This window comes from Thunnus albacares, chromosome 12 (genome assembly GCF_914725855.1).
Source record: "Thunnus albacares chromosome 12, fThuAlb1.1, whole genome shotgun sequence".
In the NCBI taxonomy this organism is placed as follows: domain Eukaryota; kingdom Metazoa; phylum Chordata; class Actinopteri; order Scombriformes; family Scombridae; genus Thunnus; species Thunnus albacares.
The window spans coordinates 29100876-29224887 of NC_058117.1; the positions used below are offsets into that span (position 1 = coordinate 29100876).

The window sequence follows — 124012 nt, forward strand, 5'->3', positions numbered from 1 at the left end:
ACACACAATCACACATGATTAAACTCCAGTACACAAACACATTGACAGAAACACACACACACGTCGGTGTGAACTCATTTACCTGCAGAAACAGATGCAAATATTTTACTAATATACACACGTGAATAAATGTACATGCATTCATGATCACATGCAAACACAAATGCCTAAAACATACACACTCATACACACACAAACATACAAACCATAAACACACCTACGTATATGCACAGACATACAAACACACTGACTTGGTAAGTAATTTAAAAAAGCAAGTATAAGCGCTCCCATATGTTCACCTACACAACAGACAAATGAACTGCAGCGAATGCAGGTTACTCCAATACACATTTTCAAGACCACACGCATTAAATTCAATTACACAAAAGTGCACAATTAAAGCCAACATACACACAAAGCGAATGTTTGGAGGCCATTGTCAACAGATTGACTCCCTGGAGTTCACTGGGTCAAGTTTATTCATATAGCTTGACATCACAAATCACACTTTTGCTTGTGTATAATAAAGGCTCCAACACCCTCTATCCTCCATTCAAATGAGGAAAAAAAAAATCCAGAAAGAACAGGAAAAAAGGGAGAAACTTCAGGAGGACCAACAGACGAGGGATTTCTCTTCTACAACTGACACAATATATGTTGATGTCTTATGTAAACCCTGAACTTCTATTTTTAAGTTCTATTCAAAAACTTTATAAATATAAATGCTACAAATAACAAGATTAAAAAACTACAACACCACTTTAGAAGCCCTGAGAAACTGGTATGCTCATAACTCACCAGTTAGTATATTAGCATGCTCACAGTTACCATGCCTACATGTTAATGTTAGCACATTAACATTAATAGATTTTAACAACTATCAATGTTATCAGCAGCGTTAACAGTTAACAGTGACATACAGATGCGAAGATGCATCTGTGGAGGTTAAAAATATTTCGGCTCAAGCAAAAGAAACTGCACGTATCACACACGGTCAGTGTGTCTGTTGCTAGCTAGCTTACAGCTAACGTCTGTACAGTTAGTACATTGGCTGTTTGGAGCGAATAAACGAAAACGTTCCAGGTTTTCTGTTTGAGGACACCTTAAGATGTTGAAATAATGCTGACAAAGTGATGTCTAGTGTGTAATATTTAGCATGTTGGCATACAATTACTAAAACTGCTTGCTAACAATTAGTATGCTAGCATCCAAAATATTTTATCATACTTTTCTTCTTTATTATTAACGTCAAAGTATAACTGAGGCTGACAGGAATTCAATCATGAGATGTTCAGTCATCAACTGGACAAATGAAACTGCAACCTATTGGTGACGCTAGACGAAAAGTTAGGGGATCACCAACCATTAGGACTCTTCTGGGGACCAGTAGGCTAATGTTAGTAGCCTATGGTAATCCAACAAATGGCTGTCAAGATTGTCATTACCACCCCTAGAGCTGCTAGCATGGCTAAAATGTTCCTCATTCCATATTTAAAATAGTTGTAGTTTGCTGTAATGCAGTCAATTGTGCACATATGTAACTCAATATCCTTTAACTTGCTTTAATATTTACTCTGTCAATCTTTCTTTAAAAGCAGCTTCTTTTCTGCTCTATCTTATCTTTATGAACCAAATTCTTCTTTAATCCACTTAGGATTGAAGTCTACATTCTCAAACTCAGTTAGGAAACTATTTCTAAGCTTGACATGCATTCGCTTTTCCTCTGAGGAAAATAGTGAAACTTTTGCGTAGAGACTTTGGAGGGAACACAAGCAAATCTCTCAACTAGTGGTTGTAAAACTAGGGTCCTGGGACCTCCAGGAATCTAGGAGAAAGGTCCAAGGGTGTCCCAAGCAAAATGAAGCCAAACATGCTCAGTATTCCTTTTGAATCTTTTATTATAACCTATTCTGCTAAAGTGAACTGGAGAATTTGAACTGGAGTCTTACAAAATGATGTCCCAGACGGTAGCTCATTCTATAGTGAACATCATCTGTCATAATAACTGCCGCCTTCACTTCAGCTCCCCTTATTGAATTTCCAGACCTTAAAGCCCCTTAATTAGATGTTATATACCTCTTAACCACCCAGCTCAGTGCCACATATTATTCTACCCGACACACAGAGGGCGTCTGCTGAAGCCTGGAATTCATGATACATGACATGTAATTTCGTCAGAGACTGAAGGAGGTTTTTTTCCAACTAACCTGAACAAACTGAGAGCGGTCGGTGATGGTTTTTGTCAGAAATCTCTTGTGTTTCTGTGGAGTCGAGGCCATGTGTGCAAAATCAGCAAAAACCAGAGGGGGATTAGATCATATGTGTGTGTGTATGTTGGAAAAAGTCTGGTTATGTACAGTTTTTACGTGAAACATTACAGCACTTACATGTTTATTTACAAGTCCAAAGTCCAATTGCCGTTGCAAGAATGTATTATTATTTATTTGAAGTGGTTTGAAGTACAATATGGGTGGAGTTTACAACAATTAAGATGTTTCATGTGGTTTTAAGGTAAGTTATCAGAAGAGCTAGATGAAAAGCTAAAAAAACAGTATAATTATATTAACATTATTCCTCATATTGACTTATATTACAATATGGAAAAAGTGTGCAAAATGACATTCAAAATTGAGCTCAAATGTTCGTTCTTGACCTTGGAAACAGTAGTCCAGGTAGTACAGGTCCAGTAGTACAGGTCCACTTACTAGCTTTTGGTGGAGCTTTCAACCTTATCTCTCAGATTTAATATGATATGAATATGAGATGAATATGATATGTTTAAGTAGTTAAATTTAGGTGCATGTAAAGTGAAGTGAATTGGAAGCATTATGTCTGCCTCTCCCTACATGTAAGTTAAAAAACTTCAGCAATTAATTTAGTTTTTAATTACAAGTTACAATAATTACATGTTTTTTCAAACTGATATGATCATATTATCACAATTCAATGCCACTGAAAGTCAATAAACAATACTAGTGAATCAGTGTTGATTAAGGTGGTTTTGGGTGTAAGTTTAATTCTATTACAGTCAAACATTTTCCAAAGAGTATGACTCATTTTCGTTCAACTTGTTCCCATGAATCTCGCTGTAATATGAACTTACGCAGACTTGAAAATTAATTGAATAATTTATCATGTTTGTCAAAGTTGTATTATCGTGTGCAGCTGTGAATAGGGACCACTTTTAAAACTCTGCGGTGCTGCATTAAAAGACACTCCAACAACAACACTCGAGCTAGTTGTCTTCCAAAAGGTTCTGCTTGGATCAGCTGTGTTGTTGGATAATTAAATCCAGAAAAGACAAAGACACTGTAAGTGGAATTTCCCAAAAGATATCTCTCTAAAAATGTACTGAATGTTTTTGATAATGGTCAGCAGAAATGTAAAAACACACCAGTTTTAGATAAAAAAAGATGCAAAACCACAAAAAAAAACACTCAAATGGGTTCATAAAGACAAAAACAAACCGTCACTGACATCAAAATAATACATTATGATAGAGAAGAAGTAGAAGAAAAACCGCTCCGCAACATGACCATGAACATCACAAAAGGAGGCGCGTTTACCCTTCAAAAACGATGTGGAAAAGAAAGATGTAACACACCAGAAGCCATTATCCCTCCTGCCTGCAGGCTCCTTGATGTGGCAACAAAACAACAGAGACCAATCACAGCGTAATCACACCCACTCGGCTCATAAGCGAGGCGCGGAAAAGCCGAATTCCAGCTTTTCTGATGGAAAAATGAATGGGAAACATGGCTGCTATAGCTTGTATGGGGTTAAATGAAACCATGTGTGTGGCAGGAATTCTGCAGCCACATCCGGCCGACGGAAGGCTCCCTCTGAACGTTTTTTTTCATAATCCACTGAAAAGGTGATTTTCCCCTTGTATTAAAAACATACTATAAATCTATATCAGCTAATTTCTAATACTGGAACTTACTCTCAAACAAACCATCAATCAGTTTTAGAAGTCGATGCTAAAAGTTGATTTAGGACGGAAGCTTTCCAAAAATACTTAAAGCTGCATTCGATTTTTGGAGGCGTTTTAGTGCCAAATAAAGTGGCTCATTGCATTGTGGGAGAAAGGAAGAAGGAGTTGGTTGCGGAGGCCGGTTCTGGGGCCACTGATGATGATGATGATGATGATGATGATGATGGAGGAAGGAGGACTGTAGCAAAAACGTGCCAACAAGACACACAAGCAGCTGTAAGTCTGCACACACACACACACTCTACTGTGGATGATTAATTGCCATCACATGTAGAGCAACGGCCATAAAACACACACATGGACTACCTCACGGCAGCCAATCAGATACTGCGAGGAGCTGCTGACAAGTTGAGTTTTAAATAATATTGTTGATTAGTTTTTCATAGGCTGCAATAATCTTGACTACCGGCTGCATTCTGACTGTGACAGTATTTAGATGACGAGGTTTTCAAAGTTTATTTATAGAACTATTTCATGTATATTTCTGTCAAACAAACCAGAGACCAGAGTTTCCCCTCAAACCTGATCGTTCTGTTTTGAGTTTATTTTTAGATGTCATCCATCCTTTTCCTTTGTAAACAAGTCCACATCCACAAAGCATCAAAAATGCAAAAAGAAAGTCATAGTTCAGTGAAGGAATCACTTGAAAGCGCTTACTTCAATTATGATATTACGCAGTTTGAAGTATCTTAAAGCATCTCTCAATTAGTTAACATTAATATACAGTGAGTCCATGTCAGCATAATAAATGGCTGACATGGACTCACTGTATATTAATGTTATTACAGATGTGTGCTACCGTCCACAATGGCAGCCTAAAGCACAAAAAAGCAACTCCAAAAGTTTACAACTATACACTCATTTGTGCGCTTAAAGCTAGCAGCTCTATTTCAAAGTGAACAAGACTTTCCTTTCTAGGTATTTAAAGGACCAGTGTTCAGGATTTAGTGGCATCTAGTGGTGAGCAGCTAACATTTGTCACGGCCATTTAAAAAAAAAAATGTGTTGATTTAATGCTTGTGACCATTTTTCTGTCGTTATTTGTCTGGCTCCTGCAGAGGAAGACGACATCCCCCATCCTTGACGCCACGTACAAAACTCAAATGTACGGCAGCATTTCAAAGGTCAGACTCATAGCTACCGAGCCTGCAGAGATAAATAGACGAGGCTAGTTTGAATTAGCAGCTTAGAAGAAGATGATCATCATGTAAAACTTTGCACCACTGGAGTAACTAAAAACATACTGACTTATTAAATGTAGCTTGACCTTCCAATTTCTTGCATCTATCAAGTTTTTCTTCAAGAAAGGAGCAAAATAGAGCAAATAATGGATGAACACAAGTAGTGTCGCAACTAACAATTATTTGCTTCACTGATTAACCTGTCGATTATTTTCTCAATTAATCAATTAGCAATTGACTATAAAATGTCAAAGAAAAGGGTAAAAAAAAAAGTGTCAATCACAGTATCCCAAAGCCCGAGATGCAACCTAAAGTATCTTATTTTGTCCTGATCAACAGTCCACAACCCAAAGATATTCAGTTTACTATCATAGACGACTAAAGAACAGAAGATATTCATATTATGGAAGCTGGATCCAGAGAATTTTTGCATTATTTTCTTTAAAAAAATGTCTCAAAATAATAAATCGATTATCAAAATAGTTACCAATTAATTTTTTGTCAATCAACTAATCATAAACATAAAGAAGGTGCAACTTAATGACAAAGGATGATATAAAATAAGATAACGTATAAGCATTTAGCTGCAGTGCACAGTAAAGAGTGTCTGGACTAGACTGGACTAAAGGACCTTAAGAAAGTAAAACTTAAGTGAACTTTTATCATCTACTGTACAAAGACAACATACAACTGAAGGATTTCGGAGCCCGTATCCAAGAGCGACTGCTGAAACTGATTTGTTTGGACTACATTTATTCAGCTGCCAAAGACCGCCCGCAACAAGAAAACTGACCCACTACGGCAGGAAATGTGAAATTAAAATAATACATTACAGTGAAACCTAATGTCTCTTTCAAAACATCGAAAATATTTAGCTAATAGCTTCAGTTACCGCCTTTACCGCCGATTCCCTCCAAATAGTTTTACTGCTAACAGTCAAACCAAAACCAATAATGGGAGCCGAAATGAGGGACAGATGGCAGACCTGTAGCAGAAAGATCCACCGTATGAAATCCATATGAAAAAAAAAAAAAAAACCCTCCACTTGAACAGACAGATTTACATCACGACTACTAGAACCTGCAGCTTTTTTAGTCACACTGAGATCAACATAAGGTATTTATTTTTATTTTACCCAAAGTGGATGCAGAGTGTTGTGGAAAATCATGACTGTAAGCTGCCAAAAAACTGCAGGAGATGGAAGGAGGAAGAAGATGGTGAGTCGAGGTGAAGTTTGTAGCAGAACCGAATCTCAAAAAAAAAAAAAAAAACCCACAATGATGTGAAACTGCAGCAGACACCGCCTGCCAAGACTCTCCAGAGGTACCGCTTCATGCTGATGTAGAAATTACCGAAATGACTGCACTCATTCATAAAGTCTATAATCACTCATAATCACCAAAATCCTTAACATGTTTTCTCTATTAACTGGGAGAAAAAAAATATGTATTAAAAAAAAAAGGTTTTAATAGATGAAACGAACAAAAGGACATCTGTTTTGCAAGATTCATCCGGAGCTTTCAGCCTTTTCCTCTGACCACAGAATCAACTTTTTAAGCGAGCTTCCCTCTCCTCCCTCTGCTTACTGTTTGCTCCTGTGCCCTTCTTTTACCGATGATGACTTCAACATTAGCTCAGAGCTTCTGTGGTCGGAATAATTTTAGAGCCCAGACTCAACTTAGAAAAGGTCAACATTTAGAAAGCGAGTGTGTGGGTTTCTCTTTTTTTTCTCTCTCCAGAGAGGAGTGTGACTGGGAGTTCAGGCAGGGACAGTTTCCTCAGAGCAACTCGTCTCAGGACCGAACTGCTTTTAAAACACGTACGGTATCGACTTTGTTGCCTTTTTTCCTTATTTCAAAAAAACATTTATCACTCTCGAATACAACCAAGGTCAAGAAGAAGTAGAATAAACACTGCATAGTTTGAGATTAATTTCTGCAAATTTTGAGCGTTTTAGTTTAGATTTAGGAAATCCTTGTTACTTTTCTCTTGGCCGGCTAAAGCAGAAAATGATCCATTAGTGCATTTTAATTTTCAACTGTTGAGGAGAGTTTATGGCAACGCTAGCAGCTCTGTGAGGCTTCAGCACAGTATGGTGCTTTGAGAAAATGCTAACATTTCCAGTTTGTCTGTTGCTACTGTGTCTTTGTTTGCGCAAATTAGAAAGGACTTAATAGCGTAATCATTCATTTCTAAAAATACCGTATGTTGTTGTGCAATCAGATTTTATTGCATATATTAGTTGTTTTTAGCAATTTTCCATTATTTCTTGGCTGCTTGATTTTGCACATGGCTTCCGTTTGATTTTATCACTTATGAGGTTCCGCTTGTGCCAAAACGGTGTTGCTCTACACTGTTTTCGGATTACAAGGAAATGCAGGAACAAAGAGGAGCAACAACTGGATTATACGCTATTCAAAAGTATAATAGAGCGACACATGTTGGCACAAATGAAACGCCAAAGAGCCATAGCTTCCTTACATAAAAGAAATATGGCTCACTCTGCACTTAAATTAATTAAAAGCAAACTAACAATCATCAACACAAAAAAACACCTGGTAGGTTTGAATTATTAACAATGTTATTGTCAGTAGGGGTCAATGGTCACATCATTCAACACACTCTGGTGTCAGAGTGTGGGTGTGAGCGGAGGTGTTGACTGGAGACTCCAAGGAAGCAGCTGCTAGTCGGATGATCATCCTCTCGCTGTCGGCGTGATCGGGTTATCACCAAAACATCCAGCACAAAGACACTTGAGCGAGCTGATAGAATCAACTCTAAAAAAAAAATCAATTAAAAAGTTCAGAGAACCCAAATTACAAAAAGATATATTCTCTGAAACCCTTTAAGCACTTTAACAAATGGAGGGACGACACTTCCCACGCTAAATTCTCAAAACTTCAGAGACATCAAGTTTGGAGATAAAGCTCCAAGTATCCTCCTCAGCTGCTTTGTGGATAATTAAAAGGCATGTCTTTGTGGATCTGCAGAGCAGCTGTAGGGTGTATCCATGTGAGTTTGCAGCTGACTCAGGAGGGACTTGGAACTTCTTTTTTGGTTGGATGACAATCAAACTGCCCGAGGGGAAAACATAGCAGACTGTTTTGAGAGTCGTGAGAGAACAAGAAAAGACCCGGTGCTTGATATCAGACAGAAGGTACTGCTGCAGAGGAGTGTTGTCACTGTGGTGAGAGGAGATTCATCTGCAAACACTCAAGCTCATGGACGAGATGCTAATTTGTTTACATGTGCTTGCTGTATTTGCCTGGTGGTTTAATCCAGGGTGAAAAGAAGCAGAAAGGAGCAAAGAAACCAAGTCTACTACAAACATAAACAGTCTAAATTTACTGGAAGTTGCTCCTAATGCATATTTAGTCAGTTGTTAAATTTTCCTAGTACTACATGTATAGTTCAACATTGTGGTAAATGTGCTTATTTGCTTTCTCTGTAAGCGTAAGATGAGAACATCAATATCTATCTCATGTCTGTTCAGTAAGGAGTTGAAGTCAGGACAAGGTTAGCCTAGCTTAGCATCTAAACAGGAAGCAGGGGGGACATGTAGCCCTGCCCTAAAGTTCAAAAATACACCTAACAACACTTCTAAAGCTTACATATAAACACATATATCAATTTTGCAGTTCTGTTTGTGTACAGATTAAAATAATTTGTGGTTTTCGAGGTTGTTTATTTTCTTGACGGATGATAGCTCCATCTAGCCAGGTTAGCTCTTTCCCGCTGCTTCCAGTCTTTATGCTAAGCTAGGCTAACCACGACTAAACTCCATACTCTGTACTTACTGATAGTACTCTCATCTCACTATGGCATAAAAAGTGAATAAGTGTATTTTCCCAAAACATAGAATTGTTTTTTTAAAAAAGAGAAAATGTATTTTTTGTATTATCTAGATATATTTCCTCCCATGGTAACATGGTCATATATATATTAAACATGATGAAAATGAAAAAGACCTCCAATCTTGTGCTTTGAATAATGAAATAATGTCTGTATTTATAGACTGAGCTCATATGTTGTCTGTGTTTAATATGTTAATATGTACAAGTATGCAAAAATGAAAGATAATATCAATAAACTGGCACGTTAGCTAAAGTTGTTTCAACAGTTTCAATGCTGCTATGATGAAACGGTTCAGAATAAATCATTTGTTTTTTTTAAAAAGTGTAATTTTCTATTGATTACAGATTCTTCTCATTTGTCTGAAGACTGTAGCTGTTTTCACAACAGCAGACATCTTTTCTGAAAAATGTTGCCTGCAAATCAAATTCAGAACAATATGTCAGATTCACAAGAGTCCAAATGACATGAGGGGATGAAAGTTCCTGCTCTGGAGGCTAACCAGGCACACACAGAGGGGACATTACTGTCACAGCTGATCCCTGCAGTGTGTAACTGCTCTAATAACAGTTTTCTCTCAGCGCAGCACCGTCATTATCACACTGTTGGAACGTTTACTTTCTCATCTCCCTCCTGCAGGTTGATGCTGTCCAACAGGTAATTTTCTGACAGTTGCACTACGTGTCAACACGCAGCCTTATCTAGTGAAGAAAGCGTGAAAGAATTTTACAGTGGCTGAACATTCGGTATCTTGTGTGTTACATTCCTGTCTATAGATACTACAGTCAGGTCATCACTGTTTTAGATTAGAGCCTAGTAATAAGTCAAAACCAAAGTCGTCAGAAACATATTTTGTGAGTTGAAAATCTTCCAAAACAGCAACTTCACAGGAACAAACTCCCAGACAGAGTTTCACAATTTTTGATATTTTCTTTTTATATCACCATGCAGTCCATTTTTTTTCAATAAATCTTGTTGCTCAACGCTCCATAAATTTGCTCATGGCCTTTGATGTGTCTGAACACATCTAGCTGAAGTCGTTCGGGGTGAATCTGTGGGATTTTGTGATGAAACCTGGCTGACTCAGCAGGGTGTGTGTGTGTGTGTGTGTGTGTGTGTGAGGTTTCACCTTTCGCTGCTGAAGGTCCAGATAACAACCAGTGGACTTTGACCCCGTCCTGATCAAAAAACAAAGGAATTCCCCAGAGATTTCTCGGCCTAAACAATGACGTGTTGTTGTTGTTTACAGCTTTATGTGACTGTGAGGGGACTTTTCTACTGACACATGGTAAGATCATCATAAAACACATCATAAATGCATTGTGAGTGCCTGTTAATAATCTGAATTACTACTGACTAATAATTACCGACTAATACTGTCTGGGACATCGGTTCAAAACCTGCTAAAACCTGTTTGACATTATAACCGCCTCCTCAAGTAAAACTGTGACGTTATTACTATATCCAGCAATTCAAGTCATGTACAGTGAAATCACATTTTAAACAAGCCGCCACTTGCAGTTTGTTATGTTTTTACACATCTATTTAAGACATTGAAGCCATGAAAGCAGTCTCCCTCTTCATCACTAGAAACAGCAACATTATAAAACCAAACAACCAACAGTTAAATGACAATTAAAAACATTTAAAATTTCAATACTGTGGAGAGGTTTCATAACAAGAAGTCTAGTCCATTTTTATATGTATTTTTTTTAAAAAATCATTACAAACTATTTTAATTTGCATTCACATTAAGGATCAGTACATTCTAAATAGATGTTTATTTTGTCTTTAAATGATAAAGTAATAATTCTTTTTTTAAAGGCTTTAAAATTGTACTTTTTCTATCATATTCAATCTCACAATTCAATTTTTCCCCCCATACTTTAACATTTTAAGTTTCTATATATTGATAACTTTAATCTTAAGATATTTCTACCACTAATATATACATATATACATTTGAATAAAGTTTTTTTCATTTATGAATTAATTATAAACAATAAACAAATATTTAAAAAAGTGACACACTGAGGACTCCATATCATAATGACTGGCTGTTGTTTTGGCGGCTCCATTAATTTGTCTGTCGTCCACACTGCAGACAGGCGGGCCGGTGAGCAAACACCCGCCTTTCTTTAGCTTTCCATCAAACAAACAATGAAATATTTATTCATCCAAACCGGTCGATGAATTCCTGATGACAGCGGACGTTTGTTTGGCTGCGTCTCCTTAGTGCTGAAGATGAGTCTAATTTGAGTCACTGTGTCTCATTAACTATTCAACCAGCCCTCGTTATGTTGTTCTGGTAAGTTGCTCGGATAACCGATTCTTGATTCACGCTGTGGACGCCGATGACACGGAGGATTCATGATGAGTAAGCTGTAAATCGCTGAACAAAGATAGAAACGAGCGCTTTGAGACGGGTAAATTCCTTAAAACGTGTTAAGCGTCTGACATGAAATTGCTCCATTTTCTACTTTGGTGCTGTCACATGAGCAAGAAATCTTTACATCTGAATGGATCTAAAAATGTATAAATGCAATTTCACTCCTAACAGTGACATGTTAATTGAAAAAGAGAGCCGCCGTTATCCTTCATGATGCTCAAAATACCTACAACCGCCACTTTTGATCCCTTGAAGAAGGCAGCAAACTGCTCAGTCAACAGCAGAAGACTTGAGCTCTACTGGGAAGCTCCTTGCATGTGAGTAATATATACATACGGAGCAGACACGTGCTAGAAAGAGCTTGCAAGTAAACAATGTGCAATGAATCAATTCATAAAGAAAAAACAAATGTGAACATGTCACATCCAATCTTTAAAAAGGTAAGACATAAAAAATGCAAAGACACTCCCTGAATATTTGATAGAGGTGGGTGAGTTTGGTTTCGAGCAGATGTTGATGTAAAAAACAGGTGTTTGTGTTTATAGCTTTGACCTTGCTGTCTCTAGAGGAATTGTTAACATGCACTACTTGTGTGTCTGCCTACGTGCACCTCGAGCAACTGTAAATCACAGCATTCGTGCGGTTCAATGGAGAAAACAAGACTCTTACATCTTATTCACAAACAGTGAATAAACATGTTCCTGTGCCACTTACACCTTCTTTTTCCAGGACGTTTAAACATGGAAGCTGCACTAATCGAGGCTCTGTTTCCTTTTAAGGGCACATCGTTAAGACCAAATGTGTCGGAACTGGTCAACAAGATGTTACAAAAGCAAATTGCACAATCCTTTGCAGCCCTCATTTTCCCATAATCCACTGCATGCCAATGAAACCTATCATCTAACCAATCAAATACTCCACCAAGATATGGTTAAATACACAGCTTCCCATTGTTGCTAGCTTTATTAAAGCTACGTCATAAACAGAAAATGTAAACCTATTTTGGCGAACATATTGCAAGCATACAGGTGAGCAGCTGAGAAGTGCATGGTGCTGCAGGAGTGGTTTGAGACATTTCTGTTAACATTTTGATTCTGTCTTTTGCTGTAAAATTGGGTGATCACTGGAATCTAATATAGCCAACCAGAACTACCATCATTTATGACAGAGCAAGCTACGAATCTGTCACCGCTGCCGTTCAAGCCTGCAGGAGGTGAGCATTTTGGATAAAAGATATCTTTACATTGGAGTATTCCTTTTATGATGCATTGGGCGGTCAATGTGAACTGATAAAGTCATTTGTAAATCCACCATGCAAATGAAAAAGCCACTCAAAGGCTACTGCATCGCAACTTGCTTTTGTGCTGATCTCCACAATCTTGCACATGCACGCCACAGTCTATATATATATAGCTGGAAGTGGCGAGGTGTGACGTCATTCATTGGTTTCATTGGTTTGAAGCCCAGAGTTGCAGTTTATGGTTGGCACCATCTTTTCCATTTGACGCCAGGACCTTCCAAATAAGAAGTGCAGGGTGTTGCCTTTCACACTCTGCAAACACACCCCGCTACCTTGGACCCAAGCTAACGCTAGCTTACTGGGAACATTGGGTGCTGCACACTTGGGCAAACATTAGCTACTTTAGCTAAATTGTGCTAACAGGGCAGATATGGTAACCAATACAGAGACTTTATGCTTTTGTCGACTTTAACAGCGGCTTTCCCCTTGTGTTTGTAGGTTTGTCCACAGAAAACTTTAATTGTTGCAGAGCATAACAACTTCTATGGTCATTAATGTGTTCTTTTGCTATGTTGAACCTTGGAAGTGTAACTTCTATTCCTCCATTCGAGCTCTGCATCTGAAAAACGTTTTCTACTCAAATTCCATTCTGCTGAAAGCATCCACCAAACTGCCTATATTAGACAGCAAAAACAGCTTCAAGTTTATGTTATTGCTGATCCAATACTCTCAAGTGTTATCTGGCCACCTGCACACTGTGACCTTTTGCACATTCATTTTTCTTTTTCTTCAGCTAAAGAGCTCTTCATTTTCTTTGAATTAGCTTGTTATTTAAACATCAGTGCCAGCACCTAGTCGTTGGCCCGGCTACAGACGACTGAGAAGATGCTTTTGGCTTCCCGTTTCAAGACAGCCACATGAAACAACAAAAGAGGGGAAGAGTTGAGCTCTGAGCCACTTTTAACCCCCCAGATAGAAGATAAACACACTTATCCTGTTCATGCAAGAAAAGACGAACACGTTCAAAAGAGATTTCAAGAAGGGCTTTGAAAGCAAACAGCTTTGAAGTGAAGAAATTCTAACTTGCTTTTCCTGTCTGCCGGCCCTCTTCCTGCTTTTCAATGGGAGTATTTTTTCTATGCAGCGGCCATTTTGGGTCATTCTCATACCAGTGAACGCAGGGTGCAGATAAGTCAGAGGTAAGAGATGATTTGTGTGGCGAAAACTGACTAGAAAAACCAACCCTCAGCTGTTCAAAGTCCAACAGCAGGTTTGAAAGAGCAGCTTGCAGGTGTAAAAGTGGCAGCAAAACGTCCGTAAAGAGCATGAATGCAGTCAACTAACCCTGCACAACCGAACGTAAAAATAAATACTTTTCCATTTGTTTTTTTTTGAATGAAGAGACTCTTTAAAGCTGTTTTTGGTTTTGCAGAACAAAGCGACTCTGAATCCCACAAGCCCAGGCTGTAATCTCAGTTATGCTTGCTGGGCAGCTTCCTTGTTTTCTCCTCACTGAGTCAAACATGCAACATCCACAGAAAAAGCCAATAGGGTTTTGTCTGCCATTTTTAGTCAGGCATTTCTAAGGGGGGCGGGGGGCCTCCATTGCCTAAAAAGAACCGCTGCTGGGATTAGTAGTCTTTCTGTTTTAAGAGTAACTGGCATTTTCATTCACATTTAACTTTTTAATTTTACCTTTAGGAGATACATTAGAAAACTATCATTAAAACCCATGAAAGTGTTCCAATGAAACTCTGTAGATAGATCAGACTTGGATCGAGCTACTATTGATTACATTTTGGTGGTTAAGTGGATCTGGGAATTCTGCCTTTAGATGATTATTGTTTTATAGCCGCAACTAGAAAACTGAAAAAGACGGAAACTTGATTTCAGATCCTAAGTGGGAATTTGCAGGATTACCAAACCAACTCAACTTGTTATTGGTGTAAAAGCAAGATGTTCATGATCGTGCTGCATACATGACTCCTTGTGCTTCCACGTACAGATTGGACACACTTTTCCAATTCCCTTGAATGAGAAAGTGTGTCCAAATCAATCGACTGGTTCTGTAAGTTGGGAGAATGAGAGAAGAGTTTGAAGGTTTCTAACCTCAATCTGTTTCTACTGATCGGTGGGTTTTTTGTCCTCTTTCAACGACAAAACAAAATTCATTTCTGAAAACCCCATTGAGTCATTTTTTTTCAACTGCCATGAAGAAACCTGTAACTAATAAAAGGCTTGCAATAAAATAATACTAATAAAAGAATTGCATTAAGTTTGCACATTTGTAATTCATTTTTATTTTTGAATAACAGAAAAAAAAACTTTTAATCAACTGGCAGATTTTTATTTTCAGCTCTAGGGTCGTTTCTCAGAGACAAAAACCAATCTGATTGGTTCAGTGAAATGGGCGGGCAATGAATTTCAGTTTTAACAGAAAGTTATTGAACTCACAGTGAGTTTATAATCATAAAACCCAGTTCCAAAGAGATATAATTTGACGTTTTTAGACACTTACTCGCTTTCCTGCCAAGCGTTAAATGAGAGGAAACACCATCAGTGAGCTTTAGGAGTAAGGACAAAAACATATCTACTCATTTAACATTTCACTGAGACTCCACCTCACCTTGCATGTTATAGAACAAACAGAAGGATCCAAAGCCCCCATCATCACTTTGTGTATCCCATCACAAACACTGGATAACGGCTGCATTTATGTATTGTCTGTCTGTTCTGCTTGTAACCACACAGATTACACTTTCATGAAGCCAGACAACAGGAAACCCAGCTCTTGATTAAATAAAACCACATTATTTTCCTGCCCGAGAGCCATTGGTCAAAGGGAGATCAATGGTGGACTGTCTGCAGGATTTAATGTATGGGCAGAAAAATTGAAAACAGGGGTGATAAAGGGATTTGAACATACCTAAAAAAAATCAAGGTCATAACTTGTAGACATGATCAAAAAGTCAATCCATGAAGTAAAACTAGTTCCTGATTAATCAAACGTCCCCTCTGTGACTCATTAGTCACCCAAAATGAGCATGTAAAGCGATTCGTCTCCGCCTCTGTCTGAAGCAAACGAGACAAATCAAACTCACGTGAGGAGAGGAATTCCCAATTCAAAAAGACTAAAACTGGTGTTTTTCCAGAGATTCTTGAACTTTCTGCAGATCAGAGGCTCACGATCAATGATGACCTGACGCTGAACTAACTGGGCTTAGACCGGTTTCTACCACAAAGACCACTTAGGCCCATAAAGGAGGGAAATGACCAAACTCCCCTCGCTAAAGCCCACCTGACCTACTTTCTCCTGCTGTCTCCCGCGTGTTTTTGTGAGCATGAGAGAATGTTAAGGCATGTTTAAGACAATGTTTGTACAAGTGTGTGTGTGTGTGTGAGGGAAAGTGAGTGTGGTCACAAAAGTGTGCACACATACGACTGAAGGGAAACGGGAAATGAGGGAAATGGGGAAATGACTGGGGAGTAATGGTGACAACAATTTTTGAACCACTCAATTCTCACAAGATTTCAGGGCGAGACTTCTTAAAGAAGTATGTTTTATTTCTCTGTATGGTTCTTTCCATAATGTTGTCAGATACTTAACAATCTGAGCCTTTCAGTGGCAAAAACAAGCACTTTTAGTGGGTGTATACTGACCGACACAATTGCCTCAAAGGATTAGATTGCAGCCCATTTCATAGCTGCAGCAGTCATGCTCAATGTTGGACCAATTTCAAAAATTGTTGTCTCCATTAGTCATTCAGACACAGAACGATGGGAAAATAGGGTCCAGGTTGAAAAATATCAAAGTTTCCCTTTAATTGTGCTTTGAGGAGGTGCAGGATATTATGTGTATATATATTGTGTGTCCCAGTTTAGTGTGTGTGTGTGTGTGTATGTGTGTTATGGGCTGGCAGCTGAGGCCAGCAATGCCATGTGTTGCCCAGCTGTGGTCGCCTGGCGTTGGTTTCGCAGACTCGTAGCAGAGGGAACGGGCAGAATATAAATACTGTCTTCCCTTCTCTGTCTGTCTTTCTTCTGTGACAAACAACAGACGCCTTGTTGCACAAAAGAGGGGCAGTTTTACCCTGAGAAACACACACACACACACACTGTGAGGCTGCACAAATTAAAAGGCAATAGCTCGCTGTGACTTGAAAATATCTGCAGCTGTTTTAAGGTGTGGAAGGATGGCGACACATTTAAGTAGGGCTGGCTATTGTTTAAATTTGTATCAATTACTGATTCCGGTTCTTATCAATTCCTGTCTATAATACCTTGATGTTTTTTGGGGGGAGTTTTTTGAGCGAGTTAAGAAACTAAAATATGTTTAAAGGGGTCATACCATGCACATTTCTAGGTCTAAGTTTATATTCTGGGGCTCTATTGGAATATTTTTGCATGATTTACAGAAAAAAACACATCTTATTCATCTTATTCAGCCCCTCAGTTCAGCCTCTGTCTGAAACAGGCTGTTTTAGCTCCTGTCTCTTTAAGGCCCGCCTCCCGATGAGCCCACTCTGTTCTGATTGGTCAGCTTCAGCAACAACAGAGGTTGAATTTCTCTTTTTTTTCTCGTCCTTTACTTGAAATGGAAACTTTTTAAATATATCATACATTTTAAAGCTGAATCAGATCCAAAATTTGCAAGTAGGCAACGGGAATAACACGTGGAAGCGACAAAGACTACAGAATGGACGGCTGTTTGTGAGCATGTGCGAACAATCTGACATCACATCGTGAGGAGGAAGTAGAGGTAACATTGCAAACGAAGCGTTTAGAGCAGGTTTTTAAAATTTAGACAGCTTAATGCAGTCTGAGATAGCAATAAAGGTTTTGGGCGGCAGTTTAATTCCTTCAGTACACTTTATTGTGCCACCGCACTGTGAGGAGCAGCAGCATTCCTTTGGGAAATGTGACACACAAATGCAAACTGTACACTCAAAATTTGGCTACATCTGGATTCATACAGCTGTGGATTCATTTTAGTCACAATAAACAAAGGTTTCCTTGTCAAATAGCGTCTAAACAAACACAGAAACTTCTTTCAACACTCCTGCCACATAACCCAACCCTCCACTGTCTAGCAAAATATGGTTAAAAGTGCAACTTTTGTCTCATTCCTCATAAATGACCTTTTCAGTCTTGGGAGAATATTACAACATCAGCTGCTCTGTTTTAGCTCAGTCACAATGACTCACATACTATTGTTAATCAGAACACCAATGGAGTTGAATGAAAAAGTTTTTAAAGTCTGGTTGACCATGATGCAGAAATCAAAGCCAAATGTGACTTTTCTTTTGGTTGTTTTTCCTAAGTGAACATGCCACATTCACTTCAATGTGGAGTTGCTACTATGTGCTGAGTCACATCAGCTAAATAGAAAATGCTCCACAGGGATTTCTAGCCTTTCAAGGTATTGTGAGAAAATCCAGCACGCACTGACTGTGCTCCATCAAAAGTTTGATTTTCTTCTTATCTCGTGCAGTCCTCACTGACCTACATTTCCACGTTCTGCCTTTAATTTCTGCATTAACTCTATCTGGGACATATTTGAGTTTGGAGAACAAGCCTTGATCTTCAGGTATGAAAACTCTTTGAAGTCACCTGACCCAGTAAACCGCAGAGATAACCTTGTTTAGTCCGTCTCAAGGCTGTTCGCTCAGTTTACTGTGAGAAAAAGGCCTGATCTCTGGACACACTTCAACTCTCAGAGCTTTTAAACTTCCTCTAATTACTTTATTGCTTTTTTGGAAATGTGTCAAGTCACTGAGTGCACTCGCAAAGGCAATCTAATAATTCTGGTGGCCTGGCGGTAGACGATCTGGGTTAAGTGGCGAGTCGAGGGTGGAATTAAAGGATAATTACTTTCCAGTGGATGTGTGTAAACAAACTGGAAGGGTCTGCTTTATCGCAGTAGACCCCGTATTTCACACAGTGCAATGAGGAAACTGTCCTCTGAGATGCACATAATGGTACAGGTTTCAAAAGAGACATCAGTGATGTCTCAATAGCTACTAAAACTGTTCAGAGTCTTGCTCAAGGACATGTTGACAGGGGGGTACACATCCTTTATCAAGACACCATTGAGAAACAGTACTTATAAAGATTTTTAGAGGGACTCAAACACTCAAATAGTACTTCAGACAATAGTTTACCTTGAAAACTAGATGTGTTTCAAGCTTGACAAGGTGAATCCTTGTTTAGAAAGTATTAGATTAAATTGAGAGATACAAGGGAAGAAATAGGTCAACGAAAGCGTTGAGGCAACACTGATTTTCCAAATGCGGCTGAACCACAATATCGAGGAGATGGCTCGATATTAAATGCAACAAAGACAGCGTCTGTTGTTTGAAAATGAGTCAAACTAAAGGCATCCAGAGTTTCGACCAACAACCCAACAAAAACTGTTTATTCATCGGTCAACATTCCTCACAACAAAACGGGATACAAACAGGCCACACGATGACTAATGAGCGCTAACAAGCGGAGTCTCTGCAAACTGGACCGGAAAACATGTCAGAATTCCAGCAGTCTGGTTCTTTACACATCATTTGGCTCGAGAAGCTTCACTGAGAAGTTCTTCAGTCTGCTGAGTATTCCAGGAAGTCTTGATTTGACCATACCACACAAGTCATCATCAGCAGATTGAATATGCTGAATTACTAACGAGGTGTAGATTGCTTAAACGTTCCATTATGAGGAGCATCTGTTTGTTGGCTTAAAGATTGAGGTTCATTCTTGAGCTTTGTAGCTTAATGGACAAAAGTCAGTAAACACCACTTGTTGCAACAACAAATCAGTGACTGTACTTTGTGCATTTTTTACATTGACAGTCATTGAAATGCAATTGAAACAACAGTTATAGAGTTTTAGTTAAAGTTTAACCTTGATGTCCAGACATTTTGTTGATCTGCAAATCATCCAATCAGTGCTCGCTGAAGCACATCTCTCTTAACCTCAGCCAGCTGAAAATCCTCAGCAGCTACAGTAGAGGTGCTCGATCTCTTGCTTGCGTTATATTTTTATAATAAAGTATGAAATGTCAGTGTGTAATGTGTTGGTCGTGGCTCGTAGTGATGAACCTACAGAGAATTATCAGCGACTCTGCAGCTCCTCTCGGCTTTACGGAGCTTCATAGTGAGTTTCAGCTCGTTGTTTATCTGTCCGGCTGCAACTTTACTGTTTTGGTTCACTGGCAGCTGTTTTCAAAGGAAAAGCTCTAAAAACCTACTGTACACTACCCAACACAGTTAGCTGTAGACTAGCTGGTGAACATAGTGGAGCATTTAGCAGCTAAAGAGCCAGATATTTCCCTCAGGAGTTGGTGGAGAACAAAAACAGAGCTAAAAGAGAGTGAATATTGGACTTAGATTCACCAGGTGGACAGAAACACGACTCCAGATGAATAATAATGGTGATCTACAACTGCTATCTGTGAAAATAAGCAACTGTTTGCTAACACGGGACTTAAGGGACCTTTGTCGGGACACATGAAGCTTAGGTGTTTCATTAAAGACTTAACTTCATATGTTCAGGGGCCGAAGTTCAGCAGTAAGGAAACATTGTTATAGAGAGACGGTGATTTACCTTGCTCTCTTTAACCCTCCGACTTCCTCTCTGGCTGAGATCACTACTTTAATGTGAAAATAAAGCGTCTACAGAGCAGAGTGAGGGAAAGAGAGCATGATGGGAAGATGAACATGAGGCTGAAGTGAGTCTGTAGCTGCTGCTTATTTACTGCAGCTTTTGTTTGGAGCAACTGGAACCAATCTGTTGGTTGTTTCAACAGTTCACTTACTGATAAATCAAAGGAGTGTCATTTCTTACTTATCATACACAACAGTCAGTTACAAAATAACAACGTGGCATTTCGTGAGAGAGTTTATCTACATTAGTCACTGGATGTAGAGGCAAAAGTAAAAGTCCTGAACTCAACTGTCCTGCATTTTACTATAGTGAAAGTAATAACAAGTAATAAAGAAAGTGTCCAAACTAAAAGTGCTTTCACATAAGATGAGAAAGAAAATGAGACCTTGATGGAATGAAGGAAATAAATGAAAGAAAAGTCATGTACAGGTTGACAAAAACTGACAAAACCATCTAAGCTGTTCTGGAGCTTTTGGTCGCATCACATGATCTGCAAAAGTTGAATTCATACTCAATTTTGAAGCGAAAATTAACAGGAAGTTAAGTCTTCAGAAAAAAATGGAAATTTGAACAACTTATTCTGTGACAACTCTGCCGACTCCACCTGCTGAGGAAGACTGTATAATTTAATAGAAAGCTCCACAACAGCTGCTAAATGCACCTTGTAGATTATTTAGTCAACTACTGTTTCCGAGGTCGAGAATGATCTTTTAATCTCAACCTTTAGATAATGTTTAAACATCATTGTGTCACCAAGCAAGGGTGTTTCTCCAAGTTAGAGTCATATTTATCTTATGTTGAATTTAAACATACTAATCCGGTAATTAACAGCTGTCAGATTAATGCAGGAAGAAGAGTTCACAGCAAAATATTTCAACCTAAATGTGGAGTAAAAGTATTGCTGTCTTTCTCCCCTGCAGCCAAAGAATCAACATCAATATTTAATTCAAAAAGTCATGTTGATCACTGTAATTGCTTTTAATGGACATCAAGAATCAGGAGTGATACTGTAATGTCTGGAAAGAGGAGGAACTCTGATTGCCTTTTTGGCTCAAAGCTGCAAAAAAAAAATAAAAAATCAATGAGCCGAATTAAATTGGATCCTTAATGACTCAACTTTCCAGCTTTTCCTAACAGCACGAATAAAAACAGTCTGATGTATCACTAAGTAGTTGAAGGAGCCCTCAGGGGAAGAGACCTGCACTCTTATAAGGTAACAGGATCACATGAGAAGGAGCTAATTAGTGGAAATTGATGTTTGGTTTTTCGGGTTGTGCTTCGCCTGCACTTGTGTTGTGTTATGTTGTGTTGTGTTGTGTGTGTATTTGTGTGTGTGTGGTTGGACGGGGGTTTCCAGGAAGCTGCTGTCAACACAGAGTCCAGGATCAGATAACCCTCCTCCTACTTCTCTCTGTGATCTGATCAGAAACAGAAGTGAGCGTATAAGAGATGACAGGGACAATCAATGACGTCCCTTTAAAATAACAATGACAACATTCAGACTTTATGAATCTGTGTTGAGTTTATTTTGTGACTTTTTTTTTTTTTTTTTTTCTTCACAGCAGAGTCTTGCTTCACACTCTGGTCACTAAAACTAGTGTTCAGCTGTCGGGCCGACAGAGCAGCTTGACAGCTGAGGGATGAAGGCCTTGCTCAAAGGCTGTTCAGCAGTGGTTGTTATGAGGAGTTCTGATACCTGAACAAACAGATTAGAGCTGCAAAATAAAGGGGAAACTATTTGGATAATCAATCAATCGTTTAAGTCCATTTTAAAAAACAGAAAATGCCAAAAACTACATGTTATTTATGAGGATTTGCTGCTATTCTTGCTCTTGTGTGATGATAAAATCATTATGTTTGGATTTGGTGGAACAAAACTTGGGCTTTAGGAGACATTTTTGCACTATTTTCAGGTATTTTATCAACCAAATGATTAATAGATTAATTGATAATGAAATAATGTTTATTGGCAGACCTAACCTAACCAGACCTTGTGCAATTTTGCCACAAATTGCTTGTTCCAGTTAAAGGTTTTCTGAGATCTTAGGGCGTTTTCAAACTGTTTTATCCGGTCGAATCGCTTCATCCCCCCCCCCTCACCTCGGTACAATTTGTTTGGGCGGATCTGAACACAGCAATCGTAGGCAGTTAAAAGTTCAAGGTCTCAAGTTTTCATGGCCGTTTTAAGCTCTAAAATTATGCTTTTTCAGTCCACAAGTTCAGGGACAGTCTAGCAATTCAGAAACATGCAGCTCTGAGCCCCAAAATAATAATAATAATAATAATAACTAAAATGTTGGGATGAGGATGAATCAGGAAGCATAAATCAAAAGTTGCACAGCAGGACGAGTTCCTTTAGACACATGTTTGCCCTTAGAGGCGTTTTGTTCTGCCCTTCAAGGGAACGGAAAAAAAAAAGGAAAATAGCTTCCTTCCTGCAGGTGTCCTCATTAAATTATCACAGTGTTTTGTAGGCCAGGTGTGTGTGTTTGTGTGTGTGTGTGTGTGTGTGTGTGTGTTATCCAATGTTGTGTCACAAGTGTAAAGTGCCTTTAAGCATATTATAAATTACAACACCATACTGTACAAACCGACCTCACCTCCGTCACCAACTCCTTTTGTCAGGTGCATATTTTTCTGGCTTGCCGAGACAAAAAAGAAATAAACCAACATGCGCAGGCGAGAACACGCAAATCATGACGTAACCTTGAGAAACCTGTCCGATGAATCTCTCATAAATGTTTGTTTTAGTTAGGTCTATTGTTCTGTTTTAATGTTTTTTTATTGTTTTGTTTGTGACATCAGTTTAGCATTATGCAACAACCAGAAAGTAACCTCGATATGAATCTTGGTCTAAAAAGACTTACATTGATTTAAAAACACACACATTCAGAGGTAGTTCTTGTTTCAGCAGGTCTGAAACACTCGACACGCTCGTCTTTCTTCAGCTGCACCTCTGCGGCGGAGAGAGCGACACCTTGTCAGTGAGTATAAATCAGACGGCGTTGGATCCAGAAATTTCCATTCCTGCTTTTAATTGACTATTTCAGCAGCGGGGGAACAACGACTCAGCGGGACGTTCAGAGGATTAGTGTCAGGAGAACGTCTCAGATTAAAACTCATTCTGTTGGATTTTGAAATATTTGCCTCCGCAGCCACCGAACCAAGAAATGACCTCTCATGCGGCGGCGGCGGCGGCAGCGGCGGCGTCGAGGCTCCCCGTGTTACAGCGGGGTTGTACAGTCAGTTTGCAGTCAGGTTCACGTCACACACACACACACACACACACACACACACACACACACACACAGGACGAGTGACGGTTTTTCACATCTTCTTAATGGAGTTTCTGCTTTATTACACACGTGAGAGGGGAAGTCACACAGAGGTCAGGTGACATCAAAAGGTCATAACCCCTACGCACACACTCTGAACGTCCAGGTGAGCGTGTTTATAAAAGGAACACACGCTCACTTCGGCTTTAACTCAACGTTGTTTGACAAAATAATCCGAGCTGAAGGTCATTTAGCTTCTTCCAGACGCTTCATGACATTCCTTTCTCTGACGAAGACCATGACATGTGGTTAAAGCTCTAGAAAAAAGCTAGAAAGTGGACCTTGAGTTCTTTTTGTTACCGGTGCCTAGGTCAAGAATCGACTTTCACACTTTAATCTACGTTTAAGGTCTTTATTATCTCAACTTATTGCATATAGAGACAAATATCCATCATGTTACATTTTCTGCCATTTTTCAGAAAAAAAATATCCAATTTCTCTGATTCCAGCTTCTCAAATATGAATATTTTCTTGTGTCTTTAGTTCTCTGTGGTTGTAAACTGAATATCTTTGGGTTGTGGACTGTTGGTCAGGACAATTGAGACATTTGAGGAAACAGTGAAAGCCATTTTTCACCATTTTAAAGGCCAATCTAATCAATTAATTGAGAAAATAGTCAATAGATTCACTGATAATGGAAATACTGGTGAGTTGTAGCCCTTAAAATGATCTTATATCATGAAATAAATCAAAATAAAAGATAGTTTGACTTTTGGAAGGAGTCTTTATTACCTTAACTTCCTGTATATAGACACAGATATCCATCATGTTACATCTTTTGCCATTTTTACGGGACAAAATGAGACATTTGAGCCATTTTTCACCATTTTATAGGCCAATTAATTGAGAAAAGAGTCGACAGATTCACTGATAATGGAAACACTGGTGAGTTGTAGCCCCTAAAATGATCTTATATCATGAAAAAAATCCACTTATATTAGGGCCGCTCTTTATAATTTGGCATGTCAGCAGCTAAACATGACAAAACAAAGATAGCTGAGAGTTTTTAAATGTCTTTTTGTTGGAAAGGAGTTGCTTATTGGCTGCTGTTTCACTGCCAGCTTTTGGATCTGCAGATTTCCTATCAGCCACGATATCAAGACAAGAATTTCACTTTTTGTAAACAGTGAATCTGTAGCATCTCTGAGCGCAGCCGTGTGTGTGTGTGTGTGATCCGTGCCGTTACAATAATTGCATTTTATCTGCTGTAATGCAAATTCACCTGATAGATAAAATCACAATGAGGTGAACGCAGCCTTCTGCAACACGGTGATCTGTATGGACGGACGCATGTGGAGGGAGAGCGAGAAGTTAGGAAGCGCCAGAGGAATGTTTAGAGCCATCCGGGCAGGAAGACAAGACTTTGTGGAAAGCCAGAGGAGAAACGTAAAGAAGGAGGAGGAGGAGGAGGAGGAGGGAGGAAGAAAGTGACAGAAGGAAAGAGGCTTGACTAACAAAATGATTTACAGTCACCGCTGAAGCTCCGGAGGACTTAGCGTAGAGGCGATTTGACATGCTTCACACAAAACCACACACACAAGGGAACCAGCTACATGTTTAAAAAGAAAAAAAAAACAGAGTTAAATAACAGTAAACTACTACACTCATGTCAGGGCTGATCAGAGATAGTGAATCTGTGTCGACTCGCTCCATCACTTTGTGTTCATCTGACTCTGATAATCGATTTTTACAGATTTTTTTTTTTCCCCCTAGTAGTCACATGCATTTCTATTTCCAAGCTCCATGCATCAAATAGAAAAAAGAAGGAGGTTAAGTTTTCATTTCTTGTCTTGAAACTGTCAAATCTAAACTGTTAGATTAATGATCTGACAACAGTGTGTATCAGTTGTGCATTGAACCAAACACGCATAGACACAACTGGACCCTTATTTTTTGTCATTGATTTATGATGTATATAATGTATGTAAAAAACATCACTGTAAGGATATCATGAACAATGTCACACAGGTATAGATTATAAAAGGGATGGTTGACTAATTTTGCATCTTTGTTTAAAATTTAATCAGTTTTCAAGGCGACTGCAGCCGTTTATTACACATTACAGGAATGATGGAACTGTTTTTGTGTCCTTTTTATATTAACATTTAGTTCTTAGGGAGTAGTTTTATAATTCATTGCATTTTTCCAAATCTGACAATGACTTTCTAGTTATCGTTGGCTTTCTTTGTGTTGTTTCTGTCACGGAAAATGAGAATTTTTCCATTTTTTGTTGATTAAAATTAAAACTGAACTAGATTAAAGAGCTTGAACATCCTCTAAAATGACAAACGCGCAGCGAGACTACTTTAATTACAGATTTAAATCCTGTAACTCTGGAACCGATGTGTGCACAGTCAAAACATATGTGTGAGATCAGCCCTCCTGAACCACACGGAGCCTGACCTCAGCAAACTACGATGGCCTCTTCATCACAATAACGCAGACCCGCATACACAAGGCTGTTATTGTGGCATCTAAATCATGGATTAACCTACAAAACTCAGACAAGAAGCAGATGTGAGAGGAAGTCAAGAGGACAGCGGTACCGAGCAGTCAAAAAAAATGTCTTATTTTAAAAAAGGAAAAATCTGAAGTAATCCTCCTCCTGTATGTGGATCTGGTCTGCAGGATCAGCCCTGCGGTGTCTCTGCCGGGTTGTAAAGTCTAGTTTTGTTTGGGTGGGTGTTTACTGCTCAGCGTCGCTCATTGTTGAGAAACATCTAGAGGTTTTGCACCTCAATATGTGCTGAATTTGAAAAACCCGAAGGTCAGACACTCAATAAAAAAAAGTGACTGAATTGTTTTTGTGTGGTTGATCCGTTTCTTGACTTTATTAGCTGCTTTGATAAATAACAACATATCCGCAGTGGATTAAACATTTACTGAAAACATAAGTTCTTTTGACTTTCTATTATTTTGTGACTTGCAGTTGATTATGATTCTGCAAAACACTCAACTGGTTGTTTATTAAGTATATTTAACTAAACCTAAAGCAGCCTAATGCAATAAATCCTCCATTCATTAACTGATAATGAGACTTTACACAGTTATACATAACACATCAAAACAATTATACATGACACATGATATCCTAGAGATCTGAATCCACTGTGTGTCATGTATGATTGTTTTGACGTGTTATATATGTATATATATGTGTGTAACTACGGTTGACTTTATGGTTATTTAAGGCTGTTTGTGCTGCTGTTGAATTGTAATGTATCATATTTACAATGTTTTGTCATCCCTCATTGATGTAAAGTGGACCAAACATTAGTCTATATTAGATCTTAAGGAGGTTAAATGTAAAAATGCTAATCGTTGTGTCATCTTTGGTTATTACTTATAGTAATAGATCCTTTTTAGAAGGAGTGGAGCCCATAAAAGTTTGGGATGAGCTCTGTTCCCTTCAATAAAACCTTGTAGGGCTTCAACTAATGGTTGTTTTCATTATTGATTAATTTGTCAATTATTTTTCTTGATTAATCAATTAGTTGTTTGGTGTATAAAATGTCAGAATGGCGACCAACAGTCCACAACCTGAAGATATTCAGTTTACTGTCACAGAAGACTAAAGAAACCAGAACGTTTTCACACTTAAGGAGCTGGAACCAGAAAATGTTTTCAGTTTTTCTGTAAGAAACGACTCAAAAACATTAATCGATTAAAGAACAGCTGCCAATTGACTTTCTGTCTATCGGCTAATCAATGAATCATTGCAGCTCTGAAACCTTTTCTCTTTGTTGCGGCGCTTCACTGATGCCTGCAGTGAAACAAGAGTTACAGCTAACGATACAATTCATCCCACATTAAATCAATTCATCATTCAGTCTATTTAATGTCAGAAATCTGGGATACAGAATGTTTCATCACAACTTCAAAGATCCACATCTGACAACTTCACATTAATTGTTTTGTCTGACCAGCACAACAGAGAAACTGATACTAGAGATTCTTTGGCATTTTTTGCTTGAGGCTTGAACATTTTTTTCTATTAATCAACTTCAGAAAAGTAGATCTAAAGCTCAAGACACTGATGTGTTGCTGAACCTCTTCAGGGTAAGTAAAAAAGTAAGTAAAACTTTATTTATATAGCACCTTTGTTTAACACAGGTTGTGACATCGGGACACAAAGAAAACAGGACACAAAAACCATGAAAGACACATTCAAGAACACATACAGTCATCACCCAGAAACACACGCATGAATTTATGAAATGTTATGAGAAAACCATTCAGTCAACAGATTCAGCTGAGATTGTTCCAAAGTCTGGGTGCCATGGCAACAAAAGCACAGTCGCCTTTGGTTTTTAGTTTGGCACGTGGTACGGCCGACAGGTTTTGGTTGGAAGACCTAAGTGACCGCGTGGTGGTTTACTGGTTTAGTAGCTCGGATGTATATCTACGCAGGAGCTAAACCATGTAAGGCCTTGAAATCAATCCTCAACTTCATGCTCGAAAGCGACAAACGTCTTCTAGCTTGAGTCCAATGTCTCTACTACACAGGACGCCTATTAAAACGATCAATTTATAAACGTCCACTTGCGGACCACATCTCCCCCCCCACCCACCCACCACCGCAGCCGCTGGAGGAAATAAAAATAAATAGGTTTCCTGTCTGGGCTCGGGTCTGGAACTATCAGACTTTGTTTGATTTCCCACAGTCACAGTTGCCCCTCTGCCCCATATACAGCCAGTTGAGAGCTGTGAAACCAGTTTAAGATGGAGTGCAGGCGGCTCTGGCTCACATCCAGAGTGTCTGCCTCCTTGAGAAGGTGTTATTTCAGCAGCGGCGTGAAAAGCCCGGACCGAGCCAGCTGCCAAGCTTGGCAGGCTCTCTGTATGTCTTATCTTTTTTTTTTTTTTTTTTTTTTTTTAAACCCAGGCATTAAAATGACGTGAGAAATAAGATACTGACTCCCTACAGTATGTGTGACTCTGGAAAAGAATATTTTTGTTCCAAACTTAATTAGAAACCCTGAGATAAGTCTCTAAATACAGTCGCCTATTTATGTTGTGCAGCTTCAATGGAGCTCAAGATCAGATTTGTTTTATGTATGTTGTTGTTTTTATCCTGACAACTGACTTCTTACTCTTATTGTCATTCACCTATAAAGCATTTCTAACTGCACTGAAGTGGTACAAGTGCTGCGACTAACGATTATTTTCATTATCGATTCATCTGCTAATTGTTTTCTTGATTAATCGATGAGTCGTTTGGTCCAGAAAATGGTGAAAAATGTCGATCAAAATATTCACATTTAACAACTAATCGATTAATTGATAATCGTTGCAGCTCTAGGTGCTACAAAAGTAAAGTATACAAAGTATAAAGTATGAGAGCTGCAAGGATTATTTTTAACGATTTTGTCACCAGTTCAGACACTTTTTTTTGTTTGATTCACCTTTAAAATGTCAAAAAATAATGAAGAATGTCACATCACAGTTTCCTAGAAACCAAAATCAAGACGAGACATCTTCAAATGTTTTGTTTTGTTTTGTCCGATCATCGGTCCAGAAACCAAAGATTAAAGCCTCTTCACACTGTGTGAGACGAAAGTCAACAGTCGTGAGAGAAACGTGGTGAAATCTTTGCTTATCAAACCAAAACAGCGTCATAGATCTCACTGTGAGACCCGTCCACCGTCGAGTGATTTGGAGCTTCGGCCACTGTTTCAGAAATGGAAGACCAAATTCTCACGATGTGACCGTTGCTACAACCCACAACTACAAACCAACCAATCAGAAAACACTGGCTGGTGTGACGTTTTGTGAGAGCAGCTTTGTGAATAAAGTTTAGGGGGAAAACACACTCATTCTCCTCAATACGTTCATGACAAAAAAAAAAAAAAAACAGAAGACGTTTGAGTGACTTTGCTGCAACATGCACATGATAATTGTTGTTGCGTCGTCTAAATTCACCTTTACAATTATATAAAACTGAGAAAAGCAACAAATCTTGACATTGGAGAAGTTGGAAATGGAGAATGATTGGAACAAAAACAGCATATATATGAAATCTAAAGGATGAATTAGTTGGTGAAACTCTGGAAAGCTGGAGTCACTATGGGGGATAAATGTCAGAGTCTGAGGAAATTTAAGATGCATATATAACTGATTGGTCACTTCTCAAGGTGACCTGAACAGACAAAAACTGCAGCCTGAGCAAAAGTTCAGCTGTACGTACGACACAGTTGTCCTAAACAGCGAGGAGGAGCGAAGTGTGTGGTGGTGTGGGGGTGGTGTGTGTGTGTGTTTGCAGCGCACAAAACGACAAATCTGCAAGCTGTTTAAATTCCTTTCAATTCCTTCTGGCTGCTCCACAGGTATCAGGTTTCAGCTTTAAACAAGCCGGAGAGAGAGAGAGGGAGAGAGAGAGAGAGAGAGAGAGAGAGAGAGAGAGAGAGAGAGAGAGAGAGAGAGAGAGAGAGAGAGAGAGAGAGAGAGAGAGAGAGAGAAACAGAGGGAGGGCAAAAGAAAAACGCTCTGACCCAGCAGCGTGACCCGGCACGGTTGAAACCATCGTTAAAATGAGGAGGTATAAAAAAAATTTAAAAATCGGGCAGGGCTGGGTTGTTTGTTGTGGGGAGACCTATTAACGTCTGATGATTGCGCTGTTACGTTTTATGGTTTTAATGAGAAATGCAGACTCGGTGCTGATGCTCGAGGGAGGAGGAGGAGGAGGAGGAGGAGGAGGAGGAGGAGGAGGAGGAGGAGACGTGGAAGAAGGCTGAAGGAATAAAGAGCTCTGTGCGTTTTTTTTTTGTGCGTCAGGTTTGGTTGAAAAGTGCAACGATTAGAGATTCTTACAGCCGCGTTTTGGAAGTCTGTGTGTGTGAATTTATTACCAGCGTGGAGCTCTCAACCCTCGTCGCCAACGCTGAGCTCCGACTGCTGCAGACAAACATGGAAAAACTAAAGATCGATGAAATCCTGACTGTTGAGCCTGATGTGTGAATTGCATCAGATCGGCTGCGAACACGACATCAGATGATTGATGATGAATAAAGCACTTTTAATTAGACACATTTCCAGATCATCTTCATCATCATCAGGCTAGACAGCATTGAATCTTGTCATAGATTACATTCATGACATGTGATGATGTCATATTCATTTCATTTGTGAAGTTACGGATTGGAGGATAAGAGCTGGGTCGCACAAATCCTAAATGTTCCTCTCGGCTCTTTATTTATTACATCATTTTATGAAACACACCTGTTGTTAAGGTGCCAACTTGATATCTACTGATTAGCCTATATGTCATAAATAGCCTGATATTTCTTCATGCAGCTCATTAGTGCCTATGTTGGGGGTAAAAATGGGGCCAATCCAGACAAAAATTGGAGTTTCTATGTATCAGTTACTTTAATATCCAAATATCAGCACATATCTGGTGATACACATATCCTTGACGAGCTCCCAGAGCCTGAGGTGAAGCCTTAAATTTACCTTTTTTTGTCTGAACAAACAGCAAAGATATTGAATTTACGATGATATAAAACAGAGAAAAGCAGCAAGTTGTCACTTTTGAGAAGCTGAAAACCAGTGAATGTTTGTTCATTTGCTTAATAAATGACTCAAACTATTCATAAATGATCAGCATTGTTCAAAATCCTCAACACACATCATGTATCTCCAAAACCTCAACCTGTCATGATTTATGAAAAACGCCTAGTTTCGTGGCTTTTCAATGCTTTAGAAGTTGCAGAATTTCCTCAAACCAAAAGGGAACAATTAATTCAGTTCATCAAAAAAAATAAAGCTCATAAAATTACCAAGTTTGGATTTACATGGTTTTCTTTCAGGCATGGACGGTGCTGGTGCTGAACACCGAGACTCAAACACTCCAACCATCAGAGCTTATTTTGATTCACATGGAAACAAGATATTTTCTACTCCTTTTCTACTTAAGGAGCCTTTAAACTGTGCAACAACAACAACAACGGTGCAAGTTTATCACATGTGCGAGATGCTTCTAATAAAAGTTTGGTCACAATCTGTTTCCAGCTGTGCAACAACAGTCAGGACCAAACTGTCCAGACTGTGTGATGAATGTGTGGTGAATCATAGCGATACGATGCAAATACAAAAAAGTAGACGAGCCCGGAGACGTTTCATCTGCAGCTCTCATGTTTTAAAAATGCAACGTAATCACACAAACTTCTTCTGTCACTGTGGTTTGTGTTTGTCATGAACATATGAAGGCGAACGAGTGTTGTTTTCCCACTAAACTTACAAGATGTCACACTGTTTATTGTATTCAGTGTCATTTCACATCATATTCTGATCGGTGTGTTTGTTGATGTGGGTTGCAGCAACAATCGCGTTGTGAGAATGAAAAATTTCACCATGATTCTCTCACGATTGTCAACTTTCTTGTCTCAAACAGCCCAAAATCAACAACAGTGTAGAAACTGTAGATAAAACTGATCAAACTGGTTTATAATTCTTTATGATATAAAATCTACTGGAGCTTAAAGTTAAAAAAAAACGATGCACAGAAAACGATCATTCAGGAAATGAACCGGTTAGTTGCTGCCAGTTTAGAGGAAAATAACTGACCAATCACAGCTGAGCATGTAGATAACATGCTCAAAGTTAAACAAGGCTAACGGCTGATGAGAAGCAGGAGACAGCCTGCTGCTTTTGAATCCATATGTGTGAAAGAGGTGTGATGGGATCCAGCCGTGCAGACGGTGGGAAAATATGACTTTGCCTGGACGTGTTGCTATTTATACACCGTGTGCTTTGATAAAAAAAAAAAAAAAAAGAGTTGCACCATCTCTCTGTTATCTACCGTTGTACCTGTTTTCCAGAGTCTGACTGCTGAATGCATTAGACTGACGCTGCGATCGCTGCAAAACCCTCACCTGAGGCAGGATCCTGCTCCTCCACGCCCACCAGTTCAAATAAAAACAAACCCTGTAACCGTCTGACGGGCTCAACCGACTGACTCCGCTGTGTCAACACACACACACACACACACACACACACACACACACACACACACACACACACACACACTCCACCTTCAAACGTACTGCAGGTCCTTCCGTCTCAGAGAGCACAAACTGATCCACTGCTGACTGCTGATTGGATGTAATAAAACTTGATATTGGCCAATCAGTGACTCCCACAGACCAGCCTGAACTAAACTAAACCTGTTTCATCTTTTCCAGAGGTTTCAGAGGAGAAATATTTTGTGTTTCCAAAAGATAGAGAACAAGTTTGTGGTTTTAAAAAGGTCAGTTTTGATACTTATTCTGTGTCAATATCCTTATCAGGGTGAGAGTGGTTTTGAAATCGCATTTCAACCACAACCGGACTGTCTACTGGAACCAGATTGACACCATTTGTAGAAAGAACCATATTAAATCCAGAAAGTAAGAGAAACAAAGATTATGGTAAGTGTAGCTGTGCTAATGTCCATAATATCAGAACTTGGCCAGAATTCAATATGCATTAAGAGAATAATATCCATCCATATCCCTAAACTGTCATCCTGTATTAGAAAACTTCTGCAACTTAAATCCTGCAGCTCTGCCGGTCTACCTGCGCTGGTGATTAACACTTTAAATAAAGTTCAGCTCATGCAGTAAAGTTCTGCATCGGACTAAAACCTGCAGCGGATCTAAAGTTAGATCGTTGGCGGGTCGGAAAACCGATCAGAGCATCTTCATAACGGCTCCAAGAAAAAAAAAATGACCGAGTGACGAAATCTGGTGTCTGAATTTGCGGTCGGACTCTATTTATAGTCCCTGGACTGTTTTGGCTGCAGCTCAGTAATTAGAGACGAGAAACCTCCTGCAAAAGGACGCGTCACTGTCAACACGTTCATGTCTCTACAGTTTGGGACGTTGAGGTTTTGCTGTATTTCTTTAGCTCGTTTTTTTAACTTCAGTTCCACTTCTTGGCCTCCTGAGCTCAGCAGATTAAATTAACAAAAAGATCAAAACTGTTGTTCTCAGTTTCTGAAAGCTTCTTCAGATGGGACAGTTTCTCCTCTCTGAGCTCCTCCCAGTACACTGTAAATCAGAGTCGCTTCAGTGACCGCAGACAGTGAAGTGTTGAAAATGACACATTCTTTAAGACTATTGTATTTAACACTGGCTGTGTTTACACTGGTCAAACTGTTTCTGTGAACCTGCAACTGAAATCTCCTCGTGTCCACAGAAGAACCGGCAATTTAAAAGTTATTAACTGATGTTGTTGTCTTCTATAAATGACAAGAGGAAAAGTCAGTACATGACATCTCATAATAAACCCCAAAAAGTAACTGAAACACAAACAAACACAAATTAAATACAAAATTTTGTGTGTAAACCACCTAATTTTTTTGCAACACCTGAAATTTCCAGCTTCAACCTGAAAACCTACATATTAGATTTAACAGCACTGCTCTATTCAGAACTCATACAAGTGCATGAAAGACCAGGATGTTACAACAGGTGAGAACAAACAAGGATGCAGATATACAGACAAACATGATGCTTAATGAGTCTCAGTTTGCACGGACGAAGAGGAGCAGCGAGAAGTTTCTTTAACTCAGTAAATTTGCTGAAGGAGTAAAACCGGTCATCTTAAAGCAGGGCGGCTGAGGGTTCGATGCCCTTTATCAACAAAGTGTCTTTGTCCAGCCTCAGTCACTGCGAGTTCCTCACCAAAAAACTGTCCTCAGTATAAATATGAAACACTGCAGTTTACATTCCTCTCTCTCCTCAAACCTCCATCTGTGGCCGCTGGCTGGAAGCTGGTTTACTTCCTTGTCAAATGCCCTTTTTCCTTTAAGACTGGGCTCTTTGTTTCAGCTGCGATTAGCTGGCAGATATAAAGGCAGGCAGGCCGATATTTGAGACTATTGTGCACGCCTGCCTGCTTCTGGCGCTCAGAAATATTCTCTCTCTCTTTCTCTCTCTCTTTCTCTCTTTCTCTCTCTCTGGACTTCCAGGGAAAGCTCAAAGCAGCCAGATGTAGGCTCGTCATGAGACACCGCTGCAGGAAAACAACCTTAAACCTCAGAGTGTTTGCTTTACTCAGCCCGAACGCTCACACAAGCACCGCCGAGCTCAGTGAGCCTTGTGACCTTTGGCCTTTCGCTCTGCTGAATACCTCTCCGGAGTTTGAAAATGCATGAGCGCCAATGAGAGAGCAGGCAGGAAGCTTTTTTTTTTTTTTTTATAGCTGTCTAACCGTTACACCACTACCTGAGGAGAAACCGGTTTTAAATCGCTTCCAGTTGTGTGTTTTTTTTTTTTTCTTTCTTTCTCTGAGCCAATCTGTCAGCGACGCGTCATTCCCTGTGATGACAACCTGAACTTAAGTGTTTTCCTAAAGGGCCCCGGAGCCCAAAAGGAGGAATGAATCAGGTGTTGCTGCCGTTACCTGGCCAACGTCATCACACAGAGAGGTGTGGACACTGATGTCGTAAATCGACCGCAATGAATGCTTATTAGCCGTGAGTCACGACTTGTAGAAGATTTACACAGAAAGAGTTTCAGACCAACAGGAAGAAGCACCTGACAGACAGCGCTGAGGTTAAAAACCCCACCTGAACACTGACATGATGACAAATGAGTGGAAACACCTTAACGACGTACAGCAAACTGATTGACTTAAGATACTTTTCTATAAAACAAAATATGGATTTTCTTTTTATTTCCTGCAGAAACTGTTTTCAATCAGTTGCTAAGCAACTACTGATTGTATCAACTATCTATTAATCTGCTGTCTACTTTCTCAATTAACTGATCGATCATTTGGTCTAATGAAACTAGGCTTCTCAGTGCTTGAAAAATCACTTGAATGATTTAATTAATTATCAGAATCCTTCCTGATTAACTTTCTGCTGATCGACTAACTATTGATCGACTATTTATTTCAGCTTGTTACATGATGCAGCCATGAATAACTGCATTTCTTTGAAAAATTCAAGGATTTTTTTGGATTGTACAAGTTTTTTGCCTTATAATGATCAAACAGCTGAAGATAAATTTTGAAATAGTTCAGATACAACTTTAAAACGAGCAAGCAAACATGATAAACAGCCTATAAACATTACATGACATTAAAGTGATGATTAATAAGGTTAAAAACAGCAACACTGGAGGCGATAATCAGCTGCAGAGTAAAGAAGAGTCTCATAGGTGTTTGCACACTAAACCCCGAAACTGTCCTTTAACATTCAACAAGCTGCTGGCTGGTGGGACGCCAGGTTCAGACTTCTATTAATAGTTTTACAGAAGGTTTTCTACTTGGAGGAAACGAGAAAAGAGGTGCGGAAATACCAAAAGATCCACTGGGACCCAGTCCAAACCCCCCAGTCTGACCAGCACAGTCCCCATGATAGTCCTATGATATACCGATCAGATCCTACAGGGACTTTCAATGTGTGTGTGTGTGTGTGTGTGTGTGTGTGGCTTTCAGTTTTAGTGCTTTTACTCCTCTCATATGTCTGACATTTCAAACAGTCTTCACAGTAGGTCTGTAATGAGTTCGTGATGACCTCATCGTGCTTTATGGTCCCATTGAATTTCCATATTATAGCATCTTACTCTAAATTTGAGTTTATGGTCAGTTTATTGCACGTGAAGGTACTTCATCACCTTTTATGTCCTTATAATTAATAATAAATACCCATAAAAGTGTTTTCACTGTTTCTGAGATGCTGCATGAAAAGTTCATTAACAGAATGTTTAAAGAGGTTTTCATATATTTTTTAGTTCATTTACAGAAGTCATTAAGGAGCAGGAGTTTTCATCATGCAGCATTACAATCAAACAGATGAAGTTTTAAAGTCCAGAGCGTCCAACATGTTGCATGAATGAAGCAGTGAAAGGGAAGAACTGAGCAGCGCTTTCTTACCTCCGTGAAGAAATTATCCATTTGGCTTCGTTATTTTAATCCCCGAGGATTTACTGTATGGAAACCGCGCGTCCAGTCAATCCAACTCATGTGTTGTTAAGTGTGATTCCAACCAAAAACAAAAAAAAAAAAAAGGAGAAGCAGATCCGAGAGTTTCAGTCCATGATCTTCCTCCTGGAGGTCTGCAGGATGGAGAGGCAGGCGGTCAGTCAGTGAGGAGCTACAGTAGTAAATTTACTCTTTGTTTCATGGGTTACTCCTCCAACAGAGACACCAGGAGTCCTTCAAAAAAAAAAAAAAAAAAAAGCTTTCGGGTGCTCTCCTGCTCCCTGAAGCCCCTCAAGTCTTCCCGGCGCTCCTGTCGTTGCGTCTCCGCGCGTCACTTTTCGCCCGCAGGTCCGTCTGGTTGTTCGGTCAAACAGTCTGAACGTGCAGCAGGAGCGAGTAAACTGGAGGCCGGTCAAACTTTGGAGACAGTCGGTCACTCACTCAGTCACTTAGACCGGTGGACAATAATCCTGAAGCTCCACCTACCTACCCGCCCGCCCGGCCTCCTCCTCCTCCTCCTCCTCCTCCTCCTGCTCCTGCAGCCCCGCTGCCTCTCGGACTCCTCCTGCTGTCAACATATGGAGCTCAAGTAGTGAAGGTGATGATAGTTGAGAAAGTTTAAATACGTGCAGTTATAGAGTTGATTCTGATTAGGGAGAAACTGTAGATCACATAATGCTTCACTTGTCCAGATATATAAAGAAAACCTGATTTTGAGCCTGAGAGGAGCCGCTAAATGGACTTTGAGTTTGAATTGTTTTGTCAGCTGTTGTTTCCAAGGTCAACAACGAACTTTGAACCTCAGCTTTTGACCCAAACATGGCCCGAGAAATCTTTAAAATCATCATTAAAAATGAAAATCTACATTTCCATGAAATATACCGCGCGAACTCCATCTGCTGATGAAAACCATGTGGTATGATCAAAAGCTCCAGAAAAGCTACTAAATGGACAGTGGCGTCCATTTAGTAGCAAAGAATAGAAAAAAAGTGTCATGTTTAAGCATGAGAGGAAATAGTAGATTGGCAAAACAACTCCAACTCAAGGTCTGCTTACTTGCTTTTCCCAGAGCTTTCAATCAACAAAAGTAAGAATCAGTTCCAGAAAAGCTACTAAATGGACACTGACGTGAGTTTTGTTTTGTTTTTTTTTTCAACAAAATTAATTTCGATGTAAGAGATATGTTGTGCTTTCAAGCATAAAAGGTCACTTTTGAACATAGAAATCGTAGTTTAACAAAACAATCCCGACTCAAGGTCCTCTTACTTGTCTTTTCCAGAGCTTTCAACCACAAAAACATGTAAGTATCACACAGATTTCATCAGTGAATAGAGATTTTATCAGCTGTCCTAAAGGTATTATGGAGGAAATCATAACAGTTCAACTGAGCTCACATGTCAGAAGATCCATCTCCACGGTAACTGAGTAGTGAAGATCATGTGACATGATTAAAATCTCCATAAAAGCCACTAAATGGACACTGACATGAGATTTTCTCACCAGAATACAGTTTGACTTCTTGACTTTATAATAGTCATTTAAAAAAAACATCCAAACTCAAGATCTAAAAGTTTTATCATCTGTCCTAAAAGTGCTGTGGATGAAATCATAACAAGCAAGCTCCATCCCCCGACGAAGACCTTGTGATATGGTTGAAAGGTCAGGAAAGAGCTAGTAAGAAGACCTTGAATTGGGATTTTCTTTTCTTTTTTTTGGTCAAAGTCTTATTTTGATTTCAGTATCATAAGAGTTATTTGCATTGATATAGTTTCATCTAATCAACACCATAAAACATCAAGAAGAAGAAGAAGAAGAAGAAGAAGAAGAAGAAGATCAGTGATTATCTGAAATTAACTTCACTGACTTAAAATAAAACCACAAACTAAATCTGAATTCTGAAAAACAGAAATATGCAATAAAACCTGATCAACTAGCAGAATATGATCAAACCACTGATGCCGCTTTGTTGCCACAATCTCACACAAACACAAACTTTAAAACCAAATTTAAACTCGATTTAAAACCCAAGAGAGAACGAAAGCATGCGATAAAATAATACACATTTTTACAGCATTCACAGTCAGACAGCTGAGCGAGGAAGGCTTCAGATGAAGTGCAGGATAAAACATTTTGGCAGTTTATATCTTTTACAAAGACTTTACAGTAAACATCCAGTAGTTTGTGAATCACAGCAGCTGCTGTTCACTGGAAACTGAAGAGGACGTTTATTCCAGCGGGTACATCCACACACAGTAACGAGGATAAACACATTTTCATCCATCAGACATTTGTTGCTGCTGCTCAGTGAGTTTATTCTTTCTTTTTTTGGCTCCTTTTATAAAATGTTATGATTAAAATGTCCTTCTGTCCTCTGAGTGAGTTTCTTAATGGATAACATCGTCCATTGAGAAGCTAAGTGAATAGAATTTTATTCTAAAAAGACTTGTCCACTTTATTTGACTAACTCAGACAGCTGAAGCCTCTCTATCTTCAGATCAACTTTTAAATACATGCTCAAAACAAACACTGTGGATTCCATTGTAATTACATTTAGAGGGAATCTTTTAACGTCCAGGATATTATTACAGCAAGCAAAAACTGATCCACATGTGCATCTGACTAGTGCTTTAAGACAGATTTAACAAAGCTTTTAATACTAAAACAACTCTAACATGACCAGCACACTTGATGAAAATACAGACTGATGCAAAGCACTGAATAAATATTTAAAAACCTCAAACATCAGACAAAACTCTTAATTAGGTCAAATTTCTGTCTTCGATGCTCCACTCAGGCAGTGCTTGAGTTCTTTTAGCCAGACCAGGAAATGCCACAGGACAAGAACAAATTAGAACATAATATTTCGCAAGAACATTAAATTACAGGGAATAAAATTAATAATTTTTCCTCGCTGTAATCATTCCTCCTGTTCATACTGGATATTAAAAGATCCTTCAAATGTGCTTTCAATGGAAGTGATGGAGGCCAAAATCCACAGTGTGTCCACACAGTTGTTTAAGAGTTGATGTGAAGCTTATATGAGGCTTCAGCAGTCTGAGTTAGTCATATCAAGTGGATATCTGACACATTTACAGTCTGTTTAGCATCAAATTCCCTCTTTGTGTTTCCCTGTTGAGCTGCGGTGGAAGTATAGTAACAAAAAGAGGAACTTTGGCACCAAAAAGACTGTAACGTTGAAACATATCTAGTTGATTTGACTCATTTGGATGCTGAAGCTTCATATTAGTTTCAGATAAACTTTTAAATACATTTTTGCACAGAAGGAGGACTGTGGATATGCAGAACGGCCCATTTCAGAATAATTATTCTAATAGATTATTATTGGATTATCAGATAATTATTAAGATAAAATTCTATTGATCACTGTGGGGGAATTCACAAGCTACCCAACAATATAAAAAGTAATCTGAACCTATAGTAACACATCATAATGTATATGTTCACTATGTATTATTAATCTGAATTTGCAAAGTAACTTGTAACTAAAGTTGTTAAATAAATGTAGTGGAGTAGAAGTATAAAGCAACAGAAAATGGAAATACTTAAGTAAAGTACAAGTACCTGAAAATTGTACTAGAGTAAATGTACTATGTTACTAAATTCCACCACTGTTTACTTGTAAGGAGAATTTTAAGATCACGTAAATGATCTGGATACTTCTTACTGATGCATCGACTGCGTCTCTCTCTCTTCAGCCTGCACATGCGGCTTTTCCAAGTCTTAAACGACAAGAGTTGAGTTAAGTCTGCGCGGCCGTGCAGACAAATGAACGTTTGTAAAAGCGCGAAGTCCGCAGAGTGAATAAAGTCGGACTGATACCTTTGTGACGCTACAGAGTCCTTTGATGCGTCACCAGTGTTCTGTGATGCGTCTGGTGACAAAAACTGACCTTCATTTAAAATACACAGGAGACCGTTTACACTTTATGCGCTGCTCTGCCCTGTTTCACCACACAAACACACAGTACGGTATGTTGTAAAGGAGCAATCTGTATGTTTTTGGACCATATTAAAGAATAGGTTAACTATTTTTCAAGTGTGTCTTAAAACAACAGTCAGGTGTCCATATGAACAGTGAAAGAAGTTTTCCTCGCTGTAATCATTCCTCCTGTTCATACTGACCATTAGAAGATTCCTTCATAATGCACTTACAATGTAAGTGATGGAGGCCAAAATCCACAGTTTGTCCACACAGTCATTTAAAAGTTGATGTGAAGCTTATATGAGGCTTCATCAGTCTGAGTTAGTCATATCAAGTGGATATCTGACTGTCTCAGCTGTCATGGTTTGGGTCCACTTGTCCCCTTAGAGGGAAGGGTCACTGCAAATCAATACAAAGTTATTCTGATTGATCACCTTTATCCTATGATGAAACATTTCTATCCTGATGGGAGTGGTTTCTTCCAGGATGACAATGTCTCCATCCATAGGATACGAGGGGTCACTGAATGGTTTGATGAGTATGAAAATGATGTGAATCATATGCTATGGCCTTCACAGTCACCAGATATCAACCCAACTGAACATCTATGAGAGATTTTGGACTGACGTGTTAGACAGCGCTCTCCACCACCATCATCAAAACACCAAATGAGGGAATATCTTTCTGAAGAATGATGTTCATCCCTCCAGTAGAGTTCAGAGACTGTAGAATCAATGTCAAGCTGCACTGAAGCTGTTCTGGCAGCACGTGGTGACCCAACATCTTACTAAGACACTTTATGTTGGTTTTTCCTTTAATTTGTCACCATCTGTATCTACTTGATTTGACTCATGTGGACGCTGAAGCTTCATATTAGCTTCAGATAAACTTTTAAATACATTTTTGCACAGAACTGTAGATATGCAGAATGGCCCATTTAAGAATAATTATTTCAATAGATTAAATTAGACAATTGGATTATGGGATAATTACTAAGATAAGACTTTACTGACTCTCACTGTGGGGGAATTCACAACCTACTCAACAATATATGAAGTAATCTGAACCTATAGTAACACATCATAATGTATATGTTCATTATGTATTATTAATCTGAATTTGCAAAGTAACTAGTAACTAGTAACTAACGTTGTTAAATAAATGTAGTAGACTACAAGTATAAACCAACAGAAAATAGAAATATTTCAGTAAAGTACAAGTACCTGAAAATTGTACTTGAGTAAATGTACTATGTTACTAAATTCCACCACTGTTTACTTGTAAGGAGAATTTGAAGATCACGTAAATGATCTGGATACTTCTTACTCTACCTGTGTCACTGCACCTGCAGCTAATGAAATGATTTGGTGAATGTGGTGGCGGTTAAATGCAGGTTTGAGTTATTTACTGATGACAAGAGACTGTCTGTCTTTACCATCTGTCTGAAGGATGCGTTGTCTGTGCGTCTCTCTCTCTTCACCCTGCACATGCGGCTTTTCCAAGTCTTAAATGACAAGAGTTGAGTTAACTCTGCGCGGCCGTGCAGACAAATGAACGTTTGTAAAAGCTACAGAGTCCTTTGATGCGTCACCAGTGTTCTGTGATGCGTCTAGTGACAAAAACTGACCTTCATTTAAAATACACAGGAGACCGTTAACACTTTATGCGCTGCTCTGCCCTGTTTCACCACACAAACACACAGTACGTCATGTTGTAAAGGAGCAATCTGTATGTTTTTGGACCATATTAAAGAATAGGTTCACTATTTTCAAGTGTGTCTTAAAACAATAGTCAGGTGTCCATATGAACACTGAAAGAGGTTTTCCTCACTGTAATTATTCCTCCTGTTCATACTGGCTAAAAGATCCCAGATAAAAGATGATGGGGGCCAAAATCAACAGTGTGTCTGAGTTAGTCATATCAAGTGGATATCTGACACATTTACAGTCTTTTTAGCATCAAATTCCCTCTTTGTGTTTCCCTGTTGAGCTGCAGGTGGAAGTATAGTAACAAAAAGAGGAACTTTTGCATTAAAAAGACTGTAACGTTGAAAGATATCTACTTGATTTGACTCATTTGGACACTGAAGCTTCATATTAGCTTTAGATAAACTTTTAAATACAATTTTGCACAGAAGGAGGACTGTGGATTTTGTCCTCCATCACTTCCATTGTAAGTGCATTATGAAGGGATCTTCTAATGGTCAGTATGAACAGGAGGAATGATTACAGCAAGAAAAACAGGTTTCAGTGTTCATTTTGGGCTCCTGAATGTTGTTTATTTGTTGATAGGAACAAAAATATAATGACATATAGCTCAGGATGTTGCTTGATGGGAAATATTAGACAGGTCAAGTGTCACCGTAGTAGACTTCCCGGCTTCTCAGTGACAGAGGAGTCTGTCACAAAAGCTCGATCATTTGTTCAGGTTTTCAGGTTATGTTCTTGTTTAAGATCTGATGACTATCGTTGGACTTGGACATCAGAGTTTGATTTTTTACACAAAGTCTGTGAGTTGATGGGAAGCAGCCGTCTGTATAATCAGATAATGAGCTATATGGTTAAGCATTAACATTCCAGCTGTAGGTTAACAACACCGAGCCTTCATTTCTAATCCAAACACAGGTGTGTGTGTGTGTGTGTGTGTGTGTGTGTGTGTGTGTGTGTGTGTGTGTGTGTGTGTGTGTGTGGTTTTTCCCCTTGACTTACTTGGCACACAGATTGACCCCTGATCCCTGCTGGTTTGGGCCCCGGGGCCCCGCCATCCATCGTCCATCCTGTCAATTGGGATTTAGCATCCTCTGCTGCTGACTGGCTGCAGAACTTGCTAGAAAGAACTTGCTATCTTTTAATTCATGATGTCTAATTCATTTTCTTTTCTTTTATACGTGTTTCTTTGCTGATTGTTTTTTTTCTTTGTATTTTGCGAAATCATCTTGTATTTATTAGTTTTTTTTCCTTTTTTGTAAGTTGAGGGGATTTCCGTTGTATTGCCTCTTAACGTCTCCTGTCACATCTTGTTTTATGTCTGTTATCTGGATTTGATGCTGGTGTGCAAACAGAACAATCTAAAATATCTCAAATGTAAATAATTTGGTTTAGAAAGACACAACAGTTCGGGACAGTCCACTTTACTTTCTAGGCAGTACTCCATGCAAAACTATTAGTTCTTTCCAAATTTTCAAATGTTCCTTACATTTGCTTTTAAAGAAACTGACGTCTCAGAGGTAAAGTAAAGCAATAAGATGAAAGTGTTTCAGATATGGAAAAAGACTTTAGCTCATGAGATGTAGGAAGCATCTGAGGTGCTTTGATGCATATTCACGGTTGAACTTTGAAGCTTTTGTGTGTCAAACGCTCCAGGCTTGTTTTGAACTTGTGCAACACCAAAATCACAATGTTGCATGTGTTGTTTTTTTTTGCAGTCCTGTGACTATCAGCAGTTTGTCAGAGACTGAGAACACAATCAGAGCCAACTACCGGAAAAAATAATAATAATAATTTAAGGGTGTATGAGATATGAGACGGATGTTTGACATCTCATCCTTAGGAAGCTGAGCAGAATAAGGTGAAGCAGGTCTGTAATTAGTCCATTAAGGTAGCTACATGTGTCGGGATGGTTGCGGCTGAGTGTTGGTTGTATTCCAGCACTGGAAATGTGAGCTAGTTCAGGCCTGTAAGTTGCTGCTGGATTTGGGAGATTTTGAAGTTATTGTTTCTTTAAACCTACAACAGATAAAAACTAGGATCTGTTAGCAGCACTCAGACTGGCTTTAGGCAGGATGCAGCCCTGTCCAGCTAATCATGACTCAGGCACTGTTGGGCCATCATTCTCATGTAAAAGCTAAAGGTCCCATAATGCGATTTCTAGTTTGTAGTTTGCTTTAAAAACCAATATAAACTCTCAACATGCAATATTTAAGATGTTGAGAAGAGGAAAACAGTAGAATTATAAAAAAAAAAACCCCACACCAGCCTGTTTCTCCAAGGCAAGCAGGAGTTGTCACTATAAACATATATAAAACGTGGCAACTGCAGGTGCAGAGGTCTCGAAGTCAAAGCTGGATTGTTGGAAATGTTGAAGACTGTTGAAGGATTTCACTCTGAAGACGTCACAACAAAGCAACCATGACGACACTTTTATCAGTTGTGCATGTTTTTTGTGCAGGAGAGGGGGCCCACGAGGCATCTGGGCCCATCATCTCATAACCTGTCTGATAAAGAAACTACTTGTGAACAACTTCAAACTGGATGAAATGTTAATTAGTCAACAAGAACCAAGCAGTAAGCATTAATTTGGTGATTTGCACCTCAAAAGAAACTCCACTGCTGTTGCTTCAGCAGCTTTTCAATGACTATATTTCAACATTTGGTTCAATTCAATTCAATTTCAATTCCATTTTTATTTAAATAGCGCCAAATCACAACAAAAGTCATCTCAGGGCACTTTTCACATAGAGCAGGTTTAGACTGTACTCTTTAATTTACAAAGACCCAACAATTCCCCCATGAGCAAGCACTTGGCGACAGCGGTAAGGAAAAACTCCCCTTTAATGGGAAGAAACCTCAAGCAGAACCCGGCTCTAGGTAGGCGGCCTTTCAACAACAATAGATACATGACTAGCAGCAACAAACACCAACCGACAGAAGAAGGACAGAAGAAGGACATCAACATGTCAGCGCGGTCCATGGGGTTTCCTGCGGATGAGAAAGCACAAAGAACTCCAGGGAAGAAGACAAGTTAGTAACATGCATTAATGGTAAATGAATATATACAGATGGAGAGGAGGAGAGAGGAGCTCAGTGCATCAATGGAAGTCCCTTGGCGGTCTAGGCCTATAGCAGCATAACTAAGGGCTGATCCAAGGCGAGTATGGTCGGCCCTAACTATAAGCTTTATCAAAAAAGGTAGAGAGGGTGTCTGCCCCCCCAGACCGAATCTGGAAGATGGTTCCATAAAAGAGGAGTTATGACCTGCTTCACACTGATGTACTGTATAGTCATTTAAATGACCATTAAAAGTAACCTTGACGTCTAGAAACTCTAATTTTTCAGCAAATATCATCCAAGTTTTGACCACCAATATATCTCAACACATTTTAACCTGCAATCATTAAATCTGTGGTTACTAGAAAAGGAAGTAAATACAAAAATTGCAACAATACCAGAAACAAAAAAAACCAAAATCTGTAAATCTGACATAAACTGTTAAGCATGTTCACTCCTTTCTCTACACCTGAAGTTATTAGTCGTCAGGCATTTTTGGCCTCACCTCTCCTTAAATCTGTCTTCAAATCTCGCTGGATTCACTACCTTTGTCTCCAAGGTGCTTTTTCACCCATAACCACCCTCCAAAGGTCACCTGTCTGCACAATGTCAACCTCAGTGACCCTTGACCCTCTCATTCCCAGAGGTTGACAGAGGTTAAGTAAGACTCATTCCCCATAGCGATGATGATGATGATGATCTTCAGGCCCTCGAGGATTCCTCAGTCAGGGTCAAACTGGAATGAGCGAAAGGAACGAGCTCAGCAAACTCACAAGCGACAGGTTGACTTGAACGCAGCTGCGCTCCTGGTCTCGACCTTTTCGTGTCAAAGATTATTTGGGGAGTTTACACGCAGGTGCTGATTTTGAGCGAGACACTGATCCGTCTCTTGAGTGATGAGGAGCTGCTGAACCACTTAGCTGTTAGGTAATCGCTGCATGTTGTTGCCTGTTTACTGCAAATCATTCGTGCTTTACATCACATGCTGCTGTTTTTTTCTACAGATCCAGACATCCATTGATTTTCATTCACTTCTATACTTTATAAATATCAAATACTAGGCTGTTGAAACATGCTCAGGTTGTGTAAATCATCGTGAACATCAGGTTTGCATTAAGTTACATTATCCTCATAAGGTAAAGATAATCCAGTGTGCTGATTGGTTTTTCATGTTTGAAATTCATGGAAACCAATGGCAACCTGGAGCAAAACATCCAAAATCTTTGCAATGGTCTGCAAAAATGTGCATCCATGATTTGTCATCTAAAACTTGAAAACACACCAGTATTTCCCTTCAACAAGAAGTTTAAACCAACTGGTTCGTTTGAGCTCAAAATGAACAAACCTGGACCACATGAACTGATGTATATTGTTATTATGATATTTGAAGGTTAAGTTCCCTGTTTGTTAACATTCAGTTATTTTGATATTTTGTAGTATTCTTGAGTATTCTCTTAAAATGTTGTTATTTTATGGATTTGGTTAGGAATTGTCGAATTCCCTCTTTGTGTTTCCTCGGACAATGTTTCCCTGTTGAGCTGCTTTAGGAGTATAGTAACAAAAAGAGGAACTTTGGCACTAAAAAGACTGTAATGTTGAGATATATCTACTTGATTTGACTCATCTTGACTAATTTTGAAACTTCATATTAGGTTCAGATAAACTTTTAAATACCTTTTTCCACAGACACTTGAAGGGATCTTCTAATGGTCAGTAAGAACAGGAAGAATGATTACAGCAAGAAAAACCTATTTCAAAGTTAATTTGGGTACCAGACTATTGTTTTAAGACAGACTTGAAAAATTTGAAACCCATCCTTCAAGTATAAAACCTTTTTCAGAGAGGCAGGAGCACTTTAAGTTATTCAGTGCTTAAAAACTAAACAAAGTCACATCATATATAAAGCTTCCAGTACCCCACATGTACAGACCGGGCCCTGTGGAGTCGGTTAGGTCCAGTAAGGTTAGGTTAGGCTAGTGCATAACTGTCAACACTCCCGATTTTAGCGGCAGTCTCCCTTTTTTTTAACCCTTTGTCCCACTGCTGCCGATTTGTAATTCCTCCTGTTAATCTCCCGATTTCAAAGTGATACAAATCAAATGGATGTTTCTCAGTTTCTGTGTGGGATATGTGTCATGGTACCTGGCAACCCGTCCCAGAGGCAGAGGTAAACCTGCCTGCAGACCTGCCAACACTCCTGTGTTTTCTGTGTTTTCTCCTGTATTCTCAAACTCCTCCTCAGCTTTTATTATGAATAATCATCACGTACACATGGATCCATAAGTTTTTTAGTTTTGTCTGACGTTACCTAAGTTGCCACATCATCTATGAAACACAAAGCACACTCAATCCACACTCGACAAACAATTTCAACACATCTGTCACCACAGCCCGATGAAAAGGGCGTGTGCACGGCTGCTGTCTTGCGCAGGCGTTCTTCCCTCCTCCTGTCCTCTGTCCTTCTCCCTCTGCTGCTGATTCGCTACCTGCAGGTACCGCTGATAGAGAGAGGAGCGGCTGGTTTGTCTCAGCCAGCGGCTAAGTTTATAAGAATTTGCCAAATTTGAAGATATGTGGCAAACTCAGATAAACAGTTAGGCTACATACAAACAGCTGTCCTCCCCCACACCCCTGAAAAAAACCTCCTGTATTTTATAAGCTAAATGTTGGCAGGTACACCAGTGCCTACGAATAAAAAACACATTCCTGCAGATGATTTCAGTGGAAAAGGTGGGTTGAATAAGGTTAGGTCAGGTGAGGTTTAGTTTACTGTTTGTCAGACTATCCATCTTTGCCCTCTGCCAAAATACCAAGCCAAGTTACTGTCTGTGTGTCCTGGTCCTCTCTGGGCAGCAGGAGACTCCGATTTAAAGAAGATCCTTTGAATTCTCAGGTAGTTTGATGTTGAGTATCTTTTCTTTTCAGTGAAGTAGGAAACATCTTGTTACAGCAGTAAAACGTTTGAAATGAACGGACAGATTTTTCAGTGAGGGACAGGAAGAAGATGTCATTTTAAGGAATTTTAACAAGAGTTTTTTTGTGTGGAAAATACCAAGTAATCTGACCAAATGTATTATCCCAAGTAGCAGCAGTTTTATTTTAAATGTCTTAAAACATGTCTGAAGGGGATCTTTTAAAATTCTCCAGCGGTGTGAAAAGGTTGATCATCAGCAAAAAACACCGACTTTTGGCAGGTGACATATAAAATATCAGAACTGGCAGAGATTAAAAAGGAAAGCAGAAGGAACAAATAGTTCTTTGTCACTGGGATGATCGTCTCATCATGTGGAAGTGCTGGAGGATTACAGGAGTCAGGAAGAAACGGTGGAGAGAGTTTGTTTCACTTGTTTGATTCTGTGCCAGCATCTCCAAACGCCCCAAAAACAGGACGAGGAAGTCAAACATTTCCTGTGGCTGTTTTAGACTTCTGCTAAAGATGTGAGATAACAGAGCCAGGAAGGTTTTTTTTTTCTGCTGGGATTCAGTGGTAAAGCCAAAATAGACTTCCTCTGACCGACATCATGCAGAGAAAACGAGAGTGGACCGACACTGACGAGTAGAAGTCATAAAGTAACCTGGGGGGAGGAGAGTATGGAGAGTTGAATCAGTCCTGTCACTCCAAGGGGATAATTAAGTTTTATTTTTGTGGTTTAACATTGTGCTCAACAAGTTAATAACTGAGATGTGGGAACATGGTGACATCACTGAAAAGACATCTGACAGCTAGGTCAAACATCCATTGATTTGTCATACTTGCTGTAGTTGTGTGCTCACTCCCACTTTGACCCCCAATTAAAGTGGTTTAGATAATCTGGATAAACTGTTAGTTTAGTTTAGTTCTTCCACATTAAAGTTAACAAAAAAGACCCATATTACATATTACATATTACAATGCTACAATACAAGTGATGGGGGACAAAATCCTTCCTCTGTGCAAAAATGTATTTAAAAGTTTATCTGAAGCTAATATGAAGCTTCAGCATCCAAATGAGTCAAATCAAGTAGATATCTTTCAACGTTACAGTCTTTTTAGTGCAAAAGTCCCTCTTTTTGTTACTATACTTCCACCTGCAGCTCAACAGGGAAACATGGTCCGAGGAAACACAAAGAGGGGATTTGCTGTTAAAAAGACTGTAAATGTGTTAGATATCCACTTGATATGACTAACTCAGACACACTGTTGATTTTGGCCCCCATCATCTCTTATCTGGGATCTTTTAGCCAGTATGAACAGGAGGAATAATTACAGTGAAGAAAACCTCAGTGTTCATATGGGAACCCGACTGTACTCCCAGATTTAGTATTCCACTCCTATAACATTGTGTCATGATAGACAGTTGTTTTTTCTTTGTTGTTGTTTTTTTTAAAAGGATGAAAATCGGTGCAAAAGAAAAACACATTATTACTACACATTATTCTTCCCCATCAAAACCTGGTGCCTACATTACCCACAATGCAACTTTAGTCGATTCATTTGACAGTAGAAATCCCAAAAAACTCACTTACTGCCAGTGGTATCAGCCATGCAGACTGGTTTAGTTTTATATGCCAAGATATACACTTTGTCAAAATCTGCCACCTACATTACCCACAATGCAACTTGGAGTGTTTAATGCTAATAGTGGCTAATGTAGCCTGGAGCTGCTGGCCTCCGGCAGAGATGAGGAGCAGCCAAAGAAGTCTGGTAACCTCACTTCTTTCAAGGCCGCACACCCAGATTAGTGTTTAGCCCCAACTGACATGGACTCAAGTGACATCACTTGAGGCAGTTTATCAGATTTAAACACAGCTCCTTCTGGAGACACAAAAGGAAACCCGGACCTGGATTTTCCAAGTCATGCTGAGTTGGAAAATCTGTGAATTTCTCCTCTAAACAGTTCCTCTTCTTCCTCTTCCTCATCAGCCGACAGTCAGCTGATGAAGAAGAGGAAGAGGAACCGTTTAGAGGACAGTTTAGTTGTTTAGAGGACTGTCAGCTGACAGTCAGCTGTTGAGGAAGAGGAAGAAGAGGAACTGTTTAGAGGAGAAACTGATGCTGGTCATGAATCCATTCTTGTTCCCCTCGACCTAAGTGCAGCATTTGATACCATGAACCATGACATGGGTTGGTATCAGTGGCACTACTCTGAAATGGTTCAGATCCTACCTAAAAGACGCTTCTGCATTGGTATCGCTGATTCTAGATCAGCTACAATGGGATTTCATTGCGGGGTGCCCCAAGGCTCAGTGTAGGTCCAATCCTCTTTTCCATTTAAATGCTCCCTCTAGGCTACCTCATACGCAGACATAATATCAGTTTACGCAGACGATACTCAGATCTATCTAAACCATGACCCTGAAAACAACTATCAGAACAATGCCAACCTGCTAAACTGTCTGAATGACATCCAAACATGTGGATGTCACAAACTTTCCTGCAGCTAAACGTGGATAAGACAGAGATATTAATCATAGGTCAAGACAGTGTAAACAACCAAATTTCAGTCTTGGTTCACTATCTCATTCAATAACTCAGCATTTCAGAAACATTGGTGCCAGCATTGATTAAAACCTCAGATGAACATGTTAATTCAGTGGTTCAATCCTGTTTTTATCATCTCCGAAAAACATTTCAAGGATTAGACCATTTTGTTCTGCCAAAAATCTGGAAACCATCATTTACGCCTTCATAACCAGTCGATTGGATGACTGCTCTCTGGCATCGGCAAAAAAATATCCCCCTCCCACCTCCAGCTCATCCAAAACTCTGCTGCCAGGATTTTATCTTGGTCTAGGAAACTTCACCAATCCTGACTTCCCTTCACCATCTACCTGTTGCTTTTGGAATAAATTTTAAGATTTTATTTATCACTTACAAAGCCCTGAGAGGCCTTGACCCAAAGCTATCTATCATATCTTTTATTGCCCTGTGTCCTTTCCCGATCCCTGTGATCATTTGATGCGTCGCTTCTTGTTCAAAGGTCCAGATAGATACATAAAGGGGACAGAGTCTTTGCAGTCAGGGATAGTAGACTTTGGAGAGACCTGCCTGAAGAGATCAGTGCTGCCAATTCTGTCTCATCTTTTAAATAACTGTTAAAAACCTACTTGTTTAAAATTGTTTTTCAGTGATCTTATTATATTTTAATAATGTGAATGTAAATGCGTTCTGTTTTTATTGTAAAGCATTTTGTAACTGTGTTTTGAAAAGTGCTGTATGAATAAAGTTATTATTATTATTCTTGCTGACAGCTGCCTTAGTAAATCTGCACCACCCTCAGTAACTCCTGTAGTACTCTTAATAATCCGTAAAGCCTCCTCAAGGACCTGGAGCCCCCTCAATGACTCCTGGAAACTTCTAAAGGACTCTTGCTGGAGGGAGGAAAAGAGAGAGAGAGAGAGAGAGAGAGAGAGAGAGAGGGAGAGGGGTCGATAATTACTTGCGGTCAAGCTTGTCTTCAACTCCCTGTGATTACCGAAAGCCAAATGTTAATCTTAACCACTTACCGACAAATGATGACGCAGTAGACTCTTTCAATCTGGGCTGGGCATGACAAGCCCAGTTATTACTATTAACCCTTTACACAGATACAAGGAAATATCACTACTAGGTTTTGGAAATCAACTTTTTTCTCATCCTGCTTTTCATATATTCTCCTTAAGAGAAATTTGCAATATGAAAAATGTAAAATAAATTTGAAAACTACTGGAAAGAATGAGTGCTTAACTTCTTGTGGCGGTACAACTCGATTTCCCCAAGTGGTAAATATTAAAAACTAGAAAGCATTTGTTGTTTATGCCTTAGTTTGCGAAATGATTGCTCTGCTGTGGTAGCAAAGTCTGTGAAGATTCATCTCAGTCATCCAGGTGGAACAAAGTCTGGAGAATCAAAGATTTCCAGTTAGTTCAATCAAAACTTTAATCCAGTGACATGGATTAAACTTCCTCCAGACTAACGTGGCAGGTAATGAAACAGCCGAAGGGTTAACAAAACTACTCTAAAAAACCTTCCCCATATAGCTGTCATGAGATGATTTAATTTTTAATAAACTACTTATTTCATTCCAGTAAAAGGTGGTTAAACTGTCATTAATGCAAACCGGGAAATGTGATTTCTGGATCTGGATTATGTTCAGTGGAAACGTTTTCTTTGGCTTTTTTGTAGGAAGAGCAAAGTAAAAAAAAAAAACAAACGAAATATGCTGACGGTGAAAACTTTGCAGATACGTTCAGTCTGAACATTTTGTGAACAAGATTCATTTTTCAAATTTAACCTGTGTATTACACATCATCTACATTTTTAAATTAGTTGTATTTAAACATTAAGAAAAATCTTTGAGATAAGGTTGCATTACAGACTGGCTTCACATTAAAAATGTAAGATTAAAGCCTCAGATTTTCATTTTAGTTGAACAGAAGGACGTGAGACAATTAATCACACTGAAACTGTGAAGATGTTCAGGGGATAAGAGGATGACTTGAAGGGAGGAAGAAAGAGATTATTATGCAGCAAACTATGCAGAAGTTATACTGTGGGTTGTTTCATCTAGTTCATAGTTTCACAAAGAGATCACTTAAGACTCTCAACTTCTACCTTTGGTAATGAAATAAGACATAAAAAACAAGAATTATTACATTATAATCAAGATTTATTTGTATTTTGATGCATGTATTTGAGCATTTTTTATCATGCTCTCAAAAACTAACATTCAGGGTAATTTGTAAAGTGTAATTAATGCTTAAATAACGGTGATGAATGCGGTTTGTCTGTCACGACTCGTCGTCGTCACATCACCAGAACCAAACGCTTCAAAGCAGCTTTTGAACTAGTCTCTGATCTTTAAAGCAGTTTCTTCTTTTAGCCTCCAGTCATATCTTCAACTTCAGCAGATCTGCCTCTTCACTTGTGTGGCAATGACAGACTCCTCCATCCAACGTGATAATCAAAGGTGTAGTTGCGCATTCGAGTCAATGATTCAGCTGCAAATGAAAAAAACATGTACAGAAAGGGAAACGCAGTCACGTTGACGTGCTTGTTGTTGTTGTTCTCACATCATTATGTGCAACCTCAAATACAAGCTAATCACAGCTAGTTTCATATCTGTAATAATAGTTTTATCACAACTGCATTTTTTAAAAAATACCTGAAAACATGAACATATTTTGGATGTAGAGTAGAGACAATCATCATGACAGTCACTAGAGCCAATTAAATGAACTTTTCTTCATTAATATTGTTTGTTCTATTTTTTTTTTATCATTTTAACTCTGCTGATGCATCATATTGTGTCTTTGCATGTAATATTAGTTCTCCCTTGAGTATGAAAAGTTGTTGTAGCCTCATGGATTTTGTTTTTTAACCACAATCTTTACATTCATTATTTCATCATTTTTAAGTTTGGTGCACAAATGTAGTGGAGAGGAAGTATAAAGTGGCATAAAATGGAAATACTTGAGTAAAGTACTTCAAATTTGTATTTGATTGTACTTGGTTACATTCCACCACCTCATTAGCCGCTACTAGCATAACACACCTGAATCTGGGACTGTATTGTCAGTGGTTAAGTTGCATTGTGGGTAATGTAGGCACTGGGTTTTGTCAAGGAAAAAGAATACATGGAATATTTTGATCTTCCTCAACCTGTCCATCATGAGTCTGACATTATTAGAGAGTGCAACACTAAATCTGTCTGTGGAGTACTCTTTTAATTACTACTTTACTCTTTTACTACTTTAAGTAAAGATCCTGGCACTTAAAACCAAAACAGTCTGCACAGCTGATACTTGCTTGGGATTTGGGTGAGCTGACCCTTTAAAATAAACAACTCAGAGGATTGTGCAGCCTGGTTGGTGTTGTGTGCTTAGTGTTGTCGGGTTTAACCGTGTATGTTAGAAAACAGAGAGAGGACGGTGGGATCAGCTTGGAGTCAGTTATAGTTCACAAGCAGTGGGATCATCTCAGAGCGTTCAGGATTTATCAGCAGCTCTGAGCAGAGGTCAGGTACAGCCATGTCACTCAGGTCACTGCGTCTTCCAGTACAAACTGACCTCTCCTTAATCCCCACATACTTCCTGCTTGAGGGGAGGGGGGGGCTGCACTTAGCTGCTTTTCACCCTGGGAATCCCTCCAGAGCAGCTGAGATGTTGATAACAAACTGCTGAGTCTCAGTCTGATGGAGGAAGAAGGATCCCACCCTCTTTTCAGTAAAAGTTTTGATACCAAAGTCAGTGTAAAAATACTCAAGTACAATTGATCAAATGTTTGTCCATGTCAGATTAAGCAGGTAATCCTATCTGAAGACAAATAAAAGTTTGTATGTAATATAAGTGGATGTTAATGGAAGCCAAATTACCCTAATTGGACCTTTTATCTGCAATCTTTGGGAATTGCCTGCTTTCAAATCAGATGAAGGGTCACACGCTCCTATAAAAGTTAATTTATTTATCTAAAACACAAGGCCTGCAACTATTACTGTCATTACCGATTATTGATTATTTTCTCCATTAATGGATTAGTTGTTTGGTCTATAAAATGTCAGAAAATGGTGAAAAATGTCTGTTTCCCAAAAGCCCAAGATGACGTCCTCAAATGTCTCGTTTTATCCAGACCAACAATCCACAACCCGAAGATGTCGTAATCATGTCAAGCTAAAACAAACAACTGAACCCTTATTCAAACCCTTTCACATTTTGTGAGAGTTTTAACCGACAAGAGTCTTATTTATCTCACTACATGTAAAAATGTGGGTTTATAAGCTAAGTCCTGTAGTCAGATAAATGTGGAGATAGAAATACAACATTTCCTTTTAAAAATGTAGCAGAGGAAGGTTTTCAAAATGGAAATACTCAAGTAAAATACAGCAGAATGTAAGATTCTCATAAAGCTCGAGGGGGAGAAGAATAAAGTGCTCAGCCTGTAAAACTACTTTATTTTCCATTTTAAAACTTTTCCTACCGAAAATATATTATCAGTCCAGTAAAGCTAAACCTTAAAAAAACAACAAAAACCCCCCAAAACTCTGCACACTTCTACAGAGAGTTTCAGGAACAAATACAAATCCTCAGATCTTTGTAAACGCTGCCATCTAGTGCTCAGATAGACACACTACATCACAAAGAAAAAGACCCAGTGAGAAGATGAGATTGAGTCCAACCCAAACTTCTATCTTACTTTAGTATTCTCATTATGAGAAATGTTCTACTGTTTTTCCACATTTCAACACTTTTTACTTTACTACACTTATCTGATATTCAACAGGAGATAAAAAATATGGCTGCTGGCTGTTACATTAACAGAAATGTTGTATTATGATTATTTGCACATTGCGTTTACTGTTCAATATTCTGTACGCTCCATTCTCTTCATTTTAAGTATATATTGATATTGATATTATTTATGATAAGTTGACTTTTTTGGGGTATTTTCTCTTTCCTTGTATATCTTGATTATGAACCACAACACCAAAGGCAAATTCCTTGTATGTGTACTTTGCAATAAACCTGTTTCTGTTGTGTAAATATGTTCTGTAGCTTCTAAATATCAACTTTCTAGAAACTCTGAAAAACAGTCTTGATGTTTACTGAGGTTTTGTCACAAAACTCAGTGAATCTACAGTAAAGACAAGACATAAAAACACCTTAGAAAGATGTAATTTCTATATGTGACCCATGTCAAAAACATATATTTCTCATATTTATGTATAGACCTACATATTATATGTATACCCTTATATTATATGTATGTGCATATTGAAGTAGAATGAACTTCCTTCTTTTGATTACTTAAAGATATCATCTTAACAGTTTTTTCAGCTTTATTTTTGTATTTTTTCATAGATAAAATCAAATCTGAATGCAGGACTGATGGAGTATTTCCCCTCTCATCAGATGTTTTAATGATATAAACTATTTTCTTCCATTTTTTCAGTGTCAAGTGCATCAATCTGAGCATCAACAAGTGCATCCAGTTTTCACCTACAAATCCTCCAGACTGAACGCCAGAAACGGTATTGTGTGCGCAGTGAATGGCAGGGGGCGCGCAGAGGCAACTAAAACGGAGAGAGACAGAGCGAGGATGGAGCAGTATTTCCTCTAAAACAAGCGCAGAGGAAATTTACATTTTCATCCAGTGCGCAGTACAAAATTTTGAGTAAATATTTGCTACAGTAATAAAACAATATAGGAAACATTTTTACCTCAAAGAGAAAAAAAACACAGCAAGAAGCCTCAATATACAGTATTTTGATGCAAGTAACTCCCTGTTTGAAGACAGCTATAAAAATCTTATAATAAATGTTAGAGGGAATATATTGCAGGAATATTAGTACAGTGATAGCTTTGGCGAAACAATTACCATAAAGTAGCCTACTATTATAACAACTATAGGATTATTATAGTATTATGAATCAGAAATAATAAGCATGTCATATCCACAAACTCTTATTGGCGCATCATGACGCTTTATTAGAATATTAAAGAGATATTAAAGAAAGATTCAGACATTAAAATAAAATATTTTTTACTCATAAGGAAAATTTGGATTGTGCATCTCCTCTGTGTGTGTGTGTGTGTGTGTGTGTATGTACGTGCGTGCACGACTCGAGCGCGTGCATGCATGTAGGCTATGCATGCGTGTGCGCGCAGACGGAGGATCGCCGAGCCGAGCCGTACCGTGCAGCAGGCACAAGCCGCTGGGCGCGCAGGAGAAGCCGCAAAAAATTACAGCAGCCGCTACTTGAAACTGCGAGGAAAGCAGAGGGAGCGTCGGAACTTCGGTGTACACGGTAAGAGCTGCCACGTCGGTTATTTCTCCTCTTATTCTCTTTAAAAAGAGCGGTTTGGATGCTTGTGGTTATTTTATTTCACATTTTTTTCATCCCTTTTGTCTTTTTCCATCTCTCCATTTGGAGAGCCGGGGCGCACGCTGCATGGATGAGTGTAGCAAATGAGACAAAAGACCTGGTAGATATGATGGAGGGAGAAAAAAGAAGAAGAGGAAGAAGAAAGGAAGAAAAACGGAGCTGAAATAGAAAAACAATTTCAACATTCAGAAATTAATTCTTCTTCTAGCCTCCTTTTCCAGTCGGAAAAAAAAATGTGCACGAGCTTTAAAGGGGTGTGTACAGTCTGGAGGAACACGCGCTTCACCCACATACACACTGATTCTGGTTTTTCACTTTTATTGAGGAAAAAAAAAGCGCTTTGACTGCGCACAGGCGCGTCTCCACCGCGCACCCCACGCTCTCTTTATCATTTATTTATTGGCTTTAAATTGTTTATGATTATATAATTTCCACCGGCTGCTAGGCAACGGAGAGGGGAGCGTTTTTGTTTTTTTTCCTCCTAATTTACAGCCAGTAAACAGTTGAACATCCAACAGTCCAGAAATAAGGAGAGAGCTCTTCAGCACGCCCCACCTCTTTGTCTGTGTGGAGGTGTGACACCATTTGGCTGCATGCACACACACACACACACACACACACACACACACACACACACACACACACACACACACACACACACACACACACACACACACACACACACACGTCTCCAACCAGATTATGTCATGATTTGGATGAATAATTGATCTTATATTTCCGTTTTATTGGACTAAGAAGAAGGAAGAGGCGGATGCAGGATGGAGGAGGGGGAGATGGGGATTTGGGGGTACGTGGGGGGGTTGGGGGGGGGGGGGGTGATGGGGTATTGGGGGTGCACCTGAATACCCCCCCTCCCGGTACACACATGTTAAGCTTCATCCTTTTGCAGCCTTTCTGCTGCTGCTGCGTCGATGTTGGTTGTTATTTTTACCGCGAGTCAAACTTTATTAGCCATCCTCTGTCGGTTAATTGCCTGGTCCTTTGTTTGGCGCGGCACGCATGCGCACTGAGCGTAGGGTGTGGATGGGAGAGATGCTACCTTGCCTATCAATGGGATGCTGAGGAAGAGGAGGAGGAGGAGGAAGAGGAGGAGGATGGTGGGGGTTAAATTCTTGGTTTATTTATATATTTTTATTCCAGAGAAAAACGAGATTCTGGAAATAAAATGTGCTTCTAATGTGGCGGTGGGATCGCGTGTGTGTTTGTGTGTGTGTGTGTGTGTGTGTGTGTTTGTGTGTGTGTGTGTGTTTTTTTTTTCCTCCGTTTCTCTCGGTAGTGTGACGGTAGAGATGCAGACGGCGGCTGTTTGTGTGTGAATGGAGCCACAGTGCCGGTGCTGCTGTATCAGAATTACATTGTTTTTAACATCAGTGATGCTGCAGCCTATTGTTGCACCGCTGAGATCACTGATCAATAAACCGATTAATCAATAAGTCAGTTTCAAGAAAATCAATCAACAACAATGCTGATAATCGATTAATATGTTAAGTTGCTACAAACAAAATATTCTCTCAGATTGCAGCTTCTGTAATGCTGCTGCTGTTAATTAAATATATTTGGATTTAATGCAGATTTTATAACTAATCATTAAACAAACAAACTCATCATCAATAATAGAAATAAGTTGCAGTCTTGCTCTACTGCACCTGAGAAGAAATAAACTTAAAACTCAGGTTAATGTATGCATTTATACACAGTATGGATATATTAATATATTTAAATCACATTAACTCAGATCAATATGAAGTAACACTATAGATTTTATATTCTACTTTCTATCACTATGATATTCGTATCATTTGATGCAGCTGTTCTATTCAATACTGATCTTATAGTCAAATTATTGCATGTAATATGTTTGTTATGTCCCATTATGTTGCTGTAATATCCATCTAGTAATAATACTCTGTTTATAGGTATTGTACTGCAGTGATGGAACGTAACTTAATACTTTTACTCACTCAAGTGCAAATTTGAGATACTTGTACTATGTATTGATTATTATTACTTTGCAGATTAACATTTTACATACAAAACATATACTGAACTGTACATATCTATATATCTATATATATATAGATATATATATATATGTAAGCAGGGGCCATTCTGCATATTGAGCACATTTACTTTTGATAATGAGGTACATTTACTTTTATGTAAGAAAGATCTGCAGTGTTTTTACATAGTGGTATTGTTGATTTTACAGTACATAATGATCCTACAGGTGTTTATAGTGTATCTGATGCACTCAGTTACCTTCATATGATTAAAGGCAGCTTCATATTTCCACTGCATCGTTGTAACATCCCTCCAATATTGCAGTAAGGACTGAATTTCTGCCTGTGAAACTCAATATTAGAGCTGCAATGATTTGTCGTTAAGTAGAAAATGAATCATCGACTATTCTGATGATCAGTTAATCATTTTCAGTCTTTTTTTTTTAAAGAAAAAATGCTGAAATTGTCTTGCTCCAGGTCGTCTTCTGTGATAGTTAACTTAATATTTTTGGGACAATCGGGACAAAAAAAGACATTTTAGGTTGAATCTTTTGTTTTGGGAAACAGTGATTGATATTTTTTCACTGTTTTTTCACATTTTTAAAGACCAGATGACTAATCAATTACTCTAGAAAAGAAATGACAGATTAATCAATAATGTAAAATGACTGTTATTTGCATCTCTACTCAGTAATGAGCTTTCATTCTCTTATGCTATGTTTGTGGTAAACTTAGAGTCTCAATAGACCAGTGTTACATCATCATGTTGAGGTTTAACTCTTTCAGGAAATGTTCAAACAGAAAAAAAAAAGTCATTAATATTGTGGACGTATGGAGCGTCCTGATTGGCTCATACACTCCCATGTGACTGTGATGTCTGACTCTGCCTGAGGACATTTGTCATATGTCTTTACCCTCCGTTACATACAGCATGTTGCCAGACGCTGACGTAGACATCAGCCGTCTATGAAACGTTAACCAGCTTTCAAAGAAAAAAATAAATAAAAATCAGTGGATAAATAATAATAACTCAGCTCTAAATATAATATTCCTTAAATATCTGAAAGGTACTTCATTTTGTGTTTGCAACAATAGCCTCCATATGAGCCATGTTATAAGATTACCGTGGTAACGGCAGTAATGATGGCTGTAGTAATGTGTCCTGACTGTCTGGCTGCTGATTGGCTCTCATAAATCCAGCTCTGTGTTCATTCATCTTGCTGGACGGAGACAAACAGAAACCTGATGAGAAGTTATGACTGTGACTCATTTATTACCGTCGCTGTCGGATGCTCAGGGTGTGTGTGTGTGTGTGTGTGTGTGTGTGTCAGACAGGAGAGTGGAGACATGGCAATGATACCTCGCTCGCCCTCTCCTCCTTTGTCTGTGTGTTACATGCTCTGTCTGAGTCCTTTGTGTCCGACACACATACGACTATATGACCAAAAGTATGTGGACAGAAAGTTAGGTAAGTCATAGCATAGTTGTCCATATACTTTTGGCCACATGTAGAGTTTTTGTTTGTGTGTATGTATGTGTGCGTGTGATGTATCCTTGCCATGTGTCCGCTCTCCTCTCAGGGACCCCCGCAGGTCTTAGAAGGTCGTCTCTCCGTGTGTCTTTGCGGTTCCCTCCCTCCCAGACGAAGATGTCAAGGATCAAAACAACAAAAGCACTCTTTGTCGAGGCTCCAACGAGTCATGTGATCAACGGGATCACTTTCATACGACGCGGCATTCATCTTAATTAAATCGCCAGCCTTCGTGTGATGCAGACGGAGGCTTGTTAACTAACAGCAGAGTAGATGAAGTGAAGACAATGGGAGGCTGCAGCTGCTGTGTGTGTGTGTGTGTGTGTGTGTGTGTGTGTGTGTGTTTAGAGGAAGGTGGGGAATGGATGCACTTGCAGGTTGAGTCATCACCACCACTGCTGCTACTACTGTTACTAATACTAAGAAAAAAATAGTTTTCATCGTCATTTTATCTGCTTTTACATCTTAAAACTGTTAAAAAAAAAAACAAGTTTCACCCAGTGATGTAAGATTATATCTTAATGATTTGATTTAGAAATGAGTTTCTCTCTCTTCTTAAAGACACGGAAATCACTTTATCCCAATGGAATCGCTGCAATCTGCGGATTTGTTTGTGTATGCAACGTAAATCTATGTGAAGCTTCTTCAGTGAGTGAACAAATTCACACCAATGACCAAAAGGAAACCATCTCAACAATGTTGAACTTTGAGATAACAGATAACAGAGATAAAGTCCATAACAGCTATCTTACTAACTGTGTTGCATCATCCGGTTTTGTTTTATTTTGTCACAAACAAAACCAGCCGCAGTCAACAGCAGCCACTTTCCCTTTTTTGAGGAAAATTTGAGATAAAATGTATATTATTAGCAGCACTCCAGCTACAACAGCCACTACTGCTACTACAGGAACCACTATTGGCTCTGTTGAGAGTACTGTAAGTGCAAGTCTGTTGGTGCATTTCCATCCTCCTGGTTTTATTCTCAATTTCAATTTGCGCTCGAATAAATTTGGCAAAAAAAAGTCTTTACGCTCGGCTGAGTTGGACAGATCGGTGAATCAATCAAAAACAAAATCCGACAAAGTGTGACGGAAACAAACTGAGTGAATAAATGATGATGTAGATGAAGCATGTGACATAAACATCACTCAAGCTGTGTGGAGCGATGAGGAGACTGTAACCTTCCTCAAATTACTACATGAAACAAAGAGAAATGTCTTAATTTCTATCACATTTTCCACATGGTTTTCCATCGTTCTTCTCCTGCAACGGTTTAAAAGCCCCCGACTGGAAAATCAGCACCACCAACTCCTAATATTTGCATATTGACAGAAACAAGCATTAAATCAAATGTTCTTTTACCAGTTTTCTGGAAATTCGGTTAAAATTTCCGCTACATTTGAATGGAAACCTACCGAAGCTTGTACTTGCCGATCATCCAACACTTGGCTGGTTACAGAAATGTGCATCATATGGAGAGATGACTCTGATATTTATGCTTCTGTGTATGTAAAAAAGATGGACAAAGTGTTAGAAATGCCTCTAGCACAACAATGACACTAACTAAAGCATCATAAAATACCATAGAGGGGACATCATGGTGGTCTAAGATGCATTCTACCTTCTTGGGATGTTTGCTTCTCTCTGCCTTCACATTTCCAGTCATATCCCCTACTATGTCCTATCAAATAAAGGCATAAAGTCCAAAAAATAGTCTTAAAAAATGACCATAGAGATAACTTAACTCCTTAAAGTTTTACAATGTTAGAACTAAATGCAGGACTGCTGTATTAGATTTCAAAACAGTGCATAATGTTTCTGTTTTTCTGGTCACCCAGTGCCATGCTACAGTACCATAATCATAAGATTAATATTCAGTACTCAGTTTTATAATCACAACACTGGAACAGCTGTTGCAGGAGACGACGGCTCATGTTTGTTTGGAAGATAATTTAGTTTAGAACGGGGAAGTGAATTTCTTGGAAAGCGGCCACCGTTTTGCAGTCAGTTGTTTTATGTTCGTTAAACAGAGCAGATCACGGAGGTGTGAAGGTATAAAAGTGAAGTGTTGCCTGAGTGTTTACTTTCTCAGACTCCGATAAGCTGCAGGAGGAAACGGAGTCAGCTGTTGTTTCAGCATTTGCAGCTTTTAAAACTCGATAAGACGTTCAGACTCTGCGTGCCTCGGTCTGATAAGTGCTCAGTGTCTGTCACTGCATCTCGCTGGCCTGAGAAATGAGGAAGTTTTATATTTCGACTTCCTGTCAAAGGAAACACGGCATATTAAATGACTATAAAAGTTTATTTTGGTGTTGTTTATGCTGAAGATGCACGGGGTGAGGCGATCATCTCAATTTTCATTTGTGATTATGATGTCCCACTCAGGTCCTCTGTGTTACAGGAATAATTCTACATTAGCTTATAGCTTAGCATACCATAAAGACGACGCAGAGGTTAACAGCTGGCCTGGCTTTGTCTAACAAACGTCTCTAAAGCTCATTAACATGTTGTGTTTTATTTGTTTAACACGTACACAAACACAAATGTTAAAACGAGAAGTTGAGGTTTTAGTGGGAGTTACGCAGCATAACGACATGACTCTGTTGTTCACCAAGAATGTGGAACGTAGCTCCCTATAAAATGACAAATTCTTGATATCACATTTCTGTTTGTGTGCAGTTTGAGATACTTTTTCATTGATGATCCTTAGAGGTGTTGGTAGATGTATTTTTGAATGTTGGTCAGAGCAGGCTAGCTGTTTCCCCTAGCTGCCGGTCTTAATGCTAAGCTAAGCTAATCACTCGTTGGCTCCAGCTAACACACCGACATTAGAGCGGTATCGATCTTGTCATCTAACTCTCAACAAGAAAGCAAATAAGTCTTTCCCCAAATTTCAAACTATTCATTTAAATATGGTTAATTATAAGCCAAATAAATGTAAAAATCTGAGTAATCCAGAGACATAACTGTGGACACTGTTCACAGTGCCACAAAAAAATCCATTTACTATTATATTTGGGTTGACAGAGCTCTCAAAAGCTCTATAAATTAAATTATAACTCAACCATAGGCAATTATTGCCAATAAATAAAGTGGCAGCAATACGTATCAGCTCGTTTTAATGTTTGTCTGCCCCCTAGTGGCCAACACGTGATTAATGCAGCTTTAAAAGACACACATACATATACAGAAATGTCCTCACAGTTCATGCTTTCAAGCATTACTAAGCTAAGAATACATTAGTGGAGTTAAAAGCTCTGTAACAATATCAGAGTGTGTATCTTTAATTATACTCCATCAAGAACAAGTACACACATCAGACATTTTATCTGCAAAATATCTCGACAGCTGTGCTTCAACATAAACATTTTCCAAAAGCTAAACTCGTGTGTTTGACCCGGGCTTTGATGTGTCTCGCAGTAAGTGCTTCTGCAGTTAAAGTGCAAGAAAATGAAAGTGAAAGTGGCGGGCCGGCTCCTCCTCGTGTCCCTGCTCGCTCCAGCGTTGGAGCCCGCTCCGGAGGTTTGACGGCGGTGCAACATGTCCTCGTCCTCGGCAGCTCTTTCACCATGAGCGCCATCTGTCACATCGCGCCTCGTCTTCCCGGAAATTACAGCTCAAACAGAAAGCGACAACATTATCTGATATGTACCCTGGCGGGGCGGGAATGAACTCGGCAATCTCAGCTCTCTCTCTCTCTCTGCTGAATTCCAAATCCACTCACTCACTCATTCAGTCGTCCTTGTGGATTTGAAATCATTTGGCGAGGGCGGATAAAGGGACAATCCGGGCGTATTTCTCTCACCCGACCTGTCGTCTTATCAGTGAAGGAGACTGATTTCATTCTGAAAGCAGAGCAGACACTGATAACAGTTTGATTGTTATGAGATTTTAATAGCCAAACAATATTATTTCAGACTAAGATAGAAAACCTGTCACTTGTTATTGCAAAGTAATTGCTATGAAAGAGAAACCAATTATGGAGTATTGTGAAGGTTTTCTTCACGCCTGTGCTAAAAAAAAACATTTGTATAGAAATGTCACTTGTGGTTTTGCTGGTAGAGACTTTTTTTTTACAGCAGCCTCAGGTTTGTTTACCACCTGAATGTAAATCTGCAGATACCAGAGCGGTAAAAAATCCTGAGAAAATCCAAACATCTGTGACATATTTGTCTCGTGATTTCATGAGTCTTGACTTGAGTGGAGGTATTTTCTGATATTGTATGCAAGAGTCAATAATTGACTGCTGGAATTTCCTGACAAACATCCAGAATGAATGTGAACCTCAATAAAAGTTCACAGTCGTAACTGCTGGCTGCTTAACATACAGTGGAGTGTGCGGCAGCCATTTTGTTTCAGCTTACCATTGCAACTGAACACAAACCTTTAACAATAGGACATTTCTAGTAATGTAGCTGATGAAAACTGATTACATCAGAAATATTAATAATCATTTTAAGCTGATAATTTCACTATAGCATATTCATGGAAATCCTTTAACGTATTGCTTTTTAACATTTACTTAAAGGGGACATATCGTGCTTTTTTGTGTTTTTCTGTTATTTATATACTCTTATGATATCAGCTGTTAAACATGTAAAAATGCTCCCTGAAAGTCAAAAGCCAGTTCTTCAACCTGCTCCGAGTGCTTCGTTTGCAAAGTTACTTCTACTTCCTCCTTGTGATGACGTCAGATTGTTTGCACATGCCCACAAACGGCCGTCCGTTCCCTAGTGTTTGTTGCTAAGGTTGTTCCATGTGTTTTTTGCATTGTCCATATTTTAATACAAAGCTTCTTTGTTTTCTGATCTGCTTATGTTTGATCTGTTAAATTGTTGTTACTGCATTAACGGTAATCTACTTACACCAACGTGCGGAACAATAATTCTAGCGTTTGAGTTCCACCTGGAACATTTTGGCAGCGCACCACTTAGCTGTAGCATGCGGGTAGCGTGCTCAGGGATGTACGCTCGCCAGCTTAGCAACATTACCCTGGTTACCCATACTCATGTAGTGTCGCTGCCGTCATTATCATTAAAATATACGCTGTTATCCCCGTATTTAAACGATACTTTCCGTGACAGTCGGCTAGAACTGGACTTACACTCAATTAACTACTATTTATGCTTATTAACTGCTAGTTAGAGTGAGTTTATCCACTCTTGTTTTATTTGTTCATGTTGACCACACCCCCCGTCCATTATCAGAGACCCAGCTTTTAATCGACTGCAATCTTTTGTTCAGGGTAATATGGTGAGAAGGTTTTTTTTAACTGTAAATTAAGATATTCCAGTAGAACCCCAGAATATAATAATATAAAATAGAGCTGGAAATGTATGTGATACGGTCCCTTTAACATTATGTAATGTACTTTATTTATTTTCTCCATATCGTTATTGGTTGGTCCACCAACTGAAATGTCTTATTTTGTCTTGACCAACAGTCCAAACCCAAAGAATCCAGTTTACTATCATGTATGATGAAGAAGCACAAGCAAAATCATAAAATTGTCACATTTTAGAAGCTAAAAGCAACACATCTTTTGGCATATTTGCTTAAAAAATGACTAAAATGATTATTTGATTATCAAAATAGTCGCTGATTAATTTTCTGTCTATCAAATGATTGATTGATTGACTCGCAGCTCTAGACTGTTTACTTTTAGAGTAAAACGCTTGTGCAAAATGTGTGTATTTTACTGAAATCGTTTTGAAATTGTTCATATAATCAGGCCAAAAATCAGCAAGAGAAATGTCCTTCCTTCGATGTCTAACAGAACAGGAGAAATTTCTCCTCTAAACATACTGTATTTGGTTCAAAATGGAGGACACTGAGATGCATTTAAAGCCAACGGACAGCTCGGCATGATAACAGAGCCACGAATAAAGAGCCAAGAAAAAGATTTTCTCATATAAACACTCAGATTAAATGTAGTCTCTCTATAAAAGACCATGTTTTCTCTGCTCAGATCAAGAGGCCTTTTAGTGGCAACTCCTGCAAATGTTGGAATAAATAAATAAAAAAAAAAAACCCTTTAAAAACTGGACAAACATTATTTTATTCAGCAGTCACAATGAATATGTTTGAGCTGCACAGCCTTCAGCAGCCGTCAGCAGCCGTCAGCATCTTCTCTCCTCCTCTGTCTGTATTTCCTTCTGTAAATCTTTTGAAGACTAACGAATCTTGGAAACCGGTACCGACGTTTCTCTTTTTTACGTGAATCTTAAACAGTCCAGAGCCAAACGTCTGAGAATAATGAGATGGAACAACAGAGTTTAGACTCGTAGGTGCTCGGCCTCCTCACGCCTGTGTTGCAGTCCCAGTTCTGTCAGCTCCCATCAACCAGAGAGAAGCTGACGACGAGGAGAAAAATTACAAGAATATCTCTCAGCAGGTTTTTTTTTTTTTTTTTTTTTCCTCAAGTGCGAGACATGATCAAGGGCTTGTCTGAAACACTCAGTGCTCTCTCTCTCTCTCTCTCTCTGTGTGTGTGTGTGTGTGTGTGTTTCTGCATGTTAACAATAAGGGTATTATTTTACAACGTTGTTATATTAGTCCATATTTGATTATACCAGAAATATAATTAATTCATATTTCAGTGACATTTGTAAAATTAATTACCTTGTTTTTAATTAGATTTTCTTTAAAACTGTATGTTCTTATTTTTAATGTTTTTTTTAATTAACTGATCATTTGAAACATTTCTTTATTTAAAATTATTTATTTAAATAAAAAAAATTATTATTTTACTTTTTATTCACTTAGAAAATAATCATATGACAATTTAATATTTGAATTATTTTAAAATATATTTTGAAAAATAATACATTTAAGTAATAAATAAATTTTATGTATTTATTAAAAAGTCCATATTTATAAAATAATTTATTTTTTGAGATTCAATTATTTTCTAAAATATTACTATTTCATTAATTAATTTTTTTTACTGTCCCTGATGCCTCAAACATACATCAGAAATTATAATATATAAATCAGTTAAAGGCGCAGTGTGTAGAATTTAGTGGCATCTAGCAGAACGGACTTGGCAAAAATGGAATATAATATTCATAAGTATGTTTTAATTAGAAAATAATCCCATGAAAATAAGAATTGTTGTGTTTTTGTTACCTTAGAATGAATCCTTTATATCTAGATAGGAAGCGGGTCCTCTTCCACGGAGGCCGCCATGTTGCACCGCCATGTTTCTACAGTAGCCCAGAACAGAGAGGGCCTTTTGCGTTTTTCGCGAGTTTCACCTCCTACATGCTTGTGAAGTGGAGGGTGAGAGGGGGGGGGGGGGAGGTTGCAATCTGCAACCTCACCACTAGATGCCACTAAAACCTACACACTGGTCCTTTAAATAATTATTTTTATTTTATTAAATTATGAGTAAATAATGTAAATTAATATGTAATTCATTCAAATGTATGACATTAATTAATATAATTCAATAAAATATACTAAGTAGATAAAAAATAAATATTAACATCAAGTTAACAACACATAATTACATACATCTTACTTGAATAAAGTTCAGAGTTTCTTGAGATGACATTTTAGTGGCTGCTCGGCTATAACACACCAACACACCAATTAGAGCCGTCTAGACTCTGTGTGCCCTGTATCCTCAGTGAGTTCAGTCTGCCTGCACAGTGCTGGATAATGTGTGCCCCCCCCCCCCCCCCCCCCACCCTCTCTTCCCGGCCCCCCCGGCTCTTTTTGGGGTTAGCTGGAGTTTAGAGTCGACTTTGTCCCGTCTCCTCGTCTGGCCTGCCACCCAGCGTCAATGACTGCAGGGCTGTCCTCTCCCTCTCTCTCTCTCTCTCTCGCTCTGTCTCTCTCTCTCTCTTGCTGTCTCATAGTTGTGGCTCTGGACAGCGGACGCCCGCCACGTCCAATTTCGCTCTACCGGCGTCTGGCTGTGAGCTGCCGACGCAATGGTGACAGGGGTCATTTAGATGCAACGCTGAGAGGGCCAGTTTAGCCGGCCAGCCCAGTCGCACAGACACACACACACACACACAGACAGACAGACAAATGCAGGAAAACAAGGCTGGGATGGATGTTTGAGTTTGCAACTCTGATATGTTTGTACAGTACAAGAAATAGGATGCAGTAAGAAATAGATGCAGTTGTGTTGTTAGATCTCAGCCCGAAGCCAGTTTTTCTTTACTGCTGCGTCTGTGTCCTTAAAGCTGAATCCTGTTTCTGCTGCCATTTTAAGGTCAGAACCACAGTTTCCTTTGTTCAGTTTGAGCTCTGGTTGGAAACCAGGCAAAAGATCGTTGACAAAAGTCTCATGACTCTTGTGACAAAAGGTCATTTCTGCTGACCTGTCATCACATTTCGGTAGAAGAGGAAGTTCTTCTCTGGTGTTCACACTTAAGAATTAAATAAAGGCTTGTTCCCTGTAATTGGTGGTTGCTGACTTCTTTTTTTTTTTTTTTTTTTTGCTTTTGACCTCTTAACATTAAGCAGTGTCTACTTTTGATCCCTCCTCTCAGGCTGCATGCACACTACATGGTCAAAAGTATTATTAGTCTAGTAGAGCTGAGCGTAGCTAGCTACAACCTTTCTCTGTTCAAACTGTTGCAATCTGCTCGCAATAAACTAAATGTCAGAAAATAGTATACCGTTTCTTCTTTGCTGGTTTTCTATGGCCAACTTGCTCATCTGTCCTCTGCACATGCCCAGTGGGAGGAGAATTATCCTTTTTTTTTAAATGGGAATGGAGGTATTTGCAGAAACAAGCTGTGGATTTATGTTGTTTTTTGCTTGAAAACAGCATTTTAGAGTTTAGCCGACTTCATGTAGACGTAGTCTCAGTTAGAAGAACACTATTGTCTTAAATACATTGTAGGTAGTAAACCAGTGATAACAAACTCAGACCAAGAATACACATGAATACAGTATAAAACAGGAGGTGTCCACATACTTTTGGCCATGTACTTTTGGCCATACATCTTTTTTTTTCTTCCTACATAGTTTTTTTTTTGAATAATGAAGGTAAAACTGAACAAAAGTGTTAAAAAATGTATTTTATTTTCTCTTATTTCATATCCTTCAGGGCTGTAGTCTTCTGGTCGATTGGAAGTTTAACAAGAAGATAGTGCTGTGTTTGTTTATGAGGGCAGATAACTCTGGTTCACACTCACACAACATTGTAGGTGGAAGTAATGCACCTTATGACCAATAAATCAACCAATCGATTGGTTGAAGACTAGGTACGATTTCAGTCAACCGACATTTTCTGTGGTTGACTACAGCCTTAGTATTCTTGCAGGGGTCGGCCCCCAGGTCAGGAATCACTGAGTTCACTCAGTGCAGTTCTCTGCAGACTGGTGTTTTCTTGTGCAAGAAGAGTTTTATTCTTACTTGGCAAGATGAACTGAACTAAATGATGAAACACTGCAGAGTTCAAATAAACTGCAGCAAACATGCTAGTTGTAAACGCAGCCTTGGATATGTGGTTATAGTAAATGGAACAACACCACCTGCTCTGATATCTTTGCTGCAGTTTGAGCGTTTGAAAATGTACAGATTAGCGTGATAGATTTACTGCTAGTAGGAACTAAAGAGGGAAGTGAGTGTTACATGCGTGGGCAGCGGCAGCACTTGATACAAGCTGTTTTTATCTTGTTTGTGAACTCCTCGAACTTAACGTCTCAGGGAATCTTTCTCTCCCTTTACGTGTCACATTTATGGAAAGATATTAAAGATGATTCCGGTGAAGGTGCTTTATGTTGTCCTTGCACCGGGCTTCTAGCTGGTAAAGCGGATCATAAACATCACAGAAAAGTCCCCAGAAAGCAGTCGGGAGTTATTCCCTCCGTCTCTTGGCTCTGTGGCAGGAGGGGTAGAGCGTCAGAGGGACTTTTATAACAGTCAGCTTGTGTCTTCAGTTCAGATTTCATATTTTAAATACTGTAAAATTACCAAAAAACACAAAACTTTGACTGTGTAACACATAAATATTCATGGCAGTTGGAGTATCATTTTATCATTTCATCAATAAATTATTGGTGATTCATTTTAACTGCAATTATCAACACACCAGACCATCGCTAAGAAGACCTCTACAGGGCACTTGATAATGTTAGCAGTCATTTTGTTGCTTTAGTGCATAAAACCAGGGAGTCTTAGTTACAAGTAATCACCCTTTAACTACATAGTTTCATGATTATTTCACTGAGCATGTTCAGGAATGCGGTTTTGTTTACAGAGCTTCGCTGGCTTGTTGTGCGACATATCAAGACCTCTTGACTTTGTATTTAGTTCTTTACAATTTACAATGTAGCACAAAGTCAAGAGGTTGTGATATGTAACACAAGAAGCTAGTGAAGCTGTAAACAGAACCACGTTCCTGCAAAATAACTTTGACAAGAAATAACAGACGAGACATTGTTCATATTGGATTAGCAATCTTTGGCAAGTTTCTAGTCTCTGCAAATTGATTTATTTTCTGCACTGGAATGGAAACCGATGGCAACTCGAAACCCATTTTAAAACTGATATTGTGCTTTGGACAATGATTGGCACTCATGCAAAGCATGCGCACAATTTGTAATTAATGAGCTGAAACATGCAAAACAACTGATATTCTCTGTTTCCCAGCAGAATTTCTTGTTCTATTCCCAGTACTTTCTCAAAAATGTCACTTGGCTCTGATCCATTCTGAGAAACCCGCTCTGCTCACCAGTGCAGCCCTGCAGAGATATTGATTGATGTTGGACCATGTCTGGCTCCGGGTGGAAGCTGTTGGGCCTCAGGGATCCGTCCAGACAGATGGAAAAGAGGATGGTGTGGGATACTGGGATGGCAGAGCTGCTAGTGGTGGGCTTAAAGCTGCAGTGCTATTGATTGACACAGGAGATAGAGCCCTCCGAAGGCGAGCTGAAAGCAAGACAAAGAGAAGAGAAATATTCTGCTCTAAAACAATCCTCTGGTGGTTTTAGTAGCCAAATGGAGCCTCTATCCTTTCGTGATATGTGCAGATTATATCTACCTCTGTAATACTTGTAGCACTCTCACTGGACCTTGACAGTGGTTCTGGAAACAGCAGATAAGCAGTAATTAGACTTATCCCCACTCCAGTATCTTACCCTATCATAGAAAAAAATGATCTACCTCTCTGTATTTTTTCTCGTCTGTTTGCTCATTCCAGTTGGCAAGTTACTCCTCACCTTTGGTTGTTTGTGGTGTTGGTAATAAAGTCATGACGTCACTTCCTGTTTAACCTCTGTTCCACTAGTTTCTGTAACGACTGATCCACATCGCCTACCCGAACAGCTCATGTGTGCTGCGGAACCTCTTGGTTTTCATTTCGGCGCCCATGTTAGCAGACACGCAGCCTGAGTGAGCAGCGTGGCTCAGGTGCGGCTGGAGCTGCACTGCAGCGGTGCGTCATATAGAGTTTCAGGATTGAGACTATTTTATTCTGTGTGAGGCTCGCAGTTCTCAGAAAAAAACAGACCAGTGAAAATGATCTGTTGATAGTCATATCAGCATCATTTATCAGCATCATTATCATACCAGCAACATAACATTACTGACACTGCTCACTATAGTTTCAATGTCTATATCTGTAGAATATGTCACAGACATGACAAACATTTTTTTATATAATTGAGCACAAACTTCTTAACCTTTTTCTGTCTAAATATAAATGAAATTTATAATGAAATGAAATGAAACATTCTATCACTGATGGCCAAGATAGGGCTGCCAGTAGCAGCGCTGCAACAGTAACGCAGCCTGTGTGGTCACCACATACATGCGAGTTGAAGCAGTTCAGTGAGGTAACCATCATGCACAGGTAAAGGTAGGCAGTGTGTCCTGGCCGTAGCTCAATGCAATCTCTCATTCAGTATTTCTTTGATTTGCCTTAATAAAAATATCCAATGTGTTCCTGGAGTTTACTTTCCATATTCTAAGACAACACTTCCTTTCAGAGGTTGAAACCACTCTGAGCACAGAAAAAACCACAAGCACTGTAGCTCACTATTTACTACATTGTAACTCGGTTTGGTTCATATCCATAAAACTCCCCAATGCTTTCTTCTAAAGTCATTTTTTCACCTCACTAGTTGTAATCTCTCCTGTCTAGAAACTTCCACAGTGTTCGCTCCTCTCTGTCCTGCTGTTTCAGTCACTTCTCAAGCAAAAAAGTCAAACTTTCTTTGGTTTCACCTCCTTAAATGGGAGAATTTGTGGCTTTTCTTTGGTTAGTGACACAGATACTGTTGTTAGACAGTTGAAAAACAAGGAATTTTAAAATGGACACAATTTTTGATATTTTTGACATTTTATTGACCAAACTATTAATCGAGAAAATAATCAGCAGATTAATTGATAATGAAAATAATTGTTAGGTGCAGCCCTTGTTCACAAGTGTAGTTTCTAAGGTACCTACTGTTGCATATGCTGTAAGCTGCTCTGAAAAACAATGTTAGAAAAATGAAAGATGTAAATGTGATCGCCCCTTCTGGGTACATCAGCTGAACACAAACAAATCTCTGCAAATCTCAAACCAATCAGGAGGAATCCTGACATTACCTCTAACCTACAGAGCCCAGAGCTGTACACACACTGTGTCTTTTCAGACTTTCACAATCTCATGCTTCCTGATCTGGCTTCCTTTTTATTGTTGTTGTGCCTGTTTATTGGACCTGTGAGGGTTCGTCTCAGGAATCCAGATGGTACGATGTCTGGAGAAGAAGGAGGAATCCAAAGTAGATGGGTTGAGTTTTAATAGTCTTTCTCTCAAACCACCTCTGCTTGTCTCTAACAAATATCTACTTATTGATAAACCCATTCTTAGAGTCATATGACTGCAATTCCTTTATACGTGTGACACTGCCTGTTAAACCTTCCTACAACAGTTCCTCATCTCTTTACTGACACCGAACACCAGTTCAGGATTTCAGGTATTCTTTTGTTCTCTCTGTGTACTTAAACAAGACAAAAACAGGAAGGTATTCAAATAATGCAAAGAATAAAGTTGCTGTATATTCTCGATAACATGCAAACACAGCTGAGTACACAGTCTTTACTCCTCCTCATCACACCGTCCATACTACATAATACAAACAGTGGTTATGGCTTGCCTCTGTTTGCTTATTTAAATACGTTTTTTTTAATATCTTCTATGTTTGAATTAGCGGGCTCATTTTTAAAACCTGCACAATGCATGTTGTTGCATATTCAAATCAATTTGAATATGTTTTATGTGTATGGGAAAGCACTGTTTGCAAAATGGCCACATTACAGGTACATCAGGTTGTTCCCACAGGTTGCCAGTTCAAAGGTTGAACAAGTAATCCCAGCAAAAGGACTGTCGCTTCACCTGTTTTTACCAGCCTTCATCGTGATATTAGTCAAAACTGTCCAAAAAAAAACACCCAGCTTGCCAGGCGGGAGGGCCTTCTCATTTAAATTCAACAGCGCCTACGAGGAAAGATGCAGAGACGAGATCATGATTCCTTTGAAAGTACACAAACCGAGCGCTTGACAGCACTCAAAGTCTCCTGTCTTAACAGCGTGTATCTGAGGCTTGGCGGCGGTGGCAGTGTGTGTTGGGAGGAAGGATTATTGGCAGGAGCCTGTGATGGAGTGGAAGATAGAACTGGCTGTCACAACAGTTTGGGAAAAGTCCCTTTGAAATGACAGAGAGGACTAATGCATCCACCCTGCGCTGTCTCCAACTCCTCCCAGGGTCCATTTTGGTTTGTGGTTTATGATGTGCACTTTATTGCAGCTTATCTTACATGTACAGCATGCACTCCTGCTCAAAATGGCTGCCGTGAGGACTGATCAGTGAGGCTCTGTAAGGCCTTCAGTAAAAGACTATCATGCAACATCTTTCCAGATGACAGCATGAACACATCAAGGTGTAAACAAAAGGAAATGAAAGTCCAATACGGAGATTGTATCATCAAGATCTGCTGAAAATGAAAAACAAGTCAGATAATTAGAGAGCACATTTTGTCAGGACAAACTGAGGAGAAAATGGGCTTCACATGAAACTAAATGTTTTACGGAGACGAATGAATTCAGTCGTTGATAATCCAGCGACACACTGCAGCCGCTAATTTGCATCCTCGTGCCCTTGTCGCTCGTCTCACACACGGTGACACAAAACTAAAACACTGCATTTAGTCTGGAAGCTGTTTTTCCATTTCCACGCCTGATTTATTATGGTGTGAATGAAATTGACCCAACAAGCTTCCTGACAATGTCACTGAATCAGACACTGTGTCACTGTGCATTTAAACCAGGCTGACTATCCATGTTTATTATGCTGCATTCACATTACATAGGACAGAATGTAGCGATGGGAAATATTCCCACGTTTGGGACTTCATGTCATTTAACTGAAGACAGTTATGATTGCAAGCTTGGTCATATCAAGGTTAAACATAACATTGTCAATTAGTCAATATAACACTATCTCCGTTGGATATGGCTTTAATTACCTCAAATTATGGACTTTGGGTGACATGAAGCATCCATATTTGCTTTTTTCAGGCACTTCCATGTTATATTGGTTGGATATATTGGAGTTTTCCCAGTTATAGTTTAGCAAAGTTTATCTTGACTACTACAGCCACTGCTAATGCCAACTTCAATGAGAATTAACTTGCTTTTAAACAAAAAAGAAAGCCCAAATTATACTTTCTACATCTGCGTCATGACGTTCAGGGCCACATGAATTGTCATCTGCTCATCTTTGTGCAGACATCTACAAAATGTGTTCAAAGTTTATCATTTTAATTAAATTGGAGTATACGCACCTATACTGCATTTTTGAGTATATTAACCTCTTACCAGGCACCCCCATTTTTATGCACAAACCCAGAAATAATGTACCCAAAATAAGAAGCTTTCTGTTCTTTAACCCCCTTTGATTACAATCATAACCCTGGTCTCGTTTAAAAGGTAAATCTTTAAATTTTACGATCAAAAAGTCAGAATGAGTATAAATATCAAGGCTAAAGTGTCCCACGGAGGACTGAAGCTGCCAGTATGCTTTTTCAGAGGTGCTTGTCGGATGGTTGAATAACTTATATGAGATAGAAACTCTCCCCCCCCACACACACCTTTCTGTTTCTTAACTTTCCAAATCGACGATGTGACATTCACACCCACTTCTCGCCATAATTGGCCCGCTGAGCGGAGGTGTACTATTTCTGTCATTTTCATGTGAACAACTGAGTGCAGTCCTTCAGGGAAAGACTGTCTGAGAATGTATGCTGTCAACCCATATTTAAATGATAAATATCATTATATAAATATCAGGCGGCAACTACCATGACTTGAGCTGAAATATTGTTGCAATATTTCTAGAGAAAGTCGAGTTTAATGTTGCTTGATATACGATACCTGCCCTGTTAGCACAATTTAGCTAAGGTAGCTAACGTCAGCCCAAGTGTGCAGCGCTCTGTATTCCCAGTAAACTAGCGTTAGCTTGGGTCGTAGTAGTAGGAAGGTCCTGGCTCCAAATGGAAAAAATGGCGCCAACCACAAACTGCAACTCTGGGCTTCAAACCATCTTTATGACATTCAACTTTTCAGTCCATCTTTGGGTGTAGACTTTTGAAACAATGGTATACAGTCATTAGCGAAGCTGACCCCTTATGGCTAGTTGACAAACTGCAAATATAAAAACAATCATTAGGGAGCGCAGACAGCTGTTAATCACAGTACACTCGGTTCTGTGTGGGCTTAGTTAAAACAACCAGCTGTTATAAAACATTGAGGACCTCCAATATGGCTGCCAGAGGATGCATTAAATCATCTGAAAGAACTTAAACATTAACAAAGACAACACAGAACAGCTGATCCATGACACACTGTTTCTGTTAGTCTGACACAACACTGGTCATTGTGGTTGTCGACTGTTTTTCTGTAAATCAGGGAGTGAGCAGACAATGAGCCTTGATAGGAAGTGAGATCTAGTCTGTACTGTACGTCTGACTAAGACAGTCGATCAGACCATGACGTCAAGCGAACACTGAGTGGTCATGATTCACGGAAAAGTATTTAAAAATATTTTCTTAAAAAAAACGCCTGCAAATCATTACTCAACGGTACAGACATTTATAGACATCTGACTCAAACCGTGTCTTTCGGTAAGTTGTGGGGTTATGTGGAAATATAGCTTTCAAGTGATTTAGGAGCAAAAAAATAATTAATCATACAAAAACACGAGAATTGTCGTATTTCAAAACAGATGATTGCAAATTTAAATCCAGATCGCAGTGCTGCCAGAACTGCAGTGTACTGTAAATTGTATGCTTGTTGTGACTACAGCATTATTAATCTTTTTATGGTTATGTTTAAACACTGGAAGCACTTGTTTAAGGTTAGGGAAAGATCATGGTCTTTGTTTAATACAGAAAAAGTCCACAGTGACTTTAAGCACATCATGTGTATGAACATTTAAGCGAAACCACAATTTTTCATTAACCAAAGTACTTTTGTTGCCTAAACCTGGGTTAGGGGTTAGGGTTAGGGTTAGGGGCTAGGGTTAGGGTTAGGGTTAGGGGTAAGGGTTAGGGTTTTGGTTAGGGGTTAGGGTTTTGGTTAGGGGTTAGGGGTTAGGGTTTAGGGTTAGGGGTTAGGGTTAGGGGTTAGGGTTAGGGTTAGGGTTAGGGGTTAGGGGTTAGGGTTAGGGGTTAGGGTTAGGGTTAGGGGTTAGGGTTAGGAGTACTACATCTTGTACACCCATCATCCACCCCGACCTCCTCCCTCCGACATCAGTGCAATATACTGTATGAATGTTTGCGCCTCATTAATTCAGAAAAATGTTGCCTGTGAACATTATTCATGCAGTAATTATGTTTGCCAATGCAACATAATTGGGAAAACAATTTAGTATAAATGTAATTTCAGGGAGACAGAGTTGACAAGACACATTATGCATCCTAGTGTGTAAGTAAATACAAATAGTAAGGTATTGTATTTTTGAGGAAAACCAAATGAAGCTTAAACCAAACAAAAGAAATGAAACTGTAACAAAACTTATAATTGTGAGTAGCGACTGCTGCTTCCATTAAACTTTGTATCATTTCACTTCTATGGAGAAAAAATTAAAATATGACTTGATATTTGTTGGGTTGGTGGTTTTCAGAATTAATGACTGTACATCATACAAATACTATAACTATCGTCCAATTCTATAGGAAACAAACTTATATTTTATAATTAGATGCATTTTCATTGCTTTTTCAAGTGTTTTCCTTCAGCTGAAAAGGCACTTAAATTAATATTTTATGGAAATGAACACAAAAACATAGTCATTGATATGCTGCAGCCACACTAACCACTAATTTACATCTCCATGTACCAACTGCTATTCATTATTGTTTGGCATTTTCTATTTTCTATCTGACACATTATAATTGGGTTGGAAATAATGGCTTTTTGTGTGCTTTGAAAATGACTAATTACTAAATTTAGAGCATAGACTGTGACAAATAATATGCACACTGCAAAAATATGCCCTCCATACAAAATGGGCAATCTTCTACAACTCCCAACCTAGGGGTCAGGACCCCTTCAAGGGGTCACAAGATAATATGAGGGGCCATAAGATGACTGAAGGATAATAAAGCAGAATAAACATATTTCTTCTACACAAAATGATTTCTTCTAATCTTTGCTTTTCTTGCACTAAACCTCCAGGGGCTCCAGGTTTACTCCACATCAATCCAGTCTACAAAATTTGATTAACTGAAAATTTGTTTGAAATTTGCTGCACTGAAGTACAAAATCAACTCTGACAGTTTCTCCATTTGTTTTCTCCAACAGGGACTTTTTGTGTCAGTTTATATTGAGTTCATTTGTTGTAAAGTTGTATTTTATTAAAACTGCACTCAGAAAACTGAGGACAAGGTCGTATTATTCCATCATAACACTGTAAAGCTGCAACCAACTATTATTTTCATTATTACTAGGTTTGAAAACTACTTTCTATGATTGATTGTTCAGTATATAAAATGTTAGAAACTAGTGAAACCCCAAGATATTGAGTTTACTATCATGGAAAACTGGGAATATTAGAAACTATTTACATTTGAGAAACTGCTAGCAGTACATTTTGGGATTTGTTGCACTAAAATAAATGACTTACATGACTAATAAAAATCAAAATTGTTGCAGTTAAATGATTTTCTAAGGGGCCCAACAATAAACTTTTGCCCCAGGGCCCCTATAGCAGGTAAATCCTGCCAAGAAAAGGAGTTGAAGTAGACGTTGCTTCAGTTTAAGCCTGAAATAATGACTTTTGTTTTTTGAAAACTGATGTATAACGCTTACAGCTCTCTGAATCTGCAGCCTGCAGCATCTGTTAATACCCCCGTCTTCAGCACTTCAGCTTGTGTTTGGTTCCCCTTTGAAACCAAGAGACAATATTAATAAATTGGTATTATAAATAAATTGCTTTGGCAGATTCACTGGTATGAAAACACCGGGGTGTTTTGGCTACACTTTGCAGCTCCCCTAATTGAGAGGATTCAGAGCGCCTTTGACAGATTGAGTGGACTGCAGTGCATCGCATGATTTAGTAGACGGAGGGGCAGGTTGCCAGACTGAAAACATTCGGAGGGTTGGCAGCAACCAGAGCTGCACTCAAAGGAAAAGGCAGCGGGGCAGCTCAGTGCTTCAATTATCGCTGTCTACATATTTGGTTCAATAGTCAGTGATATGTTATTGGGTTACAGCGTAGGTGTCGAACTGCTGATTTCTGAGGGCCGATGTGGTTCATGGTAAGGTCAGTAGGCAGTTGTATATTAACATGTTTTATTTGTCATTAATGCAGCTTTTTTGATTTTTAAAGCTGCATTAATCAATGTTTTTAATTTTATCAATGGACGTATCCGGAGCACAATATCTGTTTTTAAATTGGTGTTGGGCGGCCATTGGTTTCCATTCATTCCAGTACAGAAAAAAAAAAAATCAATTTGCAGAGACTAGAAACTACTAGATTGGTAATCCAGCATGAATAAAAGCTGATCTACATTATTTCTTGTCAAAGTTACTCTGTCATTGTGTAGGAAAGCAGTTCTGTTGTTTTCAAGGACAGTCTGAGATGTGGTAAATTTAGCCGTAGGCATAGTAATAATAAATATATAATACAACTCTGCAGTTCCCCTCAGCTCTATGAATATTTTTAATGTCTTTTAGCTCCTAGTTTTACATTTACTTTACAGCAGACAGACAAAGTTAGAGACTAGCTGGTGAAGAAAGCAGCTAAAAGAGTCAGATATTTTTCTCTGGAGTTGACGGAGACCAAACCAGAGCTTACCTGTGTGTTTTAAAATGGAAGTTGACCTGATCAAGAGTGTTTAGCCACTGATTCTTATAAATGAAATCTAACATGTTTATAACATGCAAATCTTAGCTGTAAACATGAGTAATAATCCTTGCCTGGAGAGCACCTCATCTGGATGCTGCACTCTGATTTAAAAGTTCTGATTATTCTGTCATTTGTAGCCGCCATGAAATTCCTCTATTTTGCATAGTTATGTGGTTTCACCAGAAATATGAGTCACAGTGTGTAAAGGAAGCTGTTATCTGCACACACACAACCATTTCCTCTCATGTCAGTTTACCTCCGAACGCAGCGAAACTGAAGAATCTCATCAGACTCTTTGTCACTCTGACAGGCCGAGCGACCAACCAGAACAAACATCGTCTCTCCGTGAGGCTGTCTGTGTTCAGCCAAAGGTGTCACATCTATTTGTCTGCATGGGTCTCTGGGTGTGTGTGTGTGTGTGTGTGTGTGTGTGTGTGTGTGTGTGTGTGAAAGACTCTGACCAGTTATCTCCCCCAGGTTGTCTTTGGCTGACTGGCCTCAGTTTCTACCAGCAAAAGCTTTTCGCTGGGTGCTCTTAGCATAGTGGGAATTACTCCCATTGATTTATTCCCCTTGCTTAACTGGGGAATGAAAACAACTCCACCGGGCTTTGCTTACCTTAAGATTTGATTTTTTTGTGGTGATTTATTCAGTGATTCTCAATAGTCTGCTGGATTTGTAATTTGTAAAGTTACATTTTCCAGTGCATATTTGCTTGAAACCTGATATAAAACTAATCTCATGTGAATACTTTGAGGAATACTTTGGAGCCTGAATCTGATCCTAAATACAGAAACATTAAGTTAATGGAGGCTGGAGGCTTTGGTGCATTTTGGGCACAAGCATCCGGTTCTGCTTTGTTAAATCAGGAAGTGAAAACTTTTGACCTTATTTGATGATATCAGCGAAAAATACCTCTGAGCTTTGTCCACACTGGAATTAGACTCCATAACTTTCGGCGTGATAGTGCCTTGCTCAACGCAGCTATACACACATTCATGAACCCACAACCTTTGATGGCCTGCTAGACGAGTCAGAGATGAATGTGTTCCTTTAGTTAAGACAACATTACTGATCCCAACAGTCAACAAAGCATAACATAAAGTGTTTGATAAGAATAACTCATGCAGGAAGAGATTTACGACTGATATGAATCCACTTTTTTTTTCTTTCCCTGCATTCTTTGACTATTTTAACGAAACAGTTGATATCATATTACATTTAAAAAAAAAAAAAGCGGTTGGTGGTGGCTGTGGTTCATTGTGCAATTAATGTTTTCTAATGAGTCCTGTCACAACAGCTGCGGTTACATGCAGACTGTTTTTTTTATTGTGATTGAAACCATTTCAGTTTACATAGGATGTGATCTAATACGTCCTGGTGTTTACATGCATTTAATCGGAACAGCTGTGTGACATGCGCAAAAGTGATGAATGCATCAGGGCGATATGTCACAATGTTCCCACCAGCTACTGTCAGCCCAACAATGAGAGGGTGGGGGGGAGACTCAGCAGCCAGACAACGGCTGAGACTGTCACTACAACGAGAATAGCTGGTCAGTCCACCACAAGTGAGCTAGTCGGGTCAGGCTAACCCATTGTCGCTAACCTCGGGGCTAACCACGGGCAGGCAGCAAGCAGGACACGGGTCTTGAGGAGCTTGAGTAGCATTTATTCACTGACAAATAGCCTGAACTGTACACACGCTGCACTGCTACGTTCACAGCCGCTAACTTCATACTCTCTTGTATCAGTCACCCATTTGTGGGACTTGCTATCATTTCCCTGTCTCCCCATTTCGAATTCTGATAGTTGCATGTCTGGGTTTGATTGGAGGGTTTATGCAGATCATCTATGTGCAGAGTGTGGGGACTGGCTCCCAGGTGGTGATTGAGAGCAGCTGGGTGCGTTCTCCCCTCGGCCAATCAGGCTGTAATTACGCCCTTTTTCTGGGGTTTAAGAGAGGAGAGAAACTGCACACCGTGGTCTTTTGTGTCTTCTTTCTGGTCTTTTTCTTTCTGATGTGAGGGTACCTTTTTTACATTACATTACATTACATTACATTACATTTAGCAGACACTTTTATCCAAAGTGACGTACATATGAGACTGATACAACACAGGCAGGGATCTAGTCAGGAGACAACAACACCAGTAAGTGCCATAAAGCTTCAGTTTGGGCCCGATAGGACGTAAGTGCCAACAGGCAGCGCAACAAGGCAATAATTAGAGTGCATAGAAGTATGTTTTTTTTTTTGTTTTTTTGTTTTTTTTCTCCCTACAGTTCATCAAGTGCAGAGGTGTTCGTGAAAGAGCTTGGTTTTTAGTCTTTTCTTAAAGATTGAGAGGGACTCTGCAGATCGAACAGAGTTTGGTAATTTGTTCCACCACCAGGGAACTACAGAGGAGAAGAGTCTAGCTAGCGACTTAGGGCCCTGTTGTGGTACCAGGCACCTTTCGTTGGCAGAGCGTAGTGGGCGGGAGGGAGTGTAGACCTGAATGAGGGAGTTCAGGTGGGCAGGAGCCGTTTTAGTTGCTGTTGTGTAAGCAAGTATCAGGGTTTTGAATTTGATGCGAGCAGCAACTGGGAGCCAGTGGAGGGATATCAACAGCGCTGCCGCGTTCTGGATCATCTGCAGAGGTTTAAGTGTACATGCAGGGAGGCCTGCCAGTAAGGAGTTGCAGTAGTCGATGCGTGATATTACAAGAGCCTGTACCAAGAGTTGTGCTGCACGCTCAGACAGGTAGGGTCTGATCTTCCTGATGTTGTACAGGGCGCATCGACATGATCGAGCGACTGAGGCCACGTGAACCTTGGCCTCAGTCACTGTGAGGGAATACCATAACATAAACCAAGTGTCCTGCATTGGTTTCCTAGTGCCCATCGTGCAAGAAGTTGTGCTTGTCCCATGATAGCCTAAACACCTGCAGGCTTTTATTTTTTTTATACATATTAAAGAGGCATTATTTCATTAAGGGGACGTTTCCCATTGTGCAACACCTTGTGAGGTTTCTCCAAGTGAATATTATTTGGCTTTCTTTTTATTTCTTCATGTGGCTGGGAGCTGGTTTTCCGACTTCTTACAGAACATCTGTGTTCAAGGGGAATCAGTGCCGCCACACTCTGTCACACAGAAACAATCGGATTAAGCATTTACATGGCTATTAGGCGGCAATGTGAATAGGTTAACACCAACCGTCTCAACCTGATTGAAAAATTCCTTCCAATCAGGCCAGATCTCTTCCGATTGAGGTGGTTACATGAGGCATGTTTACTCTGATTGGGCTATTATTCCAATTATATAAATGGGTCCATTTAAAAGCCACTAATGATACTGAATTACCAAGTTCCCTTACTGAAGAAGCACTACTGTAGGTTAGAAAGTGTTTCATCCACAGCACGGTGTCATAAACTATCAGCATGCAACTAAGCATAATGTGTTTTGTAGGCTTGGTTCAGTGTTGCAGCTCCACTTGCCCTTTGAGGTAATTACTCAAAAGATCAACATTTAGCATTGACATTTTCAGGCGGGGTAGGACACGCTTGAGTCTCCCTCTCAGGTAAATTTAACGATTACCTCATCAGCTCCATGCGGTGACCCATAATGGAGACAGTACAGCCACATTTTAATGATTTCATACTCGAAAAGGTTGTTCTTCAATCTCCCGCTGTGTGTTCCAGGTTTCCTAAAGTGATTGTATTTCTTGGCAGTCAAAAAGGTTTGTTTCAGTTACTGATAAGCCTAAATGTGACTTTATCAAAAACTTAAGATAACTCTGTGCCGGTAAATGTGATAAAAAGGAAACAAACCTTTTTTGCAGGAAACATTACAAGCACAGGTGTAAAATATTAACGATGCTGGTAAAGACCTTTTTCACAGAAAACATTGTTAAATCTGCAACAGTTTAATGAATCGATTAGTGGATAAGACAGAAAATCACTATTTTTATAAATGAATAATTGTTTTAGTCCTTTTTTTAAGCAAAAATGCACCAAACTTTGCTGGTTGCAGGTCTCAAATGTGATGACTTGTTTGTCATCTTTGGATTTTTGACTGTTTTTCGGACAAAATAAGGCATTTCAACACATCACCTTGGACTAATTTTTCACTATTTTCTGACATTTTATAGATATAATAATTGAGTAAACAATCGTTTGTCCAATGCACTATACTAAGGTCATGGATTTGGAAAACTAAACGGGATTCAGCCATCGTTAACGTTATTAATCACACCTGTGCTTTTCCTGCTTTTGAAGCAAGAACCTCTGCACCGTACATGCTGGCTCGCTGTCACACTGTCATGGACGTTTTTGAATTGAACCGAGCCATTGTTAATCTTATTAGTAACATCCTGTATGACAAGTCAAATTTCCTGCTGTGCAAAGGGACCGACATTTCTAAAGCAGGAAGAGAGCAAAGAGATTTTGTCCTGTAATGCTTTGCACAAGCTCAAACATAAAGGTTTAAGAAATCTGAGAGATTGTGACATAAAATGATGTTGTAGTTGGACCGTGCAACCTCGGATAAGAGATTCACCTGCAAGCATTCCTCTCTTGACTGAAAACTTAAGAGCAACATGACTTAGAGCAAGAACAAAGTGTGCTTAATGTCTATTAAACTTATTACCAAACTTAGTTTTTTGTATTTTTAATATTTAACGAGGATGTTGATACATAAGTAAGTTGTAAGGCAGTTACGTTGCTTTTGGGTGGTTGCTAAGGTGTTTCTTCTTAAGGCAGAACTAGATGGTTGCTAGGGTGTTCTGGGAGGTTGCTAGGTTACTGCTGCTGTATGCTCATATAAGACAGAAAGGTTCATTACAAGCAAACTATCAATATATAGGCCTAATAATCATGATTATTTATGTTATGATTCATAGCTTTATAAAGTGACAAAATATATTCTTACAATAAAAGAAATCTTGTAATTAAGAGATCTTCTCATGGAGACACGTGACTTGAAATAATGATTCCTGTTAATGATGCTGTTTTCAGGAGGAAATGTTCCGCCTCATGTGGACATGTTCCACTTTCTATTCCCAGGGAGCCGTGATTTCCCAGAGGATGTGCGTCCTCTGAGGACTTGGCTGCTATTCTTGGATAAACGTTTTTTTGGAACATGCACATGAGCTTAATATTCATTAAGAGGTGAATAAATACTTAAGTGCTTTTTTTTATTTTATGAGCTGCTCTTGAGCTTTGAGCATTTTTTTAAATTAAAATACTTCCCCTCCTATTTCTTGTCTGTCCTTCCAGTTGAACCAACAACAATATCTGACATATCGTTACTGTTTCATGTGGACTGAAAGTATTCTCACCTTTTTCTGTTTTTACTCAGAGGGATTGAGTGATTTCTCTTTTTTCCCCATTTCTGTGGAGTTTACTAGTAAAACAAACAAAAGTTATGTTTACATTCAATGTTTCTCACAAAAAATGCATTGTGTGTATCCTTGAGGTCCCACAAAAATATTGAATTCATTTCCTTCCTGTCTTTCTAGATATTTAAAAACTTGCATTGTTTACATCCGTGTACCTTGTGCAGCTGTTTTCTTCACTGCCTTTTTGCTGGCACATTGCTGCATTTCTTGGTGTAATACAGCAATCTGTGAATCAGAGGCCTTATTCAGAAAACTCCTTAAATAGTCACTCTTAACTTTAGGACTCCAAAATCACTAAAACCTGCTTATAGTCAGTCAAATGCTGCGGGTAATGAGCCTCATCACTTTTTTTTTTTTTTTTTGGAACATTTAATGAACTTTTAAATGCATATTAATTTGATGCTGTGAGTTTAGAACAATCCAATCAGCTCACCAATAAATCAAAATAATCCACTAACTCAGAGATGACATTTTATACAACTTCTCATTACTTGGAAGGGTTAGGACATGGGAAAAATGCTGTTTGCAATGCTGATGAACCTGCGATACATCAGCTGCCTGTAAAAAAATATTCCTCAAACCAAAAATGCAATCTCCAGACCCCAGTTTGTTAAAATAAATGATTAAATATGTAGATTAACTGCTGACCCATTGCCATAAATGTATTAAATGGACAGGTTCACAATCTTAAAACAACAGTCGGTGAAAGAGGTTTTCCTCGCTGTAATCATTCCTCCTGTTCATACTGGCTGTTAAAAGATCCCCTTCAAATGTGCTTCCAATGGAAGTGATGGAGGCCAAAATCCACAGTGTGTCCACAGGCTTCAGGCTCATATCAGCTGGAAGTATAGAAGTGGAAGTATAGTAACAAAAAGAGGAACTTTGGCACTAAAAAGACTGTAACATTTAAAGATATCTACTTGATACTGACTCATTTGGACGCTGAAGCTTCATATTAGCTTCAGATAAACATTTAAATACATTTTTTTTGCACAGAAGGAGGACTGTGGATTTTGTCCTCCATCATTTCCATTGTAAGGTCATTATGAAGGGATCTTCTAATGGTCAGTATGAACAGGAGGAATGATTACAGCAAGAAGTTGGGCTCCTGACAGGCCTGAAAAATTGTGATCCTGTTCTTTAATAAAGCTGAGTTCATTGCCATCAATGGATTACCAGTAAAACTGTCGCTATATTCAGAATTACTCTATTAAAATTTTGTTTGGTCAACTGAAAAAAAATATATGGCAGTATCATCACACAGGTGGTAATCTGCTTGACAAGTCAATTTTAGTATTTTATCATGTATTAAAATCTATTCTATTGGTTGATCTGTCTAGTCGCGTCGCTCCTGTGATGAATATCATCTTTCACATTCACTGACGCAGACTGGTCACCTGTAAACCAATCACTGTGGAGATAGTGAGTACGTTCATTGATGAAACATGATGTCATCCTTCAGTTCCTTACTAACAGTTGCTCTCAGCTGGACACTTTTTTAGCACCATTTAGTAGAAATCTAGCAGTAAAATAAGATCAGTTGTGAATAAGTCCCCAGAGATATAGTGCAAAGCAACTGGCAGGACTGGTGTATGGTGTCAACCTCATACAACGACGTGCACGAGCATGAGACGGACAAAACTCGGACCCACTCATTAAAAAAAACTGCTCCTATGTACTTAACCTCGACGCTCAGAGGATGTGAAGGTTTCTTGACTTTCTGCCCTCTGAACTAAAGTTGTCATATCAAAAGTTCATCAGGTTCACGACAACCCCCGGACAGGAAAGAAATACAAGACTTATGGAAATCCGTTGGCTTGGTTACAAGATAAATGGTGGAAATCACATAATCCAAACAACGAGGCAAGAAAGCAAACCGAGACGACGGCTCAGCAGCAGCTTCTTCTTCTTCTACTTCTTCTTCAAATTAAACTGAATATGCGAGCGAGGAATGAAGCTGACAGCCAACGTCCACAAACATGACGGATAGTTACAGTTTTTCTTCATTACTTCCAATTTAATTTGACATTTAATACCGTCGGTCTTGACCTTTTTCTCTTCTGGTCATTAGGCATTGTTATTGTCATTAAAGCTGTCAGTCAGACTGCAGCCAAGAAACGTTCATTTGTTACTTATTGGTTGCTGGTTAAAATCCTCCGACCATGTGGGAAACAGTCCCCCGCCCCCCCAACAGTTGTGCGAATGGAGTATAATAAAGAACATGTAAATGTACCTGAGGTGTAGAAAGCCAGGAGACTCATGAGTGACTGTTACTATAATAGATGACGACATTATTTTATGGATTTTCATTTAAGATTTTAAGATGTTTACAGTTCACTTTAAAAAAAAGTTACTGAAAATGACATTTATTGTATTTTTACTTTAATTTCATTGTGTTTGAAGTTCACTTTACTCATTATCTGATATTTATTTGTCTTTTACTGAGCAGCCCACATATCAAAAGTAGAAGTGTAATACAGACATGATGATGATGATGGTGGTAGTAGTAGTAGTAATAATAATAATAATAATAATAATGATGATGATGATGATAATGATGATAATGATAATAATAATAATAATAATAATAATAATAATAGTAGTAGTAGTAGTAGTAGTAGTAGTAGTAGTAATAGTAATAATAATAGTAGCAGTAATTGTAATAATAATAATAATAATAATAATAATAATACATTTTATTTGGAGGCGCCTTTCAAGTCACCCAAGGTCACCTTACAAGAAATAAAAGCATAAAAGGAAAAAAAAGAAAAATATCAATTAATACAAAACATCAGCATAAAAACAGGTGAAGTTTATTGCAATTATTGGAGTTTAATGCGTTGAGGGGATCCTTAAACATGGTTTTCAAAATCTGATTATATAGAAATTATTGATCTAATAATCTTTTTTTTTTTTTTTTAAATATTTGCACTGATTATTCCATTTGAATCTCAGATAGAGAGATTCAACCCTGTCTCCTACAAATTAATACACTGCAACAGCAAATACATTTTGCTAAACATAATGAGAAAATGTTAATGAACTTATCTGCTGCTTATCAAGCTGCAAAAATGTTGATACTGAACGTTTGAGTGACGTCCACTCATGGGTGACTACGGCAATATTAAACTTTTTATGTTTTTATGGGGCTGCAACTGATTATTTTCATTAGTTGTGTTTAGTTTATTATCATACAGGACAAAAGAGAAGAGAAAATATTCACATTTTACAAGTTGGAATCAGAGAATATGGATATTTTCTTCTTTAAAAAATGACTCAAAATGATGAATCGATTGTTAAAATAGATTAGATTAGTCGTTGCAGCTCTACTGGCAGCACTTGGTTAGAGAAAAATCATGACCTTTGTTTCATGGAGGAGAAAAAAAAAGTCATTTTAAGTGCTTTTTTTGCATTTAATTCATCTGAAAAAACATTGCCTGTGAACATAATCCAGCAATCAGCAATGCAACGTAACAAATTAGTCCTCAACAGTGCAACATTTACAGTACATGTACCCAAACTAGCAAGAAAGCTCCCAAAAAGCCTCCGTCCGTCACGTCAGCAGCACCTCGCAGGCTGCAGCAGTCCCTTTTTAAAATCGCAATGTTTCCTCTTAAATAACTTCAAAGTCCTATAGAGGAGAATTATCATACGTTTTTATATATTCTTTTTCCTGCTTGTTCCAACAGTTCATTGAAGCAATATCACGCTCCGTATCGAGTGAAATTTCCAAACCCGTGAGGCTTCACCATCACATCAAAAGCTACAGGTCTTATACGGATTCCCCTGCAGTCGAGTGTGACCCGTGTCTTTATCTGTTAGAAAACTCCTGACAAGAATTTAAATCGACCTTCAGTGGATGTTTAACAAGACTCTGCAGCTGAACGTGCCTTTTTAGTTTTGTAATGATGGAAATAATGTGTGAGAAAGAATACGCTAAAAGAGAGTAAGAAAGCCTTTTTATATAAGAGTGAAGTACCTTTGCTTCCCTTGAAAAGGAAAACGTTTTTCACGTCTTTCACCCTGACTTGTTTTCTTCTTTCAAGGACTTTTTTTTTCTTTCATAGTCGTGTTAAGGACACAGGAGTGTTTTATTGCCAGAACGCTTTGACCTCTGCCTCTGGTTGCTGTAATGCTGCTGATAAACAAAACTATCCTCATTCTGCTGCTGCTGCTGCATTTCGAAGGGCACCAGCTAAAAGCCTTTAAATGTAGAAGGTGGTGCGGATTTGTCAAGTTAACTGCATGACATTTACCTTTTTTTGTTTCTACTTTAGAGACAAAGAGAGGGTGAGAATAATAAGAAAAGATACAGAAGATAAAGTTTCTTTCATTTCTAAAAAAAAAAAAAAAAAAGGCTGAATAAAATCTGTAATTCTGTAAAAGATGTGTGACACAGAACCAGAGGTGGTTAAGTATAAGATCACAAGTTCAGTCATGTAAACATTATGTGAGAGGCGGAGCTGCTAAAGAAGCAGAAGAAAATAGATTCTGTTTATACTTTGAAAAGCATTCCTTTGGTTTTTTTTTCTGATTTGCCATTTAGCTAATTGCTTAAAGGATAAAACATGTTCCTTTATTGTCAACAAATCCCCATGAAAAAAACCATCTCCAGACTTTGGATACACATTCCAGGAAGACAAAACCTTTTAACAAACATGTTTATGAGTAGACGTACAGTATATAACTTGCATATTTAGGCTAGCTACTTTAACTAGATTGTGCTAACAGGTCAGGTACTGTAATCAAGTAGCATTACACTTAGTGAAATATCGCAAAAATAGTCCGAGTCCCGGAGCTGCAGAGAGCAGCTGTGAGCCAACTGTCAATCAACACCCACACGGCAGACATCAGAGCTACTATAAGTCTTCCAATCTTATTAACAGCAATAATTTCCAAAATGACCATCAGCACATTTATTAGAGGGCTTGAATTAAGAGATTGAGACCATAATGACTTGCTGGAAAAATGATTGACTCTAGTATTTCCAAGAGAGAAGTGGAGTCAGTCGGAGCGTCTAGCAGCTGTCGGTGGCCTTTTTTTTAAAGTACTTCTGCATTGGCATCATCCTCAAGCTGTCAGCGAAGTGAACACCTATGATCAATCATTACGCTGTGATCAAATATTAGCATCATAAATACATAAACTAGGAAGATTAATGATTGGTCAGACGCTATTGTAGTCACCTGTGGATCTGAGGATTAATTTGTCTGTTTTTTTACTGCTGTTTGTCGATCGTTCTGTCAAACACAGAAGCCTGATAAAAATCTCTTGTGTCTCCGTCGTATCTGCTCTTCTGCCTGACAATGAAAAATGTTTAAGATGCCGTAAAGGGTGACACAACACAGTAAGTCTGCTCCGAACATGTTGTTTTGTTGCAATGAAATACAAAGGAGTCTGTGTTTAGGTGTAATTATGCAGCAGAGAGAGAAACACATTGAGTGAGTTCATCGGAGGCCATCGTTAGAAAACCTTCATTAGAAATAAATAAAACCTGCACGTTCAACCTGCTGATATATCTGAGATGTTAGCTGATAACATTATAACACTTATTTCACTAACTAATTCAATCCTCAGTTCCAAGCTGCATTAGGAAACTGTTCATGTTGTTGCAAAAATGGCTGCAGAAAATAACAGCTAATAAAAAGACTTCATTACCCAGAATTCCTACAAGACAACATCTGTGAGCTGCACATAGTGTGTGCATGTTTACTAGCTTGGCCAGTCTGTGATGCTTCATACTGAAGGGTATCAAGGAGAAAATGGCAGTAAAAGACTTTAACGTGTTTTGGGACGACACACTTAACAGGAATCTATTTATGTCATTACAGCACCTACTGAATTTCTCTGATGGTGCTAGTTTACACTTCATTTTTCAATGTTTCACCTCTTTTCTTTGCAGAAATATGAGACATGTCCAGTGAAAATTGTCACAGTATATATGTGTGTTTTTGACAGTACCACCAGGAGTCACCAAAGTCAGAATTTTTCAAATCATACACATAGGTTTTTTTTATTTACACCAAAATTTCATTTATGAAAACAGGATGAATATATGACATCTGTTGCAGCTGTACTTGCAATTTTTAGCCCATAAATCAGCTTCATCTTTACACAACATGTATCAATCTGTGCAGCGTTAATAGTGATGCACATTTACACTTGTGAATGGACACTGAGATGCACGTCGGACATGTTTTTGTGACTAGTCCTGGTCTTTTTTTTTTAACATGTGCTTGCCGATAAACAACACGCTTGATTTACGATTTGTTGCACGCTGCTCAAGTGGCAGGTGAGTGGAGTTTGTTTTGTATCCTCTCAGTTCATGTCAAAATGACAGGAAATAATCTGACAGGGAACTTGGTGAACTTTATTTTAGGACTGACAACTTACCTGACACCGTCTGAACTGCACCGACACAGTAAACACCACCCATCTGGTACCGCAGGCCTTTTAAAAACAAACGCCAAATATGGTCCGACTCTGGGCTCGTGCTGATGAAGGAGAGAGGCGGGAAGAGGAAAAGTAATCTCTTGTCTCTGGCAGGAAGAGTCCTTGACTTATGCTTATGAGCTGGATCACTTCAACTGTTATTCAGTTTCTCGAAAACACCAGAGTATCCAGTGTGTCGGGAGTATTTACTGGATTAAAACAAGGCCACAGGTCACCTGCTGCTCCATAAATAGCAGCAGAAAGACAGGAATGAAAGTATTCAGCCCGTCCAACTCATTCATATGTCCGGCGAGGACTCCCGCCCCACGGCGGCGAGTAGAGCATATTCTACATCGCATGTTTTCTCATAAACAAGTGTTGACTCATGGAGCCGCCTGAAGCTGTGGGTCGACTGCAGGTTCAGCATCAGGACCGAAATTCACACCCCTGCATGCAAAGACACAACAACACAACACAAAGTGGATTTACTCAGATTCCCGCTTGTTTCTTAAGATATTTTTTTAATAACGTAGTAGTGGTATGACTGAGAATTATTAGTCTTTCCATAAGGTTAACACATGAGGTGTCTCATTTTGTTGTTTTATCCTCTACACAGCTTTATCTTCTGCAGGTCTTGCAGAATCTGGAGTTACATGCATTAAAGTCGTTTTGCGTGATTTAGCCGATTTACAGGTTTTACAAACTATGTGTTTAGAATTTCAATAGTTTTTTTATTTATTTCCATTTGGAAATTGATCGTTCGACTCCTGAAAGTTGCTTTATTTGTTTTGATACATCACACTGAACATCAAGTCTGTATTCATTTTTGTCTACTGTAAGTTTTGTGATGATGAGTGCAGTCTGTTCAAATCAATCTGCGCTTAAGCTGCGTCACTGTGCAACAGTAATTTCACTTGATTTCCACACTCAAATGAATAGAAGCCTGACATAGTAAAAATACATCCAGAAACCTTTTAAAGCGTATTTTATTATTTGTCATTATGAAGCTAAACGTTGCAAACACACCAGTATAATCCGTTTAAGCAATTTTATTTCATTTGTTTTTTGCAAGATTTTGAAAAATCCCAGTGAAAGATGGTCCAGTCATCTTTTTTTATACACAGCGAAAGAAATCATACAAAAATATGTAACTAATGTAGGACATAAATTACTTTTCTTGGACCTTTATTTTTTTTATCTCACTAGAAAACTACTCAACAGTTTTACAGACTGGTTGAAGATGCTGTAATCTTGCAGCTGTGGGACCAGTGCTCACTCAGGACTGAGAAGTCCATTTATTTGTGGAAAGAAGAATCAGAAAAACAAGTACCACAAGTCAAGAAATAATAAATAATATAAAACTAACTCACAGATGTAACTCATATTGGTGTCTTTTGACTCTGTTCAAGACACATTATTTTGAAATTAGGGCTCAACTACCCACAGTGGGAGATCAACTACAATGTTCCAGGTTTTCCAGGTTTCTGAAGAGGAATATGAATCCTGTTACTGTCTAAACTTTTGTATTAACTGTCTCTCTTACTCACTGAGAAAGTCTGAACTGAATGCTTGCTCGCTCTCGTATCTCCTCACATATTTTCTAGCCGCGCTATCTCTTTAAATGTGAATGTTTCGTTGAGTTTACATTTTGCGATGCAGGGCCCCTTCTTGTTTTCTTTATGGCAACCTTGAAGCTGACGGATGGCTGTGTGTGTTAGCAGAGAGCCGGTCAGAGGTCGCATATTTCTCAGACACACTGTCCACATTGCTCATTAATAAACAGTGTGTGTGTTTATCTGTGCACGCACGAGCCAAAGTGGTTGTGCGTGCGTGTGTGTGTGTGTGTGTGTGTGTGTGTGTGTTAGCACATGCGTCAGCGCTGCCTCTGTGGCCTTCTGCAGAAACACAGCCTGTCATACTGAGGACTGGAAACTGCTTATAAAGTTTGAAGGTAATCATCTCTTTACCTTCTAACATACATGCTCGGTAGACCGACTCTCGTCCAGATCTGAACCGAATAACAATTTAATCCGGACTGGGAACAAAATTTAACCGCAGCCTACTTTTGAGTGACAAATCGCTATCACGTCCACCTCAGTTAGTAAGGTTGTTGTGGAATGTAGGAGCTCCGGTTGATGAAGTAAAATGTCTTGTTCAGACCTAGTTGATAACAAAAAAAGAGAGGTTGACAGTGAAAAACATGCTTTTAAGGACGTCTGGACTGAGAAATACGTATTCATTTTGCCTGAGAAAACACCATCGTGCTTGATTTGCGATTAGATAGTGGCTATAACAAAGAGTTGGAACGCAAAACGCCACTATAACACCAAAATTATCCCAAAAACATGGAGGTAAGAAGCACAAAATTTAACCGGTTGAAGTCGTGATATCAAGACTCCAGCAGAATAATTGTAAAATCAAACATTTTTAACAATAAATGAACACTTACACCAGACCATCGCACCTTTTTTATGCTCACATTAATACAGAAATGCTGTTCATGCACACAGTTCTGGAGTTTTTGCACTGTAATATCACACATACACACCCTTACTGGACCTTGCATTGAGGCAACCTCAATGGATGAGATATATATCCATCGATCACACGCTCAATCATCACCATCTATAAACCTTAATATCCTCTTAATGGGACAATCCATTTCAAAACCATCAATGACGGACACATTAGAAGGAGTGAAATTAGACGTTGAGACCACCGAGATTATGACTTTTAGTAAGAAGGTTGGGGTTTTAATGGCCCTTACACCTCTGGTTCTAAATCATCAGATATGGTGGTTAATGGTCATTTTAAAGACTTCAAGTGTGTTATTTCCAGCCATAGAGTATAAGTCAACACAAGTATAGGATTATTTAAAAAAAAAGACAACCTATCATACATTTGCACCAAACCCTCCTCTCCCTCCCTCCTTCTTTCTCTCTCTCAATCCAACCGGTCAAGGCAGATGGCCGCCCACCTAGAGCCGGTTTTGCTGGAGGTTTCTTCCCGTGAAAGGGAAGTTTTTTTCCTTGCAGCTGTCGCCAAGTACTAAAGCTCACTGAGGGGGAATGTTTGGGTCTCTGTAAATTAAAGAGTACAGTCTAGACCTGCTCTATGTGAAAAGTGCCCTGACATAACTTCTGTTGTGATTTGGCGCTATATAAATAAAATTAACTTGACTTGACCTTGTTTTTTGAGTTTCCATTTTTCCTCTGCGTATACTGTATATTTATAATGTTTATGGTTTTGGCCGGTTGACAAACAGCTTTTTTTATATGAGGCCACACAGGAAATGGACGCCTGCCAAACAGCAGCCAATCATTGCATTAAATTAAATCAGACTACATCAACAGAGTGGATGGTTGTAAAGTTGGCTGCAGTTGAACTGTGAGGCTGCATGTTAACATTTGTCTTGGGTATACTGAACCTGTGTGTGTGTGTGTGTGTGTGTGTGTGTGTGTGTGGCTGAAAAACACTCCAAAACCACAATCAAAGTGTTAAACTAGCGGTGAGTTTTACTTGAATTTTAAGAACACTTTGCTGTTTTTTTTGTGCTGCACAACAAACAGACAGTTGGAGGTTTTAACTTGTGGTCTGCAAACGTCTGAATGTATACGATGAAGCACTCAGTTCGTAATTAAGTGCATGTGATTATCAGAACTTGGGAAGGCTCACATCCAAATGTGAAACTGCCCTCATGGGGCCCGAGACTTAAGGGCAAGTATTCAGATCCTTTACATACCACAATGTAAAAATACTCCATTACAAGTAAAAGTCCTGCATTTTAAAATCCTTCTAACAGCTAAATTTAGTTTAGCTGATTTAGTATTAAAAGTAAAAGTACTTGTTTTGCAGAAAATCGACCCAATGTGACTGATATATTAAGTATGTATAATAAAGTAAATTATTAATACTGATGAGTCAGTGTGTAAGCAGTATTTTTATTGTTGTAGCTGGTTGAGATGGAGCCGCTTTACGGGGGTCAGCAGATAAACGTGAGGGGTCGTGAGATGATTAATGGGAGAGGAAAGAATAAAAAAAACAAAGTTCTGATACACAAAGTTGGATTCATTTCTCAGATTTTTCTTTAGTCTTTGCGTTTCTTGCAAAATATTGGAGAGTTTTAGCTCTGTAAGCCTTGAAGAGGTATTTATTTGAAGCCATGTGAGAAGCTGAGAGGGGAACTGCAAACAACTCATAGACATCTGAAACATGACAACAAGATACAACTACATGATTTTGTTATTTTATTTAAAATGTTATTTATGTAAAATTTTAAATCTGAAAGATGTCAGATAAATATAGCAGACTAAAAAGTACAATATTCCCCTCTGAAATGCAGTAGAGATGTATTAAGTAGCAGAAAATAGTACCTCAGTACCTCAAAATGTACTTATTGTAAGTGCAGTACTTAAGTAAATGTAGAATTGATTAAAAAAAAGGTTATAAAAGCTTTAAAACAGACTTTTTGAGCAGGTTAAGTTGATTTAACATGAAAGATAACATGAATATAAACATGTTATTATGCTGGAAGATTCTGTGGTTGATTTTTGTGCCTCTGACGTTGTGTTACTGCAGTTTTATACCCAGAATATTAAAAAACTTTCACATGTTCAGGGATCTTGAGTTTGATTTCCAGCAGTTATGTGTTGGTTTCACTGCAATCTCCCTTTTTATTTTTAACTACACCTGCCGTATGCTGCTGATGCTACTCGTGAATATATGTATGTGCACATGTAAACCGTGTACACACATGTATCTACAGTATGTAGCGTGTGCAGAGCTCAACCAATCACCTGAGACACACTGCACTCCACTCGTGATATAACATGCGTATCTCAGCCGCACGGTTTCATAAATTTATTTTAAAAAATGCACAAGGTTGCATTCAGAGCCCACTGAGAGTCCTGGAAATTGTGCAGACAGATTGTGTTAAAGTGTACAACTCGTGAGCTGCTGCCTCATATCACTAATGTTTTATCCTTTTGAAGCCTCGGGGTGATTCTGCTTGTTTTTTAATTTATAAACTTACAGCATAGTCACTATATGGGTCACTCAGACATGCCATATGTCTATTTAGAAATGCACTCATTTTGTATGTGAGTGGTATTATACATGCTCTAGAAGACTTTTTCATGGGGGGAAAAAAAGTGAATTGAAATTTAATTTGTTTTTATGTCCAGATGTTTTCAATCCAGCATAAATATCAATATGTCAATAGATATTTTCATTGATTTGATCACTCTGATTGCATCTGCCATCATTATAAAGGGTAGGTTCAGCTGATTTTTACAGTGTCTGTATGATGTCTATGAGTTCTAGTTTGACAGAATTATGATTTTTAGATGAAAGGGGACATATTCTGCACATTTTCAGGTCTATATTTTAATCTGGGGCTCTACTGGAGTATATTTTCATGTTTATTTGCAGTTAAAAACTCCTTATTTATCTTATACTGGCTTTTTATGCAGCCCCTCAGTTCAGCCTCTGTCTATGACTGACTGACTATGTTTAGCATAGATATCTGACATCATAACAGCATTTAAATAACAGGAAATCACATAATTTTGACGCAAATTGCATCCCTCGAGTGCAGAGGGTTCATCTTTAAACTGCTGTTTGGTTATTACTTTGTTAACATTAAGGGACTTTCGTCATTATGGTTACGATAACAACCAGGTGGTTAACATTAGGGGATGTTTGTGGTCATGGTTTTTCACAAACAGTGGTGACTGGTGGTTGGAAACAGGAAGTGAACAGTAACCTCTCGTGTTAAAGTCAGATATTTTGACCCATCCACCCACCCCGACCTCCTCCCTACGCAAACTTTGTCTCTCAATAATAACATCACCTGATTTCTTCCCTTCCTCTCATTATAATTACCATGGCTGCTGGAGAGAGCTGTCACTTGAACCTAAACAGTAGTTTCGGGCTGCTTGCTGACATGAATTTGGCATTTTTTTTGGTAGTGACAGTTTCAATTTGCAATTTAAAAGACATCTAGATGTCCTGGTTAAAACTGGGTTTAACTTAAACTTGAATATGTATTGAAATATAGTTCTGTATGTAACCTAGACATCTAAAAAACATTCACTTTTCATCTAAATTCAGTCCAGTCTTAACCTAGACGTCTGTGAACTGCAGAACTGGAAGGCAGAAGCTTTTCATGAAACATCCAGTCTCAGCCTCATCCTTTTGAATTGATGTCCTTTCTGTTTTAATACTGTACTACTGATGTTATTTGTCTGTTGCTGTGAAGGTAACGACTTTACCTGCTGAAAAATAGCTCCCCTGAGGGAGATGCATCACTTGGAAATGTGGCAGGGAGCTCGTAAATGAAAAACAACAGAAGTGAGAGTGATCGGTCTTCACTGGAGAAAATCTGTGAGTGAATCAAGTTGGCGAGGGTGCACAGGAAGAGTTTAGGTAATAAAATATATCTGGAATTTTAATAACTTTGTATTTGCTGAACAGGCTGTTAGTTATATTATTTGTGGAGTAAGAGGCCTCAAATTGTTTCCACAATGTAGAAAATATTCTGCTTGACACAGAATGAGCTGGAGGAGCTAATATAATATGAAGAATGATATATGGATATGTGGCATTCCTCATCTCCGTATGTGTCTAAGATAGAGGAAGCCTTGTGTACTCTGTACCTGTTTGCTCTCAAAGCCTGAACTTCCGGCTCCATATGGACAAGGTACATATTTGCCTCTGAAAGTTCATGTTTGTTCAAAGAGTTCTCCTTTTGTTGCCTTGTCTTATCTTTTCATTATGCTGTGTGGGTTAATACGGGTATCATAGTTAGCACTACGGATATAATGGTGTTTGCTTTGACTCATACAAAAGTGTAAAGACATTGGAGCTTGTCATGTAGATTGCTTGACAAACCTACAGTCTGAACGAACGGTTAATTTATGACATTGATGCTGATTCGTGTGGTTATTATTCTGAAAGTCAAGGTGTTCAGACTCCTCGGGAAAGATTACTGAGCCAGAACAAATGTTTAAGAGAAAGAGTGGTCATAATCATAAGTTTAACCAACATTAAGAGCCCACAAGAGTTTTGTTTTCTAGATTTGAGCAAGAACTTGAATTTCCATCTTTAGTTTTTGTCAATTTTGTCCCTTTTTATCCCAGTGGATTTGCATGGATTTAATGGGATTGATTGATTGGATTTGGAGTTATGGCATTTCCCAGTTTTTTTTAAATTTGTCTAAATGTGTTAAACTGTGAAGTCGATATGACCCTAAAAGCCCCTAAAAATGTCTTGTTGAGCTATGCCAGAAATTGCTACCGTCATGTTCTCAGGCGCTCAGGACGATGAAGATCTGTGAGCAGATATTTAAGAAAACGCACACAAAGTCAGGATCAGAAGTTGTTTTATGCTTATCTATGTTTTTTTTTTTTTAAATCTGTCCCTGTGCGCTCAGAAAGCTTGACCTGCAGTCACAGCTCAGATTTCTGCTTACATTCTTTTGTTCTTAATAAACTTTTTCAATTCCCCATCTAGTCATTTCAGTTTTACGAGTCATGGAAGGTCATGTTCTGTACTTCTCTTGCACACTTAATTTAGAGATGTTTTGAATTATTTAAGTCTGTCTTGTTGTTGTGCAGTAATCTACGTCGTTATAGGTTTCTGTTACTGCAGCGTTAGCTAACAGCGCTAGTCCGCTTGGCCTTGTAAATCAAAGATTAAGAGTTGAGTGCTTTCAAATTAAATGTGCATGTATCTGCAGACTGCTCGCGAGGCAGTATGGACTGATAGAAACATGAAGGTACCACTGAGACAGAAATATATAAAAGATACATTGCATTCAATAGCGTCTTGTACCTTAGCACTGAACAGCTAGCTCTATAGCTCTTGTTCCTACAGATGTTAAATACAGACACATACAGCAACAATTTTGGTAATTAGTCTTAAGTCATTTTTAAGCAAAAATGCACAAAAATTTACTGTGTCCAGCTTCTCAAATGCTAATTTCTCAGTCATTTACAATAGTAAACGTAATATCTTTCAGTTTTGGACTGTTGGTCGGACAAAAGTAGCATTTGAAAACATCACCTTTGGCTTTGGGACCAAAAACTTTTGAGTGCTGGAGCATCTTTTTAGAACACTGTAATGTTTTTCTGCATGAAAGAAGGATTGCGGATTATTTCTACAACGGATTAATGCTAGTTAGCTAACACTGCTGGGCTGTTATGAAGAGGAGGAAGGATAGTAATGAAAATGCTTCATTTTGTGCTGTGAGGATAAAAATCTAGCACTACCTTCATGCCAGCTCTGCTCTTGATGATCTGTCCATACTCTTTGCAATCAGCATTATCTGGATCAGGTGTGAGGAGCTGGAGCAAAAACACACACCTGAACTCTTGACTTGAAATCACAAAGCTTTGGAGACCAAAGTTTGAACCCGGTACATATTTTTCAGACAAAGCGTGGATCTATATGAGCTGCTTCAAAGCTGCGGCCTGCCTGTAACTGCCACATCCAGCAGGAATGTGTTGAGTGTTTAAAGTTCAATGGCGGGTCGATTTTGTGGTATTCACGCGATTCACAAAGAACACAAAAGTCAATATGTCACCCTGCAAATTTCTGAAGACGTATTGAAGACGTTCATCATTTCTGAAAGCCCTCACAGCTCTCCTAACTGTTAAATCATTAAGGTGTCATTTTACATGTTCTGTTGTTTTGAAAGAAGCCCAAAAGTCAAATCAATGTGCATTACGTAACAATGCTTCTCCTAAACATGGTCATATTGTGGATTGAAGTATTATATGGATGAACATGACATTTTACAGCTCTTTGAGTCTTGTGAACAGAGTAAAGTTACCATAAACGTAATTTACAGACCCATAAATATCATACTGAAGTGTGACGCTGCTGCACATTCAAAATGGAGACCCATTCATTTGCTCCATCCAGGTTCTTTGTACTTTTTCACTGTCATGAATTAAACATCAGAGGAGTTAAAATGTCAGGGTGCCACAGCTGTTTTCTAAAATTATCTGAGAATCAAAAGAAACGCCAAAGTCCCGAGAAGAAGTTAACACTGACTGTTTGAGAGGGAACTTTTTGTTGAGAAATATTCTGCAGAAAGACTTGAAATTAAAAACAGAACTGGTGACTCTTACTGAGTTTAAAGCATCTGTCAGACTTGATACTTCTGTGCTAATGTTTAATAAATAAAATGTTGGATATGGCTGAAGTCTGGCAGACAGAAGGGATCAATTTATACATTTTTGGTGTTTATCAGAGATGATTTTTAAAACCCCAGACTACAAAAACAAGACCCCGGTTGTAACACTAGTCACTAGACTTTGAGTTTGAATGTAGCATGTTGATTGGTCATGTTGGAAAATGTTTAACTGTAAAGCGCACAGTTCAGCTCATCGTTAGCTCCATCAGATTAAACTCCACCAACAGGCTGCGACAGCTATTAGACTTCATTAAATTTGCGTCACCCCTCAGAGGACTTACTGGGCGAGTTGGATCATGACCCTTCACACAGTCGCTTACAGGGATACACACGAAAGCTCGGTCCCTGTGGGTCACGGAGCTCCCAGTTCGGCCATTATGAGGGCTGATCCACCTGAGCACCTGATGACTGTCTAGGTGTGGCCATGTTGGCATTTGTCAGTGAGTTATGTGTGTGAAGGATGTGTGTTAAATTAGAAATCCTCAAAGTCCTGACCGTAGCCAAGAAAACAAACCAGACAGACAGAGCTTCTCTGAGGCTGACTGGTCAGACATGACTGTCTGGTCTGCGTTGATGTTTTCAGCAGTGGCAGCAGGTTTGGGATGTTGTAAATATCAAACAGGCCTTGGGGTTCGTTGGCGTGCGGCTGCCTTCGTCCGTCCCTGGCCTCTTATCTGTCTGAGAAAACAGAGCCGAGGCGGTGAACTGACAAGTCCAATCAGTCACATTATTCACAGTGTTGATGGGATCTATACTGTCTTTACAAGTAACCAAAGTGCAGTGGCCAGGTATGATGGTGCGTTCAAGTGCAGCTGTCATGCGGGAGCTTTGTAGTTGGCTGCTGAACATGAAACACCTTTTTTTTAAGTTGCTGCCAAATTCAACCTTTTCACTGGGTCCCTTTCTGTCTATTGTAGGTTGCCAGGGCAACACATTAAGAAATCTAAAAAATGTAGCATGATTTGGAAAGTGGTCAGCACATTTGTGATTTATATTTTACAAACATGCAAACAAAAGACATACCTTTTTTTTATAGAAAAAACTGAAGAATCTACTCTCAGTTTTTGATGCTGTAAAATAAACTGTTAAACATTTAAAAATGTTTTTTATGACATGAAACATTTATGATTTATACATCAAATTATGGGTATACCTTTTTTTTAAAAAAGTTCTAGTGCAATGCTGGGCTAAATTAAAAATGTAAAATGATTTTTAATAGTTTCAACATGAAACATTTGTGATTTATATTTTTCAAATATACAAACTACAGGTATATTTTATTAAAATTATAATGCATCCAATTTATTTATTTATTGATCAAACACAGCTTACTTTTTGGAAATGGCTTTAAATCAACTTCAACACTTTTCTCTCTTTTTTACTACTGTAAAAAACTACTGTAGAAAAGAGAAAAATACTATAATTATTCATTTGTATGTAGAGTCTCAAATATTGACTATACTGCCCTCCAGTGGTAGAATATCAAAAAGACACCACTGTTTGCCAATATGAAAATTTTAGGAATGAAAATTCTCAAAGTCAAGTTCAGTAAATTATAAGAAACTATCTCATATTAAAGGTCCAGTGTGTAGAATTTAGTTGCATCTACTGATGAGGTTGCAGATTGCAACCAACTGAATACGGCCACAAAACTCACAAAAAACATGAAAGGCCTTCTCTCTAGAGCCGGTGTTTGGTTTGTCCGTTCTGGGCTACTGTAGAAACATGGCGGTGCAACATGGCAGCCTCCATGGAAGAGAACCTGCTCCCTGTAGCTACAAAGGGCTCATTCTAAGGTAACAAAAACACTACAATTCTTATTTTCAGGTGATTATAAACCAATTAAAACATATTTCTGCCAAGTCTGTTCTGTTAGATGACATTAAATCCTACACACTGCACCTTTAAGTCAAATTTTGTCTTTCTAAAGGCCTTCTAAATAAAACTTTTTGTGATGATTTCAAACTTTCAATTCATGACATATATATATTTTTTAAATAGAATTAGATTTACTTTTACACTTGTGGTTTAAAAATCCATTAAGACGTAACTAATCTTCAATCTAAAATCCAAGAAAATCTGCAATGTGAAGCAGTAAAGCAGACATAATTTATCTGAAAGAAATACATTTAATAAAATTAGTAATTTATTCCATTTGGATGTTTTTTGGGAGATACTTTGTATCCATACGCAAAAGAATAGAAAGACCTTTTTGATGAATTTATCATTTTTAAAGCAAAAAAGCCTCTTATACATCATTTAGACCACCATGGGACACCAAATCCCTCCTCTGAAAACCTTTTGTATTAATAATCTCTATAAATGGATATCTGCATATGAATGTAGAATCTGTAGGCAAGGGACAAGATTTTAGTTCTTCTGTTTCTCCTTTTCCATAAACAGTCTGTTTCAGAAGTGAAAGAGGCAAAACACATTGGATGAAAACACCTAAAACACCTACAAGTATCGATGTTTCTGTATCATGTGGAAGAGGAAGTCTTGGCCCATATATCCCCCAAATATTGGCCGTTGCCTCCAGCGGCTAAATCATCATCAGATGATAGTCGATGGGTTCCGAGATTGTTTTTATTAATAACTATGTGCTTCTTTTTGTTAAAATCATTCAACTTGAGGTGAAAACTTCCCATAAATGATCCGCTTACACAACCTCAGTTACATCAGCTGCTGTTGATTGGCAAATGCCCTGTAATGCAGTGAATTGTGGGTATTTTTGCTGAAGTTTGATGGCACCTGTTCTATCATTTAACACAGCCTGAGAGGATGACCTGGATGTGTCAGACAACAGCAAAATCTTTTCAACATTTTGCAGCGAGAAACAAGGCCAGAGGCTTCGCTCCGTTTCACAATACATCAAGATGGAATGACAAAAGTATTACAGGCTGTGGTGAGCAGAGAGACGAATATTTCTTTTATGACTTCAGTAGTAAGAATAGTTTCTAGAATAAATCGAGACAAGATGTCAGAAACATCAAAAACTGAAAACTAACTTTGTTAATTAGTGAGACAAGCTCCCAGGATTTATTTTCAATGCTGGTTCTCAACCCACTGTTTCTTCTTCTCTCTCCTGGAACTCATTATGTCATGGCTGGACATCTGACAAATTAAATGACACATTAAGTGAACACAGGCTATATTTTGCGGCTTGTAGGCTCTTTATTATATAGACATTCCTGAATCACCACGTTTAATGTGTTTTTTTTAAATGTTTGAGCTCAGATAAATAGTTGATGTCAGTGCCCAGATATATAAGATAATGCAAAATAGCATCATTAGTATTCAAAGCTGGAAAGAACGCTGCAGTAATTCCTCCAAACTAGACAACGAAACGCCTTCATCAGCAGGTCGACATCTATGTTTAGTTTTAAGATGCGATCGTGGGCAACAGGAAATGAACAGCGGTCCCCTTTATTGAAGTCACACATTTTGTGAATTCACGCTACTTATACCTTTTGTTTCTGACACGCAACAGTCATAATTCACACGGCCACTAGAGGTCCTTTGCTGTGTCTCAAATCGCTCCACTTCTGTACTTACACTTAACATTTTGAGTGCATAAGTGCGTTCACACTGAGAAGTATGGGAAACGCAGTGCACTGTGAGAACCCGGATGGTGCACTCAAAACGGTCAAAAAGTTGAGTGCAGAACTATGGACACTTCTCGCCTTCAATGGTCGCCATCTTGGCTACGTAGCAGAAGGGGAGGGACCACTTTTTAAACTAGAAATGGCGGCCAAGTACGTTGTAACTACAGTGAACATTGCCACCACTATACTGTTATCGGATATAAGCCATCAGTATGTTTTTTGGGTTAATTTAGCAGTCTGTAATGATTTGGCAGCGCGAACTATAACGTGAATGCTAACGCTAGCTAATGCTAATTTGCAATCGTCATTTCCGGTAAGTGCACAACGGCTGTGTTTGATTTGAGACAACACTACCCTGTAAAAATGTGCGCACTGCACCAGTAAGTACATAGTGTACACAGTGTACTGACAGAAGTATGTGATTTGAGACACAATTCTTGTTTACAAAAATGTAAACATAAAGCTAATTTTAGGCTTTTGAGCAGACGGCATCGGGACGTCTAAAATAAACTACACATCTTAAGTATTTGAACTTTTGTTTTATTTTTTCCTTAAAACAGCAAACACACCATCCTCCCCCTCCCCAGTCAGTGGTTGAGGGTAAACTCCAGGACATACTAGACAAACAAGCAAACAAACGATAAATAAAATAGAAAATACACATAAATATGAATAAATAAATAATAAAATATAACAAATAAGGTGATAAGGTTTGAAATCAGGGAGAAATATTTTGAAAGTGAGCTGTTACTTTCCATCCGGACAAACTTCTACCAGTTTTGCACACATGGAGGTCATGTGAGTGTCTGAGGAGGAGGAGAGGATTTTGTGAAATGCCACTGAATCCACAGAGATGGACGTAATCCCTTTCACTTCTCTGTTTTGTTTTTGTCTGCCGTTGGTTTTTCTCTGCAGCCAACAAAGCGTTCAGAGAGATTTTGCATTCAGTAATAAACGTCTCAGTTAAAAAGCGTCTCCAAAGCGCCTCGCTGGCTTTCATCTCTGCTGAGTGCGTCCTCTGACTCGTAAGCAGCAGCTGAATACACAGCGGCTCTCTGTGGCCGCAACGCGATGATCAATAACCATTTCTAGCCGAGGAGTTTTCTTCAAGCTTCTGTCAATTTGAGAATTGATCCTCTAAACACCAATGAATCTGTGTGTGTGTGTGTACATGCATGTGTGTTTATTTATGCCTCAGTATGTGTGTTTAGCATTTATTTTAATGCACATGGTTGTGTGTGTGTGTGTGTGTGTGTGTGTTCAGCCTGAGGCCAATATAAGCAGTGGGCAGTCTGTGTGTACTCAGGGTAATTAGACTGCTCTGCAGAACAAAGTGATGACTTTGTTTGAAATAAAATCCAAAACAAGCTACTAGATCCACTGTTCAAAACTAAAGTTATGCTTTACAAAATGAATACACACTTAAAAGGTACAACAATTTGATAGTGATTGCCAAAAATTTAACATGCTAGTTCGTAAAACTATATGTGCTGAAGTTATTAACCTTAAAAACAAGCACAATAAATACAATAAAAGTCAGATAATGATCCAAAGCTCAACTGTAGTCCATTTTAGCCACACTAGTAGCTCAATGTTTCATCCACCAAATTGATCAACGTGATCCTATGACTTTTCATCTAGCGCCATCATTGGGTCAAAATTTCAATTTGTTCACTTGCTTTACAACCAAACACCTTTAAAAACTGTATGACATTCCTAACCGCCTCAGCTGTTCTTTGTATTCAGTGCTAATTAGCAAACATTAGCATGCTAACACGTTAAACTAAGAATGTGACATGGTTAAAGAGGACATATTCATATGCACATTTCCAGATCTATATTTATATTCTGGGGCTCTACTGGAATATCTTTGCATGATGTACGATCTGACATCATCACGAGGAGGAAGTAGAGGTAACTTTGCAAACGGAGCGTTCAGAGCAGGTTGAAGCTCCGACTTTTGACTTGCAGAAAACATTTCAACATACGTTCATGTCACATCCAACATCATAACAGTTTAAAAATGACAGAAAAAGCATGTTATGTCCTCTCTAGCAATACATCCTAAACATCAGCATGTTAGCATGCTAACAATGTAGACGTCAGTATTGTTTTTGGTAATATCACAAATATTGCATTGGACTATATTGCAAGACTAAATAACCTAACTTATGTTACTTTTAACCATAACCATGATTTTTCACTAACATTAACAAAGTAGTTTTAGATATCTAAACTTAACCAACAGAGATGATCAGACAATGCTAGCGTTTGTATAGTGATGGTTTGCTTCAGAAGACTTTAACAAATGACCTGTTTTGTATTATAGATACGAGGACTGTCAGTCAGAACAGGTTGAATTTGCATCACATTCCCCAATTGCAAGATTACAAATTTCCGGAGGAACAAACTGTTCACCTGAATTCTCAAGTGACAATAGCAGTTTCCATGGTCTTAAACATTTCAGAAAGCCTGACGGTGTGACACCAAACGAGCTGTTTTTGTAAGATGACTTTCAGCTTCTATCCTGTTAAATTTGACCTGTAAGTCAAATGTGGTGGGAAACCTGTTAGATTACTTACTTTTGCAAGTAAAATCCATCACGATTCTATTTTTTTTTTTAAACTTTATTTTTAACTTCTTAACTCACCTGCTCCAGATGCAGATGGGATGACATCCGCTTGTATCCTCCTTCTGGCTTTTAACAAAGACCAGATGGAAAGGTGGCATTGTATTTTGCAACAGAAGAACGAGGATTCATGGGAAACGTAGTCTTAATTTGAGACACAAATCACGACATGTAGCACCTTCACACATTGATTCTCCTGTTAATCCCGAGTTACTCATAGATGGAATTAGCTCCGCGCAGCTGGAAGCCGCTGCCGATTCGAAATCTGTTTACTGTTGGACAGAAATAGCCGCCGGTCCTGCTGCTAGCTTTGACACGGGGGACCACCTACTGAGCTGCACTGATGCTACTGTATCCTGAATTTCAGGAGCAGCTCCACATATCAGGCTGGAATGAAAAGTGTGGAATATGTGGTGGGAATGGTAGGAGAAAATACTTTTGCATCATCTTTGGCTCTGATGTCGTAAGGCTTGCCAAGCTTTCGGTGCGCTGTGATTTTAAAATAGCACACTGCTGTGGGAAAATCATACCAGCACAATGTGAGAATCTCGCCTCCTAAAACCTTCGTCATGGAGTCCAATCTGTCATTTCAGATACTTGAATACCTCAAATCAGACTCCCAGTTCCCAGCATCCTCTGCTCCTCTCTTTTCCCTTCAAACTCAGTGCCGGTGTGAAGGGTTTTTTTTTAATTTGTGTGTATGTGTGTATATGTGTGTGTGTGTGTGTGTGTGTGTGATTGGACCAGATTTTCTGCTCCAGTTTCCCAGCCTGTCCGCTCAGCTCCCTGCACTCGCCTGCTGCAGTTTGGTGAAACAGACTCGCCTTAAATCAGCCAGCTGGATAGCAGCGAGAGGAAGTGCTCAGGCCTGTGTTATGAATTATGCTGTTACATTCATGTTGGGAGCACACTCACTGTTTTCCTGGTCATATATATATATATATATACACATACATGTGGTTTAAGGTTATATATTACTAGAGTTTCGTGCTGGAACGTCTTGTAGAACAACAGTCGACACAGTCACTGACTGTGTGCAGCTTCTTGAAGTCTCGTCATCACACTGGAGTTGCCAGGTTTGTTACAATTGTGCCTCTACAAAGGAGACTGTCAGGATCAGTTATTTATGCAAGTGTCTGAAAAAGACATTAATTCATGTTTAAGTGACAGCGACCTCTAGCGGCCGTAGTATTTAGGGAACAGAGGAGGAAATCAGATGATAAAACCTATCAATATGTAGATATTGTTCATTTAAAAAGCTTAACTGTTGGCCAAAAGATGTCTGTTACTTCACTGTAAGGTCTATTCTCAGTGTATTATGCACACTGGAGGTTTCAAGTTTGCACATTTCATGACTTTAAGTTGCATACTGGGCCATGATTGCATCCAAACTAGTTAAGTTTGTAACAGTATAATAAAATCACTGAAAAACTAATTTCCATAGCAGGTTATCAAAAATGATTTAAAAGGAAAAAAAGTAGTTTGATCAGGCCTTTATAGTAAAAGTTCTGTCTGCTACCATCTTAAGGTAGCCATGATGTCACAAGTAAGACAGTTAAGTTGTTGGATGGATGGATTTAATCAGATCAGAATATAAGTGTGTTTGACTGCAGCACACAAGGTTGTATTATTCCATCATAGGAGTCCTGTGAGACTGAAACCAACTATTATTTTCATTATCAACAGGTCTGATAATTATCATCTTTAACCTCTTTCACTGCACTCCTCTAATGGAGCAAACGATTCCTAAAATGACACTAAATGAAAATGGCTTCAGCTCCTGAACCACAGTGAATATATACATAAATAAGGTCTTGCCAGAAACTAAACCTCCAAAAGTGTCTTTCAAAAGTGTCGGAAACACTCTTGTTGATATAGAAACAATGGAGAAAGTTTGCTATGATGGAAGACATTTGAGAAGCTGCTACCAGTGAATTTTTGGCATTTTTGCTTAAAAAAATGACTTAAACAATAAATTGTCAGCTAATCAATTAATTATTAAGCATAATTTCTTCTTCGTGGCCTGTATGGGTGCTTATGTGCTTCAGTTGGCTCGTATGATATTTCCTTTTTTACTCCCGTGTCAAAATGGGAGCCAATCTCAACACTAAACCTGAGTACATGAGAAAACAAAACAGAAGAAACCTTAGAGAAGAAACCGAGCAAAAGAAAATCAATTGATTCTCTTTCCTTGACAGCTTGGGGAGATGAAGATGATTATATAAATGTACATAAAAACTGTAAAAGTTAGTAGAAATACAAAATACAAAACAAGATCCGACAATAGGTTTATAATAAGTCTAATAAGTGAGTTTGCTTCTGTCTGTGAATTGTGAATATGAGATACCAGGTAACATGAAGATCTGGGTTTTTTTTTTCTCCACTTCAAGTCCCAGGAGACAACATAAGAGCCTCAGCAAGTGCTTTATGTTATGTTATGCAAATGTTGGAGGGAAAAATAGCTTTTCATGACAAGATCTAAAATAAGCTTCCTGATGCGGTTCCTCGCTCCCGAAACCAAACTGTCATTAGCGTTCCTGCAGCTCCTCCTGCTTTCTGCTGTCAAGTAGATTTTCCATCGGACACGGAGGCGTAGCGAGCGTGTCCGAGCAGGACGGGGAGTCAGACAGTGACAGCTTTAACCTTTAACGTGTCATCTTGGATGGCAGGAACACAGAAACTGTCAGGCCTGGCTCACCGCTGCTCAAGGGGCCGGGGATTTACTGCGACCTCGGGACCTCCTGGAGGCCTCCATCTGCCTGACCAGAGGGACAGGAGAGAGGGATTAAAATCTGACCTGCAAACAAATGTGCTGAGGGAAAGCAGAGATTAAATACAGAGAGAAAGTAATACGATATCTGGACAAACTAGAGATTTTATTAGGGCTATTTTACACATGCTTCTCCAATCCTGACAACACAATTGAATGTGAGGAAAATGAAGTTCACCGTCTGAGCTTTAAAAAATAATAAACGTACAGTATTATAATTGGATTGGAAATGACACCTTTGTCATCAAAGCAAACAATTAACACCTACATTAAAAAATATGATTTTCCGGCAAAAGTGTAACTTAAAGAGAAAAGTCATCTACAAGTCCCAGAGAGCATTGCTTTAAAGACATAACATGCACATTTCCAGGCCTATATTTATCTTCTTGGGCTCTACTGGAATATCTTTGCATGATTTATGGTTTAAAAAAAAAAAACTGAGGTCATCAGGAGGAGGAAGTAGAGGTAAATAAAGCATTCAGAGCTGGTTGAAGCCCTGGCTTTTGACTTACAGAGAGCATTTTTACCTTCCTCAATTCAAGTTTTGGAACATTGACAGTATATAAATGACAGAAAATCACAAAATATATAATATGTCCCCTTTAAGCAGCATCCAATCATTGATTGATTAAAACTCTCTAGGCTAGCTGTGTGGTAGTGATGCACGCACCGCAGTTGATCCACGGATCGGGAAGGCCGAGTCATCCGTTGACTGTCTACTGCACTACTGCCACCATCTGTTTTATCACCAATATGACAACGTTTCTGCAAAGCTCCGTTTTCCCCATACACACTATAAAAAAAACTACAAAAAAGAAGAACTTTTATTTTAAATAAATGTTTATTCATTTAAAACCAGCCTACTTCATTGTAATATGTTACATACATCCCACTGAGGAGTATTGGTAATGTGTGATGGGGTGCATAATTTGTTCGGGTGGGTGGCGTGTGGATTTATGCATACATGCTGATTGGGATGATGATCACTACACGGCTACTGGCTGGCTTGAGGTTAGAAGTTGAGCTTTGTAGAATTTGTTTAATAAATTCACAAATTTGAATAAATTAACTTGTGTTTTTAGTTAATTTAGTCTCTATTCCCCAACTACGCCGCAATGTTTTTTTCCCCGATTGCAGCAGCAAAGTGATTAGAATATGTAAGAACTGTCTGAGATCTAGCTAGCATCAGTATTTAGAGCCTCAACATGCTGCACCTTTCAGGATTTAAGAACCGTAGTTCATCTATAGCCGTAACATACTGCAAGCTTTTGTCACTATCGGGTAAAAATATTCGAGGGACTCTGTAGGTTGAGACAGATTGAAATGATATTTTAAAGCAACCTTATTAAGTTGCTGTGGCTAACATGCTTGCAAATAATTGCTTAATTACACATTCAGCACACAGTGAGCAACATTAGCATTCATTTGACATCATATTTGTGTCCACCTGATGAATGTAAGTCAAATTTTCATTTCAAGTCCTTTTGCCTCTGGTTTGGTCTCCACCAATTTCTGGAAAACAATATTTGGTTTTAGCCACTTACTGAACTGAACTGGTAGCACACAGTGAGTTTTTCTAAGGTTTTTTTCTCTTTTTTTTGCTAAAACAGCTGATTGCTGCTGCTGGAAACAAGTTTAATGAGAGCAATAAAACCAAAACAACAAGCTGAAAGACGCTAAAACACTTATTAACACGTATCTAAGAGAGGAACTGGGAAGGAGGGTTTGTCACTGCAAGTTATCTGTCTCAGATATATGTAGTCATTTGAGCCTTGATTAGTGCAGCTTTAATTACATAAAAATTCTACACACGTAGGGGCTTTAACTTTGTGCAATTGTTAAGAAAGAAGAGGATTCAGCTGAGACAAAAAAACAGAGTAAAGGTGTATCCACAGACTGAAACAGAGAGGGAAAAATAATCCCAGGAGGGAAAGTCTAATTTAGATGTGCCAAAGAAAATATGAAGCGAGACACTGGCTGCAGAGGAGGAAGGTGAAGCAATTCAGTGGACTGAAATTACACACTCAGGATAGAAAACACTGCAGGTGAAGCAGACGAGAGAGAAGACATGGAGAGGAGGTGAAGCTGGACTGATGATGGGGGGATTACTGCTGGGAGAAAGAAGTGGGAGGTAGATAGACGAGGAAAAGAGAGCCGAGCAGCAGCAGCAGCAGCAGCAACAACAGCACCGGCGGTGGAGGCTTGTGGGCGTGACAGATGACTCGCCAGAGACAGTGCGAGTTTGAGAAAAATGCTGAAAGAATCAGCCGTCTGTTCCTTCAGGGAATTTTGCTCATCTTAAATCGCTTTGCCACAGTCCGACCCGCCAGACAAGAATTTGATAGTCGATTAATAACGTTGTATAAATACTTCTTCACTGGGCGCTGTTGTTGAGTGATCAATCATGTGTTTTGTTAAGTCAGCAGCTTACGGGGTTGAAGGATTGGAGAGTCGGTTGGTTGAGGAGGCAACTGCTGAACACAGTGGAAAAAACAGGAAAAAGAAGTGCAGGTGGTGTTAATCTTGTGCTTGTGTGTGTGTGTGTGTGCACTAAGGAAAGATGAATGGACCTTTTAGAAAGATGCATTTAAAAACCAGGTGAGTGCAGATCCTTAAAGGAGTCTCAATAGTTTAAATTCTACGTCATCTGATCTTCAAACCCATTAAACTGCAACAAGTCCTCATACACAAATCATAAAATAAGGTTGTTTGTCGGTGTTTTTCATCTGCCACCTCTATGGCTGGGGTTCAGGGAAGTTTAGGCAACAACAATACTTAAAGGTTAGAAAAAAGTGGTTAAAAGAAACCAACATCAACTGCTGGAAGGAGATGCAACGTGAAAAAAAATGGACATTTTTGCACATCCAACCATCCACACCAACGTATTTTTGCAGTGTTGTAACACTACAATACTTCTGTATTTTCCTCTGAGAAACAAGAGTCATTATTCACAAAACCACAAGGGGGCGCTCGTCAGGAAAACGTTAAAACAAACAAACATTAAAATACTGTAGGAATTTGAGTAATACTCGTCGATCTTTATTCTGATGAGCAGAGTCTCTTAAATTGCCTCAAATTTGAATTAATGACTTCTTTTCAACATAATCATTTCATCCACTTTTCTTTTGTTTATTACATTAACAGTTGACATTTTCTTCCATTTTCTTCCAAAAGAAACTACAGTGCACATGTGGATGCTCTTATGTCGGCCCATTTTAGCAAATGACAGGTAGCCCTTCAACAACCCAGAACACTTAATTTTAAGAGAGTTTGTTGAGTGTTGCCAGACATTTTCTCACTGACCTGTAGTTGTATTGTCTGTAGGTTTCACTTATTCCTGATCCTTTTCAAGTATGTGTAAAGCAATGTAATATTATGCTGCTGTTGGACTCATTTATAGACATGTTTGAGACCCTTTTCTCCTCATTTCAATACACTTTGGGTAAGAGTGTTAGCTAAACTTGGCAATGTTACCATCATCCACATGAAATAATGCTGTAAGTTCACAGCTGGCAGATCAGACTTCCTTGTGTGCTTCCATTACTGCAGTCTGCAGGTTAAATTAGTCTTTTGTGAGACCCAGAGCATTTTCTCCAGGTTGTCTCGGCCCTGCCCCAGCTCTTCAAACATGAAAACCACACGCCCAGCAGCGAGAAAGCGTGCCTTTGGTTGAAAAGGAGCCATTGTCTGGCCAAATGATTGTGAGTCATTGTACTGGCAGCACAAGCCGGGAGTCAAATGATGTGATGTTGCAGAGAGACCTCCATTGTCGCCCGTATAAAGCTGCGGCAGGAACGGCGGCCCTGGCAGATACTGACCTTTGGACATTCAGGGAAGTTTTGCATGAATAGTGGAGTAATTCAGTCAGTGGCGACGAAGTGATTAGCATTTTGAGTGGATTCACCGCCGGCTCTGTCCCATTCACAGGGCGAATCTGTGAGTAGCCAACAGAATATCTCAGAGGTCTGGTTTGTTTGGGAGGAAAAGGTCACGTCAGAGGTGTTTTGACAGATTTCACTTTCCAGGTAACAGAGCAAATAGATAATGTTGGTATCAACTACATGATTAAGGAAGGATCTCAAGGTGTTGAAACGTAGTAAATCAAAACTACTACATGGTTTTACGAGATTTTCACACCCTTTTCAGCCACTTAAAGGACCAATTCCCCCAAAATGAAAAACAATTTTGTCAATAGTTTTCTTTTTAGAACAGCAGAGGTGTTCACAACGGTTTTGTTTGTGGTTTTAACAGCATTTGAGAATTACATTTAAAATAATCAAACAACAATTCGTCTTTCCCGAAACGGTCTCCCTGTTCAACTAAAAAATCCACAAAAACCCACTGTCATCAGATTTCATTTTTCTTTGGTGGAAAGTATCTCTAAAGAAAACTTTTGACAGCAAGATCTAAGTTCGTAGGATTTTCTTCTAATGAAAGACACATTTCATTCAGAGAATTCAACAGCAATTTTACCAAGTGAGAAAATATGTTTGTTTGGTTTTTTTTTGAGACTGAGATTTAATTCCATTTACATTCTATTTTTCAGCTTAAAAGTAATTTTTAAATTTGGAAAAACTCAAAACGTCTCTACTATAGTATCCATGGAGTATGATAATCAAGTAAAAACTGCTCAAAACAACATTGATTTTGTTTTGCGGAAATTTTTTAAACTGCTTATTACCTCTAGGACTTTAGATATCCTCAAATCCAATGAAGTACAAGTATTCAAGTATAGAAAAAAAAAAAAACATTTTCTATAAAAGGAATACTGTCAAACTAGGACAGTAAATAAGTAGATAAATAAGTAGTATTTTCTTGCCAAAATACTGTCAAAGTTGGAAAACAGATTATTGATTTTTAAGTTATTTTTTTCCTCTAATAAATGCAGCTATTTGACAAACTCAGACGGCAGAAACATAAGCACTTTTTTTCTGGCTTTCCCTAACGAACAGATTAGACTGCCAAGCTTCTTCTTCTTTTTGGCATTTCTAACCACCGACATTCAGACTTAATATTTTAAACAACAAATTCAAGGAGTTCTTGAGTCTTTGCTCCTAATAAGCCTGATTTGTTGTGGAATTGAAGTCCTCTCCCCCATCGAGCAGACAGATGGTGATATCCATGAAAAAAAAGCTTCTACTGGAGGAGTGAGCCAGGAATCTGCAGGTGTGTGTGTTTGTGTTCAGCCTGCCTACACACAGCCTAATCTACAGTACCTGCTCAATGACGGTCAACCTATAGTCCCTAATAACATGTCATAAAATGCTATCTTAGGGCGTTTTCAGACCTTTTAGTCTGTTTTCTCTGATCTGAATCAGCGGATGAGTTGGTAAACTTGTTCCTAAACCTAAACATCAGATATGAAGAAGACAACGTACTTGGTTGTTAGTCGGACCTCGATTCGTTCTCCAGCTAGCTGCTAGCAACTGTTGGGGGCAACTACGGGAGCTGTGGCTCAAATTTTTGCAGAGTACTCCTTATAGTCCGTCAGATGGAGGTTGGATCACATTCCCACCACTAATGAACTTCCCCAGATCGAGACCAATAAACAAAAAACAGATTTTTTAAAATGGTTATGAATACAGAGCTCTACAGATTCTTGGTCCCCATTCAGTATGAAAAGAAAATGTTTCTTTGCTGACGATACACTGTTTTACATGCTTCACGCTATCTGCAGCCATTTGGAGACTCGTAGTAGCTTTGCCATGTTTTTGCACTTTTTTTAAACTAAACTTTAGTCAGCCAAGTCACATGGAATGACTTGATTAATAAAGGGAAGTTTCACCCAAATTATATTAAAAAAAAACCTAACTATTTTCTCACTAATCTGTAGAGGTATCTAGCAGTGTGGACAGTTTTAGTTTTATTCACCCGGGTTTTTCAGTTGACAACATAAAACTCAGTTTTCTTGCACTATATTTGGGGTTTGACAAAACTATCTCCATCACTAATACCCCATGCAGTGAGTGAGAAAATTGCATTTAATTCAGGTGAAAAGAACCTTTTAAGTAAATGCAGAGTATGTACAGAAATAATACTCGGTGCTCTGACCTTATCACTCCCCACACAGATATACTAAGCTCAGCACAGAGGAGACTGGGGGGGTGATGGAAGGAAAACAAAAACACCCAACGGTACAGAGGGCCCATGAATGGTCAAAAATGGATGTCGGTGTCCACATTTTAATATTCCTCTTGAGAGAAAAACAAACCTACAATTTTGTGTCTGTCATCGGCAAAGGTGTTGAATGAATTTTTGAGCATGAAGAGTGGCGTTTTATCTAATTCTCTGCACGAGTACCATGTGAAAAGTATTCAAATGTGTTAGTGCCATCTGTCGAAGGTGTTGAATTCATTAACCAGCTTCAGCGGCCCTTTGAGGAACTTAAAAGGCTATTTGGTAGGAGTGTTGTCTCAGTAACACCTCTTGATCTGAGAGGTGAGAAACAAGATGAGAGAGTCTCTGTAGTCCAGGCTGATGAAATATACTTTATAAGTCTCTTTTTGATCCTTGCATTGTGGACTAACATTAGGTTGAGTGATTACATCTAAAATATGAAAGGATTGTGTGTGAATTTTTGTGTAAATACATGACATGTTGTTGCATGTTATTTCTATGTGCAGTATTTAGGCTCTTAATGTTTTTTTGTTCTACTATTGATCTTCCTTTTGAAATCTCATTCAGACATGTTAGATTTTACACTTTCTAGCTCAAACATAAAAGCTCCTGATGCAATAAATTGATTGACTTGCACCACAAAGAGACACTTTTCTTCATCAGACATCATCTTCTGAAGAACAGCAGTGTACTAGAAACATTTCGCTCTATTTCACTCAATCATTTGTGGTTCCTGCTCAAATTTGGATGTTTTTTTTTTCTGGGATGTGCTACTTTTTCACATTGTGAGCACTTGTTTCTTAATGAATTAATTAATACTGTAATGTTTCTATAATACCAATATTAATTTATTTTTTTCTTTCTTCTGTTTCAGAGGCCAGAGATCCAAAATGGGAGGCAAGCTCAGCAAAAAGAAGAAGGGATACAATGTAAACGATGACAAGGCCAAAGACAAGGATGCCAAAGCGGAGGGGGCCTCTCCTGAGGAGAGCGAAGCACCGAAAGACAACAAAGACGAGGCCCCGGCTGCCGCTGATGCTAAAGAGGTAGCGAACGACACGGCAGCCAAGGAGGCGCCGGCAGCAGACGCTGCGGCGCCCAAAGAGGAGGAGAAGAATGCAGCTCCTCCAGCAAAGGAGCCTGAGAAACCTGCCGCCAACGCTGACCCGAAAACAGAGGCGCCCAAGAGCGCAGAGCCCGCCAAGGCTGAGGAGAAACCAGCTGCCCCCGCCACGGTCAAAGAGTCAGCCCCCGCCGCCAAGGAGCCGGAGGCCAAGGCTGCGGCGGCCGAGAGCAAAGATGAGGCCGACGCCAAAAAGACTGAGGCCCCCGCGGCACCAGCAGCCAAAGCCGAGGCGGCCCCCGCTGCCTCCCCTGACCCCAAGCCCACAGAGGCGGCAGCGGCAGCTCCCGCACCGGCGAAGGAGGCCGCCGCAGCCCCTAGTTCAACACCAGCCGCCGAACCTCCAGCCAAGGAGGCGAACGCCACAGAGGCACCAAGCAAGGATCAAACCGTAGCAGTTCAAGATTAATGGACAGCTTCTTTTCGGAAATGAAAAAATAAAGTACCTAACTCAACGACGATGAAGATTAAAAAAATGAAAATGAAAATTAACTAGCCCACCCATATTATGATAATAACAATAATAATAATAATTGTAATGATGATGATGATTTATTGAATAAGGAGGACTGGAGCAACCACCTGGAGAAGTTTCCCACAGCTGCAGATGATTATTGCTATTATTATTGTTATGTTTTATTCTATTTTTTTCTGCTGTAGTATTTGAACTTTGATACGAGTCTGTGTCGGCCATACGCCTCGCCATTCCACATCCATCATCCCTCTCCCTCATACGGTCAAGAAGTTTAACCTGACTCCCATCTCGGCCCACAGAAGGCCCGCGTTTGGACTTCTGTCGGCCCGCGTTCATACATTCACCTGCACCCTCCGCTCTGTGGATGTCAGAAAACTAAATTTAGGGAAATAGGTCTGAGGGGAGGAGGAGGAGGGCGAGAGGGGATTTAAGAAATCACTTTTCCAGCTGGACGTCTATTGAATCTGTCCACTCTTCAGCTCTCCTCTGTCCACTCATCCTCCTCTTCAGAGTGTCGTGTTCTCGGCTTTGGTCTGGTACCTCCAGTTTTTCAGTGCCGTTGAATTGTGGTTGTGTCCTTTTTTTTTTTTTTTTTTATTCCATTCTCTCCCCTTAGCTTTTTTGGTATTGTTGGGTTGTTTTGCCACCCCTTTTTTCTTCTTGGGGTTAAACACCACTTTTTTTTTTTTCCCAAAATGGCCCAAACTGTGAAGAACCTTTTTAAAAAGGGAGATTAAATTCATTGCAGGGACTGAGAATGTTCAGGCTTTCTAAGACATTTCTGAGGTTGAAAAAGGCTGGCAGAACAAAATACATTCTTAGACGCATAAAAAAGTCATAGGAATTTTTCAGATAAACTTCTAGATTTTGTACTGAAACCCTTAGGTATATTGTAAGTGAACTAAGAGGTTTTTTAACATTTTTAATACACTTATAAAATCTGCAACGCCTCACTGAAAAAAAATCTCTGCAGTGTTCTTAACAAGTCTGATGGAAATCTCTGATCCTCCATCTGAATCTGATAAGATTTTACAGATTATACTTTTGTTTTGTTTTGTTTTGTTTTGTTTTTAAATGACATATCTACTGCCGACCTGGGTTAAATAGGCATTACGACCACATCCTAGAGATTGTTTGCTTATTATGATATACCAAGTACGATTATACCAAGTTGGTGATGTTTACTGCGTCGTCAGGAGAGTTCAGATAGTGACGCTTCAGTCGTGTCTCTCAAAAGAAAACAGACTAAACTGGTGCTCAAGCACTTTCCGGTGATAGTCTTCAGTTTCTGGCTCATGTAGCTGGAAAAAGAACTCAAACTCTTAACTTAGGAAAAGAAAAACATTTGACTTAAGTCAAGGATCAGCAGCAAAATCTACTCAAGTAGCAAACATATTGATTAAGAGTTGAGAAAGGAAAAAATCACAAAATATTGGGGATATAATTGGGGATACATTTATCTAAAAGAAACCCCCAAACTGAGAAGAACTTTTCCTGTTTCTGGATCAGTTAAAGCATTAAATGCGCATAAATAGTTGAAAACAAACTGCTTTAACCTCTTTCTCTAAAACAGATTTTCGTCTGCCAGTTTGGTTTTTTCCTCACCTTGAAATTAGCTTTGTTTTGGTAAATTTGTGTGCAGCCATAATGATTTTGTCAACAAAAGATAAACTTAATACTCGGAGGAAATGTGACTCAATAACAGATTAATGTTGGTAAAGGTTAATAATTTCATTTAAACACTCTCCAACCAGGTTAAACGAAGGTTTAAAGTGATTTAAAGCAGGAGCTTCAGTAAAGCAATCTGTCCCGTGGAGCAAACCTCAACAATTTGGTGTCTAAGAAGGTGTAAAAACACCCCAGAAGAGATCATTTCCAGGTGTTTTTGCTGTTTGGCCCAGGTCTCTCACTTATCAGCAGTCTGGTCCCATCTAGGCAGCTGAGAGCAGCCGCAGGGCAGGAGGGCGGATTTTAATGAATGATCAGATAATCAGCCATCAGCAGTCTACTCGATCAACTTCGGCCCACGTTTCTATGGCAACACTACGCCATGCTATCATTACGGGATGGAAAAGCCTTGCACATGAAAGGGAGCCTCTGATTTGGTCATTTTCACCCATCATGCATTTACCTTTTACGTTTCAGAAATATATATATTACATGTATGTGCATATATGCAGCGGTGGAAGACAAATACTTACATCCTTTACTCGAGTAAAAGTAGCAATATTACTGTGGAAAAATACTTTTAATCATAAGTATTCACATTTTTACTGAAGTAAAGATGCAGTAAGTAGCAGTAATAAGAACTTTAAGTATCCAAGATAAAACTTTAAGAAAGAAAGAAGGAAAGAAAGAAAGAAACTAGAGGTAAAAACTACAAAGTATCTGAAGTGAAAGTACTAATAGTGAATAAAAAACACTTTGTATTTCCAGTTTGGGGGGTTTCCATGCTTTTAGATCAGAAGAAATGAAGGAAAGAAGAAAAGAAAGTAAAGAAAGAAAGATTGAAAGACAAGACATAGGTACGTCATGATGAATATAAAATCTGAGTGTATAAAGTAACCACTATATATTTTCCTTTTGGAGATGTAGTTTACAAAATATTGAACCAGTCAAGTGAAGTACCAGCACCTCAAAATTGTACTTGAGAGTACTCGAGTAAATGTACTTCCCACCTTTTGCATATATGTAGGATTATATGTATATATTTACTCATCTCAGCCATCCATTCGCCAACTTTTTTCTTTTTAATCCAACTGACACACAACGTTTTTTTCCTCGCAGCACTTGTCAAACCGTAGCAGAAACAAACACTTCAGGAGCGTTGTGTGTCACTTGTTTCGGGGTTTTTTTGTTTTTGTTTTTTTTGTTTTTGTTTTTTTTTCTTCCTCTCTTGACTCAGTAAATTGCATGTCCGTGGTTGGGTGAACCTGTAGTCCTGTCTTTTTGGTCAAGTGGAAAAAAATAAAAATAAAAAAAATTCTCAAGTCTGCATCCATGGCAACTACAGTTGATATTTTCATCCCATGTCTCACCACTCTTCTATCTCCACACCACACATTCATTTAAAAACAAACAAAAAGATGATATGAAAATTGATGCATTCAAAATTATATGTACTTGTATAAATGGTGCAACAGTAATAAAATGTAAGAAATTGACTGAAACTTGAGGATATTGTGCATGTCAACTTTTTTCCCCCCATACACTTACATTTAAGAAAACTGAAAATATTATTAAACAGCTGATTGAAGGACATCAGGATCCATGACATGTTCATGGTATTATAAAAACAACCTGAGGAGGAGTTTATATTATAAAATCAGACATAAATTACACGTGGTAAATTTTCATGGTAAGACTCTGGTATTTCCTAGCATCACTATTCTTAAATTTGACAGTATTCAGGCCAAAGAAGACAAAAGACCCATTCGAACAGGATTAACATTACAGCAGGAAATAAAATTTACTGGAAAATAAAATATTTACTGTGCTCCTCTGTAGTTTCATTGCCCTGGACGGCATTTTAACCATTGTGAAATTACAGAATGTGGCCTCTAATAGACATGAACTTATAATAGAAATAGAATACCAGTACCTACCTACCCGTAGTTTATTTATTTAGTTTATTTGATTCTCAGTTTAAATCTATATGTTGGGATTATTGTTAAATCAGCAAAGACACCACAAGTGATCAAGAATGCAGAAGATTTATTTGATTAAAAAAAAGACTTTGACCCATCAATAAAACCATATTACAGGGATGAAGCGCTATGGCATCGTAACAAAGCATGTAGGGAGTCATAGACGGGGCCTTGACAACGGTGGTGGAGAGGAAATGCCAAGCAGCAACCTCCGGGGCTGTAAAATGAAGCCAATGCAGAAGTGCCAAAAACTGCAGTTCCTTGAATGGCCACTTGAGGCTCCAAAAGCGAGTAAATCCCCAAAGACCCCCATGTTAAAATGCCCAACTTTACAGCAGAAATAAACATGATTGGCTGGGAGTTAGGCAGCATCACGTACTGCCAAGATGGCGACGGCCGGAGCGGCTCGCTTTGAGCTTCAAAACCGCTCTTCAGAAACCAACGGGTGACGTCACGGTAACTACGTCCATATTTTTATACAGTCATTGGGAAATGCAGAGAGGAAGCCAGTAGAAAGACAGAACAGATATTGTGATTTAAGCCCCATTTCCATCCAGTATTAACATGTGGTCTGTATCTACATACATTATCTGGATAATGACATCCGATCCATAGGTCTTTGCATTTAGCTGTAGCTTTTCTCAGTCGTGCCTGCATTGTGATCAGATCTCAATATGCAAATTAGCTGGGCGGAGCCGGCAGACACGTCAACAAACAAACTGCATCCGGGGAAGACTTCTAGCTACTGCTGCTACTTGTAGTTTTTGTGGGGCTTGTTTTAATCAGGAAGAAAGAAGCAGAGCTAGATAACCATCAAATTAATGGGCCCATTTTTTTCCCTATGAATATGGACACACTGTACAGATTGTATTTACACCTGGCTGGGATCTGATCACAATGCGAGCCCGACCACCTCCAGATGTTGTCTGGCCGATCCAATCGAGTGCATTTACATGTGTTTTTTCCATATCCAGATACAGATGTCAATTGTAATGCCAGGTGTAAAAGGGGTATTAAATATCCTTCTGCTATGATCATTGGATCATAGGAAAGCCTGCGAACAGGTTCAGGAGAGATCATTGACTGATAGATGGAGTCCCACAACGATGATGAAATAACATGTTAATCGGCTTCCTGCTTGAACTTTTACCTGCTTGAGAAACTGAAAAAACTCTTCAGATCCACTTTAAAATACAACAACGTCCCTCTAGACATTTAAATTAAGGTGACTTTCCGCTGAAATGTGAGAAATCAGACCGTGAAACAGCTCAAACTGACCAAAATTTCACACCTGCCGCAAATCCAACCAATGGTTTGAGAGCCGGATCGTCGATCGTTCAGGTAATCAATCGGGCATTGTGACTTCAAACTGCTTGTGAAACGACAACCAATCTGACAAATATTCTGACGGATTCCAAAATCAGTCAAGGCGACCAATGCGGGATTAGAATCAGGCTGAATTTGTGCAATATCTGTTTTAAATTGACATTTTAGGGGAGTTTATTATGGTACCAATCAAATTGCGCAGTTAAGAGAATTTGTTGAAATATAAGAATACAAAAATGTTCTTGCATGAAGCCCAATGTGTTTAATCAAACCACCATGAAGCTAATCTGCAGCCATGTAGGACTCATGTGTAGGAAAGTTGTACACATGGGATAAAGATTCAGAGCACCAGGGATTAACAGGTACGCTATAGTCTTGATATTACATCCTGTTAGCTGCAATACTTCAATATATTACACTTTAAACATCCTGAAAATGATCTCTACAGTGTTTTTCAAGTGCGTGTGTCGCCCCGCCTCCATCTCCTCTCATAGCTGTAAAACCGTTCTCAGGTTCATCCGTGCAAAGTGATTCACAATATTATTACAACAGAAGCACCTGGCACAGTTTCAGCAGCACTCAGCCTCTCTGTCTCTGGAGTGTGAGACATCAATACTAGGACAGACTTATTTTAAGGAGCCAAGTGTGAAATTTGGGTCAGACCAGTGATGGATCTATTATCCACTGAAAGGTCTGAATTATAAAAGAGACCGCACATATTACAATAAAGGTGATAAAGAATATTAAAAGATCATTAAATGGTATAATTTTTATTTTTCACTTGAGAAAGAAGGAGCCGATGTGTTTCACACCAGAGTCCACTTTCAGCAGGTAAGTTGAATTCTGGCTTCTCTACATGCATGGTGCCAAACACTGCACAATGTGATTTAGTCAAGTAGGACATGTTCCTGGATCAACATTGTGATCAACCAATCACAGCCCTCTGACATCATCATTGTGCTGCTCCTGCTTCTTTTTTTTCCTACCTTACTCTATTTAACCCAAATGATGTTTTTAGCATTCAAATTAAAGTTGGTGCTGCTTTGAAGTTCAACCCTATTCACTAACAAATCCATAGGATTGTTAAGCAGTGATGTAAATAAGTGGTATTACTCATAATAGTAACTTATATTGATCTCAAACCAAATGATATTAATTTCTGCACAGGAGTAGCACACTGATGATGTCAGAGGGCTGTGATTGGTTGATCGCAACGTTGATCCAGGAACACGTCCTACTTGGCTAAATCCATAGACTGTATAAAAATATGGACGTAGTTACCGTGACGTCACCCGTTCG

At 38.9% G+C, this 124012-nt stretch overlaps 2 protein-coding genes and 2 long non-coding RNA genes across 4 annotated transcripts in view; 1 reads left to right on the forward strand and 3 right to left on the reverse strand.

The window, feature by feature from the left end:
* The window catches only part of myo10 (myosin X), a 150520-nt gene extending 113454 nt beyond the window's left edge, over positions 1-37066 (reverse strand). Inside the window, exon 1 of the mRNA XM_044368176.1 lies at positions 36509-37066. Coding sequence (XP_044224111.1) covers positions 36509-36529 — 21 coding nt within the window. The 5' untranslated portion in view covers positions 36530-37066. The remainder of the gene's footprint in view (positions 1-36508) is intronic.
* Positions 37067-56887: 19821 nt separating this feature from the next.
* basp1 (brain abundant, membrane attached signal protein 1) lies at positions 56888-120915 on the forward strand. The gene is made up of 2 exons (XM_044368580.1): positions 56888-57026; positions 117017-120915. Exon 2 carries the CDS (start codon positions 117033-117035, stop codon positions 117672-117674), a length of 642 nt encoding a protein of 213 aa, XP_044224515.1. The 5' UTR covers positions 56888-57026; positions 117017-117032; the 3' UTR covers positions 117675-120915.
* LOC122994046 lies at positions 69692-71992 on the reverse strand. Its single transcript, XR_006406511.1, has 3 exons — positions 71662-71992; positions 71353-71549; positions 69692-70580 (listed from the first exon to the last, which is right to left on the reverse strand). It is a non-coding gene; the product is annotated as an uncharacterized LOC122994046 (long non-coding RNA).
* Positions 109540-110835, reverse strand: LOC122994047. The gene is made up of 2 exons (XR_006406512.1): positions 110696-110835; positions 109540-110010 (listed from the first exon to the last, which is right to left on the reverse strand). It is a non-coding gene; the product is annotated as an uncharacterized LOC122994047 (long non-coding RNA).
* Positions 120916-124012: the final 3097 nt, after the last annotated feature.

Bases quoted from the DNA above. Each gene is read 5' to 3' on its own strand.
- basp1 (XM_044368580.1), top strand. From the start codon at position 117,033: ATGGGAGGCAAGCTCAGCAAAAAGAAGAAGGGATACAATGTAAACGAT.